The sequence below is a fragment of the Mesoplodon bidens genome (assembly GCF_964165515.1).
Source record: "Mesoplodon bidens genome assembly, chromosome: 7".
Lineage (NCBI taxonomy): Eukaryota > Metazoa > Chordata > Mammalia > Artiodactyla > Ziphiidae > Mesoplodon > Mesoplodon bidens.
This window is the reverse complement of record NC_138164.1, coordinates 93,112,582-93,234,097: the sequence shown is the minus strand read 5'-3', so window position 1 is coordinate 93,234,097 and position 121,516 is coordinate 93,112,582. Positions and strand designations below refer to the sequence as shown.

The window sequence follows — 121,516 nt, the reverse complement described above, 5'->3', positions numbered from 1 at the left end:
AGTGGGTGGGGTGAGACCGCAAAAGAGTACGTTGGAATAACAACAGAGGATCCCTAAATGGTCTTTTCTAAAGAGGGGGTCAGGGCTTTTGACTCTATGAGTGTGGAATGCAGGTAGGGATAGCCTCGACTGCTTGCCCACCACACTCACAGAAAGGTGCCTACCACCCTTTCCTCTAAACAAATGTTGACCTAATGTTTAAAGAATAGCAGTTTGGAGGGGTGCCAAGCCGGTATTCCTCCTGATGTGCTCACATCTCCTTCTGGTGTTGCCACACGTGTGCTTGTGTATGTGCGTGCGTGCGCACACACACACCCAAACATTCACTGGCATCTCCCACCCCTGTGCTGCTGCCTGCCATGCTGATGCCCCCACGAGTGCACCTGAAGGTTCAAGGCTAAAGTGCCAAGGAAGGCGTTTGAGAATGGTCCACAGTCAACTCCTTTAGAGGCCAGACACAAATGCCATGACCCTTTTTAATAACCTTACACCTTAATTACCTAGTCCAGAAAATGGATGTAACCATTAAGCTGGAATAAAAGGTCTGGCCAAAGCACAAGGCTTACTGAGCACCTTCACCCTGGTGCCTGGTGTACTGCTATGGTAGAGGTCTCAATCAAGCAGCCAGTGCTGCCTTTACTCATCACAAAAGTAACCCCAGAATGCAGCCTGGAAAAGAGAACTGGGGTGTGGGAGAGGGAGAGACCAGAGAGGGAGAGAAAACTATGTGTGTGTGTGTATATATATATATATACACACACACAGAGAAGGATAGAGAAGGGGAAAGCAAGAGAGAACCATAGCTTGGTTCCAGATGTTGCCACTCTGAGAAGGAAGTTTGCACTGTGCCAAACGCTAATGTCTGCGCAGGCCTGAGACTAAGAACTCCAGCCTATGCAATGCTTCCCTTTAGTATCAAAGAGGGAATCTTGGGGTGTTTCCTAGAATGTTCTAATGTGGGCTCTTGGGCCAATAAACAGACTTTCTCTTCTGGGAGACAGTGGCCAAATCTGGGCAAGAACTCAGGTTTCCCAACAGCTGTATGACCTTGGGCAAATCATTTAATCTCTTTGGGCCTCAGTTTTTTCACCAGTTAAGTGAGGTCAGTTGGACTCATCCCTAAATCAGTGTTTCCTAAAATTGTTAGACGGAACGCCAGAGAACTGTACCCTACCCCTTCCTGAAATTCCACAGTGCAACTGGACACATTAAGAGGTCTGAGAAGGCCCACAGAAAAGAAACCTGCTCAGCTTTGTTTAGCCCACTGTTCCCCGTTTACTCGACTACGGTACCTTTGGTCATGGCTTATGCACATCTGGTGTCAGTCTGCTTGGCCTGCTATAACAAAATACTATCAACTGGATGGCTCTTCAACAAGAATTCATTTCTCATAGTTCTGCAGGCTGGAAGTCTGAAGCCTGGTCAGGTTCTGGTAACAGCCCTCTTGTGGGCTGCAGACTGCTGACTCCTCCTTGTGTCCTCACATGAGAGCTCCACCCCCATGACCTAATTACTCCATAAAGGACCCACCGCCTAACATCGTCACATCGGGGGTTAGGATTTCACCACAGGAATTTGGGGATAATTGGAATATTCAGCCCAAAGCATCTGGGGAAATGTCACTCTCCATAGAGTCTACATGAGTCTAGCTCTCCTGGCCAGCCCCAGTTCACGTGTCCCCCCTGGCCCCCCGAACCCCACTGCTGCTTGCACGTGTGCACGTACATGTGCACACATACGTGCACACACACAGAGGAAGGGAAGCTGGGATTCTTAGAGGAAGCATCTTGCCATTCTCGCTGTCACTTCTTGCTTTGCTAAAATCTTATTACAGTGTTAGATCTGGAAGAGGCAGAGAGATCCTCCACTCTAGTGGATTTTAGTCCTCATTTTATGAGTATTTAGAGAGGGAAGTTGACCTGCCAAATGCTGCATAGCTTATTGGTGGCAGAGGAGGAATGGCAGTTAGGTTTCCTAACTCTCTTCCCTCTTCTGGGAAGAGTAGGTAAGTGACCTACTCTTCTACCCTAAGTGACTCAAAGACCTTTTGAGTGCTATGGTCACTTATGCTGGGGCAGATGTAGCTAAAGGTGTTTCCCAGTTTTCTGCGTCAAGATGTAATTAATACCTGGAGTAACTCTGCACACGAATGCTATCAAGATATCAGTCAGCAAGTCCACAACATTTTTGAACATCTATTTTGCGTCAGGCAATTTCATTGACATTGCTAATACAGCAGTGAACAAACAATACAAGCTTCAAAGAAGTACAGACAGTAACCATATGAACAAATAAATACATATAATTTGAGATCCTTCTAATTGACATGAAAGTGTAATTGGGTGGGTGTGGTAGAGAGGGCTAAGAAGTAGCCTTGGGGAGGAGCGAGAGGCTGCGCAGACAAGCCAGTGTGGGACAACATGAGGGCAGGCTCCACCTACAGCCCCAAGAGGACTCCATCTTGATGAGCGATGGTCATCACAATACATAGTGGTCGTAAGCTACCACTTACTAAGTTCCTCCTATGTGTCGGGCACTGTACTAAGCCCCACAGATCCAGCTGCTTCTTTAATTCCTCAGAGTTAGTTAAGGACAGAGCCAGTACTAGAACCAAGTCTGTCTGCTTCTAAAACCCAGTATTTATTAGGAGAAAGCTCATTCTATTTTCCAAGGACAGAAGACCACACATTGTTCTTTTTCCTGGAGATGCAACACTGGGGTTAAGTGGTTCTTAACGTGAACAGTTCCTCCCTAACAACTTAGGCTACATTTTACTTTTCACTTCATTCCAGCACTCTTAGTTCCACCCTCCAGAGACCCTCCCCAACACCACACACAAAATCAGTTACATCCTATTATCTGAGGCCAGTTATGTTCTCAGAAGGGAGAAAAGTATGTTTTTAGGAGTGGAGATTTTGTTTTTTCCATTCTGTTCCCTCCCAGGAGGGAATCTCAATGTTTTTTCTGAAGTCAGACATTGTGTGTGGGTTTAGAACTGAGTGGCTAAGGGGATGGATATGTACCACACCTTATTTATTTTCTCTTCTGTGCAAGGAAGGGTCTCAGCTGTTTTTCCTCCCAAATTGAATTCTCTTACTCTTGAAGAATGACCCAAGCAAAGACATTTCCCAAACATCTGAAATCTGAGAATTGTGCCTGGAATCCATGAGGCTCATGGTTTCCAGATGGAGAGACCGGAAGAAGAGGAGGTGGAGGAACAGAGGAAGGAGGGCGGAGGATAAAAGGCAAGGGGAAGCCTGAACTCTGGATCACTCTGCCTGTGAACCAGGCCAGGCTTCTCATTTGTTCTGCAAGTCTGCCATCTGAGAACGTGCCAGGCCCAAAGAAACGCAGCAGCTGTGCACATCCTCGTGAGACTGTTCCAGTGATTACTAGGAAGTAAGTCATCGTGAAATTGTCCCTTCTGAGGGCGGTGACTAACCTCAGTAGCACGATACAAAAGAAAGCCCATGGCTTGGCTATGAAGAGGGGCATAAACACTCCAGACGGATTTTCTCACCATCTCGGAAATGACAAAACACAGACACTTCTAGAAATCTTGGCTTCTTTACACCACTTAACCAGATGCAACAGTGGACCCCCAGGTGACCTAATTCTTCCTCCACATGTCTTGTCCTCATGCCAGAGGTGGGGAGAGAGGTTTAAAAGGCAACCTAGTTCTGAGTAAATTAACAGGCAAGTATAGTTTGGCCATAAGTTGGCTAGGTGTGGTCTCAGAAGGAATGCTCTTTTTTGATCAGACAGGCCAGTATCTTCTAGGGAAAAAAGGAGTTTGGGGAAAAGAGATCAGAACCCCTGTTGGCAGATAGAAATTGGTTTTTTAAGTGCTGAGAAAATACCCATTTTTATTGTCATCAGTGGTTTCTTTACCATCATGGCCACCCATAATCACCCCACTGACAGAGTCAACACCACCACCGCCACCAAGCCAAAGAGCAATCTTACTTGTCTATCATGGTTCTTCCCACTTGGAATAGGCTGAATCTGATATTAGGATATAGCCATCCAACTGGGTCAAAAGGTCCTAGAAGCCTGAATGTGTGGAGAGAAACCAAATACAGAAAGTTATTTCCAATTAACACCTGCAATCTCCAGATGTCCTAATAAAATGGTGAGGCAGCAAATGGCGACCTTCAAGCCAGAGAACTACACTTGGACTCAATGTTTTCAAGAGCCAAGCCAAGTATTCAAGCTCCTCATAACCTGATCTTCTGGCCTGGGACATGTAAATGTTTAACTACATTCTGGCTTGGGGGAGAAAGCAAGCAGAGGTGAACGTATTCTGTAATGGCATGACTTCAACAGACCATTCATCTCACCCTGAGGTATGAAGGGATACTGCCTGCCTCCTCAGGCTGAGCAGTGCCCAGAATTTATGAACTTCTTCACAGTATGATGTGAATCTGGGGCCTGAGCCAGGCATTATCATCAGGAAAAGGGGGACAATTTCCCTCTCCCTCCCCACTCCTTTTCTTATTGCTGATTGTACTGTTCAGACATGAACTATGATTTAACGCCTTCTGCTGCTAAGGGTGTTACAAAATATTGGTTGCAATGTAGTCATAAAAAGTGTTTAAGTAAAAGAAAGAAGGAAAAAAAGAAAGTAGAAAAAAGAGAAAATTATAGCAAATGTCAAAACTCATCATTACCACAAGCAGATGGATAGGCAGAGAAAAATCTTTTGCCTGTATACCAAATGGAATGCAGCTGATTAACTTACATCATTTCTATATACAATCAACAGTGTTGGAAGCAGTGCATCTTGGGATAAAGGATAGTTCCAGTCACATGTTTCTCAATTTCTTTATCTCAGGGTCATCGGATCAGGGCCAGATTGCCACAAAGGGCTCAATGACCCATGGGAAGTGAATCATGTTTTCATTCCAGGGCTTAATATATGCATTACATCACTATTAGAAGCAAGTGACTCTGTGGTTGATGGCTCCAATGTGGATTAAGGTCAAAAGTGGCCCTGGAGACCAAATTCCCTAGTGAGGGTTTGCCACACAGCTCCATGTGTCCTTTGCTTCTGAATTCTTCCTTCTCCTAGCAACAGCTACTAAATACCAGCTTCCCAGGCTGCTATTACGTCTACATAAGATTTATTTTTCTTTCAGCTAAGAACTGGAGAAATACAAGCAAGAACCTGGTATTACAGGTTAAATTGTTTTATACCCAACTTGTGGTGAGGGTCCAGTTTCTTTTTATTATACCCCAATTTTGCTCTAATGACCATTGCTTGAAATAAATGGACAGTTGACAGGGGCTGAGAGATAACAGGGATGCTTTAGTGATTTTTATAGTAGCAGTACTTGTTGTAACAGGATTTGACCTGTATTCTGGTTATTAGTTTTATTCATCAATTGGAAACTTGGCACTTCATTGTTCATGCCACTATATGCAAAGCACTGTAGCATGAAAGTCACTTACAAAGCTATGAAAAAACTCTCTAAACACAAGAGGCTCCTGGAACAATAAAACCTCAGGTGGCGGATGTTTTGTTTTAACCAAATATTCTGGATAGTCCAAGGTTTATTCCTTGAACCCCTAAAAGGGGAATTTGTTTCATTTTTCTTTACCTTTGTGATAGAAATATTTCTAAAATGTTTGATATGCAAATTCTTGCTTTATTCTGAGCATAACTTAAGTTTCTTTAGGTGTGATGCTCAGGGTCATCACTTTGAGTATAATTACACAGTCCTATGATATAAGGTGTTTAGAAACTGAGATGTGTAAAGAGCTCTTTGGGGCACTAAATGCCCCCCTAAAACAGTGCTTTTTGAGCACAGTCTACTTCAACGTTTTCTGTCTTCTCCATTGCTGCCAACTCCTTCTCCTTCTTGAGTTAAGTTTCCTCTAGAAATCTGTTTCCCGCCCTTAAATTTAATCTGCTGTAGGCTTGGAAACCAGACAGCAAACATTGAGAACTATGTGTGAAACAGGAATAAATAGGTTCTCAGTAGGTGCTTTATGGGTAGACAGATGGCCTTTCTCTTATGTGTTTGCTTCATACTATTTATTTCAACTGGTCAGAAGTCTTGTTCACTCACTTCTTAGTTCTCGGTCATTTTTGAATGGGTCCAGCAGAGGTTTCAGATTTTTCCAGTTCTGTCTCAATTACTCACCGTCAAACCACTTGTGCAGATTTCATGTTTAAGAAATAGGGAGAGGTGAAGCTGACTGAGCCATAGGTAGATGAGTTGTGAGTGACTCCCTAAAATGGTATGAAGGTTGTGGGCCATTTTTGTAAGGCAAATGGTATGCTATGGCCATGAGGGTTCAACTCAGTAAATGAACTGTAAAACAGACAAGCTCACTCTGCAGTCCCTTTCCAAGAATATGAAGCTGGCCTACTGTCAAGCTGTTGGAGACGCCTTCAAGATGTTTAATTAAATTACAGACTCAGTGCCAGAGTTGGCTGACTTTTGGGATTCTAAGACTATGGCAAAAGAAGCCATGGCTTTGCCTCTCCTGGTGATTTCATAATTTATGGCCTTGGAATAAAGGAGATAAAGCAAGTCTAGTAGCTTGCTCCTTCCAAAAGTGCAGTTTCAGGTCAGAAGAGAATTTCACTGCTCACCTTAACCCTCCTTCCCTCACTGTACACTGTACTTTGCAAACTGTACAAAACAAGGCCTAAAAAAGACAAACTCCATGGAGACAAATTTGTTAAAAATTTTTTTTACAGCAGGGTTCATAAACTGCAGCTCCTCCAGACACTTGCTGGTGGGTTTTAAGGATGGACTTTAAAAACTGAATTGTAATGCCTTTAGGTAGGAAGTGTACTTTCTAATTCATACAGTATCTACTTCTTGAGTTTTCACATTTCGCCTCTTGATTTCAATGCATCCTCTGCTCCCGATATTACAAACTGGACCAGAATTGCTTCATTTAGAACTTAATTCTATCTCTTCATCAGTTATATCAAATGTGTACTTCTAAGGTTCCCCAAAGATGATTTTGCTGGCCTAACTGTAATTTGCTCTATGAAGGTTTTATTTCTAGCAAATATGGTAAAAATTAAAGTTTGACCACCCCCCTGGCTGGTCCAAATTGTAAAGCTTTAACGTTATTTGAAAACATCATTCAGGACCAAGCATTCTTTACTTTATAATCTACTTTGCTCAGAAAATTTAACTAGGCATGGATCATTTCACTTTGAGGGGAAAACATTTCTTTAAATAACAATAACTTTAAGTCTGTCCTTTTGCCACTCCCAGAGATCTCCTAAGCTATGCTAGAGAAGTCAGGGGCAAATGAGTGTCCCGCCTCTCATAACCAAAACGCCATCATCTCCAGCATTATCGCGGTTAACAATGCAGATCACCATGAATATTTACACCTAGCAGGGTCCTTTGTGCACAACTCTGAGAGACAAATGGTATTTCCAGTAATAGTTTATTGATTTCCAAATGCACAGGGACACTGAGTCCAAACATCCTGGAAGAGCAGTAAATCTCTCTTACAAAATAATTGACAGTATGAAAATGATATACTGAAACATTAACTAAAATGTGTAATTCCCATGAAAGACTGAGTGTTCCCTTGTTTAATGTAAAGCGTGAAAGAGGAAGATGACTGAGGAGGGAATGTGACTGTGCACAGGAAAACAGGCAGAGGACAATGCGTTTGTTGGTTCTCCCCATCCACGCAGTGTGGCCTGTCACTGTAGAAAGATTGGTCAGGTTTAAGTCCCGTTAAGTATAAATCTACTGTCCCCTCGGGTCATATCAAGCCCAGCATGGGCTCTGCGGCACTTTTTGTACCAGTATACCCACTAGCGTCTTAATTTATTTTTATTTTCCTGCCCTGGTGTTTGTTCTGCTGCTTCTCGTGTGTTCTTGGCTCCAAATGTTACTGTTTCACTAGGCAGTCCCCATGGGCCTTACAGCTGTTGGAACGGGCTGTGGTGGGGCTTCAGAAACACCGTTGGGTAAGGCAATATTAATGAGATCTGAAGCCTCCCCTGCAGGCCTTCTTTTCTCTCAGGGCTGGGCTGCGTCCATTCATAATGAGATAGATTTGTTTTTTAAACAGAAAATTCCAGTTGTGCTAGGCACACCGTAAACATGCACCTAATTTCCTTATCGAAAAGCATGTGTTGAAGAGCTGCTGAGTGTGGCATTTCAGGTATTGGCAAGAGAATATTTTCTAGGTGGAGGAGAGGACTTCCTATGCCCTGCCACTCCTATCAGTCGTGAATTCTGCAGCCGTGCCCTCAGGCCTGACTACAGTGGTCAGACTCTCAGGTCACCAAACAAAAAGTCTGGGTGTCCAAATTTCCCGTATCATTAGACACCTTGGAGTAGGGCTGGAGTGCGATTTCCCTCAGGGCTGTCACCTTGGCTCAATGCTTTAGGAGCTGACAACCTTTGCCAAGGAGCTGCTCTTCTTGTTAGCATCTTGTAAGCAAGCAACTAAGCCCCATTATCTGGTGACACCTGTAATCAGGGCTGGCAGAAACCTCTGCAGTGGTATGCGAGATAATGAGGCGGCGGCTGCTCTGAATTTCTCTTAGTTGTTAAACTGCATGTGTGTGTGTGTGTGTGTGTGTGTGTGTGTACATATACACATCAGGTGTTAGCAGGAAAGTCTGTGCTCACGGGACTTTTAATTACCACATCCTCACAGACTGGCTAGGTTTACTAAAATATGAAGATTTCCTTTTCTGCAGCAGTGTAGCAGCTGACATTTTCAAATAAAGTTAGAGGCCAGAACACTCCTCACTTTTACTATTTCTGAGAAGTTCCATACTCCTGAAGGCCTAAAAACACTGTATTTATGGGGGATGGCACCAAAAAGGAAAGGTGTCCTCCAACTCCCGGGGGCAGGCTCAAGTTAGCAATGTGTACTTAATGTATCTGCTAAAGTAGAAGAATAAGGCTACCCTGCTGCCATTTCTGAGCCTCAACTATAGCCATAAAATGTAATTTTGAAAAAGAATCCATAGAGTGGAATGGTCAGACTGCAGGGGGGGAACCTGCAGCCTTTTTCTCTCTCTCTGTTTTAGGCATACACAGAGTTAGGAAGAGCCGGGTACAAAACCTGGCTCCAATACGTCCTAGCTGTGTAACTCAAAGCAAGTGACTCTTGCCCTCCAAATCTGTATTACCATCTGAGAAATGGGTCCTCATAGGTGGTCCTCAATATTTTAAGTCATTTCCCTTTCTAGGCTGTCAGAGCAGAGACTCCAAGCAATTCTTGGAATTGCCCTGGATTTAATGACCATCAAATCAAAGGACAAACCCCCTCAGCCTCCAGATACCCAACCTTTGGAAGGGATCCAGGGATTGCTGTGAGGACCCAATTCATTCTGAAGACATTCATTCATTACCTGCCTCCCTTGATGACTTCTCCCTAGGGATTGCCGCAAACTCTGCAGCCAGTTAGGACACAGTTGTAAGCAACTCTTACTGACCTGGTAGGAGGGAAGTCTCATCATGCTGGGGCTTAAGGCCGAGAAGCATGCTCCAGCTCTGGGGAAGCTGGTGCCACTGCAGGAAGCATCTTAGTTCTTACACTGATAAATGCTGCCGGCAGGAACTCAGGAGCCTGGGCAGAAGCTGCTGAGCTGTGTTTAATGCTTCCCTGGTTAAAATTTTATCAGGTGCTGAAAACAGCAGGAGCCCATAAAGCAAATCTGAAATCCTTTCTAAGTAAAAGCAAAAGTGCTTTCCTTGAGGATTACAGAGTATGATAATTTACTGAGACAGGCTGGCACGTATGTTTGTATTTCCATTCATATCCATTGCATAAATGCCTGGGTTTCCCAAATACTGATTTAAAGTAATAACATATGATCAGGTACGGAGGAGCCAGTGATCTGTCCATTGCTAAAATAAGGCTACTACTTGGAGATTAAACAATACTTACTGGGGAAAGACAACACAAGCTTCCAAATCCTAAAATCTTCTTAATATTCTGATTTTTAAACTCTTTTAAGAATGGCCACTGGTCCTCCTTTAGGAGTAGTTTCTTTGGATGTGGTTGGGGGTTGTAATCAGTCGTATGCCAAAATCTCCAGTCTTTGTGGGCAGAAAGGTAAAGCACCAAAAATGTCTTAGTCATTTGTTGGCCACCAGTTAGAGAGAAAAATACTTTGTTATTTTTTTTTTAAACAGCCCAAACTACTCTCAGCCCCAATGTCCCAACAACATATTTAGTGAGCAAGGGTAATCCTAACCCAGAAGCATATACACCTGGTAGCTTCCTGGCCTCAAAGAAACAATCATTTCATAGCATGCACAGGAATGAACAACGATATAGACAGGATTCCTATAGTAAGTTAGCATCGTTTCTCCCTCAAAACCATCCTGCACACACATATCAGTTGGCCCTAAAGATCTGTGATAGGTATACAGGCAGGCAGGCATGCAGGCAGGCAGGCAGGCAGGCAGGCAGGAAAAGAGGAATTTCCCTCAGTGCAGGCTCCTTTGGTTCTGCCTCAGAGGCACTAGAAGTCTAGGTCCTGAGTCAACAGAAACCCTAAGGCTGCTTGGATGTAGTTCCAATTGTACTTCTCAGAAGCAAACACCAAAATACCACTAGAGGCAGAGAAGAGGGAACACACACCCCAGTCGCAAATAAAAATTCTCTGTGAAGTCTCCTATCTTTACTGTTTATGTATACATTCTATTTCATAATATAACTGTGTTTGTTTTATCTAAAAATAATGTCATTCCCCGACTCCAAACCATTTGTTAAGTAAAACTCCTGTTTCAGAAGACGCATGTTTTTTAGTTTGCAGTTTTGTATTCCGTAGTACATCATTGCTTATTTAGGAGTAAAAAACTTGGTTGTAAGGAAATGTGCTTTGGGAGTGGGGAAAGACCAGAGTCCAACCACGGTGAGTCTCTGCTCACATTACTTAAGAGGAGAGAGCCAGTGTGTGGGAGATGACCTGGAGGGGGGGACAGCCAGGGGAAGAGGTGTCCCTGCTGGAGTAAAAGGAAGGTATATCTGCCAGGAGATGGAGCTCGATTCAACACACCACAGAGGGCCACGAATTCTCCCCACACTGCATTTAAGCCAGATTAGGCTAAACTGGGGGAGGGGGAGCAACACCTACACTGAAAATTCCCATTTGTAATACACATTCCAGACTTTCATGCTGTGACAAGACCCATAAAACCTCAGAGTCCACTCAAATAATTCAGGTTCCATCAGATCCTTTAGTGACTAGGCAATGTGAGTTCAGAAATACTGATTTTGATTTCAACTTTTAATCAGATCTCTTTGGTCCTTTTTTTTTGAAAAAAAAAAGTCATTTCCTTTCTATCTCTTCAATCTTTTTTTTTTTTTTTCATTTCCACAGCACTGAATTATGAATCTGAAATCCCGGATAACCTCATGTACTAAAAATATCTCTCTATATTTCTAACTTTTAACTCTTTATCTGTTTTCAAGCCATCCGTATTATTTCATGAAACCACATTTTCACAGATGTATTAAATGGACTTTTAGAGACTAACTATGTGGGTTGATTGGGCCCTACTTTCTTTCCCCTCATTTATTCCATGCTTCAATACGAATAAAGTGTGGTTTTCTTAGCAGGTAGGGAAACAAATTCTGACTGCCCTTCAAGATTATTCCAGATCCTTCTTAATGAAGTGATACTGTTTGGGTATACAATATGACAGGGGCTGGCTTTCCTGAGTAAGTTCAAAGCAGCCATCGAGGGATTTACCTGAAGGACCCTTTAATTGCTCCTGGTTGATCAAAGGGGCGTTTTCTTTGACCTATCACGACAAGAGAATGAGAAGCACAGTCAGTAAGAGTAAAACTGGTCATTCCTTGGAGAGCTATGTGCCTGCTGTGGATCTGGGGAGGCATCTGGTGGAAGCACGTTTGTTGCTGGGCAGCTTTCACAGGAATCAGAAGCCGTTACATACACGCTGTCACATACACACAAGGGGACGGGATGATTTTCCACTGGGGATGGCAGGCCTTCATGTGTCTTCTTCTTCACTGGCACCACTACAAAGGAAAGGAGAACCAAGATGAGTTAAGAATTCACAAGAAGGGGGCAGCCTAGTCTACTGACAGAAGGCACAGGCTCTGCTGTCAGACTCCTCTGGATTCCAGCCCTAACCCTACCACTTCTGGGCACTGTGGCCGGGGGCAAGTTACTTAGCCTCTCTACATTCTGATTTCTTTATTTGACTGCAGAGATCATGATGATAATAAAACCTACTTTCTTAGGTTACTGGAGGAATAAATAATACATATAAAGTGCCTGTGCCTGGTACACAGTAAGTGAATAGCTATTTAAAGAAGCAGGTGAGGGTCATACTATTTTTTTAACTTGACAAAATAAATTGCTGGTAAAAATCAGGAGTTGGACGTCCCCTAAGCCTTAAAGCCACCTATTGTTAGAAGAGAAAGGTGAAGAGAAGCTATCATTCTGCACACCAAATGGCACTTCTCACTTGGAATAAAGCCAAGGTTTTAATTCATGCCACAGGGACAGTCACTGGGTTCAGATGCCACCTCCTCAGAGAAGGTATTCTATCTAAGTCAGGCTCCCTGGTTACTCTCCATCTCTGTCTTCTTTCTTTCATAGCCCTTGTCATGTCCTATAAATCATTTGTTTGCTATCTACTCTCCCCTCTACCCCCACCAGAGCATAAAAGAATAGCAATATTGTCTATTTTATCGATTACTGTTTATCTAGCACTAGGACTGTGCTAGGCATATAGAAGTGTTCAATAAATAGTTGTTTTAAAAAGAGAGTGAGAAATAAAAACAGGAAGGGAGGGAAGGAAGGAGCTGAAAGAACGGTCAGTCATGACTGCCTTGACCAGGGCATCCTAGATGTCAGTAGTATTTCAGTGGCCAAAAAATGAGTTGTGAGTCTCAGAAGCATGGCCAGAACCTCAGCTGCTCAGGGTTAGAGCCTCCCTGGCTTGGTCCTGGGAGAGAACATTGTTGATACAAGCACTAGGGCAAGAAAAAGTCAGGGCCAGAAAAAGACTTACAAGGACACTTAGAAGGACGAAAGCAGCAAATGTGCCTAGTTTCTCCTCCTCCACCACTTCTAGAGGCCACTGTCCTTAAAATAATAAGAGCCAGATTGATCAAGTGTGCCAGGGGCACTGAGCTAAGCACTCCTCACCCATTCTTTCCATTAGTCCTCACAATAATCCCAGGATGTAGGGACTATTATTATTATTACTATCCCCATTTGGCAAATGAAGAAAGTGGAGCTCTGAGAGATGTAAAATCCTCGGTCACACAGTAAGGCCTGCGTCCTTAAAACTTAAGGATTAGTTTCGGCTGGATAAAGTCTGAAGCAGGCGAGTTAGGGAGCTTGGATGGGAGGTGAATCCCCCTTCCTCTGGTAGAGGCAGGAGTTAGGGAAGAGGACAGGCCTGGGGTGTACATCAGCGCCCTGCTATGACCTAGAAATGTTTTTTCTCTCACAAGGGATTATCTACGTCTATATAAAAATCTGTGCTTTTTTGCCTCCCTCTGGGAAAGCCTTTAAGGGAAAATATCCTAGAAAACGGACCTGTAGTACTTCTGCTAAGGGCGAAACATTTCGAGGCATGGAACGTGAAATTAAGGCACATGCACTCAGGAGCCAAAAGAACCAAGTCAGCAAGCCTCGCTATCCAAACTCTGCCCTGTTTCCATTCCCTTTTCCTGCCTGCTGCCTGATCAGGGGATGAAGGGTGCATGCTAGGAAGGGCTGGACAGTGGACCGTCATGAAGGAGCAGTGTTTGGTGGCATCTGTCCCAAAGGGAACAAAAAGAGTCTTTCATGAGAGCGTCTCACTAGAATCAAGACCCAGTTGGAACCGGTGCCATTGTCTCCCCTTTGGTATTAGATCCAAAGCAAGCTCAATGTGCTTTTGTCAATTTTCCTTCAAATGTGAGAGGTCTAGCACAAGCATATGCCCCTTCCTTAAACTGCGGTTCATTATTTAGCATTCTTAACTTGAGATGCATAGTTTAAAGGGTTCATGAACCTACTGGAGTTGTATACAAAGTTTTGTCTGTGTGTTCCTTGTCTGAGAGAGGTCATAATTTTCATCATATTCACAAAGAGGTCAACAACCCCCCAAAATTGAGTATAATGAAATTATAAATAAAGTAAGTTCTTTTCGAGTTGCCAGGTCCCTTATTATAAGATGTGCAGAGTTGACTTGGGGAAAAGATCAGAAACCCTGACTGATAAAATCTTTTCTCATTATTCTAAAAGAGATCTGTTCTTGGGCCTGAATGACACAGCTCATCTCACAGTCTAAAAGCCTAAGACCTTGGAATTCTGGCATATCACTGGTTAATGTGACTACCTACTCTGTGGTAGGCATAACCCTAGGCACAACAATGAACAAGAGGAAATCACAGCAGTTGCCCTCATGGACTTCAGAGCCTAGTAGCTGACAGAGGGAGGGGGGAGGGGGAGGGAGGGAGGGAGAGGGAGAGAGAAAGAGAGATAGAAAGGGGAAGGGAGGGAGAGAGACATATTTTTGTCCAGAATAGCATCTTCAAATAAATCATACTCATTTTCATAATCAATGAAATTAATTAATTTTTTTGCCACAATAAAGAAGAAAAAATCTTAACTGAATCTATAGCATACAGCTTTGTTCACCTTGTGTGTGGTCTCTCCTGGAGGGTCACACAGTATCATTAGTGTGAGGCATCATCTGAACGTCCCTTCTTCACTCTGTATATAAGCTGATCTGTGTGTTCACAGGATTTTATCTTAAATAGTCTATAGGAGTCTATACTTTCTCCACGGGAAGTAGCACAGCCTTCCACCGCAGCCACTTATCCTCCTCTGAAACATCTACCACTCACACTTAGATTTATAATTGGAGTGATACTCAGAGGATATTGAAATTTTGAGTGTCTGTTCTGTTACTGTTGTTCTGAGAATAAACTAACTAAGGGTGTTAGTTAGGTAGCCCATTCCGTAGTAGGTATTTACCATGAGAGAAGCAGCATTATATAATGGCTTTGAAGTCACCAAACTAAACGAGGTTCAAATCCCCGCTCTGGCACTAATGAGCTGTGCAACTTTGGATGAGCTGCTCAACCTCTCTGAGTCTCAGTTTCCTTGTGGTAATACTTACTGTATATCTTACAGGGTTATTGTAAGAGTTTTATGTATTTTATGCAATATAAATACTTTAAAATGTTGGCTCCCTTCTTCAACCTGCTTTTCTTCTTATCCAGAATCAACACCTGCCTAACTTTCCTTCACTGTTGTTCTGCTGGCATCTGAAATGTTACATTCCAGAGCGAGTGTGCTCCTATCCCCAAATGTCCTTAAATTTCTGGAATGCCCTTCTTTGCTTCCTTTGAGAGATTTTTAAATGACAACTCCAGACCTACGGATACTGAATACAAAGAAAGGCTGAGTTCCATGGTTCTGACCCTTCTACTTGACAGGTCTCTAGAAAAGTCAGTCCCTGCCAAACACCAGTGAGGACATACTGAGCGAAGCCCAGTTAACTGGCCTCAGTCACAGACTGACCCAGTTTGAGAGTGCTGGTGTGTCTAAAAGCAGCGGTTTTAAAACTGGGGTACACATACCTTTGTGGTACCTAATGATTTTCCAGGAGGTATTTGGTCATTGGTAATTCAAAGGAAATTAACATCCAGATCCTTACCTTCCATACATACTCTTTGTTAAAACTGATCTCTCCCGGAACGTGCTTGTGATCTACAGGTTCTCTCTTCAGCCACTCTCACTTTTTACAGTCACCTTACTCCTACTTCAGAAAAGAAAGGCATACCCCTCATCCTCCCGAATCTCACCATGGGACAATTTTAGAATGCCTTGCTTCTAAGAGGAGCCCTATGAGAACAGGGTAAGAAATAGTGAAGGATATAATCCCTTATTTCATCCAGGTAATAAACTCTTGGCAAAGCTGTGTGCCCTTATCTGTCTATCCACAGATCTAAGAATTCATATTCAGAAATGAGATGGTTGTCATGAAATGCGTACTAATATGTTTATTTTAATTGACAAAATGAAATCAGACTTGGATCTGACAGAAAGCAAGACTGATTTGGCTGGATGGTTTGACCATGAAAACCATCTTTGCCAATGTGATTACACAGTGAATCTCGCCTGGAAATTTAATATGCTAAATCTGTAGTGCCAAAGTTTTGACAAAAATGTATATAAAGCTCGTACTATGCAGTATGTCAGAATTAACATCCTTCTCAACTATCCAAACTTGACATATAATTTCAGGAGTTAACTTAAAATGGGCAAGGAGGCACATAATGTTTTCCAGATTATTTTTTGGGGGGTATAAGAACAAAAAGTGTAGCTAAAGGAACTGAGAGTTCCTAAATCATGACCGGGAGAGTGATGTGACCCTTAACACCCCCTAGGGGTGGGGGTCCAGGTGACAGAATGGGACGAAGGAGCCCAGCCAGCAGAATGCTGTGTCCCCTCTGCCAGTTGGGCGCGCTGCCTCATGAGCAATCCTTTCTGTCTTGTTGTGCCTGTGAAATTGAACTGTTAGAGGCACGCCCCAAGCCCCAGTCCTATTCAGCCCCTAAGCACCTGCTCATAAAGTGATTAAGATCAAAGAGTGTTTCACTGCCCGACAAGCTTTAAGACAGTCCATATAGATAGGCAGCTCAGTTTTTCGGCTTCCGTCCCCAGAGGTGGACGCTTGTAAGAGGAAGTTAATAAATGAGGTGGGTAAGGCACTCTGATCTCGCAAGTTAGTCTCTTTTCCTGAGAATACAATACAACTTAATTTGATGTGGCATCACTTATATCGCTGAGTCCTTGGCTATTTATTCATTATTGATGTAAAAAGCATTATTCACTTAAGAGGATGGAGAAATTAAGAGGCATCAACAAGGAAGGCAGGCTAGATTCAGTTGAGATGCAAAAAGATAGATGAAGTATTCTCCAGAAAGGACGCCACATAGGTGTCGTATGAGGAATTGATGGGAAGTCTCCATTCACCATCTGAGGCTGCAGATGCTCACTTCCAGTGAGAATGTGATCGGCCTAGCTGGGGGACGGGCCAAACGGCCAGACCCGGAAATACTCCTCCACCAGACAGAGCAGAGCTGCTACTTTTGTCTCCCATGTCACCTGTCCCAGTAGCCTGGGCTGAAAGTGAGGGGTTACTGTGCTATAAGGAATCAGAACTTACATATTTAGCTGCTGCCTGTGGAACTAATATAAATTAGTTTTAAGAGATGTAAATGTACATTTAAAAGAGATACAAATACAAAATAAAGTAAAAAGTCCTCCCCGTTTATCCTGGGTTAACTGAGAAAAACATCAGAGGACTTCACAGCTCTAGTCCTGCCTTTGTTGTGTGACTCTGGGACCCAGTTTCCCCAGCTGGGAAATTAGGACACCTCGCGTTGTAAGTGAAATTTACAAAAATTCAAACCAGACAAAAGCGAAGCTCCTTTCTGACTTAAACATTTGCTGAGCTAATTAATTAGAGCTCATTTATACTGTTTTTTTCTCTTGCTTCCTATGCACTGGATGAATTGTACTGTTTGATCAATAGCTAGTACACACCGTAGTACTGTGAGCTCTATGGGCAAATGATTTCCCGTGATTTCCCAATTCATCGTGGTTCTTAAAGTCTAAAGTGGTACCAACCCTTGTTGTGCCTTCCTTCGCAAATCACAGGAAACAGGGAGAAGGGCCCTTCTCTCTCTAGATCATGTTATACTTGATCTCATGAATCCTCTCTCCTTCAGTAATGACCACTGTTCACAGACGGCCGACTTAATGTTCCAGGCACTGTGCTAAGCAATTTATATACACAATCTCACTAAACCCTAACAGTAGCTTTAGGATAAGTATTATCATCTCCATCCTACAGATCAGAGTGGTGAGGCCAAGAGAAGCTACGTGACTTGCTTGAGGTACAGAGCTTGTAAATGGTAGATCCAGCTTAATGCAGACTCCAGAACCCTCAGATATGAAAATGCACTCATGTAAGAAGAGAGACATAAACCTGATCTTCTGACCCCTGGTTACCCAGACAGTAAGTGACAGCCATCAAAGATTAAGATCTCTGAGGTTCAATTGTTTACCTGAAAAATGGGATGATAATATCTATTTCCAAGGGTTGTTGTAATGAGTTGGAAAGTCCTTGCAAGTTCTTCTTTAAGATGAAAAAATGCCAGAAAAGGGTAGGATGACTACGGAAGGAGAAGGAAGTAGACCCTGGGTTTGTCTCTCAGCCCTCACAGCTGCCTCTGCCCCTATAGACCGACACAGGCACCTGTCAGACAGGTCTGGGGCCCCAGGGCGGCCGCAGGTCCGCACGTTGACCACAGTGCTAAGTTTGATCTCCATGTACCTTGCAACCTGTTTACCGTTTTTATAGGTGGCTGCCTTCTTGCACTTCACTTGGGGTTTCTATGGAGGATGGAAAGGCGCCAGCAGGCCTGTTCAGGCAAGGCCCTATGATAGGGAGACACTTGAACAGAAGTAACAGGCAGGCTTCTTAGCCTGCCAGTGTCCCATGTGCTCTCAGAACTCCCTTCCTTAGGATTGAGTCTTCTGTTACTGCTGCTGCTGGATTTATAATGGAATCAGTTCCAGCCTTTTTTTCTTTTAATTCAAAAAGCAACTTTTTGTTTTTCGCTGATCTGTATTTTCTGTAGCAAACACGTATTGCTTCTATAAAAAGAAAAAAAACCCCATAGTGTTATGCACTGGTGATAATCAACATTAACACATTGAAATATACTCATCTATACCCCTCTTATGCATATGTAAAAATATATACTTCACAGGCTCTTTCATAATCTATTTTTTTCATTCAACTATCAATCATGAATACCTTTCCTTATCAAGAAATGTATTTCTATAAGATTATGGTTCACGATTAAGTTGTATGGATTTATCATACCTAATTGTTGGACACAAATTACTGCTACCTTTTCACTATAACCTACACCTCTCTGACACGTATTTACGGTGGTGAATCTTTAGGTTCACCCTTAATTATTTCCAAAGAAAAAAATTCCCAGAAGGGAAACTCCTGGGTCAAAGTAAAAATTACAAAGATAGTACAGAGGGTTCCAATATCTAGTTTCCTCTATTATTAACATCTTACATTAGTGCATTTGTTAGAATGAATCAACAAATTTGGTACACTAGTATTAATGCTAGTATTAACTGAAGTCTAGATTTTATTCAGATTCCCTTAATTTTTCCCTAATGTCCTTTTTCTGTTCCAGATTTCACCTGAGATACCACATTATAGTTAGTCATCAGGTCTCCTTAGTCTCCTCTTGGCTTTGACCGTTTCTTAGACTTTCTTGTTTTTCATGACCTTGACAGTTTTGAGGAGTATTGGTCAGGTATTTTGTTGAATGTCCCTCATTTGGGATTTGTCTGATGTTTTTCTCATGATTAGGCCACGGTTACGGGCCTTGAGAAGGAAAAATCACAGAGGTAAAGCACCATTCTCATCACATCGTACCAAGGGCACATACTATTGATATGACTTAGTGCTGTTGATGTTGACCTTGATTACCTGGCTGAGGTAATATCTGTTAAGGTTTTTCCACTGCAAAGTTACTTTTTTCCCCCTTCACATACTGTACTCTTTGGAAGGAAGTCACGATGAGCAGCCACACCTAAGGAGTGAGGAGTTATGCTCCCCCTGGTTGAAGGTAGAGTATCTACAAAAATTATTTGAAATTCTTCTGAACATGAGATTTGTCTCTTATTCATTTATTTATTTACTGATCATTTGTTTATATCAGTATGGACTCATGGATACTTATTTTTACACTCTGGGTTATAATCCAATACTACTTGATTTATTTTGTTGCTCTAACTGTTCAGCTTTGGCCTTTGGAAGCTCTTTTAGTCCACTCCTGTGGCCCCTGACATACCCTCACCAATGTAAGGGTTGTTCTGCAGTTTTGGGGGAGCACTTCTTTACTTTCTGACACTACAAAATGCTCCAGGCTCATCCTGTATATTTTCTGCCGCAGTCCTAGAATCAGATATTTCTCCAAGCAAAGGCTATGTATTGAATATTTTTAAAAGGATTTGCTATAACCCTGTTAAATTGCCCTCCAGAAATCAACTTGTACTGATTTACAATCATTACTCATACAGGTATGAGAATGCCCATTTTCCCCACATCCTTGCCAACGTCTGGCAGTTTCAAAGTGTCTGAGGATGAGATGTGTGTGTGTGTGTGTGTGTGTATGTGTGTGTGTGTTTCTCCTCTCTGAAATAACTTCTATGTTATCATTTGGTTTCCTGTTGAACTTCAAGAGGAAAATGCCACGGGGGCTGCAAGCTTTCCCTTTTCTCTGCCTTTCTGTTGGTCTTCCCCAACCTCCCTTCCCTTCCCCACCGCTGCCGGATTGCACAGAACTGACGACCTCCTGTTGTGAGGGCTGAAAGGAACCCTTCTCAAAGCCTCTATTAGGGCCCAGGCAATTCCAGCGGGTAGGGGAGTGAGATGCAGAAAACAGCCCAAGGGTTTACCTTCCGTGTTACCTGCACCTTCAGGAAATCCACCCGACCCGGTTTCCTCATCTTTTCTTGGCAAGTGAATAATGGAAACCAAATCTCAAGCAGTTTCCTTCCTCAGAAATCTTAAGCATGAGATTTAATAAAATGCTGGACTTCCAATCTCCTGCTGCCTCAGCTGCTGTATCTTAGAAGTTACCAAAGGAAGAGGAGAAAAGAGCAATCAACAAATACACTCTTGACATTAATCTCTGATCTCTGAATGAACAGTAGGCTTTTTTTTCCAAGGGTCCCATATTAGTTCTCAGTAGTTTTGAGTCCCATGCTGACCTTAAATTGAGGTCCAGAAGTTGTAGAAAGTCAGAAATTGGAAGCACACCAACTCTCAAAACCTGCTTCTCATGTCACAGAGGGTTATGGATGTGGATTTAAGAGACAGGAACCCCTAGGTTTGAGTCACAGCTTTGTCAATTGCTAGCTGTGGGACTTTGAGTTCAGTGCTCTTACCTGGAAATGGAGGACAACTTAGTACCTACCTGAAAGAGTTATTGGAGCATTAGATGAGGACTGATATAGAGAGAGAGTGCTAGACATATACAGAGAGGGCTTGGAATGGTCCCGGGCACCGAGAAAGTGCTCAATACAGTTTATGGTTAGACGAAGCAATCAAGGCTAAGAGAGGCTGCAAGTTACCCAGTGAGTTGACGGCGGTGAGAGTAACTGAAAATCGGAGCTTCTGGTTCCTGAAAACACCGTCATGCCTGCAAAAGCCTCACTTAGCAACAAAAGAGAGGGCTGACAGTGCTGTCACACATGCACTATAGGCATCATTCTGTCAGGTGAATGGGTTCAAGATCGCTTCTCAAGCCTGGTCTCTTGGTGTGTGATAATAGGCCGTTCGCTGCTAACAATGGCCAAAAGCTGTAATTAATTTATTGGGTGCTTTGTATGTGCCGACCACTGTGCTCAAAACCTTAGAAGCACCATCTCCCTCTCCCGCTGAGTCCACCAGCAAGTTCAGTCCACTCCCACCACACTTCTATCCTGGGCCTGCCCATTCCTCTTCTCCACTGCCACCACCATCTCTTGCTTGAACTGCTGCAGTTGACTTCCGACTGGTTTTCCTACTTCTATTCTTACTTCACTACTGTTTAGCTCTCAAACTGCATGCAGAGTACTATTTTTTAAATGTGCAACAGATTATGTCACTGCTCCACTTAAAAATCCTTCGACGGCTTCCTATAGCCTTAGAATAAAGCCCGTGGCCCACAAATCCCTACATGATTTGGCCTCTGTTTATCTCTCTAACCTATTTCACGCCACTTGCCAGACACACTGGCTGTCTCTCTGCCCCTCAAATGAGCAGAGTCTGTCCCTGTCTTAAGGCTTTTGCATCTGCTGGTAAGTTTCAAAAGCTCTCCCCTCACAGCTTGGAATGCTGGCTCCTTAACACTTAGGTCTCAGCTCCAATGTCACCTTCTCTGAGGCTTTCCCTGACCAAGCAATCTAGAGTAGCCACCCACCCTACCCCTGTGCTATTACATTAGACTATTGTATTGTCTTCACAGCACTGATCACTATCTAAATTGTTTTGAGATGTAAGGGTCCTTAACTATTTTGTTCCCTGTTACATCACTAGTACCTGATAATGTGCCTGCCACCAGTGAAACCTCAACACAGTTTTTTTGAGCGAATGATCAAAACAGCCCCCCAAAGAATTATTGTTCCAGAAACATTCCAAGTCTGCCCAGGCAAACTGTGGGCAACTTGCTCGTCTCAGAGATACTGCCCAGGAATCTCATGGACAGCTTACTATATAGGTAAGCCCAGGCTCTGCTGATCTTCTAACTCTCACTGCAATCACCAGGCACATATAACCACTGCGGGTACCAGCTGTGGATTAAATGCTGTATCATAAACGATGATTACTCTTACAAATGACTAAGCCTTACTGGTAAAGGATGTGTGTGTTTGATGGACAAGGAATGCTGTGTCACTGAGGGCAAAGCATAAGGAAGGTCATGTCCAGCCCTTTCTAAGCAAGGAAACTTGAAGAACCAATTCACCTCCATGAGGAAATGTTCTCACCTTCCTTATAAAACAGCTGCACGTTTGGCAACTTCCAGCCCTCTACAATCCAGCTGACTCAAGGCAGTCTTGGATTCCAGGACTTCAACCATTCGCCCCCTCACCCTAATGGTCTATGGAGGGAGAGAGTCATCCAGGCCAAGATGGAAATAAAGGGAAGTTTATTCACTGCTCCTCTCCTTCCTTTGGATGAAATACCAGCTGAGTTGCAGATCCAGGAGTGGGACAGCTGTGTTAGTTATTGTGGTGGTAGCGACAGATAGTGGAAAAGCACACAACTAAGAATCAGAGACATGGCTTCAAACCTCATTCCGGTACACAACAGCAGTATGACCTTGAGCGAGAGGCCTCTTTAAACTAAAGTTTCCATGTCTGTAAAATGAAGATAATGATACCTGTAAGTACTCGCTAAATGGATGCTACTATTATTTCCTAGGCCCTGAACTAATCACTTCACCAACATTTCCACATTCAGTTTTCACAATAATAACCCTGTATAACAGCATTACCACTCTATTTTACAGATGAAAGAAGTGAAGAGTAGAGAAATGAATAACACCCCAAGTTCCACAGCTGGCAGAGCTGGAACTAGAGGGCCTGGCCCTTGTTTTTAACCACAGATGGAGGGCTCAATGTTGAGTGAAGGCAGCTATCAGGGGACTTGTGAAACCAGCTTGGCTGCATTTATCCAGCCAGGTTACTGGTAATGCCTCATTACCAGTAGCACAGATGGTAACCTCTGGTGATTGCTAATGATTTTTCCAAGGCCTCGGCAGACTCAAACTCTAAACCGTGTACTAGAAAACTACCTCCCTGCTATAGGGGATCCCAATAGTCTCTTTTAAAGAAAGGTACAGCCAGATGTTTTCAGTTTTTTTCGACCACAGCCAGTCTGTGACTTTCCTATAGCAACCTGGCTGCAAGGTAGCCATTTCCCTCCAATTCTCACCTCGGTTCTTGTGAGCTCCAGCAAACAGAGTCATGCAAAAGGGTCTGCCACCAAGTCACCACCCCCTGGACGGAGTCTCTCTGGGTCAGACATCAGTTTCAATTTCAATTTCATTTGTCCTGAGGTGACAGGCACCCAGGTCTCACTCATTTAATTAGGTTGCATAGAAAATATCTTTCAAGGCCTCAGCTGATTTTCACTGCACCGAACTAGAGAATAAAATTGGCGTTAAGTCGAGATAATGCCTCCTTGTCTGCCTTCAGGGAACCGGTGATGAGGGTGGTCTGACAGATGCCTGCTTTGCCCTTGCAGCCTCCAGGGGTTCAGGGACTCAGCATGCCTACACGTTACACGTGGCTGTATTGTAGATGTCAGTCTTTGCCACTTGAACTTCTTGGAGGCTGAGTCTGTTTCTCATTGACCATTTTACCTCGAGTGTTTAAGAACATGCCTGGTATTTAGGACACATCTGGTGGCTGGCACACAGCATCTCTCACTACCTGCCTTGGCCTAGAAGGGATTTAGCTGGTGAAGTGAAAGCTGGGGAAGGCTGACCTTCAGGGAAGAAAGCGGGTGCAGCAGGAAAGCAGACCTTCCTCCTAGGAGTGCTCAGACCTGCCTGCTAGGAGAGCGCCTGACGGAGGAGCGCGGCATGCGAGGATCGCCCACTTTGGGGAAGGACCAGAATTCCCACCCAAGCCCTCTGAACTGCGTTGACTATAGCAAAGCATCTCAACCTCCCTAAGTCTCAGCCTCTTACCTGTGACACAGGTAGTCATTCATTCGCTCTCTCAGTGAACAAATGTTTATTGAGTACTCACAATATATTAGGTACTGCAACAGGTGCTGGCGTTACAGTAGCGAGCCAGACTGACAAAGTCTGGTTCTCATGAAGTTTAATTTCTAGTAATTTGTTTGCTCCCTTATTAGCAACTAATAAGGGAGTAAACAAATTAATAATTTCAGATAGTGGAAAGCACTATGAAGAAAACAAAGCAGGGCCTCCCTGGTGGCGCAGTGGTTGAGAGTCCGCCTGCCGATGCAGGGGATGCGGGTTCGTGCCCCGGTCTGGGAGGATCCCATATGCCGCGGAGCGGCTGGGCCCGTGAGCCATGGCCGCTGGGCCTGCGCATCCGGAGCCTGTGCTCCGCAATGGGAGAGGCCACAACAGTGAGAGGCCCGCATACCGCAAAAAGAAAAAAAAAAAAAAAAAGAAAACAAAGCAGGATGCTGAGATAGAAAATGGTGGGTGCGTGTGTGTTGGGGGGCAACTCAGGAAGGGGAAGCTATCAGGGTCTACTGCTCAGAGTTGATAAGTATTAAATGAGATAATGGATGCAAAATATTTAGCATACGTACTAACAAGTAATGAGCACTCCACCAAAATTCCATTGTTTTTATATTACTTCCTCCTGAGGTCAGCTGCCCCTCTTTCACCTCGCAGTGGCCGAGCCCCTACTACACGCCGGGGAGGGGCATGCAGAGGGGAATCAGGCAGGAGCTCACAGTCTGGCAAAGAATATAGCCTATGTGCTATGAGCAAAGGAAGAAGTGGTAAATTCCACCTATGGAGTCAGAAAAGACTATCACTTAATGCTGACAGATGGACTGGTATTTTCCAGGAAGACTACAGGACCAGAGGAAAAGCATGCCAGGCGGAAGGAAGAGCTTGAAAAAACTCTTGAAGATGAGAAAATAGCCTGGCGTGTGCAGAGAGCCGTGGAAAACTCAGGCTGAAGCGTGAGAGGGCACACTGAGAGAAGAAGTATCTCATCAGCAGCTCCTAAAGCTCATCTCCATGGGTCTTGCTTAAAGTGTCTCCTGAGAAGATGGGGTCGGGGGGATGTGGATGGGAAAGAACAGGAGATGAGAAGCGTGTCGGGGCTCCATACGGCATCTACCACATGGCTACCACTCCATAACGTGAATAAGGGCTATGCTGAAAGTGCTCCGTCCGAGGTCTGTGTGACGCTACCCAAGGCGGCACAAACAGATGTTTCAAGGGGGGAAACCAAATTCCCAGTGGTAACTCAAAATAAATCCTGTGTCAGGGGAAGGCAGGCGTCAGGCTGCTCAAATGTGACTACACCATCAGCACAAGTCTGAGATTCAGCCTAGAAGAGGAATGCAAGTGCCAGCGTATGATGCCGGGGGTCTGGAGTGAACGGACTCTTGCTCCCAAGCAGAGCCAAGGACTCCCTCTTTGCCAAAGCCAGACTCACTTGTCCAAGAGTCTAAGGCCCAGGCTGGGGACATGAGAGGGCCCTGTAATAGGGAAACAGGAAACTACAAGGAGGTTTCTTGTGCCAAGTTAATAACTCAGGCATCTCTGCCAGCACATTTTCCCTGAGATGAGTGTAACCGCAGAGGAGATGTTTGTGTAAGGGAACCATTCAGATAGAGCCCCGGTTCCCTGTCTGTTCACTACCCTGTCCTATCCCTGCCCTTGCAGTAAATGCTCTTGTCATGAGTCTCCCCAGGAAAGGGGAAGAAATTAAGGAAGCCATCTCCACCCTCAGTATTCCAAAAGCTTGTAATACAGCCAACAGGTCTGGACTGCAGGAATCTGCCCCTGCTGGGAGGAAGGCTGCTTAATGCAGACAGCCCAAGAGATGAACATCACACCCACTGGGCATTCAGCCAGTCTCACCAGAGGCTCCCCTTGGACTCCAGGTTAGTGCTGTCAGGTGAGAGAGGGCACTAGTCTGGCCAGAAGAGAGGAAGATGACCCCAAACACATGAATACACCAAGCGGGAGAGCCAAAGCAAAGTGAGAAAAGAGGAACTGAACGCTACAGGTCTCCATCCTTTTGCATGCCATTGCCCAATCACAAGACTGAACAAAGCCCACCGCTCTGACTCAAAGGGCTGCACTAGGCAATGGAGGAGATCATATATACCCAACATGGCATCATGCAGAAAGCAGTCCAGCCTTTGTCACGTTCAAAAGATCTCTGCCTAAGTCAGTGAGTCTAAAGACCGTATCAAAGTCGTCTAAGGTACTGCACTTTCGGCTTAGCCCCCAGAGTTAAAAATCACTAGATATTACAAGACAAGAGTAGGCCATGGGATCACCATAAGCCACTTGAGCACAGATGAGTTTCTGGCTGAGTCAGCTGTCATCTCAGAAGCTGATGGGTTAAGATGGATGGTTACGTTTTGCTGGGGAAAAAGAAGTAATACTCTTTAAAGGACCAGGACTAGGGTATAAGTACAGCATAATGAGGGAAGCAGATAAAGTTTATTAAAGACACGTTCTGCCTTCCTCCTAGGTTTTCCTGAAGCCAGCTCCGCTGTGACACTCCAATGACATAATCCTACCACTTCAGACCTGTTTCATGCATCTGCAGAAGAACCTGTTTATGGCTCAGTCTCAACATAAATCAGATGTCATTAAGATTTATCTATAATACCCGGAAAGCGACTGTTCTCAGCTGGCTCAGTTATAGGGCTCAGCCAGAGCAGACAATCCAAACACCCCACCAGGCACCAGGGGGATGTTCCCCTTGGTATCGAGTAAGGCCCAGTCACCCTCTAGGCCTGCGCAGTTGAGGGGTGTCTGCCAGCAATCTAGATGGCTCCCTGCTGCCAGACTCTCAACCCCGGCTTTCAGACTGAGAGGTGCAGGACGGGCACAGAGAAACCAAGGTTTGCATCCAGTCCTTCCACTTATTACCTGGGTCCCCCTGGACAAAACTTACTCCACCAGGCCTCGGTTTCCTCATCTGTAAAACAGGGTCCATGGCTCACAGGTGCTTCATGAATGTAAGAGCATATGGCACATGGTAAATGCTCATCAAGGGACCGCTCTTGTCATGAAATGGTGTGCAAGACAGTGCCTGCACGTACCCAACCTTCCCCGCATGTGGCTCGGTTCCCTTCTTCTTGCCTGGATTAGATCCTCTCTCAGGCTCCACATTCAAAGTCCCAATTAGAATTAAAGTTTATACACAACAGGAAGCATATCAGGTGGCTCTTCTACATCAGCATGAGAAGTTAACAAAAGTGCATTTTCTCTTCCCACCCACTCCCCCGCTCACTACTTAAAACACGGCACAGGGTCCTCACCCAGCCCAGCACAGATAGGTCGTAGGGGCAGGGGGCGGGGGCGGGGAATGACAGAAAAATAAATATTTCAGCTCACCACTTTGGGGGAAAGATGCGAGAATTCCTTTAGGGGTTGTTTTTAAATTAAAAAACATCTGCTGTGAGACTATAAAGCCACTCCCCCCTAAAAGTTATTTTTAGGGCCCTTGGCTGAAATCTATACCAAAGGGAAAAAAAAGAAGTCGGAAAAGAAGATGATGATTCTGTATATAAGAGTTTAAGAAAAGCCTATGGCACTACGTGTTTTATGTTCAGCTGGAAAGAGAAAGCTCTATTCCTTCTCAAAGTGCTCCTCCAATCTCTCTGAAGCCTGAGTTCTTTTTTATTTCACCAGCTTCACTCAGATATCGCTGTCATATCACGTTGTGTAATTTAAGGTATATAATGTGATGATCCGATACATGTGTACATTGTGAAATGTTTACCACAATAAGGTTAGTTAACAAATCCTTCACCTCACATTAATTACCATGTTGGTATTGTTGTTATGATCTAAGTCTGATTTCTGCTCAGAGCAGAAATCAGATGGGATGAAGGATTCTGGTGGGTACTCAGATGCCTCTTCTTGTCCACTGATGAGGATGGGCTCTGAAAATGGGGTTAGATGTGGGGACCAAGGCCGGAACCACTGGTCTATAAGGAAGACAACATGATCACCCACTCAACTCTTACTCATTTTAAATGGCATGAATGGTCACAGTGTGGCTGTAAAGGGCACTCTTGCTAGGGGTCAAAATGAGACTCTCAGATGAGGCCTAGCACAAGAATGTAAAAATCGTCTGGAGGAGGAAAGTAGAGTAACTCCATGAATCTGACCTAACTCCATACCAGAGGCTTTATTTTTTCTCTTTCATTCCAACTCCCCCCTCCCCTCTCCTCTGGTAAAGAACAGTAATAGCATTGAAATCCACAGATAATCCTTAAATCTCTGGGGCAGCTCCACTTCTAAACTCCCCCTTGACACTGACGGTTTTAACAGCTGCTAACAAGTCATAACAAGGACCTCTCTTGCTCCAGCCTGGAATATCGATATCCCTCCTCTTTCCCTACTCAAATCATACCAGCCTTCAAGTCTATGTCTTTCATGAGGGTGTGATGACCCTCCAGCCTACAGAGACAACTCATCAATCCCCCTCAGACTCTCAGAGTCTGGGTCCTGCCTGTAGGGCCCAGGGGAACTTAGCGATTATAGTGTTCATGGGGGAGTGGTAGAAATGCAGGATCCGGAGGGCTGGTGAGACCAGGTGAGACAGAAGCAACCTAATTAAGAGAATATGCATGGAAACTGCCACGGAGGCAAGGCTAGAGGGGCACAGTGGCAGCTGGAGCAGTGAGCCACGTCCGTAAACAGGATCATTCATTACAAAGTCCAACCTTCAGAAGGTCCAGGAAAGCTAGGAAGTAGAATGCAAGGTGGGCAGGACTGAAGCATTCAGGAAGGAGGCTGTGAACATGATGGGCACTGGAAGGCGGTCCTGGCTGTGTGGTTTGGGGCAAAGCACCTGAAAGGTTCAACTAAGTCACACAAGACTGGGCACTAAGCACTTCATGTGAAATCCATTTCCCTGGCATTGATCCCCGCCACCACAGGCATCTCTTGTGGTGCTATTAACGTGGTGTGAGGCTTGCCTTTTTCTCCTCTGGACAGGGAGCAGCCCCTCAAAGGCATGTACTGCGACTTATCACAACTCAGATTAGCAGTTTTGTGTCTAAGACTTGTGAAATGAAGATAAGGACTTTGCACTTTTCCTCCACTTCCTGTACGTCAATCACCTTCCCCTTGGTGAAGACAGTCGGAATTAGAAGGTTAAAAAAAGTGGGAGGCAGTCTAGACGCCCTGGGGTGGGGGTCAGGCCATGGGATACTGGCTGGCGGGCTCCAGTGTAGGCAGGATACTCCTAAGGGCACTGCCCGCCTCTCACAGTGATAACACAGACACCGCAGAAATGTACTTCAAGCTGCCCTGTGTTCATTATCTTTGCTTTCATTTTGTTTTGGGTTGGTGTTGTTTAAGAATGTGGAAGTTTACCCGTCCCATAATCCTCTACTGATTATACTTCCAGACTGGATAGAGGTGGCAAAAGGTGTGAGAGGAATCTTTGGAGCCACTCCAGCTGTCTGCCAGTTGCTCTGGGACCCGTCATCTCTGCTTTGCTGGAGCACAGCCTGGCTCCCTCCTCTAGTCCCCACTGCTTTCCCAGAGGTCAGCCACAAGTTCACATCAAGCAACAAGCAGGGATTACAAACTGTGTGCCTGCTGGGAATATCTTTCTAGTGTCAAGCAACCATTAAAAGCACTTAAGGAGATCACAAGAGGGAGATGCGAGAATACTTTGGGGAGGTATAGTATAGGGAGGGCAGAAGGGAAAGCATCAGCCCACCTCCTGCCTTGGAGGGAAAAACAGGCCATAAAAAGCAAAATTGGTTCTAAAGAATGGGGCTTCCTTAGGAAAACTACAGAACATTGTATCTTTCAACCACTCTCCTGCTGGGGCCAAAACACTTCAGGGTGCCTGGGAAACCTTTTGCTAATAAGGGGTAAAATGACATTTTAAGCAACTATGTATTTTTTAAAAACTATTCAATGAGCATGTATTATAATACGTACTAACATAGAGTCTCTCATCCAATTTGGACTGCATTGTTGTGAAGAAGACACGATGATTCCCCATTTTACAGATGTGGAAACTGAGAGGTCAGTGGCTCGACCATGTTTGGAGTTCAGGTTTGTCTGATTGCAAAGCCAATATTCTTCCTACCAAAAAAAAATGTTGGGCTGTGACTCCTTCCCAGGTCTGCATCATTCTAACCTACCTGTTGCTACGCCTGGATTAACTAGGTACTAGCATGGGTGGTCTGTAGAGCACAGTGGGCTTTCCTGTCCACAGATTAGAGGAAGAGTAAAGCTATCTGTCTTAAGTGGGCTAACTGAGTCTCTGTGATTGAATCTTTCTTCAATCTCTGGGTGCCAATAACCATCTAAAAGGGAAGGACTGGTTCTGAGATAAGCAGATAATGTAACCTTGGGAAAGTCACTTTCCTCTCTGAGTTTAGTATCCTCATCTGTAAAATGGGTCTCATAAAACCTATGTAATACTAAATAAGACACCTTATTAAAATCCTTAATATTATATCTGGCACAAGGTAAATACTTTATAAATGACAGCTATTATTGTAATTTCTGTTTTATTTCAGATCAACAGTTTTGGAAAATACACAGGTTTAGCATCAATTTGTTCCCATTCAGTAGATGCTGTTTATTGTTAAAATTTTTTTTAAATCTTGAGTTTGTTTCATACCTAAGAACAACTATAACAAGAATGGCAGTGGAAGCACAGACAACTTGAGTTGAAGAAAGAGAGACATATTGTCTCTGGAGCTGGTCCTTTCCCTTTCTGTTCAGTCATCTTAGAGCAGACTATAAGCACAGGTATTTAGAGACTAGAAACTTTTGCTATATACACATATGGCAGGAACCTTGAGCACTTTAGGAGGGGAAAGACATGTGTAGGATGAATTCATGCAAATGGCTTTGCTTCTAATTATATAGTCCCCTGAAGGCACATTTGCTAGAGGAACTCTCTTAAGGTGGGCAGCTCCTGGCGGGGGCGCAGTTCAGGCTGGTTCCCTGGCTTGCCAGCCATCTTAATCGAGCAGGGAGCAGCGAACTGAAGGAGAGTCAGGCTGACACTGTGTCCTCGCCCTTGCTCCTCACTCTGACTCCAACAGGGGCACAAAGACCCAGAGGTTCTTGGTGGGTTTTAATCTCCTGTACTCAAAGCTGCTCTGGTGGTAAACTGCATCTTCTTCTGCTCTCTGTCCATGGAAACCTGAAGCCACTGCTGCAGGAGACAGCTTCTATCTGCATCCTCATTTCTGCACCCCCTTCAGAAAGGCTTTCTAGGTTTGAAGCAAGACTAAACCCTGCTCCAGGGCAAAAGTAAACTGTGCTTCAAATCACTGCCCCCGAGGAAATGGTAAACAATTTTTCTCTTACTGTTTTACTGCTTTTCTTTTAGAGGATACAGCAAGCCATTCCAGTCATTTGAATTTGCAAGAATGGAGAATTTGGGACTCAGAGATTCAACTCACAGCTAGATTCTTTTGCATTTTAACTAATCCCCCAAACAGTATATTTGCTTCTACAGAACTTCCTGTAAAATAGTAGGCTTTTCAGTATAGGACAAGTGCCAGTAGCTTTTTGGCATGAAGGAAGGAAAGAACAATAACTTCTTTAAGGTTATTGCACTGGTCTTAACTGGGCTTATACCTGTATGTAGATTTGGGGAAACTAGTTCTCTCAAGTCTGTCTTTCAGGTATTGACAGAAGAGTCAGGTGATGCAGTATGTAAAAATTAAGCCTCCAGAGACTCAGAGGCAACAGAGAAGGACAGACATTGAAATTCCACAGCCTAGGTTTTTTGTTTTGTTTTGTTTTGTTTTGTTTTGTTTTGTTTTTTGCAGTACGCGGGCCTCTCACTGCTGTGGCCTCTCCCGTTGCAGAGCACAGGCTCCGGACGCACAGGCTCAGCAGCCATGGCTCACGGGCCCAGCCACTCCGCGGCATGTGGAATCTTCCCAGACCAGGGCACGAACCCGTATCCCCTGCATCGTTAGGCGGACTCTCAACCATTGCGCCACCAGGGAAGCCCCACAGCCTAGTTTTTTGATAGAGATTTTCAGCAATAAAAAGCTGGTGCGATTTAAGATTACTTAGAGACCTAGAAAGACATTTTGCTCTCCCCCAAGCGAAATTTTAGAGTCTTGCTTGCCGTTTTTTGTTAAAGGCAAAACCAAACATTTCCAGACCCCCTGATGGATTGCATATTGCAAAAGCACACACGCACACACCCATACCCATTCTAAATTCAGACTGCAACCTCTACTCCTTTATTTAATTTGCCTTGCAATCACTGAGTCAGTAATCCTAAACTGAGTAGCCAATTTTTATTAATGGGTAACTCCTGCATATCTAAAAGACTTAGCTGCAATAGGTGAGGTATAAAAATGTAGGATTTTACAGAAATTTAGGATACTCCTACATTCTGTAAACCACCACATCACCTTCTTTTAATTTCTAGAACCTTCGAATGAGGACTCACAATATTGGGCCTCACAGGTTATCTTCCAGGTACCCTTTAAGGGCTGAGATCCCAAGCCTTGGAAAGGATATGTTTGTCATAGATATATCTAAAAAGATATCACCCCAAGAACCCCCTGCAGGCTGCAGTCTAAATGTCTGGCACCTTACGGCCCACATATTGTTTCAAACATAGGGGAGGCAGTTGCTCACATAGCTGAATACCCCTCTGCACAAAGGGGCTACATTCTGCCACAATCTGGCATTTCAGACTCTGTGACTATTTACCATCCCTCTACTTCACAGACAGACTCTCATCATAAAGATCAGGTCACATAACTAACCCCAAACTGAGCACATTCTGCTCCCTGGTTGGCCTGTGTCACTATCTACCCTCAAAGTCAAAAAGTCTGTGACCGTGTGTGGCCGACTGATGGGGTGATTTGCTGGTACCAAGCATATCAACCTTGCTGGCTGTGCACATGAAGGCAAGAAGATCTTGGGGTACCCCCAAACCTGGTTCCCTCAATCAGCAAGGCTTTCCCTCCACCTTTCTAACAACATCTGACTGTAATTTGTGCCCATTAAGTAGGCCCTTCTATTCCTAAGGAAACCTGCTTGCGCAGGTTTGCTGATGTGCACAGCACATTACTTCCAATGTGCCCTTCCAGGAAAGGGCCTGACTCCCACTTCTGGTGCACAATTCATTCTGACCCAAACATCCTATCTGCTGCATGAATGCAAAAACATATGCACACACACAGGGCACCCCTCATTTTCTCCGGAGTAATGGGAGCCTGGGCAATACTTTAAGTATTCACTTACCCACATAAATGAGAGTGGAGCATTGAAAACACCCGTGACATCTACACAGATACAAAATGTATTCATTATGGTCAGTGCTATTACAATGACAGGAAATGCATTCCTAATGGCAGGACGTTTGAAATAATGTGTTGCTGGATTCTGTATCCATAAAAGCAATAATGAAGAAACAGGAGTGGGTCAAATAAAAGGAGTAAGAGGGGCACGGGGGATGAGGTCTGGGCAATGTCAGTGAGACGGCACATCCACTGGATTCATGGGAAGAGAGTGACGATAGTTTAAAGGTAGGAGGGGCGAGAAGGGCACCTGGCTGACATTCTGGAGAACTGAGGTTTGAATCCTGGCTCTGCTATATGCCAGCTGTGTGATCCTGGGCAAGTCATGTCAATATCCCCTGAGTTACGTCAATAGCCAGACTGCTCACTTTTAAAAGGAGGAGAGCTACCTCACAGGACTGCATGAGGAGGACACGAGAGAGCATATGTCAAGTGCTCAGCTACTCTGGTGGGTAATAAGCATGCGATCAACATCAGCTCTCCTTTTTCTTCTGGCTGTCACGAAATAAATGCACAGCTCTGTGATTTCAGGCATCATCTAGCTCTCTGAATCTCCAAATCCAAGTTTCTTCTTCGGCGAAGTGGAGCTAAGAACACCTGCTCTCCCTACTGTGTGAGCTTATTATGAAGAGCAAGTGAAATGGAATGTCTGGCATATACTATTGATTGGCTGACTCAGTCATTCTCAACTCACTCCCCCTGCTGCGTTCTATTCTGGAGCGTGGAAGGGTCAAATATGTGCCTACCGAGCCTGTACTGCAGTGGGGGATGGGGACACGGATGGAGCCCAGTTCAAGCCTGACACAGAAGCATAATAAGTCTTCCGGTGGTGGGCAGGGGCTGTGTGCTGGGAAAGCGTTTACTTCTCTGATTAATACAGACATGGCCCTTCTTTTGACCCCTTCTCCACGCTTGAACATGGATGTGACACCCAAAGCTGCAGCCCTTTTTCAATCATAAGGCAACAAGCACGAAGGAAAAGCCCAGGGAGTCTCAGAGGCACATGGCAGTACTGACATCATTAGCCACTGAACCAAAGCCAGCAGTCACCTCCCTCCACACTTATTATGTGAAACAAATAAACCTTTGTTTGCTTAAGCTACTGATACCAGAGTTCTCTCTTACTCAAAGCTGAGCACAATTCCAATACAGTGCATTAAGCACTCCGGAGAATTAAAAGCCCCATATACATAAAGTACACGATCTTCCCTCTGCCAAGAAGTTCATTCCCTTGGACCCGTCTGGCTAATTGATATATATCCTTTAAGCATGGGTTTAGTAGTATCTCTTCTAGGAAGCTTTCCAAGACCCTATCCCTCACATTTTTCCCACCCTTTGGACTTCTCAAAGCATTCCATAACACCCCTATCAGTGCACGTTACACTGCTTTGTAATGATCCATTTACTTGTCTCTTTGCTCCACCAGTTGCTTAAAAGGCCTCAACAGCAAGGATTCCTATTTTAGCCATTTAAAAAATTTCGTAGCACTTGTCATAATACCTGGCACACAGTGGATAACTCATTAAGGATCTGTTGAAATACTGAATAAAACAACGAAAGAATGACCTGAAAGGGCATGAGGTAAATGATAGCCTGTGTAGCCTTAGTATCCATTCATATTTTTCAAACACTGCAAATAGCTTTCTAATTCCTATTATTACTTTCAGGGTATCTAGGCTGGGGAAGCATAGGTCTATTCAGTGATTTGCCGTTTTCAGTCATTCCGCTTGAGCCTTATTTGAGTTCGTGACATTCCCTCATTCCAGCCTCCTAAATTATTTTCTGCTGTGTATTTATTGAGTCCATACTTATCTAGACAAAACTAATTTTATTTCCTTCCTTGTTGTTTTAGAATTTACCCTTGTGATAACCAAAGACATCCTGGGAATAAATGTTATTTGGCACCAAAATAAATGTTCACACCATCCAGCAGCTCCCTTCCGAGGTGTCTTGAGTTCTGTCTGTGTGACTGGAGCTTCCGGAGGCGTCCTGCTATCTCTGCCATATCCGTGTCCTTACCATCCTGAATGCACAGTGTGCAGGTCCTCAGGCTGAGCCTAAAGGATGTGGTTCTCTAGCAGGAAACAGATGTAAACTCTCGTGTCCCCTCTCTTCCAATAAAGCCAGCTTGTCTCCATTACTTGTATAGATCACAGCCTTCTTGAAGTAACATTACTAATCCCATTGCAAAATATCCAGAAAAATGAAATATTATGATTCAGATTATAAATCAGAAACATGTTCTATTATTAGGCACATTACATTAAAAAAAATCTAAAAGGTGAAGTGGTCTCCCTGTGACAGTCACCAGTGGCCAGCCTCAAGTCTGAACTCCCGTTCCCTTTGCCTCTAATGCTCATCATGCCCATTTTTGCTTGGCTGGCCCCTTTGTTCAGTCTGGTTTCAGCTCAAAAGTGACCTCCTTAGCCCTTCTTTGAACACCTTATCTGTAGCAGCTTCTTCTCCCCAGCTCCCTTCTATGGAGCCACCCTGTTTCATTTCCTTTCTAACACTGCTATCTGAAATTATTTTATTTAGTGGTTTACTAGTTTTTTGTCTATCTCTTCCCACTTGAATTAAATTCCACCAGAGAAGGGATCTCATCTGTCTTGTTCGCCCTGTATCCTCAGCAACAAGAGCTGTGTGTGGCATAATATAGGTGCTTAATAAACTGTGTTGAAAATGAATAAGAAGAAAATGGACAGTGTGTATTCACTCAGTGTATCCATTTTGCTGCCATTTACTTGAGTTTCCCTTTGGGAGTGAGGATGAAGATGAGGTTGAGGGCTATCATGAATCCTTGGAGGTGGTGAGGTTAGCTTTGGGAGGCTATGTGGAGTTACGGAAAGAGCGAGAGTTCTGGTTCTGCCACTTTACTACTTGGCACATGTCCCTTACTCTCTCTGAGCTTCAGTTTTGTCATCTGAATTGTTTCAGAAGATCAGTGTAACAATTAAATGAGACAGCGATGGCACATAGTAAATAAGTTAGTTCCCCTCTGCCTGTTCCTTAAGGCTGTAAAAAGAGGAAGTAGTCCAGGAGCCCAGGGAAAGTGGTCTAATGCTTTTTCCCATTCTAGCAGTCACCTTAGCAACCGCGACGATTCTTCACGGAGACAATGTCAACCTGCTGTATCACGGAGGTTAGCCCACAGGCCAATTTTGAAGTCCTGAGTATATTCTCAAAACACTGAGCATGAGGCTACTTTGAAAGATTATTAGAAATGTATTCCTCTCCTCTCAACCTTACATCAACTTACATTAAACTGAGGCTGATGTTATTTCATAGAGGTAAGCTTATCAATCTGGTTTAAAGAGCTCTGGGTACTGATCCTGCCACAACGTGCGCTTCTTGTAGTCTCATCAAAGTCAGACATTCAGGGCTTCCCTGGTGGCGCAGTGGTTGAGAGTCTGCCTGCCGATGCAGGGGACACGGGTTCGTGCCCCGGTCCAGGAGGATCCCACATGCTGCGGAGCGGCTGGGCCCGTGAGCCATGGCCACTGAGCCTGCGCGTCCGGAGCCTGTGCCCCGCAACGGGAGAGGCCACAACAGTGAGAGACCCACATACCATGAAAAAAAAAAAAATCAGACATTCAAAGCCATCAAATTTTGTGGTCTCCAGGCCTGCTAGAGACACTTCTGGTGACATCTTCTTTGATAGATATTTACTTGTTTGAACACATTTAATTCCTTACACTCAATTTATTCTACCCATTCATTTGTTAATTCAACATGCATGAACTGAGTGCCAACTGCATGTTTAGCCCTAGTAGTAAGAGTTACTATATCCTAGCAGTTACTAAATGCTAAACACTGTGCCAAACCCCTTATGAGCATGAGGTCATTCAATCTTCACTTCACCCCACGGGCATTATGATTATCCCCATTTTACAGACAAGAGAGCTAAACTGAGGAGTTTACATCAGTTGCTTATGTGGACAATTAATGGTGGCTAGTACTTTAACCTAGGTCTTTCTGACACCAACCCCATTCTGTTTCACAGTACTCTAGAAAGCAGGTCTTGAAAATGCACTTGGTACTTATCAGGGTCCTAGATACATTCATGAATTAAAAAGAAACAAGGCTAGACTACATGACTTTCTCACAGTAGGCACTCCATCTTATTCTTCTTTGCATTCCCACCCCCTTAAACAATAATGAGAATGTGGCTCCTGTCTGCAAAGATGTAGTAGAGCCAAATAGACAAGTGTGCATGAAAGACCTTAAGAAGAAGCCCAAGACACAAAACTGTACAGGGTACAAAATGTGTGAGTGATTATAGCTAGAGAATGGGTTTTACTCTATAACCAAGTAACAAAATGAGGAGACTGGATTAGCCTGGGCATTAGAGACTCAAATGCTTACAGGGGCCTAGTAGGTAATATGAATGAATGAAGTGAATAAATTGGGCCAGGTGGAGTCTGGTAAATTGCAAAGTACATACCCCATCTAAGGAGCCAGCTGGTCAATGTCATGGGTAAATATAGATCCAGTATTGCCAGAAATTTTGAATTTCCAAAAGAAGCTGAAAAAAAAATCTGCTTTTTGATGTGAAATCTTTCAATTTTTAAATGCTGGTCAGTAATTCATAAATTGAAAAAATTACTTTATGAGGCAAACAAAACATATCCTTAGGCTAGAGTTGGCTGATGACCCATCAGTTTGTGGTTTTTGAATTAGACTATATTTCATAACCTTTTCATCACCAAGGATCCCCACGTACCCTCCAAAGGCTTCAGAATTTGAAACTCTAACATACAACATTTTTTAATATTTAATTAGTTTTCTTGCACGAATTAAATAATCAATAACTGACAGATTAGGTTACCATGGGGGGAAAACAGCTAACATAACTCTGCCCTGTTGCAGTTAAATGTAAGATTTCCCACTACAAGTTTTGAAATATTGAAAATAGTTCATAGACTTTTATTTCTATCTTCATAGATCCTTCTGGGGTCTGAAGAGCCCAGTTAGAAATTAAACATGTAGATTTCTAAGATCTGGTGACAGTGAGGCATAGTGGGAAAACGTGGGAACTGGAGTCAAACAGAATTGGGTTGAATCCTAGCTCTTCAACTTAGTAGCTGAGTGAAGGTCAATAAATTATTCAGCATCTTTTACTTATTTGCAAAATGGGAATAATTTGTGATCCATGTTTTTCTCTTACCATCACCATCTAATTAAAAGAAGCAGCCCAGGTAACAGCCCACTTAATACCATTATGATGATTAAAACAGTTCCAGCTCACAAATGAACAAGACAAAAGGTCATCTGTCATGAACAGGAGCTATGATGACATGCACACTGATGGAGGAGCAGCACACCTATGACCTTCTATTACACCTTCATCCAAGGAACTCCAAGTGCTTGATGACAGCCCGAAATTAGAGCTGGAGAACCAGAAACTTGGTGTGTTTATGAGTCTTGCCTAAAGTCGTGCCCTGCCTTAGGTGAGCAGATGCCAGAGGGTCTACGCCTTAGTACCTCTTGCCAAATAACAAAAAAACTGCATCTTTGTTGCCACCACGAACATATGTATTAATAACTGAACTCATCACTATAGTGCTTTATTATTCACAAAATCATTCAACACACATTTATCCTGTGCTCCTCACAAGCACCCAGGCCGTGGAGGCACACGTCAGCCCCATTCTGTGAATCAGAAAACAGGTTCTAAGAAGTTGGAACTAGTTTATGGACACCAAATTAGCAAGAGGCAGAAGTAACTCCAGTGACTTCAAATTCATGGTTTTTCTCATTAACCCGACCTGTAAGAGGCCACAGCAAATGAGAAACAGGGGTGCTGTTAGGAGCCACGTGCTAGCTGAGTGAGCACTATTCTGTTTATCTGTGAAATGCTAGGTGTATAAGAAATGGAACTTGTTCTGGGATGGACAAGAGATACAGGCACTTAGGGGCACTCTGTTGTCTAACTATAAAAAACTGTGTTAAGAAAAACTAAATTGTCATCTTAGATTACACACTAGCTTGCCTCTGTAGGGTTGCAGAGCAGAATAGTGTTCAATTGTGCTTACCTTTTCAAATTTACCCTCCTGGCCTGCCCCCACCTGGGAGAAGAGAAGCCCTACAAACCACATGACTCCTCGGCCTCCCTGCCCCGCAACCTTTCCTACAGTAACTGACTAGACAGGCATGACCACCTAACTCAAGGGTAGCTAATTAATAGACATGAATTGGCTATATTTTCTCTTGGGACTGTGGTGAGGCAATGTTGAATCCTGCATCGAAAACTGCTATATAGCAGGGGCCAAGGTGCTGCCAGGACAAGCTGAAATTATAAGGAAAGCAAACAGAGGATGCTGCTCTGTGGGGCGGAGAGTAAAGCAGGAAGGAGAAAGAGACAAAGAAAGAACAGAGACTGAGAGAGCAACTTCTGGTCTTAACCAATTCCCACGCCTATGCCCATCAGGTACAGAAATGCTTCCTTTGATTGGGTCCTGTGAAATGCACCATGTCCTTTCCATACCCCTCTGTGTTAGATATCTGAGCTAGCGTGGGTGGATTTCTGTTCCTTACAATCAAATAGTCTCTGATTAATACAATAAGAAACAGGAGCCATAGTTACATCACAGAACAACTAAAAGAGTAAGAAATGACTAAAAAAAATTAAATCTTTCTTTTAGATCATACAGAAAGAGAAGGAGAGAATGAATGAATGAAAGAGTCTTCAAAGTTGAATAGACTAAATTATGGCTGCCTCAGAATACTCCAAGTTTATTTCCATTATATCTATACTCTTTTTAGAACGAAAAGGATTAAGTGTTGGCAAAGCTCTCTTCTTATAAAATAAAGCACAATGCTGAGGACTTAAACAGTGATACAGAACATACTTTCACCTCGCGAAGCGAACCATAGCTCAAAATTCCCTTGTTACTCACAGAGCGTACAATTATGATGTCCATTCTCCACCTGTCATCAATCAACTTACTGTTGTATAGCTCTGTTCAGGGCACTGGTTCAAATGGGTCAACAACTGTGAAATCTTCTCTGATTCCCTAGGGAAGAATTAGTCACTTTTTATTCTGCTTCCCATTGCACTTAACACATCTCTCTATGTGGGTTCTCATACTGGTATATTGTAATTCTTTGCTCGTTTCTCAATCGGACTACAAGTGCTTTGAGGGCAGGGCCCATGGCTCATTCTTTAACCCTGCTGTGCCTCGCACAGTGTCTGACTTAAAAGCTGGTGGAATAAATCAGGGCTCATTAACTTTGCCTCATGGGAGACTTCCTGGAAACAGTAATTAAGATTAAAAATTTTTTGTAACAAATCAACTGGGGTTACAACTATGCACACAAATTGTGTTTAACCATTTCAAATGAGTTAGCCTATAATTTTAGTTTCAAAAAAAGTATCAAAAGCATGTCAGAATTTAAATACCTGCTGAAAAGTTGCATTGCAAAACACTGCATGGAGTTGGGGATAGGAAGGAGGTTAAACACTGCGAACTGTTAAGTACAGCTCTCATCTTTGGTGAGCTCAGACTGTACCATTAATTTAATACTGAAAATTCAAAGTAATCATTTAACTAAAATGACCACATGAAAAAAGTGCTGAACCCAGCATTTTGGCTGAAGTGGTTAAAATGCCAGGATATAGAGGTGGACTGAGTTTCCTGGAAACAAAGTTTATGAGACAAGCAGACATGGGTTGTTGGCAACTCAGCTTTGTAAACTACTTCTTATGATGCATGGTGAAACACTCACCTCTTTAATAACTGCACTTTCCTACGGGCAAGCTGAGGGAGGGGGACAGGAAGCCATTACCAAGTGTGAGGTGAGGTTGAAAGGGTTCTGCTGAAGAACCCATGGTGTCATTTGTTCACTGTATTCTCCACTTTCAAACAAGGAGAGCAGACTTAAGGAGCTAAACTATGATCAAGGTACCACTTTTGTTAGTGGAGACCCAAATAATAAAGTAGAGTGCTGAGATTTCGAGGCTACAGTAGGTGCCTCCCGCCACCTCTCCCACTAAATTAAAGTTATCTGAATCCCAGGGAAGGAGCAACTTGACTTACTCATCTAGTCATTGATGGAGAAGTTGGAACAAAGACCTACCTGGGACCAGGAGAGACAATTCCTTCCTAATCTGCTTATTGCAATGGAGAGCAAAGAGCAAGGAAGGTCCATCCTGCCTGAATCAAGTGATCCAAGAAGCAAAGGAGAAGAAAGAAAGATATGGTCATGTTGTTTTTTTCAATGCAGTGACTGTTACCACATTAACCCTGCGCAACAGAGAAGAGAGGCCAAATGACTACCAGACTCTGACCAATCAGACAAGTTACTCCTCTTCCCAAGGGAAGGAGTAAAGGATAAAAGAGAGGCAGAAGCATGCCCTTGAGAGGGAGGAAGAGTGGCAGAAATTTCTGATTCTGTGCATATGTGGTATGTGGTGGGTGAGGATAGGGTTTCTCTTCAGACACCCTGGCTGACATTGTGAAGATATTATCATAACATGAAATACACTGGAAGAAGCGTAGAAAGATGCCAGGATACCAAAAGATGCTGGAGAAACGTTGTGCATAAGGTTACATTAGTCCCATGACCTCAAGGCTCTAGGTGTTCCCAAGGACCCCACTTTGGAGATGAAAAATAAGTTCTATCTCCTTTTTGGATTCACAAAAAACTCAAGGAGAAAGTGACCTACAAGCAAAGGCAAGGAGGAAAGGCACACAACCCAATGGGCTGAGACAAATGCAAACTGGAGTCATTACAACATCTTTCTCTCTAAGCCAACCTTCCGAAGCTCCCATTAGCATCACTCCCAGTAGCCTGTGGTCTCCTAAGACAAAGACTCCGGAGCCTTAGCGCCAGAGAGGGATAGAGCTAGAGGGAACCTCAGGGGCCACATCAAATTCAGGTCTTTCATTTTATAACTGTTAAACTCAAGCCCAGAAAGGTTCAATGACTTGCCTGAGTTTATATAACTAAGTAGCAGCAGAGCGAGGCTTGGAAGCCAGCGCTCTTGATTTAGCTCTATCTTTCTCTTTTATTTCTCAAATACAGCCACTCACTAAGTCCTCTCCAGTCCCCAAACCCACGTTTCCCCCACCTATTCTTTTATCCCCACTGCTACTGTTCTAATCCAAGCCTAGAATCCTAGAACTTCAAGATCTTTCATGTGAATCACAGCAACGATATTCTAATCTTGTGGACCTTCAGGACTCTTCTCTCAATCTGACGTAACTTCTCACTTGCCTCAAAAGTGATCCCCTGCTCACTGGGGTGGGTTGCACCGTTTTGCCCCTGCTCTTTTCCCCTTGCCAGCACGTCCCATGCAGGGGCTGCTCTTTAGCCTTGGTCTTAGAATGAAGGAGAAGGGAACAGAGCTAAAGCTGATCCACAGTGGACATACAGTATGTGAGAGAAGTAAATGTTTGCTGTTGTTGTTGTCACTGAGATTTCAGGGGCACTTACGGATCCCATGCAGCTAGAACAGTGCCTTGCTCAAAGAAGGCACTCAGAAGATTTTTTTTTTAACTGAATGAATGAATGAATGAATGATCTCACTAATCCTCACAGTAATCTTATTTTAGATACTATTATCATCTTCATATTGCAGATGAGAAAAGCAAGGCCTAAGGAATTTAAATAGCAGGGCTAAGGTTATATAGCTAGTAGGTGATGAGGCTGGAGTTCAGACCCAGAACCTCTGACCCCAAAGCCCATATTCTTTAACCAGTGCATCACACTAATTCTGAGAACTCTTAAAACTGCTGGAGGGCTTCCCTGGTGGCGCAGTGGTTGAGAGTCCGCCTGCCGATGCAGGGGACACGGGTTCGTGCCCCGGTCCGGGAAGATCCCACGTGCCGCGGAGCGGCTGGGCCCGTGAGCCATGGCCGCTGAGCCTGCGCGTCCGGAGCCTGCGCTCTGCAACAGGAGAGGCCACAACAGTGAGAGGCCCGCGTACCGCAAAAAACAAAAAACAAACAAACAAACAAACTGGTGGAGTCTAAAATACACATTCAGTTTTTAATTATGTATTACCTTAAAGCTGTCTGATTATTTCATATATTTTATCATGCCTTGATATCCACAGGGAATTGATTCTAGGGTGCCCCTCAGATACCAGAATCCACGATGTGCAAGTCCTTTATTTATATATAATGGGGTAGGACACACGTATCATCTTCTGACTATCCTCTGCCATTGCCCCCTGGTTGCAGGCAAAGATTCCCGCCTACAGACTTCTTTACTGACTGATGGTGGTTGATTCAGGACAAGAGCTCACCCTTCTTACTTCCAGTTCTCAGGGACTCAGAAGGCTGGCTTGAGCACTCCTCACCTTGACTCAAGAGCTCCAGAGGCAAAGACTGAATCTTAAACAACTTTCAGGTCTGATGGAGATGTAACTTTTGAAGGAGTGGATCACTTCCTTCTTCCCAGATGTCAGCCTATCACTCAAAGGCAGGGAGGAAGGGAGAGAAATGCCTTCTAGAAAGATTGTTTGAAGAGAAGAAAGAGGAAAACAGGCCTCAGTTAGAAAAGCGAGAGTCAGCACAAAAACTCTGTTTACCTTGGGAACTATCTCAGGATGACACATTTGAGTTCGCGCCCTGCTTTTCCAGACAGCAAGCAGCCTGCACTGCTGCTGGCTCAGACAGGTCGCTGTTCTCCAACCTCATCATGGACAAGGCACACAAGGCTGCAGCTGAAAGGGTGGCCACTGACATGAAAGCACCTCTGCAGCCCACCACTTGCCAAGGACAGGGGAAGAGCACTGCCCAAATCTCTGCACAGTCCTGAGTGCACAGTTTGCTCCATCCAAAGCTCTCACTGCTGTAGCCCTACCCTTCTCGGAAGGCTCAAACAGAGCAGACAGGGCATGTGTGTAGCTTTAAGTGAAAAGAACAAAGAAACTAGCCTGGAGTACTTAGATTAAAACCCTTCTTTAGAGCCGGTGTACATGGGTGAACTTTTATATTTATTTACTAAATTATCTATCTATCTATCTACCTACCTACCTACCTACCTACCTCAGTGTAAGCCTACAGTGGTGATCTGAGAAGACAGTAGAGAGAGTTGGCTAAGAATACAGACTCTACAGCCAGATGGCTTTGGTTCAAACCCTGGTGCTCTAGCATTTACTGGCTACGTGACCTTGGGCAAATTATTTGGTCTTTCTATGTTTAATTTTCCTCATCTGGAAAATGGGGATAGTAACAGCCTCTACCCCTATGGGGCTATTATAAGGATTAAATGAATTCATGACACGTAACACTCTTAGAAAAGTGCCTGGCGCACAGTAAGACCTCAATCAGTGTTTGCTATTATGGCCCTGATCATTATTATCTAAAGAAGAGCCAAGGATTCATGAGTCCTTGTCAGTCATTTTCCAAGTCTGGAACACAGCAAAGTACTGCTCATGTATATAGTTATCAAATAGTGTAACAGACTTGCTATGCCTACTACTGAGATAAAGAAAAATCAAGTACAGATGCTGCCATTCAGAAACTCACAGGCTGTTGGTGGATAACAAAGGCAGATTCACAAGTAACAGCTGCAGGTAAATGACCTGCACAAGGTGACAGACTGAGAATATAATCAAGTGAATCTAAGGTTTTCCTATTCCAAACCAGGGTTCTCTCCACGACTTTGAAAACAGGTTTTGCATAGCTATTTGTTTATTCAAAAATTAACTGAGTCCCTGTAATGTTCTAGGCACTGACAGGACAGTGGTGAAAAAGACAAAGCTTTTACCCTCATAACATTTATTTTCTAGTGGGGAAGAAAGAAAATAATAAGTTAAATACATAATACATTTTCATGCAGTAACAAGTATATGCAGAAAACCAAAGCAGGTAAGGAAGGAATGAAGGTCTGAAGAGGCAACATTTCAGCAGAGGCCTAGATAATGTGAGAGAATGAGCCATGTGAAGATCTGGGGATAAGCACCAGGTGGAAGGGAGCCCAAGCACGAAGGCCCTGAAGTAGGAAGGAATATGACCTCTGTCTGAAGGAGAGTAAGAAAGCTGCATAGCTGGAGTGAGCAGTGGGGTGAGCAGCAGATGTGAGCATGGTGGGAATCTCATCTTGTGTGACTTTATAGGTCCTCTTCCCTCCAGGTTACTCTAAAGCAAGTTCCAGACATGATATAATTCATACTGGAGCATTCTAAATAGAATAATTACATGACTTCCTTTGTATCCTAAAAGATCATTCTAGCGCATCTATGTCAATAATGGAATGGAGGGGTTACAGTGAGAGGAAGGATGAGTAACAGCGGCAATGAGGGAACGACAGTAGAATTCTTGGAGGGAAATTATGTGGCCCGGACCAGTACAGTGAGGGAGTGGAGGTGAGAAGTCCTTGGATTTGATGTATAGTTGAGGGTAAATCTGACAAAATTTGCTGATTAATTGGATTTGGAATGTGAAGAAATGAGAGATATTGAGTATGACTCTTAGGTTATTGGCCTGAGACAAGATGATGCCATTTACTGAGAAGGAGAAGTCAAGGTCAGAAGCATGCTGGAGAGGGAGGAGAACGAGTTATGTTTTGAACAAAAGCAGCTATGAGAGCAAAGGCACAGGATGTATAACAAGAAGGCATCACTCCAAGTCCTGACTCTTGCCACTCCTAGCTCTAGCTGGGCCACCTTGGACAGGTCACTCACTCTCATTCAATTTCCTCATCTATGTAACATGGGGAGAGCAAAACCACCTCTCAGGTTTGTTCGAATAAGGAAATGAGATGCTGTGTACACCCTGTAAATTGTAAAGGTGCTGAATCAAGGGTAATCTTCTTGTTTCCTTTGTTATTACTGATAAATATTTGTTTAAATGACTCATACATGAACCTCAGGCTACAAACACAATTATGTCTTAACAAATAACACGATGAAAAGACAACTTTATATCATCCAGCTCTGTTTTGCTTGTTTAATGCTTGTACTTTCAAAGGGTATAGAGCATCATTTACATTTCTTATTTGCATATCTTACTATCATTCACATAGGTTATCACATTTGATCCTTAATATAGACAGAGTGGGTGCTATGGCCCCTAGATGACTGATGAGAAAACTGAGGGACAGAGAAGTACTATCAAAGGCCTGACATCCTAGTCTTATTGCCTTCCTCTCTTGGTCTGTAAGTCAGAATACTGCGATCCTGGTGTATAATCCACTTGGCATCAGGGCCTGGTCATATCAGGGAAATTTCTGACACATAGAATGCTGAGCACCTCCATGACCACTGGTAAAAAAAACAAACACAACTACTCAGATGCAGCATTTAACAGTTTGCAAAATACTTCTATATATATATTTTCTTAGTTCCCCCAACCTGTGGTAGGCATATGATAGCTATTAGATGTAAGAGGCACTATCATGTAACAGAAGGATACGCCCACTTTATACACTGACTTAAAAGAGGAAAAATGACATTGTTCTGCATTGCTTTGTATTTAGTAATGTTCCTCGTCACTGTTTGTTTCAGTCATTCACTCAACCAATATTTAAGGGTCTACTCCATACTAGGCAATGTGCTGGGTGCTTGGTATACACTGGAACTAAAACTTTTTTATTGTTAAAAAGTGACACGAATTATGTTATTAAGATGAAAAGAACAAAAAACTTATTTATGATGGATATTTTATTTTTGAATGGAATCACAGACATCCAAGTTTCATTTTCATGTCAGTTAAAAAAAATATATCCCAGTGGCCCTCTCTAGACTTTCTTTTGCCAGGCATGTGTACCAGTTTCAATTATTTGTACCTCTGATAGCTACACTCCCATTTGTATTAGACATAAATTACATCAATAACAGTAGAGAAATGGTTCAGAAGACCTAGTTTTTTGGAGTACAACAAGATTTCAATCTAAGAGATGTGGACTCTTACTATATATTGCCTTACATTTCTTATACTCTCTTTCTAGACGGCAAATCATCAGCAGTAGGTCTCAACATCTAGTGGACGATGAGCCACATCCAATTGAGGAACACTGTTTCTAAAGGATATTTATGTGATAGGGGTTAAAAGATCCTTATGGTCAATAAGTTTGGAAATGCTGGGTTAAACAAAGTAAATAAGTCTCATTATCACAGGACTGCTCGAAGACTTTATTATACCATGGTACTTGTGGAACTCCAAGAGGTGGGTAAATAAGCAGCATTTGCCAAACTTATTGGACCGTGGAACCCTAGTTTAAAAGACTAAGTCAACAACTCAATCAGTGTTCAGTCTAATGTACCTGGGAAGGCTCTGCACTGGGGGATTTCCATATACAACTGCACATGATATGCATCTTTTTAGTAGGGTGCTGATTCTTTAAGCTTAGGGAGAGTAGAGCAGACACAGAACAGATGTATGGCCCTGAAATGTGGAGGAGAGACCAATCACTATATAGTAAGCACCGAGAAAAAAGGGACCGTTTTTGGTTTTGATTTCTATGATAGTTGCAACACCTAGCACTGCCTGGCACATAGCAGACATTGGATATAATTTGTTAAATAAATGGCTAAATGGAATGAAACCTACAGAAATGAAAGGAGCTTATGTCAATTTCAGAATGAGTGGCTACATTGTTTTTTTGTCTTCAATGATTTTGATTTCCATATCTAGACTCCTAGTCAGTGCTTAATTTATTTTCTTAGAACAAAAGACTGAGAATTATTCCAACCGCCTTTTGCATCATGACCCTGCACTAATCTAATAAGAGAAAGGTTACATTGCTCTTTGTAGATGAACAGCACATTAATGAGATCTTCTTGAAATGATCCCACTTCCATTATGCAGACAAAATTACATTTTCCAGCATGATTATTGTGTTAGTCGAGCTCCCAAATTTTGATATTGTTTCACTTGCAAAGGCAACATCAACTTATTAGTTTGTCAAACCTCTGGAAAATCAAGGGGAAGCTCATAGTTTTAAGTAGTGATTATCAACCTGTACTTCTCCTGCATTCTATCTTTTACACATTTTCCCACTAGTCAGAAGGACTAGGCAAGTTTTATTCCCTGTATTAGGTTTTAACAGAAGAAGTAATGGGTCTCTTTAAAATGTGTTTTTAAATTACATACCACTTACATTTCTCAATCCTTACTTGAGACTCTAGACTATAAGCTCTTTGAGGGCATGAACCTTGAACGTTTTGTGGAAAACTGTATTCTAAGCACCAAAGACAATGCCTGGAACAAAGTAGGTGATCTGTAAATATTGGTGAATGAGCACCATGCTTCTCCTTTCACTGAGACTCGCTGTTTTAAAGGAAAACCTTCCTCCTTCTCCCTCTCTCTTACCCCCCTTCTTTCCCCCCTCTCTCTCCCCTGCCAACTCTTTCTTTGTCTCTCATACACACACGTGTACATTACACATACACTCTGGAATACAGGGAGGTCTTGCTATATACACTACAGCATTTTCCCCCATGAATAATACATAAAACATGGAAGTTTGGCGAAAATATATCGTTAGAGGAGTTTTGGACAGTCACCTTGCACTGTGTAATGTCATCTCCTATTCCAAGCCTTAACATGCCCTGAGCCACAGAACAAGTTAGGAAGAAATCCTGACTCACACTTGTTCATCTGGTCAGAGCTTGAGACACAGGGCTAATCTGTGAACTATGAGTCTGACAGATCTCAAACACATGATAGGACATTCTCCAATACTGCTTATCTAGTAATTTTTATTTTGTAGCTTACATTTATTCTACTAGAAAAAATATTATTTTCCTTTTTATTGTAAACTGTTTAATCTACTTAAGTCTGATTTTATTCTAGATTGGGATCACGACTTCCCCATAGAGTAGCAGAGGTTTTATTTGAAAAACACAAATCAATAGGATAATAGGACTCAGTATATTGACTTAGTAGCTCTGTGACCTTGGGCAAAGTGCTGAACATGTCTAAGTCTGATATGAGAATAATAACAGCACTGTCCTCCTAGGTTGCTGTAAGGCTTAAATGAGATAGATGATCCACGTGGAATGCTTAGCTTACGTTCACTATTGCAATCTCTGAGGGGTTGACAGACTAATAGCCGTGATGATCAAGGACCTAAACAAGTTCATCACCTCTGTAAGTCTTTTTTAAATTTTCTTTCTAATATGCCACTCTCCCCTCATTCCATCCACAGAAGTAGAAACTCACAATGGGTAGGCCTTGTGGGTCCTGTTTTACCTCCAAGCGTGAATTCTTCCTGCAGAGTTTGGATAGTATTTCTGGATTGCTTCTGGCTGGGTAATGTCATTTAGGGTAGTCATTTATCTGGTCCCCTGCATTTCTTTTTACAGTGTATGTAACTTCCTCTCTCTTTATTTGGTTCCTTAAAGAGTCTTGATTGGCTGGGGACTCGGCCCTTCATTTTCATTTATCAAAAATTCCTAACCAGAGGGGATGAGTGCTGAATTCTAGGGTCATGCTGGGCTGAGCATCTGTGCCTGGCCTTTTTATCTATGCAGCTGGCTGGTAATGGCTAAGTTTTCCCTTCTGAAACAATTATCCCCCCATTTCTCTCCCCACCTCCACCCCACCCCCAGTTAATTATCAGTTCTAGAATTAAACTGTTTGCCTCTCCTGCTGTTGTCATGACAACAGTTGGCCTGCACCTGCCACTGGGTGAACAGTGGCTCTTTCAGAAGAGGTGATGGCAGTTGCCCGCTCCATAAAAGCCAGGGAGCAAACGAATGTTTACCTGTCTGGGGAGAGAAGTTCCTATTCGTTCCACCTTAGGCATTTTCCTGGCAAGTTCCGCCTCAACTTCTGTCTCATACAAACTGCTTGTTGGCACTCAATAAAGAAAATGAAAAAAATTTTTCCGATAAAAATGCCAAATCCCTGTTGGCTTGTCACAATCCCATCCATTAACTTTACTTATTCCCAGCCAAGATGTTGGAAGATGTGAATCTTCCATCTCCTGAGAAAGGCAGGATAGTGTGGTGGTTGAAGGCACGGAAGTTTAAGCCTGACAGATCTGGGTTCTAATCCTGGCTGACTTACTTTCTAACTGTGTGACCGTGGCTTAGTCACTTAACTTCTTATAATATCAATTTCCTCACCTGTAAAAAGAAGATGAGAATAACTATATTTAACAGTTTTTTTAAGCTTTGAAATAATATACGTAGGTCTAGCTCCTATTTTAAGTTCGACACATAAGCAGGTATCACTATTAGAGCTGTTTAGCTGCTAACCCTGAACAACCCTGAAAGTCAGGGCAAAGTGGGCAGCTTGGTCAGTTTTAACTGGTTCTTGTCTGAGTGGCAATCCCTGCGAGACGGGATAAAACTGCACACACTGCCCCACAGCATCTGGACCAAGATGCATCTGGCAGCCAGGGACAGCTGAGAAATGCTTCTTTGTCTACCTTCTCTGTAATTGTCAGCCCCTCCCTCTCTGTACAGTTTTTCTCAGGCTCAATCTCACTTTCCTTTCAATAGAATTGATAGAACAAGAGGGGAAGGAGACATGTACTCACCAAGGAAACAGAATGCTTTTCTGTTTTACAACCACATTACAACCTACAGGGAACAACCGGTAGTGGTGCTAAGGAGTGGGGGAATGAGGCACTTATGTAAGAGAGTGTTTTTCTTCCCTAAAACGTCTGCTTGTGGCTAAAGAAGCATTTTTTTTATGACCCTATAACCACTCATAGGTAGGTCCTAAGTCCAAACAGGACAGGCACAGGAATATTGGTCCTTGGCAAAGACCTCACCATTTAGGTACCCCAGTTTTGTTTTTTTTTTTCTTTTTGCGGTATGCGGGCCTCTCACTCTTGTGGCCTCTCCCGTTGCGGAGCACAGGCTCCGGATGCGCAGGCCCAGCGGCCATGGCTCACGGGCCCAGCCGCTCCGCGGCATATGGGATCCTCCCAGACCGGGGCACGAACCCGTATCCCCTGCATCGGCAGGCGGACTCTCAACCACTGCGCCACCAGGGAGGCCCGGTACCCCAGTTTTATCACAGCCTTTGGACACCTTTCTCAATGTTCTGGAACTACCTTCTTGCAGTTCTAATTTTAAAGAAACCTGCACTCAGTGACTCTAAACTTCATACCGTCTTGAAAAGAAAAAAGAAAAAACCTAAAACAAAACAAAAAAACACACCCGCTTCTGCTCCCAGCATCTGGTAGAGACACGTGCCGTGGGTTTCCGGGTAAAGAGGCGAATGCAGTTCAGCCACATGGAACTTTTACACAAAAAGGAAGGCTCCTTGGAGGTTATTGGGGAAATGCAACTATTCACCTCTTGCCTGCCTCTCACTGACAGAAAGTGAGAAGATGCTAGAGACCAGCAGGTTCCTCCTAAAATGAAAAAGACACCACTAACAACATTTCGCTGTGGCTGCCACAGGTGAGGGAGGGCATAACCAATGACATCAAATTTAGTTATTCTTAAGACACAGACTGGAGTTTTTTGACCTCCTAAAATCTATTATGCTTACTCCCAGTCCAAAATGGCTATGAAGATAAACCAGGAAGAAGAGAACTAGGCTCCAACCAGACTCTTCAGCACCAGATCTAACTCAGGGACAAATGTGACATCAATTTAGTTCTTCGACTAGTTTCTAAGAAACATCTGTAGCCTTAAATCTACTTGGAAAATGTTGGTGCTTTGGTATTCCTTATCTCCATCAATTTAGAAGGAACTGGGTATCTACTCTCTAAATTTGATTTAAGTTAGAGGAAGGCTGGAGCTGTCAAAACAAGGTATAAATAAGATAAAAATCAAACAATTTCCTTTTATAATTACTTTATCTCAGTTGTTTGTTTTTCCATATAAAAGAAGAAACCCAAAAGGAGAATACTTTTAATGCTTCATAAAATACTTGTCCTTTAAGTATAGTAAAATGTGCTACTTGATGGAGAAACTGAGGCACAGAGAAAGCAAACAATTTACACATAACTCATGAGATGTGACTACCGGAAGAGATCCATACGATTCAAAAGTCCATCCATTTCTTCTACGAATAGGACCATGCTGTAGTCAAGCGGTAAAGCCTAACAGGAAACGGTACAAACCTTTTGGTGCCCCAAGTGGCACACAAGACCCTGTACAAGGGAGACTCAGCCACCCTTGTCTCATCCCCGGCCAACAGTCCAGTCATGTAGCCCCTCAGCATTCCCCATATAGCACATGCGTTTTCATTCCTCTGAGCCTTTAGAAATGCTGATCTCTGTGCTTGTATGGCCTTCCTACCCTTTCCATCTGCAAAACCCTACCCCTACACCCATCCTTCAAAGTCCAGCACAAATGCTATCTTTTCTGATTCTCTATTCTGAGTTAGTTGTATCCTATTCTACATCCAACGTATTTATTATAGAGAATCATTATACTGTACTGGTTAAGAGCCCACATTCTCAAGTCAGCCTACTTGAATTTGAATACTGGCTCTACCACTTTTTAGCTGAGTGACCTCGTTAGTGTATGTATAACCTCTCTGCAACTCAGTTTTCTCATGTGGCTGAGAAATGAAGATAATGTATTAGCCACTTGTTAGGACTGTTGTGAGAAAAAAAAAGTGTTTAAAATACTTCGTGGTACATGGTTGGCAATCAATAAATGCTTCCTTATAGTAATTTATAATTATAATAATTATTATTATATTGCACTTAAACGTGAAATTTAAATTGTTTACTTAGTTCTCATTTGAACTAGACTTTGAGATCTTTAAATGCAGGGACAAAGTCTTTTTCATTTTCCTATTTCTGAGGCCTAGCATGGGGCCTGGCAACACAGCAGACAATTGAAAATGAATGAAAAAATTCCTCTGCAATTTTTCTTGCTAAAGAGATTAGGAAACAGAGCTCCTAGAGGTGAATGTTATCCTGATAAGCTCTGAGGTCAAAGACATAAACAAGGTTAGCCTGTCAAGCATCATAACTAAATATTGGATGGCAAACAAAGGTTGATTAGCATAAAACCATACCATGAAAAGTGACATCCAGGTCTCTTCCCACTGGGCCTTTTTTCTTAGCATTATGAAGCCAGAAAAGGCAGGCAGATGTATGTCAGAATACAGGCTGCTCCTAGCTGGCATTTCCACTGTGAGGCAGATGAAATAAACTAGAGGTACCTCAGGTGAATTTTCCAGCTGTGAATGGATTCTCTGGTTATAGGCCAATATGCGCAAAATAAAATAAAGTTGTGACTCTCACAGGTAAATATCTGAAAATCAATTACTTCCGGAAGAAGGCTTGCTTTTATTATAGATAGGCAGTACAATGCATAGCATGGCTTCATCCTTCATCTGGGTGAGTAGATGATAAATAATTCATATCAGCAGAGGAAAACAAAGTCAGCTCAGGCTCCATAAGAGGGAAACGTGACAGCTAAGAGACTCTCTGTACTGAAGACCAACTTAGATGTTGAAACCCCATTTTTGGGTAATACACAGCCCTGACAGTTCCACTCCATGTCACATGTATCAGAGACATTTTCTTTGGCTTCCAGCTAGGTCTTCTGAAATGGAGGTAATGTAAAAACAAAACCATAAATTTGCAATCGGAGGACAAAAGAAACCTAAGCGTATCACTGACTTAGTCCCCTCTTATCTCTACAAACTAAGTCATCAGGAAGAGAAATGTCACATCTAAGAACATACATATGATTGTTATTTTAGAGGGGGGAAGAAAGAGTACCTAGTATATAGCCCCAAGAAAATGTTTAAAGAAACAAAATTGAGAAATGTACAAAAAAATCTACCAAATTACAGAACGTATAAGCAGATTCTTTTCATTTCATATTTAATATATGACTGTATTCCTCCACATAACTATATCCAAAAAAACTGGGTGCAGAGTGGGGGAAAGAAAGGCTAGTATTTACAGGGAAGTAAAAACAGACTACAAAGAAGCAAGGAGGTTAAAGGACTTGCCCAAGGTCACACCGTCGGTCCCAGGTAAACCAAGGACAGAAGGTAGGTCTGCTGACTCTCCTTGAGCTCCTATTCCTTCAGAACTCACTGCCCATTTGATCAGAGAATCAGCATGGGTCAGATTCACACTGATCTCAGCAGGAGCTTTTGGCCTGAATAAGAGCCAGCTCTGAAGATGAAAAGTTCTACCAAAATCTTAAGTATGGCTGTTACTGTTAAAAAGCCCTTTTCCTCTTAGTTAAAAAAAAATTCACAGAAAATCTCCATCGCAAATCAAAATTTAAAACTGACCTTGCTCCTCTGTCCTCTGAACACAAGAGTTTAAGGGTCCTCCCCTCTCTGACTTCCCTCCACTACACAACAGCTCTAAGGCAGCAGAGCCCACTGCCGCCCCCTCTCTGTGAACATACATAACTTCTCAGCAGGCTCCGGCAGGAGCACAGAAGGAGCCAATCTGTGAGGGTGCAAACACAACATCTCCCATAATAGCACAGAGGAGACAGAAAATCGCTGCCAAAAGTGTAAACTGCTTTTTTTTTGCTTGGAAAAAAAGAATCACCCTGGGCTTCAAAGACACCCTCTTCAAAGGTGACTCTACAGTGGTTTATATCCATGTTCCACATATTAGGACTTTTGTTCCTCCATACGCTCCAAGAAACCTTGTCATCTGTATGACTGTATCATGGGTGTGAAGAGTAACTACTGGATGGAGGGGCAACAGGCAGCTAATTCTGCAGGGTCAAAGGAAGGCTTGGTTACCTGTTCCCCCGGGAGTCTAAAAGCACGCCTTTTGCTGCTGACCCTTAGGGGACACTGTGTGAGGATGAGATGAAGAAATATCCCCTTATAATGACAGAGGCTAAGGAGAGGAGAGGTAGCTTGCAGCAAACAGACGCCACATCATTTCAATGTCAAAGCCAGTAAGAACTCCTAGGTGAGAGGAACAAGACCAAAGTGATGCGCTGACAAGTGGGCGTGAATCCTCTTACCTCTCATTCAGGGTCACAGAGAGAAGTGTGCTGGCCTCTCAGAGACAGGTGGCTGAGGGCATGAGCGCTGAAGCCAGACTAGATTCAAGTCCTAGCTCTGTTTCTACTAGCTGTGTGATCTAGGGCAAGTTAATCTTTCTGGGCATTCATTTCCTCATTTTACAAGTGGAATAATAACTACATCATAAGCTTTACATGAGGGTTAAAAGAGAATATATATAAAACACTGTACATAGTAAAACTTAAACAGTAGCTTTGCTTATTATTGTTGTTAATTACAGGACAAATACACAATAAAGTTCAGAACAAGGCACAGACATGACCCAAAGCACAAATACCTGGCCACCTCACGTCAAACAGCTTGGGAAGTCAAAACTGAAAAGAAAAAAGAAAGCAGGAAGACTCTAGCTGGTAGAATGGAGAAAAATATAGATCTATTATAGACAAATAATTTTCAAAAGGACAGGAATTTTCCTTTGTTCTGACCACCATGGAGAGCGGTTGGAATTCAATTCTCCCTGGACTTCTGTGCAGACAGCAGGGAAGTGGCTGTGTGGAAAGAATACTAGCAAAGGAGACACAGGCATGAAAATCCAAGCAGACCTGGAACACAGGGTTTCCAGATTCATTTCTCTTCCATCCCCTGTGCAGGCAGACCCACACTCCTGTCTTCCTTACACATCAAACTCTCATTTAACACTGTCAGCAATACAAAAAGACTTTGGAACCAAACTCTGGCTTACTGAGACAGTAAAGTGTATATCATAAATGAGAGAAATTTCAGATCAAAGGCAATTCTGCCCCGAAGTGTTAATTGGAATAAACTGAGCCAAATGGTAGTTCAGCACAAACTGAATGGAACCAACAAGTATGAATTTAAAGGGTAAAAGGAAAATTTGACTCATCTTTCCTCTTTCTGCCAAATTGGAACACGATTTTTTTCAAGTGCTCATTTTACCAATAAAGTCCCAGTCCAAGAGAATCCCTACTGACACCCATGGCAGCCTGGCTCGAGGGAGACAGCGTGACATCTTGGTTGCTAGTAAAGAAACTCTATACTTCACCACAGTCTTGTCAAAATGACAAGAAGGAATCTGCAATTAAACTCTGAAGCCAGTATCTCACACTGAATAGTATCTTTGAAGGGAGTTCATCTCTTCCTAAGGTCCCTGTATTCTTCTAATCAACATGACTCTGGCATGTGGCCATAAAGACAAGATGAGCGTGTCCATCCTTATCAGGCTCTCCCAAGATGGAAATGCCATTTCTATCCTGTGGAGTCTGCTCGCTACATCTGCTAAGGTGTCTTCTTTATACTGGTCTTGTTTGAACTCTCTTTCTGAGGAAGAAAAGGTCTAGGGCTCTGCTTGGTCTGGATTTTAAGGAGCTAGAGCTAGTTTTGAGAAAAGAGGCGGAGTGCCAAGGAGATAATTTAAAGAGTTTATCTAAACCAAAGGTCTGTGTAAAATGGTGAGAACTTGGTCAATAGCTAGAGAAGATGTTGATATAAGCTCCCATCACTAGCCTAATCTAATTAGTCTCCCAGGCTCTGACCTACCTCCAATTCATTTTCCATTCTGCAGGCAGAGGAGACTTCCCAAATGCAAATCTACTCAGGTTAATCCATGTTTTAAGTTATTTAATGCCCTCCCACACTCTGCAGGAGAGAGCTCAGATACGTGAAGGAGGCCTGTAAGGCCCTCAGTCATCTGGACTCTGCTTTCTTTCCTCCACTCTTCTCTTGTCTGGAGCTATTACACAAGTTGTTTCCTATCCCTACAACAGCACTATCTCTGCCTCTCCTCTGTCTGCCTTCTCATCCTTCAGACCTCCGTTCACACATAACCTTTTCTGGTGAGCCTCCCTTCCTAAAGCAGCCTAAACTTCACTTAATCATAGTACTTCCCCCGAAGTAGAAGTGCCCAGTTATATGCCTGTCTCTCCTACTAGACTTAGGATTCACAAGGCAGGGACCATGTCTGTCTTAATTTTCATTATATGCCCAGTATATAGCACAGGGCCTATACACTGGGTCATGAGAAAGGGAGGAAGGGAGGAAAGAAATGAACCACAACATAAAGGGAGCCTGTTCCTGAGAATGGCTGGAGGATGGAATTTAAAGGGATTCCCTGAAGCTCTGCAGGTTTAAAGCGGGACGCCTGTAGCTTTAGCCACAGAGGACAAGGAACAAGATCTAGGCTGAGAACTATAGTTCTCAAGGGAAGGAAGCAGCAGGAGACGAAGATGTGGAATAACATATGACACTAAGAGAGAGGCTCAGGATGTGGGGAGGGAGAAGGAAAAAGAAGAAACTGTATTTGTTGATTTGTAAATAAAACCAAAGAAGGGCCAAATCCTGGCTCCAGTAAGGTAACCTTGGGCAACTCATTTAGCTTCTTTCAATGAGAAGCTTGAATTAGATAAGTGATTTTCAAACTGAGTTCTCAGGAACCCTAGGTTTCTGCAGCAGCCCCTCACGGTCTATTGCAAGGAAGAGAGAAGTTTCACCAGTAGATGTGGCCCCCAACTTTAACCAAACAAAAAAAATGTTTTGCATACATTGGAGTTCTACTTAAAGCCCATTTGAAAAAAAAGGTGTTTCTACTAAAACTAAAGTTTGAATAGCTGTGGTCTGGATGAACGTTCTGATACCTCCCAGACTTAACAGTCCTGGATCCTACATGACAGAGGGGACCCAACTGGACACTGCAGTTTACTTTGTACAAATGCCCCTTGATTGTGTTCACAGCATAGCTATTGCATTTCCTAGAGCCTGTTCTCACTGCCTGAGCAGAAAGACAGCAAAGGTAAGTAAACTGAAGTCCAGGTTCACTGCAAGCCTGAGGCAATGATAAAATGCACTTTTAAATTTCATGTGGTGAAACAGAAGCACAAAGAAACATTTTTTTTTTTCCTAAACAAAGTTTTGTATACCTATGACCTCAGATTCACTGTATAGGTGTCTTGAGTCAGACCCAAGGATGTTACAGGTCAGAAATAAAGAATATTGGAACCAGAGTCCATTAAAAGAAAAAAAAAAGCAATCCAATTCCAATCAAGAAAGAACAATGCAAAAGTTTATCTATTCAGTCCACCTGATACCTAATTACCATTCAAATATAGTACCTACTTGTCTCAACAAGGTATTCTGAATGTGCTACAGAATAAAGCAAAGTTACTGTCATTACATACTTTAAAGCCTATCTTTATCTGAAGGTTACAGACAGGAAATGGCATAGATGTGGAGGGAGATGGGAATCTTACAAAATAAGATCTTCAAAGCCCTGGCTTAAGACGGAGATCTCTTTTCTGTGCTGTTCCTTGGCTGGTCATATTTCACGGGGCATTAAAAGGCCACAAATGTCACTCTACTTCAATTCTGAGAACAGACAAACAACAATAATGTGATCTTACCTGGGTCCTTCCTCATCGCCCTGAAAGAAAGGGAAAGAAACAGCATAAGAAATCAGGATCAGTAGAGATTGATTTAGATTTCTTTCTTTTCCCTCTTCCCTCCCAATCTGAAAGCAAGGCTCGTACATTTATTGTAACAGAGACAAGCCAGTAGACATCTAAGGGCTAAGACAAGGGCTAATATAACCCTATGTTCAAACCGCCCAGCAGAGATGAACTAATAATTTGCCCTTGTAAGCAGAGAAGTGAATGCTTAGACCTAGGAGGCCTAAATAATAGCCTTGCCTTTTTATTTGTATGGCTGGCAGTATTTAGTTCTGAGCAAACTGACAGCCCAAAATAGCAGCAGGTCTCAAGCAAAAGCTGACCAGCTCCAAAAGCATCAAGCTGTTTCCCTCAAAGACTCACCTCTGCCTTGGCCTAGCATTTTTTTTCTCCAAACATGAACGCAGAAAAACTCTAATGTAGAGCACACTATGATGCAAAAGGCTCCGAACTGGGACTCAGGAAGTTGGAATTCTACTCCAAGCTCTATTATTTATTAGCTATGTGCTCTTGGGCAAGCTGATTAATTAATTAATCTGGACCTTGGACTTCTCCTTTGTAAAAGGACAGTTCTGGCATTTGATGATCCACATCATTCTTCAGCCAAACAATGACTTTTTTCTTTTTCTCATTCACTCTTTACAAAAACAATGTGTGAGGGCAATTTTACCAGGTACTGTATTCTGTGAGCCTAACTTTATCAGTGATCACAGCAGATTTCTTTGAGCCTCTTTTTGTGACCAAACCAGATTTTTCAAATGACACTCAAGCTTTTTCCAAGGGACCTCACTCATCCTTTTGGTGACAGAGTATCTTTTACATCCTCCTCTTTAGTCATTCAGGATTGGTTTCAATAGACTGTATCTCCTAGTTGGAGATAACTCCCCAGACAACTTATTTGATTGATGGATGGACTGATTGGCTGATTCTATAGGTAAGGTATAAAGGAGAATGAGCTCTGGAGTCAGACACTGGATTCAAATCTTGACTCCATTACTGCGTGCTGTGTTACCCCGGTCAAATTATTTTGCCTCTCTTAACTGTAATTTTTTAATTTGTAAAATAGGGGTAAAAACTGTCCCTATAACACAGGATGAATAAGAGGATTAAGTGAAATAATGTGTACAAATGTCAAGCACAGTGCCTAAGATACAGAATGCACTTAATAAAGGTTATTATCAATATCACTAACAATTCAGTATGATTCATTAAGAAGCTATTACATGCGGGTGCTGAGGGTAAAAGATAAAAAACCCATAATGATCTGTCCTTCTAGGAGCTCCCATTCCGGAGCAGGGGAAACAGATAGAAAATAAACTATGACTATATGTCTTAAGGGTGCTACCAAGAAGTGATAAACACTGCCTCTCCTGGAGAAGGGGGAGAAGGCTTTACAGAGAAGGTGACATATATAATGTCACTTGAGGGATAAGCAGGATTTTCCCAGGCCGACAACAGAAGAGAAATGGGAAGAGCACTGGAGTAGCAAGAGCAAAGGCACAGCAGTTTAAAAAAATGTAGGTTTAAGGAATTTTGAGTTCTGTGAATCTAGAGTATGGGGATGTATACATGTGTGTCTTGGGCAGGGGATGTGGAGGTGGCAGTGGTGTGGGGCTGAGGGGCTGGGAATGCAACAGAGGTAAAGGGAGACTGCCAGGGCACAGGCCTATAAAGGACACTGGCAGCCAAGGTGATTTGTAACAGATTATATTCAGTACACCGGAGGTTGGATAAAAAAGGCATTTTTAGCAGACTATTAAGAATTTGCAGTATTGGTAAGGGTCCTAATCATCTAATGAAAGAGAAGTGGGGCAAGTAGTGGAAGGAGGGTATAGTGGTGGTGGAAACCTCTGCGGTTTACTTGACTGGCATGTCTTATGGGAACTATAATCCAGTGAGAAAAATTCATATAATTTAAATTTAATATGAGTTAAATTAACTATCAATGACATAATTAAACCTCAACACAATTTTTAAATTATCTTTGGATTTTAAAACACAATTATCCATCCATCCTTTAAAACACAATTATCTGTATGGAAAAAAGTATCCGAACCTTCTTCCATGATTTACAGCAAGTCCTCACAATCACATATCTTGGTACCATGGTTAAGAGACAGGCTTTCTGAGTTAGAGAAACATGGCTTCAAATTCTGGTTCGTCAATTACAACAGTGAAGCTTTTGGCAATTTATTTAACTTTCCCAAGGTTCAGTTTCCTCATCTACCCATGGAAATCCTAATTCTTACCTCACAGGGTGGCTATATGGATTAAAATAAGTGAGAAAATATGTATAAAACATTAAGCAAGTATCTAGCATAAGTGTTCAACAAATGGTGGTCATTACTGTACTTCCCTGAAATGTTAATTAATAACACTTCTGGGGAGAGTGGGGAAAACCAGAGAAGATGGAACACAAGACTTTGCTTTACATTCATCCATTTCTGCTGCTTACAGGTAAGTGGTTATTTTCAAAAACAATAATCACTATCACAAAGCATGGGGAAAACCAGGGTGAGAGTTTCACTTATGAAGAAATGAATGAAAGAATATACACACATATAATTATAAGGCAATTTTGAACAGGTCAACAGACATTCAGAGGATTACTGACAGATTGAGTGGAGTAACCCTACTCTGTCCTCCACATCTGTATAGGTCACATTTCTGGGCTAGTTCTTAAAGCAGAAAACTGACAATGACAGCACCATGCAGTGTCTCCCTCTTTGGATTTCAGCTCCTTGAGAATAGAAACTGTATATTGTTCATCTCTTTATTCTCTACACCTAGCACAGCACAAGGCATATAGTAAATAGTTATTCAAGAGAGGATAGAAGAGAGGGCAAGATATAAATAGGATTTAAGATTAATTTCTACCCCCATTACGAGTAAATTCTGATTTCAGAGAGTATTAGAACTGAAAGTCTGTTAAACAACAACTTCCATTTCAATGACTTATTAGATTAAGCAATGCTCCCAAATCCCTCTGTAAAATATCCTAAGTGTTCTTGGCTGTTAGGGTACACTCTATCTAGTAAAACCTTCCATTTCTACTTCCACCAGTGAAAATGTATGTTCACCAAGGATCAAACAAGTTTGCTTCTAAGCCTGCTTATATCAATTGAACTTGTAATTATGTGACATGTTTTACTGAATAACAAAAAATGAGTGCAAGAGATAACTGTTGCTCCATCAGTTGTTGCTTCCATGAAAATTAAGTTGAATGCTTCCAAAGCAGTCAATAAAGATGAATTACTTAACAATTGCTGTCAATTTTGATGTAGGTGAGACACATGCAAAATATTAGAAAATATAAAGTATAAAAGTCTAACACCTCACACTGGTCAGAATGACCATCATTAAAAAGTCTACAAATAATAAATGGTAAAGAGGGTGTGGAGAAAAGGGAATCCTCCTACATTGTTGGTGGGGATATAAATTGGTGCAGCCACTATGGAGAACAGTATGGAGGTTCCCTAAAAAACTAAAAATAGAGTTACTATATGACCCAACAAACCCACTCCTGGGCATACACCCAGAAAAGATGAAAATATTAATTCAAAAAGATATATGCACTCCAATGTTCAGAGCAACACTATTTACAATAGCCAAGACATGGAAGCAACCTAAGTGTCCATCAACAGATAAATGGATAAAGAAGATGTGGTATATATATATATATATACACACACACACACACAATGGAGTATCACTCGGCCATAAAAAGAATGAAATAATGCCATTTGCAGCAATATGGATGGACTTAGAGATTATCATACTAAGTGAAGTAAGTCAGACAGAGAAAGCCAAATATCATATGATATCATTTATATGTGGAACCTAAAAAAATGATACAAATGAACTTATTTACAGAACAGAAACGAACTCACAGACAGAGAAAACAAACTTATGGTTACTAAAGGGGAAAGGGGTGGGGAGGGATAAATTAGGAGTTTGGGATTAACAGATATACACTACTATATATAAAATAAACAAGGACTGACTGTAGAGCTCAGGGAACTATATTCAATACCTTGTAATACCTGTAACGGAAAAGAATCTGAAAAAGAATATAACTGAATCACTTCGCTATACATCTGAAACTACCACAACACTGTAAATCAACTATACTTCAATTTTTAAAATGGCATTTAAAAAGTCTAGGATTCTACATTCCACTTTCTTCAAATGTTATCCTCCTCGCTTATAAAGAGACTGAAATTGGACCTTACAAACGATAGAGCATGGGTATGGTTAATGCCAGAAATATGACACTCCACTCCAAACAGCAAACCCATATTCTCAAAGAAAAGACCCTGACTTGGAATCAAAGAAATATACAGATCTTTATTTCAAGTTTAAAATAAATGTTTAGGGTATTCATGTTTCATTTTTAATGGTTTACTCACTTAAACTAACTTTTTCTAAGATTATCTCACTGCAGCTCAGTACTCTTCTCTCAAAACTAGACAAAAGATGGAAATTCTCATGACATCCAAGTAAAAATAAAGACACATTTTTTAAATACTTGACTTTGGCAAAGAGTTTTATAAAAGATATAGCTAAATTCAGGCAAAAAATGAGAGACTTTAAAAACTGGTGATAAAAATACACACTGATATAATTGTTCTATGGACAGTTTATAAATATGCACAAGCCTAAAAAATGTACATAACTTTGACTCAATAATTACTTATGATTTATAAACTAAAACATTCACTACAATGTTATAAATGACAATAAGAAGTTGGAAATAACTTAAAATGAGGTAGAAGTCAAATCTGTATCACTGGTTCAGGGTTCGAACATTATGAAGAATTTCTAATAATATGAAGAAAACTGAAAATATGACATTAAGAAAAAAATGGCATGAGGATGAAGGTGTTAACTAACTTTACTGGGGTAATCATTTTGCAATATATACATGTATCAAATCATCACATTGTACACCTTAAACTTACATATGTCATATGTCAACAATATCTCAATAAAGCTGGGGAAACACACACACACACACACACACACACACACACACACGCAATTAAAAAACAGAATAAATATAACACCCAGTGATAACTATCAAGTTAGAGTGTTGTATTTATTTTCTGCTGTGTCTAAGAGTTTTAAACATTTTATAATGATTAAAAAAGAAATAACTTTAGTTATTTGAAGAGGGGAAAGACCACATCTTATTGAAGAGAAGAAAGACCACAGGACATAGAACTGGTATTGAAACTCTTCCCCTACCCTATATTCTATCAGATGACCAAAAAAGATTTATTTAAAACACATTTTAAAAAAAATGTCACCAGGAAACCTTGTAATCTTTGGACTCCTTCAACCAGAAACTCTGTGATTCTACTTGACCTAATCAAATTCATCTATCCTGAAGGTTTCTTAAAACAGATACACTGTGTTAATGTTCTGGTTTTAGAATAATCTTCATGAATCAAAGGCAAATAGCACTTGGGCAGGTGGGATATCTAGACGCATTGTTTTTATCAGCTTTATTGAGGTATAATACCATAAAACTACCTGTTTTAAGTGTATATAAATAACTTCAAGTAAATTTAGAGTTACGCAATTATTATTACAAACTTGCTTAAAACCTATATGTATATATACACACACACAAAAACACACAGATATGAAATTATCTTTTTTCCTTCTTAATTTCTTTAAAAGCATATGGCTTTAAGCCAAAATTATAACTGTCTTGCAGTGTTTATAACATATGTAGATTATATACATGTGACAACTATAACATAAAGGATATGGAAAGAGGGCCAGTTGGTCTATACAGTTTCAAGCTATATACATTTTATGTGAAGTGGTTCAATATTAATTTTAAGTAGACTGAAAATTTAAGGATATATATTATAATCCTTATGGAAACCACTAAAAAATAATGCAAAGTAACAGCTAAAAGGCCAATGGATATAAAACAATGGAATTCAAATAAATGTTTCAAAAATCCAAAAGAAAGCAGGAAAAGACAATGAGAGGAACAAAAACAGAAGAACAAACAGAAAACAAATTGCAAAATAGCAGACCTAAATTTAACCGTATTAAGAATAACATTAAATGTTAATGGACATTACACTTGAATTAAAAGGCAGAGATTATCAGAATGGATAAATGACTAAGACCCAGCTATATGCTGTCTGTGAGAGACATAATTTAACAATACAGACAGACTGAAAGCAAATGGATGGAAAGAGATAAACCACAAAAACAGTAGATTGGCTCTACTAACATTAGATAAAACAGTTATCAAGACAAAGAGTATTATCAGAGAAAAAGGGAATGTTCATAATGATTAAAGGGGTGGTTCATCAGGAAGATGTAACAATCATAAATATGTATTTGCTTAATGATAGAGCTTCAAAATATCTAAAGAAAAGTTGACAGAATTAAAGAAAGGAATAGACAATCCCTAATCATACTTGGAAATTAAACATCCCTCTCTCAGCAGCCGATAGAACTAGACATAAAAATCAGTAAAAACATATATTATCTGAACACCTAATTGATATTTAGTAGAACACTACCTCAAACTACAGAATACATATTCTTTTCAGGTGCACATATGCATTCACCAAGACCATATGTTCGGCCATAAAGCAAGTCTCAGTTAAGTGTTATAAGATGGAAATCATTCAGAATAGGTTCTCTGATCACAACAGAACTAAATTAGAAATGAGTAACAATAAGATAATGTAGGAAAATCCCTAATATTTAGAAACTAAACAATATACTCCTAAATAATCAATGAGCAAAAAGAAGAAATCACATGGTAAATGAAAAAATATTTCAAATTGAATGATAATGAAAACACAACATAACCAAAGTTGTATGATTCAACTACAGCAGCGATTAGAGGGAAATGTACTGCTCTAAAAGTTTACATAAAAGAAGAAAGTAGTAAAATCCGTGATCTATGAAGCTAGATAAAAAAACAAGGTAGGGCTTCCCTTGTGGCGCAGTGGTTAAGAATCCGCCTGCCAATGCAGGGGACAGAGGTTCGAGCCCTGCTCCGGGAAGATCCCACATGCCATGGAGCAACCAAGCCTGTACGCCACAACTACTGAGCCTGTGCTCTAGAGCCCGAGTGCCACAACTACTGAAGCCGGGACGCCTAGAGCCCGTGCTCTGCAACGAGAAGCCACCCAATGAGAAGCCCGCGCACCGCAACGAAGAGTAGCCCCCACTCGCCGCAACTATAGAAAAGCCCATGCACAGCGACAAAGACCCAACACAGCCAAAAAAAAAAAAAAAAAAAAAAAGTACAGATGATATCAAGTTAATTCTTAAAAAAAAAACAAGGTAAACTCAAAATAAGTAAAAAAAAACAGCAGATGTAAACAAAATAGAAAACAAAGAGTAAAATTAACAAATCCAAAAGTTAATTCTTTAAAAAGGCCAATGAAATTAATAAAATACAAGTTAGACTGATCAAGGAGAAAAGGGGGAAGATCACAAATTATCAGTAACAGAAATGAAAGATGGCTATAGACACATCAGAGGCTACAGACAGTTAAAAAATGATACGAAAGGGCTTCCCTGGTGGCGCAGTGGTTGAGAGTCTGCCTGCCGATGCAGGGGACACGGGTTCGTGCCCTGGTCCAGGAAGATCCCACATGCCACGGAGCGGCTAGGCCTGTGAGCCATGGCCGCTGAGCCTGCACGTCCGGAGCCTGTGCTCCGCAATGGGAGAGGCCACAACAGTGAGAGGCCCCGCGTACCACAAAAAAAAAAAAAAAAAAGATATGAAAATACTATAAACAACTTTATACTAGAAACTAAAACAACTTAGATGAAAATGACAAATTCCTTGAAAATTACAGCTAATACAAATTTTGAAAATTTTAAATCAATATAAGATGAAAAAATTTGACTAGTTCTATATTAAATAAACTGAATTGGTTATCAAAAACCTTCACATGAACTCCAGGACAGATTGTTTTGCTGGTAAATTCTATCAAATATTTAAGGAAGAAATAACACCAATCTTACATAAACTCTTACAGAAAACAGATGAGGAGGAAATACTTCTCAGCTTGTTTTCTGAGGCCAGCATAATCCTAATACCTGACAATCCTAAAGCCTGACAATTATATTATAAAAATACAAATTTATAAATGAATATCCCTCTTTGAACACAGACATAAAAATCTCTAACAAGATATTAATGAATTGAACCCAGATAATACATTAATGATCAGGTGGGAGTTTATCTCAGGAATGAAAGGTTGATTTAATATTGTAAAATTAACCAATGTAATTAACCGTCACAACAGAATAATGGAGAAAACCCACTTAATCATTTCAGTGGCTACAGAAGAAATCTTACATATACCACATTCATTTGAATTATTGTTCCCCATATCTAATGTGTCATTCCTCTCTGGCTACTCTGCTTTCAAGATGTTTTATTTGTCCTTAGTTTTTGGAAGTTTGACTTTGATGTGTCTGGGTATGGATTTCTTAGATTTATCTCACTTGGGTTCACTCAGCTTCTTAAATCTCTAGGTTTACGTTTTTCAACCAAATTTTAGGAGTTTTGAGCCATTATTTCTTGAATTTTTTTTTAGCTCTATATTCCTTTTCCTCCCCTTACTGTACAAGTGACATGTATGTTAGACCTTTCTTTATTGTCCCACAGGTCCTTGAGACTCAATTCAATTATTTTTCAATCTTTTTTCTTGGTTGTTCAGATTGGATGTCTATTGATCTGTCTTCAAATTCACTGATTCTTTCCTGTCATTTCCAATTTGCCATTGAGTCAGTCCAGTGAAGTTTTTCTGTCAGTCACTGTATTTTGCAGTTCTAAAATTTCATTTGGTCTTTCTTTATATCTCCTATTTCTTTGCTGATTTTTTAAATTTTTCATTTGTTTCCAGAGTTTGTTATTGATTATTGAGACATTTTTATAATAGTGACTTTAAAATCCTTGTCTGATAATTCCAAATACTATGTCACCCTATGTAGGTGTTGGCATCTACTGATTTTCTTTCTCATTAGAGTTGAGATTTCATTGGTTCTTGGTATGATGAGTAACTATGGACTGTATCCTGGATATTATAAGACCTGGTTCCTGTTTAAATCTTCTATTCTAGAAGGTAGTCAACCTATTTAGGTCAGAACACATGTCCTAGACCACTTTTGTGGCTTATGGTTCAAATGTCAGTTGAGTTTATAAAGCTTCTGCAGTGCCATTCTGGTCACCTCCCTCAGGTGACAGTGCTCCAATGGAGACTCTATAGTCTCCACTGGTGTTAGCTCAGGAGGAGGAAGGGCACAAACTCATCACTACACAGTAAAAGGGGATGGTATGAATCCACCCACTGACTCAGTTGGGGAGGGGCTTTGCCTAGTTAATGCAGGGGTGGTAGGGAGGAGTTAAAGCTCCATCCACAGTCCCCATAGGGGTGGGCTGTTATTCCCTTCCTATTACTGCGGGGGAGGGGTGTAAGTCAGAGTCCCACCTTCAGGCTCCATGGGAGGTGGGCACCATTCACTTCTGAGAGGGGCAGGTAAAAGTTAGACTTTTATTAAAAAAAAAAAAAAAAAAAAAAAAGCACGGGGGCTTCCCTGGTGGCGCAGTGGTTGAGAGTCCGCCTGCCGATGCAGGGGACACGGGTTCGTGCCCTGGTCCGGGAAGAACCCACATGCCGCGGAGTGGCTGGGCCCGTGAGCCATGGCCTCTGAGCCTGCGCGTCCGGAGCCTGTGCTCCGCAACGGGAGAGGCCACAGCAGTGAGAGGCCCGCGTACCGCAAAAAAAAAAAAAAAAAAAAAAAAAAGTTAGACTTTTACCTAAAGGCTCCATGGAGAAAAAAGTGACACCTCATTGCTATAGGCGAGGGTATAAAATACACTCCACTACTGTGGTGCCAATTGGGGCTGGGAAGGGATTCACTGCCAGAATATGCAGGTATTATTAAAAGGTTTCTCTTCAGCTGAACCGCCCTTTTCCCAGTCCTTTGGCTAGACAGCAGGTTTTTCTTGGAGATGTTCTTTTTGCCTATGCTCATTAGCATTTCCAGTTTGCAGGGCATCCAGGCCAGGATACACAGGAAGCACGAAACCCCCCCCCCAAGGGTACTCATTGCTGTGTGGCTCCTCATATCCCAAGGTCTCTGGTCAGTCTGCCATCTTTCCTCCACTTTTGAGAGTCTTCTGGTAGGTGACTTAGTATTTTGTCCAGAAATTTTTACTGTGATTAATGGAAACAGTAAAATGAAATGCATTTACTCCATCTTGTTCAGAACCAGAAGATGCAATTTGTTTTCAAATGCAAAGATAAGATGCATTGAGGGGTAGAAGGTTGGAAAGATGGCTATATATATACAATGAATCAGTATAGTAAATTGTTAATGGCAGAGTCTTGGTGCAGGTATATGGGTGTAATCTGTAAAAACTCCTTTCAACTTTGCTGTACATTTGAAAATTTTCACAATAAAATCTTGGGGGGGGGGATCTTTTTTTTTTTTTTTTTTTTGCAGTACGCGGGCCTCTCACTGTTGTGGCCTCTCCCATTGTGGAGCACAGGCTCCGGACACGCAGGCTCAGCGGCCATGGCTCACAGGCCCAGCTGCTCTGCGGCATGTGGGATCCTCCCGGACCAGGGCACGAACCCGTGTCCCCTGCATCGGCAGGCAGACTCTCAACCACTGTGCCACCAGGGAAGCCCGGATCTCTTGATTAAATTAAAAATACAGGTAATTTTTAAAAAATCTATACCATGCAAAGAGAAGAAAAGAACTCTGTTGAGTGAGAGAGGTACTGGAAATCTGCTCTGATCAATAAGTTACCAGATTAGTTGGAATGAGAGGCTATTGGATAATAACAGCTCTGTGTAAAAGCTCTAGCCAGATGTATGCTACTTCTCATTGTTAATAGCTTATTTTGTCCATCGCCTGGTACTTAGGCCTTGTCATCTTTATATCCATGAGAGTAATTCCATCAGAGTTAACAAGGATAGTGCAGTTGAGTCACTGAAGTACTTAAAGGACAGTTAATGTTGGGGAGGGACTAAATCCATTATTTGAAATGAAAATAAAAGAGAGGGAGATGTCTTTAAAAATGAAATCTTTATTTTTGAAAAAACAACCTAATCAACACACAGAATAAATGTGGAAGGTCCAATCTGAGGGGAATTGGGGACAGAGTTATGCCAATGATCCCTTGAGTTAAGGCTGAACTTTTTAGGACACAAAATCTACTCCAATATTAAATAAAAAATTTTAAGTTAATTAATTAATTTTTAAAAAAGACACAAAGTGACCACCTCCACAGAGTAAAAGGTCTTAGGAATGCAAGGCTGTCTAGGGCACTGATTATCCTTATTCTTCCCACAGATATAAACGGGATGTTTGGTATACAGCATATAGTAGGGAAAAAGCACAGGCATGGGAACAGGATGGACTGAATCCTGTCTCTCTTTTCTGCTAACTAAAAGACACTGAGTCAATGACTGCAGTTCTCGGCATCTCAATAGCCCATCTGTAAAATGGAGACAAGGAATACTGAAATAAGGATTAAATGAAATGATAAATATAACATGCTCTCTTGCCTATCTAGAAACTTATTTAGGCACACACTTTAATTCTGAGGAGGATGAAATGAAAAGAACAAGAGCTATTCTATCCCTTTCACACAGTGATGAAAATTAATCAAGAACCCTGGATGAGTGAAGCAGATAACTGTCCAATGGTCTCTTACGTTTCCTATCAGGACAGCAAAGACAGTACCTGCCTCCTGGATCATACCGTGGCTCTTTTGCTGACTGGTTTATTCTGTGGCTAGGCTTTCCTGGGCCAAGGCAAAACTGTTAGTTAAGGCTGAGCTCACTGAGTCAGCAGCTGTCCTAGAAACTTCACAAGACTCCCCTACGTTTTCTTCTAGAAGGGCCTACCCTAAACCTATCTGGCATAAGCCTGACCAGAATTTTCAACATAATGGTATGAAACCTCATAAACAATAGCTTCTCCCCAGTGGCTGAAATATAAGTTTTATAGTTTTTAAAAATGGCCACCTTAAATTTTTTTTTAGAAATATTCTAAATGCCTGAATATGTTGTTTGGTAAAATATCTAACATTCTTTTATTCCTATTACAAAATAACAGTGAATGTAGTGACTAAAAACAGTGATTCAACATTTATCTTGTGTCTTTCATTCATACTTTTTTTGATCCTCACAATGCTCTAGCCCACATGCCTCTCTTAATCTAACAGTCATGCCCCCAATTTATGCAGTTAGCTCCATATAAAAGCCAGCCTGAGGCACCTTTTTACTATTCACAGAATCAGTCCAAAATCTTTTATTTTGGCCTGCTTTATGCTCCACTTCCTGATTTACTCTCACTCAGCCCATATTTATAGGCTCATTTCACAACTTGGGATCTGTCAATTGCCCTCTTCTCCGGCTGTGATTTCTGGCTTCCCTCATTAACTGTGAATAGTATTTGCCCCACTGACTATACTCCTTTAAGTCATGGTGTACAAATATTCTGCTAGGCCTAGTTGCTGCGCACAGGCCTAGCAGCCAATACTTCCCAACTGGTTTACACAACAATCTAAACACTTATACACTATCTAAGCTTTCAATCTATTCATGTTTAGGGACCAAAAGGGGGAATTTCCAGAATTAACAAACATGGCAGTCAGTTTCTGCCTACTTCTTGTGCTAATTATTATAGGCATTCTCCTTTACCTCTGCCTTTGGCTCAGCTGATTCATTAGAGGTATCAAGTTGTTCCTTGGCTTGGGCCATCTGAGTCATCAATCTATCCATATGGGACTGGATGTCTGCCAGTATCTCAGTCACATGAGCTGTGGCCATTGCTTCCTGGATGTCCACTAAATGAAGGGCCTTCTGCTCCTCATCAGCAATCACTTTTTGAACTTTCTTAAATTCCTGCTGTATAAACACCTTCATCTGGTCCCGGGTTACCTGTAGAAAACAGACAATTAAGAATAAGTTGGACACACAAAGAAATGGAAGAGTAGAGCTATTCTTGTAACTGCTAGGCAGCCCTGGCCAAAACACAAACCAACCATGGGTCCCAAGTGATCCTGAAGTTTTGGGAATATCCTCTGAACAATGTTCCTCTAATCTCATTGATGAATTTCCTGCTAATCTTTCTTGCCTTTTTCATTCTTTAGGAAGTAATTCCTTATCCTTCCTTTTTACTTTTTCATTTATTTATTTAATTTTTGAATTTTATTTTATTTATTTTTTTATACAGCAGGTTCTTATTAGTCATCAGTTTTATCCACATCAGTGTGTACATGTCGATCCCAATCACCCAATTCATCACACCACCACCACCACCACCACCACGTTCCCCCCTTGGTGTCCATACATTTGTTCTCTACATCTATGTCTCTATTTCTGCCCTGCAAACCAGTTCATCTGTACCATTTTTCTAGGTTCCACATATATGCGTTAATACACGATATTTGTTTTTCTCCTTCTGACTTACTTCACTCTGTATGACAGTCTCTAGATCCATCCACGTCTCAACAAATGACCCAATTTCATTCCTTATTATGGCTGAGTAATATTCCATTGTATATATGTACCACATCTTCTTTATCCATTCGTCTGTTGGTGGGCATTTAGGTTGCTTCCATGACATGGCTATTGTAAATAGTGCTGCAATGAACACTGGGGTGCATGTGTCTTTTTGAATTATGGTTTTCTCTGGGTATATGCCCAGTAGTGGGATTGTTGGATCATATGGAAATTCTATTTTTAGTTTTTAAGGAACCTCCATACTGTTCTCCATAGTGGCTGTATCAATTTACATTCCCACCAACAGTGCAAGAGGGTTCCTTTTTCTCCACACCCTCTCCAGCATTTGTTGTTCGTAGATTTTCTGATGATGCTCATTCTAACTGGTGTGAGGTGATACCTCATTGTAGTTTTGATTTACATTTCTCTAATAATTAGTGATGTTGAGAAGCTTTTCATGTGCTTCTTGGCCATCTGTATGTCTTCTTTGGAGAAATGTCTATTTAGGTCTTCTGCCCATTTTTGGATTGGGTTGTTTCTTTTTTTGATATTGAGCTGCATGAGCTGTTTATATATTTTGGAGATTAATCCTTTGTTGATTCATTTGTAAATATTTTCTCCCATTCTGAGGGGTGTCTTTTCGTCTTCTTTATGGTTTCCTTTGCTGTGCAAAAGATTTGGAGTTTCATTAGGTCCCATTTGTTTATTTCTGTTTTTATTTCCATTACTCTAGGAGGTGGATCAAAAAAGATCTTGCTGTGATTTATGTCAAAGAGTGTTCTTCCGATGTCTTCCATTAAGAGTTTTATAGTGTCCGGTCTTACATTTAGGTCTCTAATCCATTTTGAGTTTATTTTTGTGTATGGTGTTAGGGAGTGTTCTAATTTCATTCTTTTACACCCAGTTTTCCCAGCACCACTTAATGAAGAGACTGTCTTTTCTCCACTGTATATCCTTGCCTCGTTTGTCATAGATTAGTTGATCATAGGTGCATGGGTTCATCTCTGGGCTTTCTGTCTTGTTCCATTGATCTATGTTTCTGTTTTAGTGCCAGTAACATAGTGTCTTGATTACTGTAGCTTTATAGTATAGTCTGAAGTCAGGGAGTCTGGTTCCTCCAGCTCCGTTTTTTTCCCGCAAGACTGCTTTGGTTATTCGGGGTCTTTTGTGTCTCCATATAAATTTTAACATTTTTTGTTCTAGTTCCGTAAAAAATGCCATTGGTAATTTGATAGGGATTGCATTGAATCTGTAGATTGCTTTGGGTAGTATAGTCATTTTCCCAATATTGATTCTTCCAATCCAAGAACATGGTATATCTCTCCATCTGTTGGTATCATCTGTAATTTCTTTCATCAGTGTCTTATGGTTTTCTGCATACAGGTCTTTTGTCTCCTTAGGTAGGTATATTCCTAGGTATTTTATTCTTTTCATTGCAATGGTAAATGGGAGTGTTTCCTTAATTTCTCTTTCAGATTTTTCATCATTAGTGTATAGGAATGCAAGAGATTTCTGTGCTTTAATTTTGTATCCTGCAACTTTACCAAATTCACTGATTAGCTCTAGTAGTTTTCTGGTGGCATCTTTAGGATTCTCTATGTATAGTATCATGTCATCTGCAAAGAGTGACAGTTTTACTTCTTCTTTGCCAATTTGTATTCCTTCTATTTCTTTTCCTTCTCTGATTGCCGTGGCTAGGACTTCCAAAACTATGCTGAATAAAAATGGTGAGAGTGGACATCCTTGTCTTGTTCCTGATCTTCAAGGAAATGCTTTCAGTTTTTCACCACTGAGTATGACGTTTGCTGTGGGTTTGTCATCTATGGTCTTTATTATGTTGAGATAGGTTCCTTCTATGCCCACTTTCTGGAGAGTTTTTATCATAAATTGGTGTTGAACTTTGTCAAAAGCTTTTTCTGCATCTATTGAGATGGTCATATGGTTTTTCTTCTTCAGTTTGTTAATATGGTGTGTCACATTGATTGATTTGCCTATATTGAAGAATCCTTGCATTCCTGGGATAAATCCCACTTGATCATAGTGTATGATCCTTTTAATGTGTTGCTGGATTCTGTTTGCTAGTATTTTGTTGAGGATTTTTGCATCTATATTCATCAGTGATATTGGTCTGTAATTTTTTTTGTAGTATCTTCGTCTGGTTTTCATATCAGGGTGACAGTGGCCTCACAGAATCAATTTGGGAGTGTTCCTTCCTCTGCAATTTTCTGGAAGAGTTTGAGAAGGATGGGTGTTAGCTCTTCTCTAAATGTTTGATAGAATTCACCTGTGAAGCCATCTGGTCCTGGACTTCTGTTTGTTGGAAGATTTTAAATCACAGTTTCAATTTCATTACTTGTGATTGGTCTGTTCATATTTTCTATTTCTTCCTGGTTCAGTCTTGGAAGGTTATACCTTTCTAAGGTTGTCCATTTTATTGGCATAGAGTTGCTTGTGTAGTAGTCTCTTAGGATGCTTTGTATTTCCGTAGTGTCTGCTGTAACTTCTCCTTTTTCATTTCTAATTTTATTGATTTGAGTCCTCTCCCTCTTTTTCTTGATGAGTCTGGCTAATGGTTTATCAATTTTGTTTATCTTCTCATAGAACCAGCTTTTAGTTTTATTCACCTTTGCTACTATTTTGTTTCTATTTCATTTATTTCTGCTCTGATCTTTATGATTTCTTTCCTCTGCTAACTTTTGGTTTTGTTTGTTCTTCTTTCTCTAGTTCCTTTAGGTGTAATGTTAGATTGTTTATTTGAGATTTTTCTTGTTTCTTGAGGTAGGCTTCTATAGCTATAAATTTCCCTCTTAGAATTGCTTTTGGATCCCATAGGTTTTGGATCATCGTGTTTTCATTGTCATTTGTCTCTAGGTGTTTTTTGATTTCCTCTTTGATTTCTTCAGTGATCTCTTGGTTATTTAGTAATGTATTGTTTAGGCTCCATGTGTTTGTGTTTTTTATGTTTTTTTCCCTGGAATTCATTTCTAATCTTGTAGCGTTGTGGTCAGAAAAGATGATTGATATGATTTTAAATTTCTTAAATTTACTGAGGCTTGATTTGTGACCCAGGATGTGATCTATCCTGGAGAATGTTCCGTGCGCACTTGAGAAGAAAGTATAATCTGCTGTTTTAGGATGGAATGTCTTATAAATATCAATTAAATCTATCTGGTCTATTGTGTCATTTAAAGCTTCTGTTTCCTTATTTATTTTCATTTTGGATGATCTGTCCAATGGTGTAAGTGAGGTGTTGTTAAAGTCCCCCGCTACTATTGTGTTACTGTCGATTTCCTCTTTTATAGCTGTTAGCAGTTGCCTTATGTATTGAGGTGCTCCTATGTTGGGTGCATATATATTTATAATTGTTATGTCTTCTTGGATTGATCCCTTGATCATTATGTAGTGTCCTTCCTTGTCTCTTGTAACATTTTTTTTTTTTTTTTTAATTTTTTTTTTTTTTTTTTTTTGCTGTACGCGGGCCTCTCACTGCTGTGGCCTCTCCCGTTGCGGAGCACAGGCTCCGGACACACAGGCTCCGCGGCCATGGCTCGCGGGCCCAGCCGCTGCGCGGCATGTGGGATCTTCCGGGATAGGGGCACGAACCCGTGTCCCCTGCATCGGCAGGCGGACTCTCAACCACTGCGCCACCAGGGAAGCCCTGTAGTCTATTAAGTATGCAATAGCATTATGTCTACAAAAATGTACATACCTTAATTAAAAATACTTCATTGCTAAAAAATGCTAACCATCATTTGAGCCTTCAGCGAGTCATAATCTTTTTGCAATGGTAACATCAAGATCACTGATCACAGACCAACATAACAAATACAATAATAATGAAAAAGTTTGAAATACTACAAGAATTACCAAAATGTGACACAGGGACACGAAGTGAGCAAATGCTATTAGAAAAATAGCACTGCTCGATGTAGGGTTGCTATAAACCTTCAATTTGTAAGACACAGTATCTGCAAGGCACAATAAAGTGAAGCACAGTAAAATCAGGTATACCTGTATGTATACAGACAATTATGTTGTTTTTATGTAAATGGATCATGGTGAATATATGGTTCTGTGTCTTGCTTTTCTACTTAAAATATGTTAGTACATACAGAGCAATTCATTCATTGTATTATTTTTAATGTCTGTATGATACAGGTATATACAGATATGCATATTAATATATATAGAGAAAAGGAAAAATATATCCATTAAATATTTCCCTTCTTAATGGAAATACACGATATTTCCAGATTTTTGCTTTTATGAACAATACAGCAATGAACATCATTGGCTATACCTCTTAATATCCGTACATGAATTTCTTTAGAAACCTTTGGAGTCACTGAATTAATTTATATATATTCTAAAAGTACTGACTGATACTGCCAAACTGCCCTCCAAAAAGGAGGCACCAATTACATTCCCACAACAATGTGTGAAAGTAAGCATTTTCCTACACCTTTACTGATATTGGATATTATCAAGTCTTTAAATCTTTACTCTCTGATGGGTGAAAATATATTACTGTTTTATTTTGCAACAACAACTATGCAAATAATTAAAATATGACTCTAGGCTGTATTTGGCTAGGGCATAAGGCAAACAAAATGAGAAACTACCAAAATAAGAACTTCTAAACTCCACATCTTGCCAATAACTACACTTATTAATGTTTCCTCATAACCGTGTTTATGAGTACTTTTAAACAACTATGCATATTTAGTAGCTGAGGTAGGAAACAGGAAAGAGGTAGAACAGTAGACCAAAGGACAAAAGCCAATAGAGAATTTTAGAGCTAAAAGAGAAAGTAGTTGTCATCTAAGTGAACCCCTTTCTTTCACAGATAAGGAAACAGACCCAGCTGCAATCTTTTAGGAGACACAAAGTTCTCCAATCTTCTTGCTCCCAGTCTGGTGCTCTGTTCACTATAACAGTCTGTCAGAAGAGAAGCCTAACTGGGAAAACCTAAAAAGGAGACTGAGAAAGAGAAAGACTAAAGGAGAGGGTAAGATAAGGCCATTTTTTATTAGCCTCTTAAAAATTGAAATAGGCTTGATACTTTAAGCGTCTTTTGTAACACTGCCGTAAAAACGTCAATGTAAAATAAGGCCTGTAGGACATGTATCCATTCACATATCAAGTGACTAAGTGACATAAGTCCTCATGAATTCATATACTCTTTGCAGGTACTCTCCCTGGTGCTAAAGAAAAGGGGAGGGGGAGTGTTAAATGTTATTAATGTCCCGGCAAGTTCTTTATCAGATTGAGAACTGTGATTTGTGTTTATTTATATAATTCCTTTTTATTTTTAGTGTGCATATTTCAAGGCTGTTATGCTTTATGATGATCATTTATCAGTGGACCTGGATCTCTACCCTTGAAATAAATTTGGTCTTATAAGACCTAGGAACTTCTCTCAGAGACTAACCTAGGAAGTTTTAGCTAAGGGATGACCTTTTCTGAATTCCTAAGAAAAGCTCTTCCCAGTGACTACAAATGGAAAGCATAATAAAAACTGACTCACAACCTATTTTACTAGACATCACAAACACATGTGATTTGAAGTTAGGAAGCTGACATTACAGTCAGGAAAGGTGGGGACTACACTTCAGTAGGTGCATAAATCATGGTTTTTAAAAATTAACTTCTCTGTTTTCCTTTACTTTACACAGGTTTTTCAACCCTTATTTTATGCAATTTATTTTTATACAGATCAGGCCACAAATGAGAATTGAAAGCAGAATAATTTACTCTACAAAACTTTTATGCTGTCTTCTCGTCCCAGTTCTCTACTCATCAACAGACAGGTATTCTCCAACCTAGCTCAAAATGGCAAGAACAAATTCGGGGTCACGGCACTTATTTAAATCCAGAGCCCAAAGGAGAGACACCCTGGGGGATTAGGCAAGTGGTAGGTTGAGTACTCTGCAGAAATGACTCCTACCAATGGCAGGAATGAAACAGCTTACAGAACTCCCTTTCAGGTTTCATTTTACCTCATCATTAAAACTCCATCCTGCTATAAACTTCACAGTTCTCCAGGAGCAGCAGGCCCTGTGCATCAGCACCTGCTAGTTGGGAGCCACTGACATCATTTGACTAGGTTTCCTAGAACTTCTTCAGCCTCTATCCTACAGCTCCCCAAAGGTGAGTGTGACAGTCCCATACTCTTGAGTATACCACACACGAGTTATGTCCACAGAGAAAATTCTTCACAAGCAGAGAAGAGAGAAGGCTGGATATATCACAGAATGATAAAACTGGTGATGTAAAAGGTTCCTTTTTTTAAATAGGATCTACTAGTAACTGTCAATTTTTTTTTTTTTTTTTTTTTTTTTGTGGTATGCATGCCTCTCACTGTTGTAGCCTCTCCCGTTGCAGAGCACAGGCTCCGGACGCGCAGGCTCAGCGGCCATGGCTCACAGGCCCAGCTGCTCTGCGGCATGTGGGATCTTCCCGGACCGGGGCACAAACCCATGTCCCCTGCATCGGCAGGCGGACTCTCAACCACTGCGCCACCAGGGAAGCCCCTGTCAAATTTTTTTAAAGCCACAGAACTTCCCTTGCCCCAAACAAAGTCTTAATGTAGAACCCCAAAGTATAATAGAACCAAAAGTAAAACCACTCCGGTTAAAAGAAGAATCTCCCCTTCCTCCCTGAAGTACTTCCTAGGGCACTGGTAGTGCTCCCCAGGAAAATCGCACCTGAGGGACCTGGGCCCTCCACAGCAGGGGTCCCCAGACCCCCAGTTAGGAACCGGGTTGCAGAGCAGGAGGTGAGCAGTGGACAGGTGAGCAAGCAAAGCTTCATCTGTATTTACAGCCGCTCCCCCTTGCTCGCATTACCGCCTGAGCTCCGCCTCCTGTCAGATCAGCAGCGGCATTAGATTCTCATAGGAGCACGAACCGTACTGTGAACTGTGCGTGTGAGGGGTCTAGGTTGTGAGCTCCTTATGAGAATCTAATGCCTGATGATCTGGGGTGGAGCTGAGGCAGTGATGCTAGCGCTGGGGAGCGGCTGCAAATACAGATTATCAGTAGCAGAGAGGTCTGACTGCACAGAGACCATACTAAATCAATTGCTTGCAGACTCATATCAAAACCCTATTGGTGAGTGGCAAGTGAAAGCAAGCTCAGGGCTCCCAATGATTCTGCATTATGGTGAGTTGTAGAATTATTTCATTATATATTACAATGTAATAATAACAGAAATAAAGTGCACAATAAATGTAATGTGCTTGAATCATCCTGAAACCACTCCCTCCTTACCAGTCTGTGGAAAAATTGTCTTCTACAAAACTGTTCCCTGGTGCCAAAAAGGTTGGGGACCACTGCTCTACACAAACAAAACCGTAAAAAGAGTTTGTTCTCTTTGGTCAATTGATTGGTCCCTAAGTTGTTAAAACTTTAAAGCCCTAGGTTGTAAGCAAGTTGACATACCTTCGTTATGGTTGCATTAGGTGAAAAGCAGCTATTACTTAAATATAGCATTTTCTAAAATTACTTAAATACAGCATTGTAATTTGAAAAAATAAGCAGCTTATTTGTGATTTGTCAGAACTAACTAGTGAACATCTGATAGTTCTTGCTAGAGCTGAGTCCACCTTTACAGGTTGGGAAAAAAAAGGTCCCAGAGAGGTACAGTAACAAAGTATGGTTTAGAAACCAACTTTCCTCTGGTTTAGTCAGTGTAGTTATAGCAATGTGTGCCATAACACATTGCCTCTAATGATCCCTTTCTGCCTGCTTCAGGTTCTTCATATTTATTTCTTCTTAACTGAGATATTTCTTTAGTTAACAGGTTGCTTCTGTTGTTATCCCCACTAGGATGTTGTTCCCCCTAAGTGAATCTTGGGATAAAGGATATACATTTGAAGAGCTAAGTCTCATTCCATGGTACTTTCTATATGCTCTTATAGTTAATATTTCTAAGCTAGACCAGACCCAAGAGGCATGCAGACTGGCACTTTATATTAACACACACATAATTAAACACATAAAACCTTGAATTAAGAGCTTGTACTTTAAAAACACCAGCATTCAATGTGTTTGACATAGGCTGGAAGCCATTACCTCCTAGCTAGCTGGCCTCTAGGAAACCAAGGTTTTATTTACATTTTTATTATAGGCAGATTATAAAAACAACAAGCATAATAGCTAGAAAGCATGATGGCTTAAGAAAGATTTGTTCCAGAAAAACATTGCTGGGATGAACTGAGAAAGATGGAACAGAGTCAGGAGCAGGAAGCTACACAAAGGAAAAGCATCTGAGTCTACAATGATTGAAGCTTTCAGAAATACTTGTTCTCTTAGCCAAATTTCCTGCAAGTAACTTTAAAGGAGCCCATTCCAAAAATGACTAAAAAAATTGTGAAGTACATGAAATAGAGTGTGAAGATGCTAAATACCTCCCCAAAGGTGAAAAAGTCCATTTTTACTCCCCTTTTCCTCTTCTGAATGGCTACTATTCAAAGAGAGTATAATAAAAAAAGCAGAAAATGGAACTTTTTCAATGCTGCAATCTGTCCTCACTCCCACAGCATGGCACCCTCTCAGCATGCCAGTGTCCATGGAAACTTCCAGGTAGGAAATTTCAAAGTTAAGCCTTCTGTATAGCCTGGGATTTATTCTGGCATTTTACCTCGAGAGAGCTCCTTGTAAACCTCTGCCAGGCTCCAGTGAGGGCAGACAAGGGAAGAGCTTCATCAACAAGTAGGACAGAGTCCTTTTTCAGTGGATGGCTGGATCTCCCATTTCCTGTGTCTTTTGTGTATGAGTGGAAGAGCCATTATTTGTGAATAAAACAACTGTCCACTCCTAAGGCTTGGAAAACTATCCAACAGGCTAGAAACACAGCAGGTAAGACCTATGAAAAAAACAAAAACTGTGAACTACATTCTATTACCAACATTCTGAGGGATGGCAAACATTTTCCTGACAACATGGTTAGAAGCCTGGATTGCTTGGATTTTACAATGGGGTGTTGAGAAGGGTAGAGAAAAGGTTATTAAAATGAACATTTAATCTCTTCCCAAACCATTTTTCTCATCTTCATCAGCAGCCTCTAGACAAAAGCAGTCATTTGTATCTTCTTTACCTCCTTTCCTCATTTGGTTAAGAGTACCATGGGATCTCTACCTCAGTTATCACTTAGTTACTTCACGTATGCACTCAATGAAGTAATATGATATTTACTGCTGCTGTATTATTATTTGTATTATAAAAGACTATAAGAAATATACCAAAATGTTGGAGAGTGGTTATCTCTGAGTGCTGAAATTAAGGGTACTTTTCTTTTTTTTACTTTTAAGTCCAAATTTTCTATAGTAATGTGCAACACTTATCTTTTCTTGAAGAGTAATTGTTTAAAAGAAATATGGCTCAAAAAGAAGTTAAGTCCTCAGTAAGATATTAGCAAATCGAATCCAACAATGTATAAAAGGAATTATATACCACGACTAAGTGGGATTTATCCTGGGTATGCAAGGCTGGTTCAACATTTGAAAACCAGTTCATATGATCTACCATCAACAGGCTAAAGAAGAAAAATCAAATGATCATATCAGTAGATGCAAAAAAAGCTCCTGACAAAATCTAATGTCTATTTATGATAAAACCATCAGCAAACTAGGAACAGAGAACTTTCTCAACTTCATAAAAAATATACAAAAAATCTACAGCTAACATCATACTTAATGGTGAGAAACTATAGACTTTTCCTGCTAAGAGTAAAAACAAGGTAAGTATGTTTCCTCTCACTACTCCTTTTCAAAAGACAAAAGGAAATAAAAGGTTTACACGTTGAGAAGGTAGAAATAAAACAGCCTTTGTTCACAACTGACATGATCATCTATGTAGAAAATCCAAAAGAATCATCAAAAAAAAGTTCCTGGAACTAATAAGCAGTTATAACAAAGTTGCCAGATACAGAGCTAATATATAAAAGTCAATCACTTCCCTATACATACCATCAGTGAACAAATGGAATTTGAATTTAAAAACACAATACCATTTATATTAGTATGCCAAAAATGAAATACTTAGGTATAAATCAAACAAAATATATACAAAATCTATATGAGGAAAACTAAAATGAAAGAAATCAAAGGAGAAAAAAAATGTAAAGACAGTCCATGTTCATAGACAGGAAGACTGAAAATTGTCAAGATGTCAGTTCTTCCCAACTTGATCTATGAATTCAACGCAGTCCCAATCAAAATCCCAGCAAGTTTTTTTATGAATATTAACAAACTGATTCTAAAGTTTACATGGAGAGGTAAAAGCCCCATAATAGTCAATACAATACTGAAGAAAAAGAACAAAGTCAGAAGACTGACACTACTCAACTTCAAGACTTACTACAAAGCTACAGTAATCAAGACAGTGTGGTATTGCTGAAGGAACAAGCAACTATATCAGTGGAACAGAACAGAGCCCATAAATAGATCCACATAAATACAGTCAGCTGATCTTGAACAAAGAAGCACAGGCAATACAAATGGAGAAAACACACTCTTTTTAACAAATGATGCTGAAACAACTGGACATCCACATGCAAAAAAAAAAAAAAAAAAAAAGAATCTAGCCAGGGATCTTATATCTTTCACAAAAATTAATTCAAAATAATCATGGACCTAAATGTAAAATGCAAAACTATAAAACTCCTAGAAGATAACATAGATGACCTTGGGTATGGTGATGACTTTTTAGATACAATTCCAAAGGTACTATCCATGAAAGAAATAATTGATAAGCTGGACTTCATTAAAATTAAAAAACTTGTTCTCTGAGAATGACATTTAAGAAAATGAGAAGGCAAGACACAGATTGGAAGAAAACACACCTGATAAAGGACTGTTATCAACATATACAAAGAACTCCTAAAACTCAACAATAAGAAGACCCAATTACAAAATGAGCCAATGACCTGAACAGACATCTCATCAAAGAAGGTATACAGGTAACAAATAAGCACTGGAAAGATTCTCAACATGATATGTCATTAGGGAAATGCAAATTAAAACAACACTGAGATACCACTACACACCTATTAGAATGGCCAGAATCTGAACAATCACAACACCAAATGCTGATGAGGATGTAGAGCAACCCTCATTCACTGCTGATGAGAATGCACAATAGTACAGCCACTTTGGAAGACAGTTTGGCAATTTCTTAGAAAACTACATACGCTTACCATGGGATCCAGCAATTACTCTCCTTGCTATTTACCCAAAGGAGTTGAACATTCAGGTCCACACAAAAACCTGCACATGGATGTTTACAGCTTTATTCACAACTGCCAAAACTTGGAAGAACCAACATGTCTTTAAGTAGGTAAATGGATGAATAAACTGTGATATATTCAGACAACGGAATATTATTCAGTGTAAAAGAAGAGCTACCAAGCCATGAAAAGACATGGAAGAACCTTAAATGCATATGACTAAATGAAAGAATTCAACCTGTGTGATTCCAACTGTATGAAATTCTAGAAAAGGCTATGGAGACAGTAATAAGATCAGTGGATGTCAGAGGTTTGGGGAGAGAGAAGGATGAACAGGCAGAACACAGAGGATTCTTAGGGCAGTGAAAATATTCTGTATGATACTGTAGTGGTAGATAGTATGTCACTGTGCATTTTTCCAAACCCATAGAATGTACAACACCAAGAGTGAACCCTAATGTAAACTATGGACTTTGGGTAATAATGATGCAGGTTCACTGATTGTAACAAATGCACCACTCTGGTGTGGGATACTGACGTTGCAGGCTGTATCTGTGGAGGCAGGGGGCATATGGGAATGCTATTTTTTGCTCAGTTTTGCTGAGAATCTAAAACTATTCTAAGAAATAAAGTCTATTTTTAAAAGTTAATACAATTAAAACAGAAAACGAAATAGCCACTGAAGTGGAGCCTAGAGAAGGTCTGGGGGTGGGCTGAGCATCCAAAGGGCCAGGCAGGACAATTCTTCTGCTTGAACCTTAGTCTCAAACATGTCAACATTTTATTCTTTGCCTTCCCAGTAAATACTAGACCCTTCCTTCCTAATCTGATTCCCCTTTTCTACCACAAATCAAAGGTTTTTAAAAGTCCTTTCCAACTTACGTTAAAATAATGGCTTCCACAACAACTAAGCACTTTTAGCATGTGCTGCTCCTGCCATTTGAAGATTCCTCTATGGGACCCTCAGTCATCCTGGAGCTCCTCAGAAGAGCCAGGTTTAGTGTCTGGAAAAACTCTGAAAAAGGTCTAACCGATCCAATGAGTGACCTGAAGTGTGAAGTCATTTACTTTTGAGAAATACCAGGCTCATCAATGACAAATAGATATCATCACAATATACTGGAGAGACATGTGCTTCAAGACCTTGTATAACCACAGCAGCACCAACCCTCATGATACTGCTCTTATCACAAAGTAGGAGATGGAGTTAGGAGCAAGGTGGGGAGAAACAGAAGGCGTGCCTAACTTTCGCCTGGTTCCTGTCACTGGACATTCTCTTGCCTTTTAATCTGCGACAAAGATACGGTCTTATGAATAATAACGATGAAGATATTAAGAGCGACCACGTGCAGGCAGTGTTCCAGGTGCCATCACAGACGTGTTTCTGATTTAATCCTCAGGCAGGCGATAATACTTTCATTTTATGGTAGGGGAACTGAAGCCCACAGTGGTAAAGTCACTGGCCCAGTGTTACGCAGCAGGTAAGCTATGGAGCAAAGATTCACCTCAGGTCAGCCTGTTCCAGGTCAGGGCTCTGACAACCACTCTATCTAGTAACCTCCTCCTGAAAAGGAAACTGAGCCTCTGAGAACCATTACGAGACCACCAGAAAACAACTTTGCACAGAAGAGAGCACTCGGAATGGGGAGTCAGAAGCTGTGGATGTTTTCAGAACCAACCAGCTGTGTGATTTTGGACAAGTCACTGAATCTCTCAGGGCCTCAGGCTCCTGAGCTATTAAAAATGAAAAGCTAAACTCAATCTTCCTTTTATCTCTAAAATGATATAGCTGCACAAATTTTATACTCTTGGAACTAATTCACTAATCCAGATTTGCCTCTAATCACACTTGTTGCTAAAACAAGAGGGGGCATCAGGGGACTAGGAATCTGACCTAGAAGTTGTTAGGGTAACACAGTCAAAATAAGAAGTAAAGAAGAATGCAGAATAACCCTTTTCCTATGGCAATGCTGCCTCCTCTCCTACTTTTAACCACCAACCTTATTTAGAAAGTCACATAAAGCCCGCTGCCTGGTCTCCTCCAGCACTAAAGAGTCTACTATTCACCAACTCCATTTGCTCTCACTACTGACCTGTCTGTATCATTCGGCACTGCTGATACCCCTCAGTCTTTAATTTTTCTCCTCCCATGGTTTCTATGACCTTGGACTTCCCCGGCCTTCTGTTTATCAGCTTCATCCCTGCAATTTTATACACACTCTCCAGAGAGCTGCGATTGAGAAGCTCTGAGGGTTTTTCAACCTTGGCACTACTGACATTCGGGGTCAGTATTTCTCTGTTGTGGGGAAATGTCCTGTGCACTGTAAAATATGTAGCAGCATCCCTGGCTTCTATGTAGTAGAGAGAGTAGCACTGATCTCCACCCCCAATTATGACAACCAAAAGGGTCTCCAGGCATTGTTAAATGTCCTCTGGGTACAAAACTGTTTTTTCTCTATGACCTCCTCCTTAGCAGTTTCATCCCGTCTTTGCAATTCAACTACCATCTCCATGGAGATGGCTCCGAAGCCTGGATTTTCTCTTGAGGTCTCTAGTCTCACCATTCCTTTTGATGTGTATCTCCACCTGGATACCTTCCTATTACTTAAACCATCAAGCATCAAATTGAATCCTCTCCCTCCTCCTCATGACTGTCACTGCTACCATTTTGGGTACTTACATATTAGGCACTATTCTAAGCATTTTACATGTGTTACTTCAATTAATCATCACAATGATACCATGAGGTAGCAATTATTATTATATCAATTTTATAGATGAAGAAACTGAGGTACAGTGGGGATAAGAAACCTGCCCAAATTCACACACATAGTAGGTGGCAAAGGTGGAGCCTGAACCCACACAGTTTGACTACATAATCTGCCTTCTAACCACAACACTATTCTTTCATATCTTCCCTTCAAACCTTGTCCTGTTCCCCTCTCCCCCTTAACGATACCAAAGTTTAGGCAATCATCCAGGCTCTAAACTCTGGAATCAAGTTTTATTTTCTCCACTAGATAATACGTGCCTTGACCTAATATCTGGAGGAGAAATTAAAACATCTTTGCTTAGGGTCTGGCACATCATAGCGGTCAACACCTCTGACTGAGTGTCAGAAGCCATCCCGCACCTGCCTCTCCACCACAGTCTGGCTGAAGAAGCCTCCCCCTTTACCTATGAACACCCCTTCTTGCACCCCTTTCCCACCACTCCCCACTAAATAACTATATCCATTCTCTAGACTCAAATGCTCCATTTAAGCTCCACCTGCCCCCCGCAACCTAGACCCTTTAACCCAGCCCCACTCTCACTTGAACCACTAATTTGACGAAACACAGTTCTAAGACACAAAGAGCTTCTGAGTGATTTGAAGAAACTATTTAGGATTCTGATCCTACCTCCAACTTGTTCCAGGCCAGCTTTCTCTCCTTTCTCATCTCCACTTGGCCCTGAATCCTTGGTTTCCTAATGTTGACCTCAAATCCCACCTTTCACTCTTCAGACTTAGTAACTATATGTGCTCTTCAAGCTCTCCTTCTTCGTGTTTAGACCTTAGATTTGCCTTATATAGTCTTTGGCTTGGCTTGTACCTTTGACTTTCAGAATCACATTCCCTTGGATAGGAACCCCATATTTCAGTCAGAGTACTCCAGCCTTCCTCTATTTCTGCCAGCGTGCTTCTCCCTGAGACTATAAATTTTGGTACTTGAGCCTAAGTACCCTATTGTTCTTTACCAGCTTCATGCATATGACCCTGTAATATGCTTCTTCTGGACTGCCTCCCTTTCATGGTTTTCCCTCCTCAACATACAAACATAAATACACATGTACACGCACACACACATACACAGAGCACTAGAGGCTCAGGACTATGTTTCCTAGAGGCTGTGGACTTGAAAGATCCTAATTAACACTTGAATCTACTAATCAGCTGTGAAGTGGATAGCTACTGTGTGCCACAGTCATCTGAGAGAGACACAGTCACAGCAGACTGACAGGGAGCCCTAGTATGAGAGACGGAGATCTAACCACTATGGCTGTGTCATCATTGCCAAGCACTGTCTCCTCCCAGGACTGCCTGTTCATGCTGTCAGCTGCTATGAATTTATTGCCATGACAACTTGATGTGTAACCCAGTGTCATGGCACTGATCTGGATGCACCAGAGAACAGTTCAAGAGGGATGCTGGGCTCACTTTGAATGGATACTATTGCTCACTCTTAAGACGCTTCTCTCTGCGTGACCCCAGGGTGGCAATAAAGAAAGCAATTATAAACTTCTGAGCAACACTTTTCCTGAGTGAAAAGAAAAAAAATTCTGGGTGCTCCCTGTAGAAATGTGAAAGTAGAAGAACGGGTCCCCAGAGACACCCAGGGCCTATAACAAACAAGAATATGAGTGAGAGCTTCTATTCCACCTTCTTTTCTAGCTTTCTTTCTGCCTTAACCTTTGTATAAAATAGAAAGACAGCTTCTGCTTCAGAAGTTATTGTGTAGGAAGTGGGAAGTAGAAGGTGCCACTGAAAGCTTCAGGGGCAACTAAACAGAAATTATACTATTTTTAAACCTCTCAGACTTGACTATACAAAGAAAGCCTATTTTATCCGCTGAAGATTAAAGCAATTATATTAAAACAAGACTCACCCCTCACCTCCATTCCAGTTCTCTAGCCACACACCTTTCCTGCAAAGACACAGCTATCTGTATACTACAGAAACCACAAAACCAAAACAGCTGCCTGCCACCAAGAATAGTCAGGAAAGGGCACTGAGATGTAGGTCTCATGTTTTCTGAGTCTTCTTTGCTACAGAGGGTCAGAATAGTAAAGCTGGTGGAGTCTGTGGTGACAGACAACGACTGCAGTACTGGCTCTGCTAACTCTATGCTTCTGAAGCTCAGAAAGGTGAAAGTTTTTTCATAGATATTTTTGTGAAGTTTACACAAAATAATACATGGAAAGAACGTAGTACTCTCTGGGAACGTAAGACACATCAGCAGAACTGTTCTGCTGGTCCAGATAACAGTAACTGTGAGCACTTATTGTGGGGTTTTCCTATGGTACCCACCGAGCTCTCAGATACAGAGCCCCAGACAGATCTCTTAGAGAAAGAGAACCTACGCCCTTGGGAGTACAGATTCAAATTTCCCAAAGGAACACAGGAAGGACTTCCTCACACATCCTAGGCACTGAAGAGCATGGATGTCAGAGGCTCCTAGCGCCTGTTTCAGTAGATAGCCACAGGCTGTGAGGGAGCCTTTTCCAGTTTGATAAGATCAGATGCAGTCCACTTCCACAACACAGAAGCAAAGCACCGGAAGGACAGGTCACACCCTGCCCCTCAGCACCTGCAGAGTCTGGAGGTATAGTCAGCTCCCCAACCTCAAACTTGCCTCTATCATATTTGCTCTCTTTAGCCGACTGAAACCCTACTACACCCCCTTGAGCAGCTAACAATCTGCTAACCTAAGAACCATAGGGCTTGTTAAACAACTACAGTTTCTAAAATACTTTCTGGACCATCAAAAGCTGTGATACCAATCATCTTCCATCATTTCTTATCTCCTCCTCAAAAGTTTCCATTTTCAGGATACTCATTAATAAAAACATAGTATCTGTCTCATTTTATTGATGAAACTGAAGGCTCAGACACATCAAATGATGGACGTAATAAGTGCCAGTATTTGGACTCAGGTCATCTGGCTCCAATGTCTGTGCTCTTTCAACATAAAAGTAAAGGAAAGCATGGCATACTCAATCTAACATTTTTTCCCTAAAAGTCTGAACAAACTCTACATTTGTATACTACTGCCAACCCATCTTCTATAACTAAAAAGTTCATAACTTCTTACAACTTCTACTAATTCCATATAGCAGTCATAGAAAGGCAATTTATTGCCATCATTAGCCCTGTGGCCTTGGACAAGTCAATATACCTCTTAAATGTTTCTTCACCTGTAAAATGGGGATTATAAATGTCTAATTAACCAGGTTGAGCTAGGAATTAAGGTGATATCATAGAATCTGTTTCACCTACTAAAGAAGTAAACAAAAGCCATTCAGCAATGGGGTGGTGATCAACTGGATCACGGGTTGCATGGAAGTGTTCTACACAACCACAGAGCCCTGGCGGATTTTGCCCTTTGGCTAAATGCAGAGGCAATCAGGGGAGAGGCCAGTTTTTGAATTTTACATTCATACATACATACAAGCATCCACACACAGACCTGGTTGACTGAGGTTGCATTCTGTAGCTTTAGCCTTAAGATATCAAAAAAGGGAAACCCCACATTTTTCCTTGAGTAAACCTGAATTTTATTTCCTAGCTGAATGAGAGCTTGAACTAAAAGGAAAAGGGGAGGGAGGGGGACAGGAAAGAAGGAGACCCTTAAATAAAACTGGGTGGTTTTTATCACTATTATCACAAAAAGTTCTATATCTAGCTACCCAGGCTCCTAAATTAAATGTCAAATACAATCCTACACTGGAAACGTGAAGTGTGGCTGCTATGGGGGAGCCCTGACAGCTCCACTCCCTTCTTCACGTTGGCCATGTAATAAGCCCTTTAAGCTCTGGCAAAGAGTAAATTATCAAGGCTCCTGTCAGTGCAGAGAGGAGCTGGAGCGGGGGAGAAGGACATCACAATGTGTTCATTTTATTAAGCCATTTAAAGCTCAATCCCTTTGATTTCTAACAATGCTCCAGCCCACTAGGCAGCTCAGAGACCATGTCCACCTAGTTTTAAAATGCCTAGAGTTGATTTGGACGGTGCTTCAATTAGGAGCTCTGGGGCTCCAATAGAAAGAGAACAGCCAAAGGGTAAAGCCGAAGAGAAACGGAAAGTAGGGAGGGGAACCAGAATCTCAGTGGTGTTTACTTTAAAGTGGGGCTATATCTCCTAATGTGTCTCTTAAATGCCACACGCGATTTCTTTTGTGGCTCTTAATTTCTTTATTTTTCTTTTAATTTGGCACCAGGCAGTTTTGCTAACTAGAGAGTTTGCTCCCTAACAATAAACATAATTGCTTCTAGGCACTGATTTCTTGTTTCCATTGGGAATATAGGGACACACAGCTGCACACTCCCCAAGGCAGATATATTTGCCTTGACTTGAATGGGCAATAGACACAGAACCAACAACAGGCAAGGCGGCCATGCAAGGCCCACAGTGTCAGTCAGCCAGGCAGCAACACCTAGGGGTCTCAACTATGGAGATTTAACTCAACTCAATTTATTTGCATGTCACTCACTCGAAGAGGTAGCAATGGCCCTTTAAAACCTGAAATCTCTAAGTGTCACTAATCCCGGGAAGTGTTAACTGATCAAAGTGCAGAATCCAGTTAGTTATGAACAGGTGGCTTATTTTTCTCCACCAGTATCAGAAGGTCTCCTAAACTCCTGGAGGGGGTGAGGGGGGGAAACTACCCCCATGTACCCTTGCCCTTCTACTGGAAACAGTGGGGTGGGTCTCAGGACAAGGAGAAAGCTAGCAGCAGCCATCATTTACAGGATGTTGTCCTAAGCATTTAAAATGGATTATCTCATTTAATCTTCCTAACAACCCTATGAAGGATGTACTATTATCCTCTATTTTGCAGCTGAAAAAACAAAAATACTGAGAAATGGAGAGGTTAAGCACAGGATCTGCTCAAGACTGCATAGTTATCAACTCTGGAGGGTATCGGTCCCAGTGAGCTTTTAATAACTGTAAAATACTGCCTCCCCCTGACAGAGGCTAACATTAGATTTCTCAATCTCATTCCTGTCTAGAAGAGGAGAGGAGAAAGAAAAAGGACTATTCACTGCTGACAATTCAAGTGAAGCCCTGAAAAAAGTGATTCAGACAGCAATCTCTCTCTCAACAGCTTTACTGAGATATAATTCACATTACCATACAATTTGGTGGGGTTTAGTATATTCAGAGAGTTGTGCGATCACCACGGTCAATTTCAGAACATTTTTATCACCACAAACAGAAATTCCATGCCCAGCAGCAGTCCCTGCCGCCCCCACTCCTCCGTCTCCCTCAGCCCCAAGCAACGAGTCTACTTTCTTTCTGTAAAAATGCGCCTATTCTAGACATTTCATATAAAAGGAATCACGCGATATCAGGTCTTTTGTGAATGACTTCTTTCACTCAGCTTAATGTCTCTGAGGATTATCCTTGTTGCAGCATGTGTCAGGACTTGATTTCTTTTCATTGCCAAATAGTCTTCCACTGTGTGATATACCACATTTTATTCACCCATGCATTGGTTGTGTTGTTTCCACATCAGGGATAGTATGAATAATGCTGCTATGAACACTGGTGTGCAGTTTTTGTGTGGATGTATGTTTTTCATTTCTCTTGGGTATATACTCCAGAATGGAATTGCTGGATCACACGGCAACGCTTATGTTTAACCTTCTGAGTAACTGGCAGGTCATATTCCAAAGTCACTATACCTTTTTACATCCCCGCCACCCCAGAAATTTATGAGGATTCCAATTTTTCCACATCCTTGTCAAATGGACAAAACTTCTCTTTACTGGGAAAACTACAGAGCTATAGTCCTAAAAGCTGTCGACCTTCTTGAGCTCTGCTGTAATTGCCTGGGTGACCTTGGGCAAGAACCTTTACTACCCGGGCACCTCAGTGTCCTCATCTATAAAGTGGAGGGCCTGGAGCAAATGGCTTCAGACTTCCCACTGTGCCCTGCATTTATTCATTCTGTCACATGATGGGAGATACCCTGACCAGTGGGGAGGTAGATGCTGTGAAACAGATAGCTTGAAGCTGACTACACGATTGTGTATCTGACTTTGCATTAACTCAGTTTCCATTGTGCCTGCATAACCTTAGACTGTGACTATCATGCCTGCCTCAAAAAGCAAATAAACAAACTCACAGAATCTGCTTATGCTATTAGGAAGAAAAGAGAAATGCCTTATTATGTAAAGGTTCCACTGGGCAATAACGGCAGACTGGCATTCAGGATTTGAGTTTCCTAAATTGGGGTTCAAAGATAGAAGTGGATTCAAATGATAAAATGTATGTATTTATAAGAAATTATGTTAGGTGAAAAAAGCAGGACATAAACTATGTGTGTGTGTGTGTGTGTATATATAGCTATATATAGTTTTATACATATACACACATAGAATAATAGTTATATAACTCTTGAACAACACTGGGGTTGGGGAGCCAGCCCTCTGACCCTCTATGCAGTTGAAAGTCCTTGTATGACTAAGAGCCAGCCCTCTGTTATGGGATTCCTCCACACCCACAGTTCTGGGTTCTGCATCCACAGATTCAACCAACTGCATGCAGATCATGTAGTTTCGATACTATAGTATTTACTTTTTTTTTTTTTTTTTTTGCGGTACGCGGGCCTCTCACTGTTGTGGCCTCTCCCGTTGCGGAGCACAGGCTCTGGACGTGCAGACTCAGTGGCCATGGCTCACGGGCCCAGCCGGTCCGCGGCATGTGGGATCTTCCCAGACCGGGGCACGAACCCGCGTCCCCTGCATCAGCAGGCGGACTCTCAACCACTGCACCACCAGGGAAGCCCCTATAGTATTTACTACTGAAAAAAAATCCTCGTGTAAGTGGACCCGTGTAGTTCAAACCATGTTGTTCAGAGGTCAATTATATATAGAATAATAGGACTCTTCATTCTGAAAGGCAAAGCACCATAATATTAAGCAGCTTTTTCACTGGTGTGTTTCAAAGTATGGAGTACTAACCATGTGCACCAGGCTGCACACTAAAAAAGCAGAACTCAGAACTACCAAATTAGATGTTCTGAGTGAGGCTCAAGAATCCTCAGTTTTAGAAAAAAGTACTGAAAGTTTACAAACTACTGCAGGTAGCAGAAGATTGGCTGATTTCTTCTTTCTACATTATAGTTGTCTGCATTTTCCACATTTTTCTACGAAGAACATGTATCACTTTTGTAACTGGGGAATGGGAAAAGGGGAAATTGTTTCGTTTTGATAAAGGCAGGGAGATGGTGAAGGAGGGCAAAGAGCTTGTTTCTCCTCTTCCTGCTGCCCAAGTGTCTACAGAGGATGAAAAGGGGCCACATTTGCTTCTGGGTGATTTCCATGCCTCAGAGCCTAGACTGGACCTGAGAAAGCACTGGTATTTTTCCCATTTGGTGTCCTTCATACATAAGGTGAAACTACTGAAGCACTTGCCTTAGTTCTCCATTTGGCCAGGGCTAAATGCTCTGGGGCTGTCATGGATCCTCTGTCATCTCCCCATATTTTCTCCAGTCCTGGGACTCTAGGATTGTGGGAAGCTGTGGCTGCAGGATCCAGTAAGGGAGGTAAAAGAAGGGTGCGAGGGAAAAATAGTTAGTGAAGAGTCATATTGCTAGGGATGACAGGCTATATGTATAAATATCAACTTACCCATGGGTTCAACAACAGTGTGGGGGTGAATAACATGAAGGAAGATGAATCTGAAGTCCAGTCCTGTTCCTAGCACTTACTAGCAAGCTGTTTAATCCCTGTAAGTCTTGGATTGCATATACATAAAACAGGGCAAATAATATTTCTTTTCATATGGTTGCTGTAATAGATAATGCATAGCTATTACTAGGTACCACGCTAGTAGGGCTTGAGGATACAGAGGTAAAATAAACACAATTCATGTCTTCCAACATTACTTCTTTTTTATGTAAAGTGAAGAAATAGGTCAACAGGGACTTCCCTGGTGATCCAGTGGTAAAGAATCCTCCTTCCAATGCAGCGGACACGGGTTTGATCCCTGGTTGGGGAACTAAGATCCCACATGCCACGGGGCAACTAAGCCCATGCGCCACAACTACTGAGCTCACGCACCTCAACTAGAGAACCCACCTGCCACAAACTACAGAGCCCACGCACTCTGGAGCCCGCGCCACAACTAGAGAAGAGAAAAGCTGCACGCCACAATTAGAGAGAAGCCCACACACCGCAACGAGTGCCGCAACGAGTGCCGCAACGAAAGATCCCACATGCCACTACGAAGATCTGACGCAGCCAAATAAATAAATAAATGAAAAGAAATAAGTCAGTAATTCTAATAACCTTCCAACCAAAGAAACACTTTTGAATGAACCAACTTCATAACTGAGGCATCTCAATTCTCTGCTTTAGAAGGATGAATAAATACTGCCCCAGTGAATACTTCTATCTTGCGGCAGGACAAGGACCAGCACAAGGCCTGACCTGACCCAGGTGAATAACAGGACACTAACACCAAGAATTCAAGTTAGGTTTTGCTTATATCCATTACTATTTGTACATGCAAAACCTACCATTTTAACAATAGTCTGATTAGCACTGGAGTGACGGACTGGGCTATGTTCCACGTCAGTGATATCGGCTATTAAAAAGGTCTGTAAGGTCCTCTTGCAATTATAAAATGCTCTGTAAATGCTAAATAAAAATAAAACAAGAAAACAATCCTCAGTTCTATTTAACTAATTTCATGTTGCTAGACAATTCTTTGGTTTCATACTTCAGTAAGAACACCTTTAGAGATGGAAGAAAATAAGGAAAAGAACCTGATTATATTTTAGACAATCTTAGTATGATTAGATCCTATGTTTAATCCCACTCCAGTCACAGAAAATAATGTAAACCACTTGGCTCGAGTTTAAGATGCTTTTTCGAGAATAACTTCTTAATAAATTAGTATGAATTTGAGATACACAAACATGGTTTTAACTGTTTGTTTCAAGCACACACCAGCTATAGGAAACAGTGAATGGTGCACCTTACATGGAGAGAAAAGCAATCAATATATCATAGAGAAAATGGCTATTATTAACTGCGTAATGAGAGGTTAGTTAGACTGAGCTTAGCATGTTATACTTTAGTTCAACACTTTCTGGGAGACTGAGCAGGGGGAAGGAAAGGAAGGAAATCAATGTGTTTTCTAAGTTTCAGTTTCCTCTGGGTAAACTATGACAGATAATTGCATAGTCACTACAAAGGAAAGCTGTAAAGAACTCAGATGCTTTAAATTTCCTAAAAATCAAGTCCGGACACAGACACACATACATATCCCTGATTAACTACATCTTTTAATTTCCCCAAAGTCTAGCATAAATATAAGAAATCTAGCGACTAAAATGCTGCTTTGTGCAACAGATGTTTCTGAAAAGTTTGGCTGCAAAAAAATGTTTGCAAACTGGATCAAGTCAAACGCATTAGGATTATTTAATAGACCACTTCCAATTAAACAAAGACTGTCATTAAAAATAATTTCTTTCGGGCCTCCCTGGTGGCGCAGTGGTTGGGAGTCTGCCTGCCGATGCAGGGGACACGGGTTCGTGCCCCAGTCCGAGGGGATCCCACATGCCGCGGAGCGGCTGGGCCCGTGAGCCATGGCCGCTGGGCCTGCGGGTCCGGAGCCTGTGCTCCGCGGCAGGAGAGACCACAGCAGTGAGAGGCCCGCGTACCGAAAAAAAAAAAAAATTTATTTCCACTGTATACAAGTTCTGGATCCCTGGAGGTCTGCCCCCTTTAAAACAGGGCTCACCACAGCAACATGCACTCACACCATTTCATCTGGACCTGTGCCTTATTTACCAACCATCTCTGGCTCTCATACCCGTCCTTGGGCTCACCCCTAGTAGCTGGGATTTGATGTCTCCTGCTGCTCCTCTGGTTTTAGAACTCAGCCCACTCCTGGACCATGGCGACGGCCTTGATCATCCTCCTAATTCCTGACCAGGACTCCTTTCCCTTTTTTTGGCTTTGCTATTTCTCTGTTGGACATAGCTGTTTAAAGGAACCCTGTCCTCTCAGGGAGCCCGAGCTGATGACTCAGTTTACCTCCCTTCCCCTCTCTTACTCCTTTGCTCCCTCAGCTCAATTTATTTGTTTTCTAAGCCTGGAATTTTATGTATTTCATTTTTTTCAAGGTTGAAATCATTTGGACTTAATTTACAAGGGCTCTTCTGGCTATTTGCTGAAAGAACGAAGAAAACCAAAACACAAGATGGCAGGAAAATAACCAAGGTCCAGCACAGTTTCTAGTTCCCCCAGACACACTGAATCAGAAACTCTGGGGGTGGGTCCAGCACTCTGTATTTTAGTAAGTCCTCCAGGCGATTTTCATGAACACTAAAGTTTAAGAACCAATGCTCTGAAGAAAAGAGGATGTCTGACAAATATTTTGGACAAAATGAGGCATCTCATTAAGAAGTCTATATTACTGACATAGAAGAATGTTTAAGATATTCTGTGTAATAAAACCACAGCTATTGTATAATTTTCGTAAAATATCTTAGAAGCGTATTTCCACGTGAAAAAATGTCTAGGAGGTTACACACTAAGCTGTTAATAGTGGTTAATTTAAGGGAAATCCATTTTACTTTTCCTTTATGGATAGCTGTATTTTTTATTTATTTATTTTATTTATAGCTGTATTTTTTTATTTTTCCTTTATGGATAGCTATATTTTATGGATAGCTGTATTTTTAATCTATAAGCATATATTATTTTATAATTTAATAAAAGGTTAATCTAGGCATCTTCCACTCCTCTCTGGCAAAACTCAGAGGTAAAAATTAACTCAGTCCCCAGTAGACCTCAGTGTCTGGACTAATCAAGCTTTGTGAGGCTTTAGGGAATTCTAGAGGAAGTGAGGCAGTTCAGTGCTCCATGACTCAGTCAGTGCTTCTATGTAAAGCTGCTGTGCCAGAAAATGACAGGTCATAAAGCCTAGGAGATTCTGCTCTTCTTAAATAAGCCAACTTAAAAAAAGGATGGTGGGGTTTGGAGGGAAAACAGAACAGACTAAAAATTTAATGAGTTCTTTTGGAAGACACCAATTTGTTTCTGGGAAAAGTTTCTTTGTTGCAGAAATTATGCATTTAAGTGTCCCATTTTTCATCCCCTATTTGTGATCTAACAGTCATCCTGCAATTATGATGGTCCTTCTTCAAGCTGGCTCCAGGTAAAAATGGCGTACACATATGTTAGGCTAGAAAGCGGCTTGAAAATAAAATAGACTGGTGGGAAATTATCCAGGGCAAGACAAAGAGAAGATGAAAGAAAGGTGAGTGTGTATAAACATATCCAAGATCAAGTGAGGTCCTAACAAATATCCTTTAGCTTATGATGCATCATAGGAAAATCCTGAGGCTTCCACATGTTGCTCTCATGGGGACTACTCAATTCTTTCAGCTCTGGCAAGTTTCCCATCAGAGGCACTATGTGCATTCATAAAGGTTCCCAAAGCCCTCTACCTGTATTATCATCATGCACAGAAGCCACTCAGTGTAATCTGTACACATTCTCTTGCTCTTCACTGTCTATAAGCATGTGGGTGTGGCAGAAAGAGGAAATACAGTTGTCTCCTTCAGGATAGCTGTTGTCCCAGAAACCAGAGAAACTTGGTAAAAAAAAAAAGCTTTCTGTTATCTTTAATAATTAATTGGTTCATCTTCACTAAAGGAAAACTACTTTCATATAAGTAGTTTTGGGGGAGGGAGGTCTTTCTACTTTGAGCTAAGAAAATCGACAAAAGTTACCCCAATGTGTTCTTATCAATAAAATGGGAAATAAAAGCTAATTTACAAGGTTATTGCAATGATCGCAAGTGTGTAAGAGGAGAGGGAGAATGACAAGTTAGTGCTTAACGGGTGCAGTTTCAGTTTGGGATGATGGAAAGAGTTGTGGAGATGGATGGTGGTGACGCTGCACAACAATGTGAATGTGCTTAAGGCTGCTGAGCTGCACAATTAAAAGTGGTTCACATGGGAAATTTCATTATGCATATTTTACCACAATTTTTTAAAAAGGTATGTAAGGCTCCTAGCACAGTGCCTGGCTCTTATTAGGTGCTCAAGAAATGCTAGTCTTATTCCCCTTATAAAATTTTTTAATTAAAAAAAAGACAGTATAAAAAGCCAAATAAAATCACACTCCTTTCCCTATTTAATTGTGAAAGGCTTTGACTCTCAGGCAAAGCCAGCTGGCACCAGTACCGGGTAGTGCCACAGCAAACGCCTGAGTAGGAGAAGGGAGGCTACATTAGTCATAATCCCTCCGGCACGTTCAGTTCCCAGTCCACCCACAACCCTGGTATGGCATCTCCCAGAATATCAATCCTACAGCCCCCAACATCTTGCAAAGAAAGCTGGGAAGCTTAAATCATTTCCCAGACCAGACTCCAGGTCATGAGGACAAAAGTATTCACAGTGGCAGCTGGCTCCCGTTAAGTGGGGGAGTGACAAGATGCTAGTACTGAACACCAACTGGATAGGCCTGAGCTTGTTCCAGTCCCCAGCATTAAGCTGATGGTATCTCTGATGCCTTTGGTTGGATTTAATGGACACAGAGGCCAATGGTCTCGAAGGCCCGGTAAAAGATTAAAAATGCACTTGTCGGGCTTCCCTGGTGGTGCAGTGGTTGAGAGTCCGCCTGCCGGTGCAGGGGACACAGGTTCATGCCCCGGTCCGGGAGGATCCCACATGCCGCGGAGCGGCTGGGCCCGTGAACCATGGCCGCTGAGCCTGCGCATCCGGAGCCTGTGCTCCGCAACGGGAGAGGCCACAACAGTGAGAGGCCCGCGTACTGCAAAAATAAATAAATAAATAAAAATGCACTTGTCTGCAGTTCAGAGAAAACAATGAACGATTATGTGTTGTAAATCATAAAACAGAGAAGGGGAAAAATAGATGACTTATCTTTAGGCATGTTAGAACACTGCTTTTGATGGGCAGGCTTAATTAGATCTTGATGCAATGTTCAGATAGATCGTCATTAACATCCCTCGAATTTAGCTCAAGGAGAATGACATACTTGGGGTACCAATATCCGATTAATTCCAAAACAATACTTACTTTAGGGTCTGAGCTCTTGAACTTTAACCTTTCCACCAACTCTATCATAGCCGCCTTCAGTCCGCCTGAATCTTTGCTCTAGAAGAAAGAAAAGTCAGGGGTCATTAGACAGCATTTTGTTGCTCTCTCAAACACAGACAGCATTTCATGGGACAGTGAAACGGAAGGCAATTTCTTCTTATCAGCCAAGAGGACTAAAGGACCAAGGAAAGATGTGTTGCCCCTCTTCCTCTTCTCTATGGACAAAGAGGGTCAGAACATAAATTGCCCAGTGACCTGAGAGAACAATTGGAACGAAAATTAAATGTAATTTGTACAGGCTGACTCACTGCTTCATCTCAGGGCTCAACTGCACCAGTATTCACAGAGGGCTGAGGCTTTGCAAAAGAGATTTCTATCTGGGATGTCTATTTTATGACCAAGTGATTTTTATTTTAAACTTCTACATCACAAATACAGAAGTATGCAATATTAAATATTCTCACAAAAATAAAAACAAAGAAAATTCCCCAAGATTTAACCCTAATTGGAAATGGCATTTCAGTGTATTCAGTTGAATACAGGTTTTTGAGTCAGAAATATAAGGTTTCAAATTTGGGGTCGGCATTAACTAGTTGACTAACCTCAGGCAAATTACTGACTTTCTTGAAAACTTCTCCCTCTTCGATAAAATGAGGATTATAAAAAGGGTTATTTTGAAGCTTAATTGAAATGCTATTTGTAAAGGCGTTAGCACAGTATGTGGCACATAATAAGCGCTCAATAAATGTCACCTATTATATTGTTGTTGTTATTACTGCATTATAATGATTTAGACTAGCAAAATCCAACAGAAGTGTAATGTCAGCCACAAATGCAAGCCACATATATAATTTTAAGTTTTTGAGTAGTCACAAAAATAAAAGGAAATTAATTTGAATACATTTTACTTAACTCAGTATATCCAATATTATCATTGCAACATGGAATTTCAACATGAGGTATTTTCTACATTTTTTTCATACTAGGTCTTTGAAATCTAGTGTGTATTTCATACTTACAGCCCAATTCAATTTGGACTTACCACATTTCAAGTGCACCAAAGCCATCTATGGCTAGTGACTACTGTACTGGTCAGCACAGATTCAAAGCAGAGACTCAAGCCACACTGCCTGGATTCAAGTCCCAAATCTACCACTAGATTTGTGTGACCTTAGGCAAGTCACTTAGCCTCTCAGCGCCTCAATTTCCTTATAATATGAAGCTAATAATAGTACCCATTTCATAGGGTTGTAGAAAGACAAGATGAGCTCATATACATCAAGGTGCTTGGAACAGGGCCGGGCACGTGCTAAAGACAATAGATGTATGAGACATATATTTATTATTACTGTCTGTCTCCCTCACAATATTTTAAATTCCTTAAAGGTAAGAACTACACTTTTTATCTCTATCTGTGTTTAGCATCAAGAAGGTGTTCAAAAAAGTCTGCTGAACAAACGAATGAATGAATATGCAATCTTAAGATATGAATGCCCTTATAATAATACATGTGTGTAGCACAATGTAAAGTCACATGAATTAGTTTATTTTCTTATCTCAACTCCTTGGGGACAGGATAGGATAATCACTCTCATTCTACCAGTGTTGGAAAGGAGGTATGAGTAAGTAAAATGACTTGTCATTTTTATGGGTACGGGACAATAAATAAGCACAATATAAACAAGTACTACAAATGTCTGTTCTTCAAAATTGGCCTCAGAATCAGTGATATAGTTTCCAAATTTGGGGGGGAAATTCCAATTCCTCCAAAACAGGACCTACTTAGTAAGACTCCATCATATAGATTAAAACAGACTAAAGCCTAAATCCTTTTTTCCCCTCTAACCTCCTTTCTCTCCCAAGTCTACACAGTAAAAGTCTGATGTAACCTAAGACCGATATCTGCTTTAGATGTGCTCTCCAAACACAGCTTAGCTGACATTCCCATCCTAACTGTGGTTCTAAATTTTAATAATTTGTATTTTTAGTTTTACTTTTAAAATGATGACAACTTTCCAAATTTCTTCACCAATCTAAATCTTTCATCTCTGGTCTCACAGCAGACAGGTGGGAAAAGGAATCTGGAGGTCACACACCAGGGGAGTGCATGAGACCCAAAGTACCTAAAAAAGGGTTAAATTGCCAGACACAATCCTGCTTTTATGAGATGATCAGACAATAAAGACTGTCTGGTGATATCATTCCTCTAACCTGCTTCTCATTGGCTGGAACAAGCAGGTCACTTGTCCCTGGAAAACTCTCTTCCCCCACATCCCAGCTGCCAGCACCCATTTTAAGCTCTTCAGCAAGAGCCTTTGATATATTATGACTTTCCCCCTGGCTCTAGAGAACAGGAAGGAATGCACCAAACTGTGTCTTAAAACATTCAGAAGACAAACAGGACGACGAAGGAATCCCTAAGCAGCAGACAGCCTGTTTGCAGGCAGATGTGCCTTGTGTGGAGAGATAAGGGAACCCTTAGCCTTCTTTCATAAAAACAGTGTGTCAGCAGAATCCTTCCCCCTTTTTACAAAGCATCCGCAGCACTGCCTACACAGGGGAGTGACAGAGGAGAGGCACAGAGACTCTTCCTTCAGGAAATTCACCCATACTACCTCCCCACCCCTCTCTGAGAATATTCTCAGAGATAATTGGGGTCTGTATTGAGCCAGCCTCTAAACGGGTGGTGAAAAAAACCTTCCCCAATGGCTTTTTAACCCCTCCCCCCCAAATAAGCAGTTGGTCAGAAGGGAGAGGGTCCTCTGAGCAGACCCTCCTCTGACAGCAGCAGGGCTGGGTAAGAGTACAAATGGACAACCCTGGCCCCAAAGCCACTTCCTTTCTTTTCTCACACCCCAGTCCCTTCCTGCACCTCAAGGAGCCTTGTACACAGATTTTCAAGCTAATACACCCAAGCTCTGGGCACATCTCTCTCAGTCACCTTGGCCACACCTGGGACCTACAAATGCTCATATCAGGGGCGGGGTCTAATGGTTTGGTCCATCTTTGGGAGGATGGGCTCAGAAAGAGCCTCTGCAGGCCCTGGATGCAGGGTCAGGACATTTCATCAGGTAATTCTTGGGTCCTGGATACTTGGAGAGTGGTCTAGAAGGGGGCAGGCATGGCCAAAGGAAAGACCCTCAAAAGCATAGGGCAGGGGCACAGGGTTGTCTAGGTCTAAGGTGGTATTTGAGTATGAGTGTCCCCATACCATCGGGTAGTATCATGTTTTAGTTAATTATTTGTTTGCAGAGGGCAGTCATCAGTCAAAAGGTAACTGGAATAGATGATACTTTCAGACTTCCCTACTGTGGTGGAATGGAAGAGTCGCCTCTGAAACCTGTGTTCTAATTGAGAAGTTAGAAGAATTCTAACCTTGTAGACATTTGGTTCCATAAATGGCCAGATTATACTACGTCAGTCCTTGGGGCAAGCACTGTGAGTGGTGAAGAGGAGAGATTCGCCTGATACTGCTCTTCCTCACCTCCATTCTACACAATGCATTCCAAGAACACAGGAGTTCAATGTGAGCCTATCTTGTTTATGTACCTCTTTCTTCCCCCAAGAAGAGTGTAGATTAAAACAAGATAAGTGCTATGTTGTGTAACACCCCTCAAAATTTGATCCATCTATGGAGATGGGGGATGCTTCATAAAAGCCAACTCCTAGGGATGAATCATAATAAAGCCAAACAAAGGACAAAATGCCTACATTTGAAGGTATTCTTTATTCTCCAAAGCACTTTCATATGCTCTTTCATTGGCATTTCACAATAAACCTAAAAAGTAGTACATTCTCACTTCAGCTGAGAAAAATGGCTGGTGAAAATCAAATGAGAAACCCCCAAGTCACAGAGCCCATATACTGTTTAACTAGCATTCCACAGTAACACAAAAACTAAAAGGTAGTGTATTCACACCGTACAATAGAGAGAAATGGTTCTGTGGAAGTCAAATGATGTCCCCCAAATCACAGAGCTAGTCAGTAGCAAAACCAGGATCAAAAAGATCTAAATGAAAAAGATTTACAACATATACAAGAAAAGAGGTTGGTATCAAGAATAATGCGAAAATACGTAAGAGATTCCTATAAATAAGAAAAAGCCAAATAAGCACAAAAGAAATCCCAACAAAGGATATGAACATAACAGAAATGTGGAACGGCTAATACACATATGAAAAGATGTAAAAGATGCTCTAACTTACTTGTAATTATCATATCATTTCTTATCCATCACATTGAAAAAAAAGTTTTGATTTGATAATACCGAGTGATGAGAGACTCTGGACAGGTTGGGGATTTCCATATGTTGCTGATATAATATAATAAAGCTACTTTGAAATCACATGCCTAGCAAGTCCATTTTTCACTTTCTCCCCTTGAGAAGCACTAACATGGGCCAGGGAGGTATGAAAAAAAATATTTATTGCAGCACTGCTTGTAATACTGAAAAATGGGAAACATCCTAAACATTCATCAATAGTGGGTGGCCAAATAAACTATGGAATTAACAAATGGGATCTGATATAGCAAATAAAAAGAATGAGACACCACACTGAATTTTTTAAAAGTTGCAAAACAATGCATACTATATCATTTATTAAAAAAACATAAAACAATTCTTTTTTTTTTTTTTTTTGCAGTATGCGGGCCTCTCACTGTTGTGGCCTCTCCCGTTGCGGAGCACAGGCTCCGGACGCGCAGGCTCAGCGGCCATGGCTCACGGGCCCAGCCGCTCCGCGGCATGTGGGATCTTCCCAGACCGGGGCACGAACCCGTGTCCCCTGCATCGGCAGGCGGACTCTCAACCACTGCGCCACCAGGGAAGCCCAAAACTATTCATTTTTATGGGTGATACATATGTATGTAAAAGACTAGAAAGCAATGACTGGAGGGACTATTAGTGGGAACAGTAGTAGGAAGAGTCTTAGACTTACTTAAATTTATTCCTATTATCTAGTTAAGATTTAATATACCGAAAGGAAGGGAGGGAGGACGAGAGGACAGATCTGGGGCTTCTGCTTCGAGTGTCTCTCTCCATGAGTTTGCCTAAGTATAAATACTGGGGCACTGTTCCCTTTGCATGCAAACATGAAGCAAAGGTATAAGAAAGGGTTCTCTACCTAGTATTCATGTATCTATTTCCGGGAGTTTGAAATCCCCAAAACTGTACACACAATTTGGAATGTACACGCACTCTTCTATGAAAAGGGACTTGAGCGTTCCTCAAAGTCCCCCAAAAGTTTAACTTTCCTAGTGTAAAGGGCATTGCATAAAGAGAAAGGAGACTCAGGCTCCATTCCTACTAACTGCTATATGAGCTTGAAAAAGTCATTTTACATCTCTGAGTTTCTGTTTCTCAACCTGTAAATGAGGAAAATGGGCCAAATCAGAACCTACAGATTTGCAGGCTGCAGCCTACACAACTTTTGTTTTGTTGTGTTTTTAGAGTGTTGTCCCACACAGCATACTAGGAATTTTAAATTCATTGTTAACATTTAAAAACCAGGAGATATGACATAATAAAGATTTCCAGCTTCTTCTAAAAATCTGAAAGGTATGACTGTACTGGGCTCCCTCTCCCACATAGCAGCAACTGGCTGAAGCTGAGTAGCAACTACCCGCTTTAGGCAAGGCAAGCTCCCTCCAGTTTGCCATAGTTACCCTGGCTGGCTTCTCTCATTTACATTACCTTTCTGGTCCCTGTAGACATTTGAAGTTGCTAGCTCTGGAAGAACTCCCTCTGAAAGTTTTCTGTCTCTAAGGGTCCTTGAATGTGAACACCAAGGAAGTTGGCATGTCTTTCTTCAAAGGGGTTCAGAATACCTCATAAACACATGTCCATCCATTCACTCCAAAACACAGAAATAATACAGCTCATTCTAATGCAAACATTCTTTGAAAATGGGCAAGAGGCAGAAACAAAGGTGGAATATGGTAGGTAAAAGGGACATCAGAATAAGTATTTCTTGACAACCAGTCTCTGTACTTTGATGGGAGTCAGTCTAGTCTAATGCCAATAACCAGCTGGGCACCAAAAGAAAAGTCATGTGTCAGTAGACGTGTAAGTGTAAATCACTTAATATCCTAAACTGGTTCCTAAATATTGAATTCTGTATTATAAAGAATCAGAAGATGCTGAGTTCAGAAAGAATACTGGCTGCCTATTTTGGTTTTTTCCTATCCCACTAGCCTTGTGTTGGTACCATACTTAAAAAAAAAAAATCTATCCAACTTTCTATCATTTTCACGAAAAGGTTTTGTTTGGGAGAAACAGTGGAAAAGGATTGGGAGATAGAATATGTAAGAAGTTCTCCTAAGGAACCCAATCAGAAAGCAAAGCCCTGACAAAAGGAAATGAAACTGAATTTTAGTACGCCATAAAATTTTAGTTTCACCGTGCCATGTCCAAAAATTCTTTACTATCTTCTTCACATGACTTGATTTTCCAACTCCAAATCCACTCCTATGTTAGGCAACCACCTTTATATAGTTGCTCAGATCCAAAATAATTTCTGGGCCTGAGCAAACCTACCCCCAAGTCTTTTCAGACCTAACTCTAAAACACAGGCCAAGTCCAACTACTCTTCACCATCTCCACTACTCCCTATTTGGTCCTAATCCAAGGAGCATCACCACTCCCACTCGCCTACCCTACACTCCATTCTCCACACAGGCACCAGAGGGAAATTTTAAGAACATGAATCAGATCACTCATTCTCCTGCTTAAACAGTCTATGGCTACTCAGAAGGAAATCCAAAATCTTTACCATGGCCTACTTGACAGTCTGACCTCGTCTACTACCCCCGACCTGGAACCCTGACTCATTATCCTCCAGCCATCTTTTTTATCCTCAGTAAGCGTGTCCCATCTCAGAGCTTCTACACTCACTTACTTCCTCCATTCAGATCACTATGCCACCAGATCTTCCCACCACTGGCTCTAACTATACCCAGTCCTTGTCAGATCCTTAAACAGCCTCTCTCTCATTCCCCATTCCAGTCACTCTCTTTCTCCTTCCCCTAGTTTGTTATTCATGGCATTTATCATTACTTAAAATGTTATTTACTGTTTAACTTGCTTGCATCTGTTTTGCTCTTACAACAAAAGCTCCATGAGACCAGTACTTAGAATTGTTCATTGTTAAATTCCCTACAGCCCCCAATACTCCACCTGACTGAATGAATAGATCAAAGGAAAAAAACACCATGCCACTAATTCCAAACAATATAGAAAAATACCTTAACGAAACTGTACCTCAAAGAATTGTGGTAAAAATTAAATGACATAATATGTAGGAAGTTTATAGCACAGAACCTGGTACCTACTAAGTTCTCAATGAATTTTAGTTGTCACTGTTGTTATTGTTATTATTAAGTGATTAACAGTCTACTGAGTGACTGACTACTAAGTATCAAGTACTGAGCTAGAGGAGTGCTGAATGGAAAAAAATGAACAAAACAGTCTGATACTAATCAAAATACTCTGTAAAATATCTAGGAAGGAAAATCCAGATGGAAGGGAAAGAATAGTTTTAATAGTCTGATTAGAATATTCATAAAGTATCTACTAAATACCTTCATTGAGATAATAAACATCAGGTGATTGTGTCAGTACAACTTGGAAAGGTTAAATGTAAGTGGGAATAATTAAGAGTAGAGGCTAAATGGGATGGTGGAATGAAAATGTACTTTGGGGTTAGACCTGGATCCAAATCCTAATCCTTCCACTTATAAACTAGGTGAACTTCCACAAAGCTCAACCTCTCTGAGTATCAGTTTTCTCATCTGTAAAATGAGAATCAGAATAACACAGGTTATTGTGGGAGTTCTATTGAGATCAACTGAAATAATGAGGTGAAAAGCACCTGACCTAAAGCCACTTAATAATTATTATTATTCTTCTAATCTCGGGAAAGAGCCTCAAAATTCAACAGCAGATAAGAGTTTCTAGACTCTCTTAGTTTTATAACCTCAGCTAAAGGCTAGCATTTCCATTCTTCACACACATGAAGTCAGAGTCTTTCACTCAACACAGGTTACCCTGCCACGGTTCACAGAGACCCAAAGAACAGGGTGGAGAACAGTAGGGGTGCCTCTAACCTTTCCCCCGCGACTGCCTACCGGAAAGAAAATGGAGGCTATTTTCTAACTAGAAAGTAAAGGATGTACTGCCCCTGCCTCCTCTCCATTTCTAAAAAAATTTCCTACAGTTCAGAATGTAAAACAGAATTTAAAGAGGACAACCAGCAAGACTTGTGAACCTAAAATTAGACATACCAGCTGTGTTTTGGTTAGCTAGTGCACATGGCACCAGCAGGACACTGAAATATACAGGAGCCTCTTCTCTGAAGACAAGTTTTTCACCAGCCTATCTACCCACCAGCACAGAGCAGGCAGAAGGAACAGAAGGAGAGGGGGCTGAACAGTGTTCACCGAAAGAAACTTGGTGTCCGAACTTCTACTTCTGCCAGGCTACCTGGTCTGGAATTGAACGCAGAATAGAACCTTAGTTGACTCTGTAAGGATAATAAGAGTAAGAGTCACTAATTGCTGAGGGATTATTATGTTCCAGGCACTGTGCTAAGTTCTTTACATGTATCATCTTGTTTGTTCTTCACTACAACCCAAAAAGGAGAAATAATTATTATGCCCATGTTACAGATGAGGAAACCAAGATTCAGAGAGACTGAGTGAATTCTCCAACATGACACAGGTAATAAATAGCAGAGCCAGGATTCAAACCCATAGACTGCAAAGCCAATTAAGGCAAGACTGCTTGGTCTTCATATTCATTCTCCCATTTTTCCTTAGTAAGAGACTCCAGTTTTAGCTGGACACACCATGGCCTGAAGAAAAGACTGTTTCCCATCCTCCCTTGCAACTAGATAAGGCCATGGGACTGAACTCCAGCCAATGAAACATAAGCAGCAATGCGTGCAACTTCTGGAGGGTTCTCTTAAAATAAAGGGGTGTTCCCATCTTCACTCTCCCGTGCCTGCTATCCTGGAACTCAGATGTACTGGCTGGACCTCCAGGAGTCATCTTGGTCCATGACAAGGACCATACTCTAAGGATAGCAGAGCAGAGGCAGAAAGAGCCTAGATTCCTAATAACTGCATGGTTCCTCTATACCAGCTTTGGACTGCCTACATCCTTCTATACAAGAGAAAATAAAACATCCACCTTGTTTGAGCTGCTATTATTTTGGATTTTTCCAAATTATTTCATTATTTCAGATGCAGTTGAACTTAATGTAAACACTGATATAGTAAATCACTACACAACACTCTCTCTTTCAGTTCTTCATTGATGCCCTGTGACTATTTGAGATTATTATACTTCGTATCATACATTTACCAAATATTTCATGTACATCTACTCTCCAACAGGCACTGTGCTAGGTGCTGGGAACACAAAGATGTATAACATACAGTCCTAACCCCAGAAGAAGAGTTTATGACCCACGCAAGACAGAGACATGGTGGGAAGAAATAATACTGATGTAGTATACTGTATTTAATGCTATAATAGTACAGGCTATTGCTATGGGAACACAGAGGACAGCTGCCTAACACTCTAGTCACATCTACCTAGTAAAATCCTATCCATCTTTGAAGGTCCACCTCAAATACCACTTCCTCTAAGAAATCTTTCCGGATTCCATGTCTCCAGCTGAAAATAACTTCTCTTTTCTCTGACATACTATTTGTACCTCTCTTCTAGTATTTATACGCAAATAAGCATGTGAAAGACTATAAGCTTCCTGATGTCAGGCATCTTTCTTTATCAATATCCATCATGCAGCACATCTTACGTGCTCAAAAATTATTCACATAAATAAAATTAACTTAAAAACACCAGTTTTTGACAAAAAAGCTAACTGTATGCTATAGTTTGGATATAGTATAATGCTTTCTCTAATGTCCTATTGAAGTTAAAAGCAGATTGCTCTGCTACCCGATCAAAAACTAGCTAGATACGTTTGAAGTGAGTTTAATTTATAATTAAATGTTCAACAAGAATAATTTAGCACACCACAATGTACATCAGTCATTGCCTATATGGTTACTTGCCATAAATTATAGACTGAGCACTTAGAGTATCTGGAAGATTCTGCTTGGTTGGTTTCATTTTTTTTCATTCTTGATTCATTTTTGACATCCGAAAAGGGCATCAATATTGATTTTTTTATCCCCCAATGTCATGTTGGCTTGATCCCTATCATAGTCACACACACACCCACAAACAAGATTCTCATCTCTACCCCACATATCCGCACTGAAGTTTTTGTTTTACCCCTTCTTGGTCTGTACTCTGTCTTCTTTTCTGGGAGGTCCATTGGTCTCTGTACTCCTTCCTGCCGCACAAATTTACTCCCTGGCTCTGGATACTAAAACCCACAACAGGAACAGGAGCATGAAACTGAGCTAGCTATCCCAGATGGAACTGTAACTTCAAGCAGAAGACACACTGAGCACTGATACTGACAGATCTCTGGCTTCTCAGTTTGGGTCCGATGCAAGGGAAGAGAAAAGGTGGGTGTTATCAGTGGACAGCAGGGCAACCTCCATGTTGTGGGCTGTGGTCAAGGAAAGGTGGTGCCACAGGCACATAGTCCTTTATCCCCAGAGGGGCTTAAGAATAATACACCTACTGCATCAGCAACCTTACCCTGAAAAGCAGTCATCTAATAGTACAATATGCCTATTAACCTATTAATCTATTCTGATTGAAAGGTCGGGGAAGAGAAAAAAGAGGGCATTGGATTCTTGGGAGAGAGAGCAGGGAAAGTTTGGACCTTTTCTCTCAACAATCCTCTTGACAGTGTGTACCCTCAATTCTGTGGTCTTCCGCCTAAAAACAGTAACTCCAGTCTAACCATAACATGAAAAGAAGACAAATCCCAATAGAAAGACATTCTATAAAATACCTGATCATCCCCAAAGATTTTGACTTAAGGCTGGGGTGAGGCTAATCACAGGTATTTTCTAAAGAATCTCTCTCCACAGGTGATTCCAAATGTGGCAACAAGGTGAGAAACACACTGTTTACTTTGTTAGTCTACTTCCCACTCCTCTTTCATTCCAATATACTCCATAGTGACCTTTCTGCTGTCCCTCCAACACCCCAAGTTCACCTCTGCCTTAGAGCCTTTGCATTCACCGTTCTTTCGGCCTTAACTGCTCTTCTCCCAGACTTTTTCTTAATTCTTAGATTATAAACTGTTATTTTAATAACGAAGATTGTGGGAAGAGTCCACGTCCCTAACTGAACACAATTAGATGACTCTTCCCCTCCACTTAACCCTGCAGAAGCCCTCTAGGCTCTCTTTAATGAAGTTCCATCCCCATGAACGCTGAATCCCCTGAAAAACTGAGCTACTGTCAAAGAGATCCCCATAAGCTCATATTCCTTCCATAGAGTAGTATTTTCACCTGTGTTAACAGCACATTACAACTGCTAGAACTACACTACTCCTCTCTCTTCAAGAGCCATCTAATTCCTTTATGAAGAGTCCTATGAACTAAACCGATCATCTCTGCTATGAATCACTGGACTTCGTGCAAAAAGCACTGAGTGGTAACACAACAGGAGGTTTTCTCTAGATCTCTGCAAGATCTCATAACTCAGGTCTCTGCCTTAATGTCACATGCTCAGAGACGCCTTCCATGACTACCTGGTCAGAAAGTAACTCCCTCCTGCCCTCCTGCCACACGACTCACTCTTTCATTGCTGTGGTTTATTGTTTTCATAGTACACACTACCATCCAAATTTACTCTCCCTATCTCTCTCCCCAGCTAAAGGGTAAACTCCATAAAAACTAGGGCCCTGTCTGTCCTCTTCACTGCATATGTCCCAGACTTATTACAGGTAAAGAAAGTACATTTTGAAGAGTAGACTGAGACGGAGAATCCCAGACCGGCAGCCCTCACTTTAACTTTCCATCAACCATTTGCGGCAGTTTCAATCATTCCCTTTACCTTAGTCTTAGCTTTTGTCTTATTCTATACAAATAAATAACAGACTGAACCACTGTGTAGACAGTGCTTCATGGTTTTATTAGAAGGTACTCCAAATCCTTCAGTCAAGAAGAATAAAAACATAAATAGGGACATTACAGCAGACATTCAACCTTCTGCCTCCCTGCCGGAGCTGCTGCTTATGAGCTAGCACAGAGCCAGAGCCGCCGGCCATTACAAGACACAGCAGCGGCATACCCCCATCTCCAGCCCCTCCAGAGTCACAGCTGTCCCGAGCATATGCCTGTACCCTCCCGACCGCCCTGCCACTAGAGCCCCCTCGCTGGGGCGCCCCTGCAGTTGTTCCCACTGTCACTTAACCAAACATTCTTCTTCCCAAATACCCATCTTAAAGACACACTCAAGGGCAAAGGGAGTGGCTTCAAAACTTTTGGATCTGTCCATAACAAAGCCATGTTAAGAACTCCATAGATGCTTATAAGTACTTGCAGAAGTCTGCCAATCATTTCTCCCTTTGCCATTTCATAAGACTCCACCTCTTCTTCAGGTGATCTTAGAGTGAATGAGACAAGTGTTTTTCAAACTACAGGACATGACCCATTAGGGTGCAATGAAATCAATTTATTGGGAGAATCCAGAAATTTTTTTGAACAGAATAGAATACAAACAGAACACATCATATGCAATAAGGTTAACAGTGCTCCGTTTGAGTTAAAGCATGTGTGTGTGTGTGTGTGCGTGTGTGTATGTAAACTAGACCACAATGTAAACTATATTTCCCCTACTGTAGGTTACGTTCAAAATAATTTTTTAAATTACTGGTCTAGAGTTCTGAATACATGTAATTACACTTATATTGTTCAACAAAATGATTCATTAAATATAGTTATGAATGTAAATTCCCTTGACAACTTAAGAATTTTCATATGAAAATATCCATGAACCAGATCAAGCTCCTTTGTCAGACCCAATGACCCATTTTCAGAACCAGAAATTACGGTCACAATAAGATAAACCTGCATATCTGAGAAGAGAGTTTATGAACCAGATGTGAGGTCATAATATGGGCTGTGTACCTATATTCCTATGATAAAGCTGGAGCACAGGCTCAATTCAAATCTGGACCCACAGAATCCTTTGGAGACCAAATGCTCTGGAGCCAAACTGGAAATACAGCACAAGAGGAAAGGTAGGACTTTAAAAGTCACTTCAGTGATTAGGGTTAAACTTATCCCCTCAAGGTGTTCACCTTAGTCCTTGAGGCATTAGCCTTCACGTAGCCTCTGCTCGGATCCCCTCTTGCTGTACAGTTACCCTGGTTTTCTGTCCATTCTGGCCCACTCTGAAGTGTGCTTTACTCTAGCCCTTGCCAACAATTTGGCCTTCTACCACCAATATTAGCCACTCACAGCCCGGTGTGGCACTGAGATATCAAAACATATATTGTTCAAATCCCTCTCAACTCTAAACTTGTGCATTTAACTAGACTCCTCCTATTAATAATAATAAAAACAACAGCTAACATTTAAAGAGCACTTACAATGTGTTAAGCATTGTTAAAGTGTTATCACAAACTAAGTTATTTTATTCTCACAAAAACACTACTTGATTTCTTAACTTTATACCCATTTTAGAGATACAGAAACAAGGCCAAACTGTTAAATAACCTGTCCAAGGTCAAAAAGCAAGCGACAGAGCTAGGATACTTCCTGTTCCTCTCTAATCTCACACTGTGTTTTTTTTCTTTATTAACAGTTAGTACATGTTTATTTGAGCATTTGTTGTTCTCTATTTCCTTCCAACACAACGTATACTCCAGTAGAAGCAGGGACTTCTTCCATTTTGCTATATTCTCAATGCTTAGAAAGCACCTGCCCTTGGCCAATGCTCAATAAATACTTGGTGAATGAAGAATGAATGCAGTATAACAAAGATCCTCTTCTCTCACCATCATCATGCCAAGCCACTTTTAATATTCCAAGAGACCTACTTTCTTGTCAATAAGTAAATGTACGCTGCCCTCAAAATATATGAAACCAGAGGTGAAATGAAACTAATTAAAGCTACAAACAAGCTCTAATCAAGTTCAAATTTTTATTGAATAAAAACGATCAGCCCTTCATCCTAGCTGCCTAACAGAGCAAATGGTATGCCCTTTCTGAGGGGGAAAAATATGACTCTAGGGTCTACAGTTCTTTTAAACACAATGTCTGGTACTGAATGAAAAATTATGAGATGAGAATCATCATGAAAATGTGGCATATAATCAAGAATCAGATCCCCAAAGATAAAGAGAAATGGATCTTTAAAAAAAAATAACCAAACAGGCATTCTAGAGTTGAAAAACACAATATCATAAATTAAGAATTTAATGACTGACACTAACTAGAGTATTTGCAGCTAAAATGAAGAAATAAATAGGCAGATCTATGGAGTGATTTCCAAGGCATACTGATAAGTGAAAAAAGCAAAACATAAAAGAGAATTTATATTGCCCCAAAACCCACAATTCCAGTCTCACCATGAGAAACACATCAGACTAGTCCAAACTGAGAGACAGTCGACCAAATACCTGACTGACACTCCTCAAAACTATCATGATCATCGAAAAGAAGAAAATGTAATATGGCCAGAGGACCCTGGTACAGAAATCATTAGAGGAAAAACTGGTGAACGTCTAATAACGTCTATAGTTTAGTAATACTGTTCCAATGTTAACATAAGCAGAGTACAGGAAACATCTCTATTGATCTGAGTACATTTACCGATCACAAGAAACTGGGATGTGCATTTGATTATAGGCAGCAAGTGAGGTGGGCAGGGGGAAACAAGATAAAAGAAAGCAAAGCCTACAGCATGCTCAGAGTGGGACATTTAAAGGAGACCCTTTCCATACAGACTTTTGACCCTCCTACCCCTACCAAAGAGTAAAATCCTAGAGTAAAGACAAACTAAAGTTGCCGCTATCTCACCCTCCAAAGAGGAGTGTGGGGAGCCATGCCTTGGAGCCGGAAAACACGGGGTGGCAGCGGGGGTGGGGTGCAGGACAGGATGAAAGAAATTCTTTAAGAGGCTGTAAATTTGGGCAGGCACCTCCTGAAAATCTGTTCCAAGCAATCTCTCATGAAATTAATTTAGTTTAAGGGGGTCCTAAACAAGCTGTAAACTTAGCCCTGATCAGAAGCAAACTCAAATCCTCTTTCGAAGACTACAGCTTCAGGCCAAGGCTTGGGAAATCCCCACAAATAATTTTTCAAAGGCAATGAAAAGCTACTCGAACATAACAAGCACAAAAGGAAAGAAGGAAACCTAAAAAACACCACAAAAACAATAGCTAGCAGAGAAAGATCTATAAAGTCCTCAAATACTGGAATTATCAGTGACAGATTATAAATCAACATGCTTACTGTTCTTAAAGGAATAAAGAGGATAGCTACACCATGAAAAAAGATAACAAGAGGATATGATTCACAAATCTATACTAGTACATTTGAAAATTTAGACAAAATGGACAAACTTCTAAGAAAATGTAGCTTATCAAAACTGACTTAAGGAAATATACATAACCTGGACAGACCTATAACCACCAAATAATTGAATCCACAGTCAATGGATTGGATACAAAACAAACGTATCCGATGTTGGATACAAAACAACAAAATTAATTCTCTCTCTCTCTTTTCAGATCCAGATGGCTTCCATGGTCAGTTCTACCAATCATTCTAGGAAGAAATATTCCAATCTTACATAATACACTTCCAGAGCATTAAAAGAGAGAGAAAATACATGAGAAGCAATACTTCCTGACTCATACTATGAAACCAACATAACCGTGATAGCAAAATCTCATGAGGACACTACAAGAAAGGAAATTTACAAGTTCATTTCTCCCATAAATATGAAAAAATCCTACATAAATTATTAATAAACTAAATTCAAAAACATAAGGATACTTCATCACAACCAAGTTGAGTTTCTCCCAGAAATGCCAGTTGTTTTAACTGTAAAATATACTAATGAAGGGATGGAAATAAGACCATATATAGGTACACACCTGTATTTGCAAAAACAAACACTTGAACAATAAGCAAAAAACTAATAAAAGTGGTTACCAAAGGTGAAAAAGAGGCTTTTGAAACATGTGAACATAATAGTGATTTTTAAATTTAATTTAATAAGTATATCAATTAATGTAATTCACATTAATAAAAGAGTAAAATCACACGAACATGCAACAGATGCAGAAAAAGCATTGGATAAAATTCAATATCCATTCAATATTAAGAAGAACTCTTAACAAACTAGGACTAGAAGGGAACTTTCTTAATCTAATGAAATATATCTGTGGGAAAAAAACCCCTTTCACAAGCACACTTGTGAAATGTTATGAATTATCCCTCAATTAAGAACAAGGCACAAATATTCACTATCCCTTCTATTCAACATTATACTGGAGGTCCTATCCAAAGCATTAAGGCAAGAAAAAAAAAAAAAACCAAACAGGCATAAGGACTGAAAAGATACAAAAGCTTTCCCTCTTGCAAATAATATGATCATGTGTGTAGAACAAATTTACAGATTATTAGAATATGTAAGACAGTTTAATATGAAAATCAATATATGAAAGTTAATCATATTCCTATATACAATTAGAAAACAAAAATTAAAAACATTTTTTACAATACTATAAAACTGTAAGTATCCAGGAATAAATTTCACAATGATGTACAAGATCTTTCAGAAAAAAAAAATTACAAAACTTTATTGTGAGGCAATACAAAAGACCTACATAAATGGATCAGAAGACTTCATTTTGTAATGGTATTAATTCTCCATATATTGGTTTATAATTTCAATACAAAACAAAACAAAAAAAGTCCTGCAGGTTTGTTTTTTTTCTTAATACAGAACTTCATGATATGATTCTAGGAAATGTAAAAGGCCAAGGCTGGCTGAGACACTCTTCTAGAAGAACAGAGTGGACAGACTTGCTCTACCAGATATTAAGACATGTTACAAACCTATGGTAACTGAGAAAACATGTAGCTCATACAGGAGTATACTAACAGATCAATGGTATAAAATACAAGAAACAAGAAACACATCATACACATATGGGCACTTGATATATGACTGGTGACATAGCAGATCAGTACAGAAAGGATAGGCTTTTCAATAAATGCTGCTAGAGCAACTGGCTATCTGTACAGGGTAAAAAATTAAACTAAGCCCCTACCTCCACTACCCAAAAATCAATACTAAGTGGAATGAGACACAAAAAGCACTAATAATAAAGAAAGGTATTGATAAATTCTACTACATTAAAATGAAGAACTTCTCTGTTCAAGGTACAATTTTTTAAAAAAGAAAAAGGAAAAACAGAGTAGAAGATATTTGTAACCCATATCAACCACAGTCAAAAATATAAACACTCCTGTAAATTAATGAGAAAAAGACAACCCAAATGAAACATGAGCAAAAGACCTGAATGAGTACTTCACAAAAGAATACAAAAGATACTCAAAGTCATCAGCGACCAGAGGAATGCAAATTTAAACCACAAGAAGATACCATTACATATCCATATGACTGACAAAAACTAAAAATTCTGTAATAACAAGTGTTGGTGAAAATACTGAGCAAAAGGAACTCTCTTACACTTTTCATGGCAATGCAAATTGGTACAACCACTTTGGAAAACAGTTGGCAACATCTAATATTATCGAAGATATGCACAGTGTGTGACCCAACAATCACGCTCCTAGGTTTATATTCCATTTAAATGTATGCAGATGTGCAGCAGGAAATATGAACAAGAATGTTTATAGCAACACTGTTTATAATAACTAGAAGTTCCAGAATCTGGAAATCAAATGTTCACCCTTGACAGAATAGGTAACTTGTGGCATATTTATAAAATGGAATTCTATACAACAATGAATATGGACAAACCACAGCCACTCACTGGAAGAATCTCACAAACACAGTGCTGAAAAAATAAAGCAAAACCCAAAAGAATGCACGATAACAATACAATATCAATCATGTCAAGTTCAAATAAGTTTAGAAATACATAAATATGTGGTAAAAGTATAAAGATAAGCAAGGATATTATTACCACAAAAGTCAGGATAATGGTTACCTATGGAGAAGGGAGATGGTTATAACTAGAAAATTATAAAAAGGTCATGGGGCTTCAATATTGCTCCTAATATTCTATTTCTTAATCTGGGTGGAGGTTACATTAATATTTGCTTTATAGTTATTTGTTAGACTGTGCGTATATTTTTATACACTTTTGAGTGTGCATTTTACTATAAAAAAGGGAAAAATCTTAATATAGGGGATTTTCATTATCAAAATATTTGCTATCCCAGTGCCAGCAACTGCAAGGTTGCTTCAGGAAACAAAAGATGTCATAATGACAACAATAACTAATGAACTGATCACTCAAACTTTCCTGCCTGGTTAACTCTAGCTGTCTCTCTCACTGATTGTAAATATCCACAATATAAATATAAAGCAAATCATCTGCAAATTCATTCTTTCAACAAATATTTATTAATATTTGTAAGACTTCCATACACTGTCCTAGGGGACCAGCAAGGTTCAAGATAAAGGCCCTGCCCTCCTGCAAAAGATAGAGGACCAGGAAACACCCACTCCCATCCCAATTTTGCCTCCACCTTCTCACCCTCCTTTCCAAACAACTACCAAACATGAAGAACTTAAAAGGAACTCAGGGGCACACATGAAATTATCATCAAAACCACAACCTCAGGGCGTCTTTTCACTATAGAGGAACCACCTGCTTGGATTCATCTGGCGGAACCATGGTTTACCAATGCCTTGTCAAGAGCCTTAACCAGTCTCAACAATGAAGATGTTGTGGGAATAGGCTTAAGTGGAGTCAAAATCCCAAGGAATGCTTTACCTGGGATACGGAGACCAGAGGCTTACAATTTTCCAGAAATTGTAAACCAGATTTTGTGTGTACATTTATTTTCCTAGGGTCAGAGTCCAGAACTTTCATCTTACTCTCAAAGGACTTCAATCAAAAAGGGTCAACAATCACTGCTCCCAACAAGATGAATAGACCAGCTTTTTAGGGACATGGTGAAAGTTAATGTGGCCACAGGGAGGCCACCTGAGTTGAAACCCAGGTGTCCTGACCTCCTGGCCTATGCTCTGAATGACCAATACTTACTCTTAGTTCTTCGAAGGCTTCGTCTAGGGTGGAGAGCTGGTGGCCCTGGTGTGCCCCAATGACTGGGCACAGGACACAGATGAGCTGCTTATCTTCCTGGCAATAGGTACTCAAATCAAGCCCATGGTCCGGACACTTCCTCTTGGCCACTCTCTCCGCTTCCATTTCTATTTCTGGGTCAAATTCGCTTTCTGCCTCAGTTTCTCCCTCCGCCTCAGATTCTCCTTCCTCCTGGTTGTCTTCCTCTGCTTCGCTCTCTTGCTCATCCTCCATTTCTTCCTCACTGTCTTCCTCACTCTCTTCATCACTCTCGTCTTCGCTCTCCTCCTCCGTCTGACTCTCTTCTTCGGACTCACAGTCTTCCTCGGACTCGCTCTCTTCCCCCGCCTCGCTTTCTAGGGCCTTCTCGTTCTCTACCTGGGCCTCGACTTCTTCCTCTCCCGCCCCATTCCCCCGGGCTCCCGGGGTCCAGGCCTGGGCGGCTCCGTGGACGTACTCGGCCAGGTGGTGCCGGGGGAACTTCTGCCCGTGCGTCTCCGCGTGGCGGCGGCAGTAGCAGAAGCCGCATTCCTGGCACACTTCCTCGGCTCCCGGAGCCTCGTCGGGCTCGCACTCATCACACGTGCCGTCGTGCGGCAGCTCCTCGAAGGCCGCGCCCCCTCCGGAGGCCATGTGGGAGCTGTGCCGCGGCCCGGGTCTCCGGGCTTCAGAGCTCGCCGCCTGGCCTCGGCGCGGCCTCCTCTCCACCCGGGGCCCGTCCCGCAGACTGGCCGCGCCGTGTCCCGCAGCCTCGGCGCCGCTGCTGCCTGTTCCCAGCAGCCCGCGCCCAGCCCAGGAGCTCAGGGTCTCCCCGCCGGCTCGGCAGCCTAGCGGCCGCTGCGCTTCCTCCGGGGTTCCGGGCACTTCCGGCGCAGCCGCCCAGCGCCCCCGTCGGCCCCTGCGCCGCGCCGCTCGCTCGGCCCCCCGCTGCCCCGGCGATCGCGGTGCCGCTGGCCCCCGCGCCGCCCCGGTTCCACTTTCCCTGTCCCCGTCAGGCGGCCTGCTTTCACTTCCTGAGTCATTTAAAGTGGCAATGGCCCTTTTCTGCGTTTCCCGCAGGGGTTCAGCATCCCCGGAAGGAGGGAGAGGATGGATGAGGTCTCTGATTCACTCCAGCTTACTCTGGAGGCGGGAATTGGGTCCCGCCTCCTCCACTTCCTCCCTGGAGGTGCCAACCTGACTTTTCAAGGCCACTAGGCAGGTGTACAGGTGTATTTCAGCCTCCCTCCTTCCAATTTGTTGCTGCCCGTCCCAGTCCCCTCTGCTGCCTATTCTGCAAGATGCCAGGACGGATTGTTGTTTACCAGACTGAACCTGACCCCTTGGGATTTTCAGCGGGAAGGGTTGTGTTTGTTCTCCCAGGCTCAGGGAATCAGAGTCAGGTTGAGCAAACAGACGTTTTCGATCTAAAGCGATTCTATGCTTCGCCTATTTGCAAAGTCTATTTGCATTCCTGCTCTCCTAGGGGCTCAGAACCTCTAGGATGGTAACCTCTGCGCCTTTTTTTGAGAGCTTGCCTTGGGTTTGGCTGAGATGTCAGGGGAGGTAGGTAGGGAGAGACAGTATTTGTGGAGTAAGAGTTCCAGTGTGCAGACCTTATCCTTTATGTAAGGAGGCCATCTAGATTCAGATTGGATTCCAAGAGAAAGGAAAGGGACTGTTATTTATTAACCAATACTGAAGTGCCAAGAATAGGGCTAGATCTTTTTGCGGCTCCCAAGTTTGGAAGAGCCACTGCCCAAGGACCCTCAAATCCTGGTACTACAATTTATTGGTTTTGCAACCATGAAGAAGCTAACTGATCGTTCTGTTTTCCACTTTATATATATATAAAATACATATATACGTAAAGTGGAAATAATGGTAATACGCCATTTTGTGAATGAAATGTAAAGGTGCCTGCCTTGTAGATATTCACTACATTTTAACTATTATTATTGGCATGAATTATATTTAGTGCACATAGTGACCCTTTGAAGGAGGTTTTAAACATTTTTAACACATTTTGGCTGGCTGCTGGTGTAAGCAACTCCTCACCTCTACCCCATATATATGTCTCACCACTCATTGAAGAGTTTTCGATTTGTACTTGGGAGAGCAAATGGACATTTTCATCTAGTCCGGAGAGAGGCGGAGATGTGGTTGAGAAGAAGGAAAGGGGATGGAATGGTGTGTTTTTCACTGAGTCCCTTAGATACTTTTGATCTAGGATTTCCAGATGATCTTCACAAAAATGCCAGGGGATGGAGTGGGGTAAAAATCATTTAAAATAATTTTTAATATAGCCACATATAATGTATGCTTAATTTCTGTGCTGCTTTTGCCAGAGATTTTATTTTGAAAAAACTATTTTGTTTTATTAACCTCAGGACAACTCTATAGAATGTGGGGAGAAAGGTCCAAAGGTTTGTTTTGTTCCAGTTCTGTCCACATTTCTATTTTTCTCCAATTCATTTCTCCAGAAATTGTCTTTTTGTTGTCATTATTGTTGTTATTGTTTGTTCTTAATTTTACCTAACAGAAAGTTAAAATAGCATACTATGCAGTTCAGTATCTAACATTTTACAAACCTTCTTTGAGTCCTCTGTGGTGAGAGGGTCTTAGAGACAGAAGTTGATGGAACTATTAAAAAAGGGACTTCATAAAATTCTGGGGATGGCTTATGGCAGACTCATGAGATGGACCTTCTGTGCCCCTCTGCACAAAAATCAGAATGGTCTGATTCCACAGGAATTGGAAACTTTGGGAGTATCTAGAGATAGAAACCTTGTTACATTAATCCACTATTGCATAGAAAAATACCTCAAAATGTCTTAGCTGGG

General features: G+C 41.4%; 1 protein-coding gene across 5 annotated transcripts; it reads right to left on the bottom strand.

Annotated features, from left to right (window-relative positions):
* Positions 1-2,199: 2,199 nt before the first annotated feature.
* Positions 2,200-119,601, bottom strand: TRIM44 (tripartite motif containing 44). 5 transcript variants are annotated; one of them, XM_081240893.1, is made up of 5 exons: positions 118,656-119,601; positions 99,443-99,520; positions 71,583-71,822; positions 58,822-58,841; positions 2,200-11,997 (listed from the first exon to the last, which is right to left on the bottom strand). In XM_081240893.1, the coding sequence occupies exons 1-5, from the start codon at positions 119,325-119,327 to the stop codon at positions 11,970-11,972; spliced, it is 1,038 nt and encodes a 345-aa protein (XP_081097019.1). In that variant the 5' UTR covers positions 119,328-119,601; the 3' UTR covers positions 2,200-11,969. The 5 variants fall into 5 exon arrangements, with proteins under 5 accessions (XP_081097019.1, XP_081097021.1, XP_081097017.1 ...); XM_081240891.1 differs by lacking the exon at positions 2,200-11,997 and adding an exon at positions 40,371-40,594; XM_081240892.1 differs by lacking the exon at positions 2,200-11,997 and adding an exon at positions 46,471-46,794.
* Positions 119,602-121,516: the final 1,915 nt, after the last annotated feature.

Bases quoted from the DNA above. Each gene is read 5' to 3' on its own strand.
- TRIM44 (XM_081240891.1), bottom strand. From the start codon at position 119,327: ATGGCCTCCGGAGGGGGCGCGGCCTTCGAGGAGCTGCCGCACGACGGC. The intron at 58,842-71,582 runs GTAAAGGAGAAT...CCTTTCTTTCAG, and splicing joins CAGCTGAGCCAAAGGCAGAG to GGCGATGAGGAAGGACCCAG. The intron at 40,595-58,821 runs GTAAGATCACAT...ATTCTTCCCTAG, and splicing joins GGCGATGAGGAAGGACCCAG to GGAATCAGAGAAGATTTCAC.